This window comes from Maniola jurtina, chromosome Z, assembly GCF_905333055.1.
Source record: "Maniola jurtina chromosome Z, ilManJurt1.1, whole genome shotgun sequence".
NCBI classification, from domain to species: domain Eukaryota; kingdom Metazoa; phylum Arthropoda; class Insecta; order Lepidoptera; family Nymphalidae; genus Maniola; species Maniola jurtina.
This window is the reverse complement of record NC_060058.1, coordinates 13,236,595-13,358,490: the sequence shown is the minus strand read 5'-3', so window position 1 is coordinate 13,358,490 and position 121,896 is coordinate 13,236,595. Positions and strand designations below refer to the sequence as shown.

The 121,896-nt window shown below is 36.3% G+C and overlaps 1 protein-coding gene and 1 long non-coding RNA gene across 2 annotated transcripts; one reads left to right on the top strand and one right to left on the bottom strand.

Annotated features, from left to right (window-relative positions):
* Positions 1-2,722: 2,722 nt before the first annotated feature.
* On the bottom strand, positions 2,723-114,313 carry LOC123880546 (SCY1-like protein 2). Its single transcript, XM_045928720.1, has 17 exons — positions 114,176-114,313; positions 72,263-72,486; positions 28,701-28,925; positions 24,517-24,684; positions 20,953-21,073; positions 17,686-17,781; positions 16,632-16,777; positions 15,631-15,761; positions 14,272-14,395; positions 13,094-13,239; positions 11,720-11,888; positions 11,163-11,412; positions 9,246-9,382; positions 7,691-7,955; positions 6,340-6,599; positions 5,290-5,307; positions 2,723-4,148 (listed from the first exon to the last, which is right to left on the bottom strand). The coding sequence occupies exons 2-17, from the start codon at positions 72,425-72,427 to the stop codon at positions 3,849-3,851; spliced, it is 2,721 nt and encodes a 906-aa protein (XP_045784676.1). The 5' UTR covers positions 72,428-72,486; positions 114,176-114,313; the 3' UTR covers positions 2,723-3,848.
* Positions 95,837-101,301, top strand: LOC123880594. Its single transcript, XR_006799291.1, has 3 exons — positions 95,837-96,513; positions 97,668-97,672; positions 101,290-101,301. It is a non-coding gene; the product is annotated as an uncharacterized LOC123880594 (long non-coding RNA).
* Positions 114,314-121,896: the final 7,583 nt, after the last annotated feature.

The window sequence follows — 121,896 nt, the reverse complement described above, 5'->3', positions numbered from 1 at the left end:
TACGCAACGGTCTGGGTTCTGTGAGCACGCGGGGAACAAAATATATGACGCGCAGTTCCCGAAATATATACGAGTACACTATCAATTCTGCTCTATCAATACTAAATTTTCTTTTTATTAATAGAAATGATAAATAAAGTATTTTCTTTAAACAATAATAATAGTCTAGTTTTCAAAACTTTAAGAGTAGTCTCCTTTCGAGCGCACTCCGTACAAGCCAAGTTTGATTCTTACTTTAATAATAACTTTTGCTCGCGAGTTTGCGAGTATCCGCGGTACGTATGTAATTTGTAAGCTACGTTACTTCTTGGTAAAGTAGCTGTCTAATGGTGAAAGAATTATTAAAATTGGTTCTTTAGCTTCAGAGTTTATCGATTACAAGCAAAAAACAATTCTTTCCTCTTTATAATATTAGTAAACGTGAACCAATTAAAGTCAAAGAAATTTTGTAGACACACCCTAGAAACTAATAATATCTGCATCAGCTGTACTTTCATAAGAAAGTTAATGTGGCTCGAAAATTTACATTACATCTTTGTGTTCAATTGCTTAAAGTTTCAATAAGAATTGATCTTCGTTTGTATGGAGTGTGCTTCAAATACTCTCTTAAAGGAAGCAATTAGGTTAAGGATAATTTGAACTTTTGGCTGAATATTTTGATCGTAATAATTCGTTTTATACCTATACCTATCAGTATTTTTATTTTTAACATATTAATTTAAACTATAAACCAATAATGCCAAATTATACGAGTAAGTACATTATTGCTGACTAAAAACATGTTAAAATAATAAGATTTGATTTTTAGCTAGCCCCCTTCCATTTATTATCTATCAACTATCTATTTCATGCTTACGAGAAAATAGAGATTAATAATTAGGTTATTTGTAAATATTTATAAAATAATATTGATATACATATGTATCTAGTTAATAAAAACTAAAACCCATCGGTTTATAGATACTTCATATATTTACGATTCCCTCAAGATTTTTAGATAATAGAAAATGTAATTGAATAATAATAATTTCTATCTAAATGTAAGCTAATTGTAAATATTGTAGGTACGAGAACATGATGTGATCAGTGCAAAGCGTCACCATCCGTCAGAACTCAGAAGGTGCGAATGTGCAAATCAATAAACACAATTTAAGTTCTCACATATTTGTAGAGGATTCGGATGTGTTCATGCATCAACTTTTGCAAAACTTAGTCCGAGAGTCTTCTGAAGCGTGTAAAATGATTGAGCGAATGTTGACTGGTGAAACTTTACAAGAACTGAAGAATGAGTGTAGGGAGCGATGCGCGATGGGGAGCGAGGCGTGGACGGGCGAAGCGAGCCGCACGCGCCGCTAGCCGCTCCCAGTATAATAAAATCTAACGCGCTTTACGTACGCCCGGAAAACAGCTGGTGCTGGAAGCAACCACAATAAACACGAGTTAGAAACTGAGCTCACATGTGACCGGACGCCGAATTCATTACCGTTTCCCGACTCGCTTTCCACGACACTTAAGTACGATTCACAAGGTACGCGTCGCGTGGAATTGTATTCGCATGCTGCAGTAGCCGACCACATGCCTCCGATGGAGGAAATGCGCTGGAATGCGAGCGCACGCCGCATGCCATGGTGTGCTTTCGCATTTTTTGAGCGACCAGACGGTGCCGCATTACAGTCTCTATTCATTGCATATTCTAATAAAACCTTGTAAAAGGTAGTAGCTTGCATTTACTAGTATCTGGCATGCTTTTGTGCGAGCTTCGAGCATATCTATTGCCACCTCTAGAAAAGGAATTTGAGTCACGAAACGCTAATGAAACGGAGAAAATCGCGCGGCCCCCGTTCGCCCGCACCGAGGCTGCTACATCACTACTCTACACATTTCCTAGAGCACTATTCTATATATACCTAATACCGTAGTCATAAGAGTACCAGCACTACACAATGCACTTACAAGCGAAAAAGCAATTAAAACTAAACTACAGGAGAAGTTTAATTTGAACTTAATATTTTTACATGAGACAGTATAGATTTAGATTTATTATGAGAATATGTATGATGTAGGTACCTACAAAGATTTCGATTCAGAAAATCTTAAGAATTCAGTCGGTATACTAATATTGACTATAATGTGCTATAATCTTGAAGGAACCTGTTTAGTTATAAATATAAGATAGGTACTTACGATAAATATAGGTGAAGTTTTAAAGCATTAGGGTATGTAGGTACGTTAGTTGAAAATTTGAATAAAATTGCCGCTATTACAAGTTCAACACAGAATTCCCAAGGATTTGTGGGTCGGACGATTGTGCACACTAGGATTTTCGTGAGCTTTAAAAGTGTATAGAGATAAAACAGCTTACCTTTTATTGTATATCTAATCGCTAGCTTATTTCCGCGTAGATATATCTAATATTTGTAAAAACTCATTGAAATTTCTCAAAACTTTATTTATTGCAACTCTAAGGTCAACGAATTTTTTTCTTTTAAATTTCAAACCTCTAGGTCAACCGACTTAGGTTTAGTAGATTGTCTGTCAGTCAGTCAGTCATTGAATGATTGATACGCAAATTACTTTAGAAATTCATGTAATTCTGACATTATTTATATTTCGTCGTTACCAAGTATTTGTGATATTAATTTTAGGAATACGAGTACAATTTAACCATACCTTATTGTTATTTGTTATTTTATATAATAATTATGCATAAACTTTCGTAAATATGTTATTGTAATTATCTGAAAATATATAAAAATAAAATGTAAAAGTCAGTAAAAATAAAACTTAGTGTAAGTAAATACTTATATTTTAACTGTATTTAGTTACCTATTTAAATATTCATCTTTAAAAATATTATTATTAAAAGTTTCTTGTAGAAAGGTGTAAGTAGTCCTAAAATAAATAGTTATTCAGGTACTATTATTTGAAATTATTAGTTTCTTACAATAATTTAACAGATATGCCTAATGTGTGTGTACCTAAGTATTTAAAAAAGTTGGTGCACACCTCCATTCCGAGTAACTCGTGTTGTATGTATCCGAAAAATATATTTTAAATCTTAAGTCGAATTCCACACTTGTAATGCAGATGAATTTGGCACATTTTATAGTTTAAGTCTCTCTCTATCTCTAGACCTCTGTAACCTATAATACTTTGAGTAATATATGCATATATTAAATAATATATCTTCTTTAGTAGTTAGTATATCATCAAAAAAAATTAGATTTCTTCTTTATTTTAAATATACTTTCTAATAAATACAACAATACCATATCACAGCACCATATACAACACTTTGCTGTATACCGTTATTTTGGTAACATTTTTATAATTTAATTCTCAATCTTTAAATTTTCTAATATTTTTTTAATATAATTGGACATTAAATTCACATTTTTTCTCACGGAGAAGTGATATGTCCACATTATATCAATTAAAGCTTACTTTCCATTCCCTACCGCAACATACTTTCGAAAATGAGTGAAATTATTTCATAATAATTGAGCTAATGTAAATAAACTCCGAATCAGTCTTATAAAATATGGTAAGTTAAAAATAATTTTTAATTACAAGAAAACAAAGGAAAAAGTAAAAGCAAACAAATGTAAAGTTGTGATACTTTGTACAACACCGACAGTGGATCTACTGACATGGAGGGATCGGACGGGGATCGCCAGAACGGCAGAGCTGCGAGGAAAGCGCACGAGCGCAGCGAGCGCTCCACCGCCGGTCGAGTCCGTCGGTGCAACGCCCGGTAGTTTCCACCCGCAAATCGACAAACATAAATACGCAGTGAGATAAAGAGCGTGCTGATTTGCGATTACGAGTAGACGTCACCGTCGATTCGTTTAACGCGTCAGTGTAATGTTTAGTGAGGGGCACTTCCTGACTGCCATGGCCGTGTGCCGCAACGCGCTGTACCCAGCAGCCGTGGCGCCTTGCAGCGTGCCCCAGGGCTGCTGGACCTGCGGCACATTGCCGTGGGAGCCGACCGGCAAGTGCCTTACCATGCCGCTGCTCAGCTGTTGCAATATTCCGGAGCCCTGCGATCCGCTGAGGCACGCCGACGGACGCCGGGACCTGATCGACTGCATCGATGACGTCAGCAAGAATGGAACGCTCGATGACGTATTCGGCATTGATCCACCCTACACATCGTATAATTGTATTGTAATCAAATATATTGATTGTTCAATAAATATTCGTTGATTTTTATTGTTCCGACCGTTTTATATCAGGCAACCGTGACATAAAGTATAAACAAGAAACAAAAGTAACAGCTTGGTATGTTATCATGTTTCATGCAAGTGACGTAGTTGTCATAATTATATAAAGGCCCCAGGAGCTTAAAAAAATTGAGGGGATGCGATGGAGTCATATAACATAGAATATCATCTGTGCTTGATAAAAGCTGAAAGTTTCTAGGGTAATTTGTTTAAGTTACTGATAGCAGAAGATTCTGCCGAGACGTCAAAGGTAACAGAGATGTTTGAAGTAGTTTTTAAAAAATTCAGAAAAGATACCTAGACCTTGAATATTAAATTTCACAGCACCTGTTTATCCAGGCGTATGAGGTGTTGTAACAATTACGGATGATTCAGGCGATTTGATATGTACCTGACAATACCACTCAAAAAATTTAAAATTTTGCGACCATCACAAATACGCTGGCAGTTGGTTACACTCAACGCAGAGGAACCACTAGGTAGTCAAACTTTTGGCTTTTATCGTTCTTCGAGTCCTTCATTGTTGTCCCAACTTTACCTTCATGCAAAATTGTATTTCAAGTGGATTTAGAAAATGAATATTTTTAGCTTTGATTTTGGGATAGCTAAAAGGTGGTCAAAAAATATGATTGCTATTGCTGTATGAATTATTGCTTATTACTTATTATTAAGTGCTTATAATGAATAAATTGTAATAAGTAGGTACAAATATAATCTCACTTCAAACTATAAACGTTGTATGGTATCTGAAAGCAATTAGTAGAAGACACTATTGCATGCCTTAAATTTTTCTAATAGGTACATTATTCCAGCGCGGTTTGAAGCGTGTCGAGCTTATATTCTCGTGCTTCAGAAATTAATTAGTAGGTAATCTACACTACAGACCAAGTAGCTTCTATGCACGGAGATGTTGCCTGTTTAAAATTGAAAGCGACTTTTGGATGCTATAAGAAGGCTTATGTAACTATCGACAACATCTAAGTGAGACATTATTATATGATGATCGTTGATGTTATAGAAGTCGTAACTCAACGACAAACATGTAAGAGAGGATCATACTCACGATCATGCTCCGTGCAAGCTGCGTAGAAGAACAAATAGCAACAGTAAATGAGACAGCGTTAACCGATTGGCTTTTAGCCTCAACGTGGAAGAGAAGATGACACTTGCGTTGACTTCATTAACAATTACTAAGACGAAACTTTAAAGCGTATCGCAGAGCCCAAATCTCAAGTCGACCGCGTGTTATTCTTTGAAACTGTACATGTCACCGTTGCATTACAGTTTCAAGAAGTGATTTCGCTTTAAAATTTTTGTATTGAATTTCGAATTTTGATTACAAGTTATTCCATAAGTCATGTCATTAAGTTTTATTTCCAATTTTATTGCCAATTATTACCGTGAAAACACAGATTCGACGAGGGTCCTCGAAGGTGAAGAGTCGAGATAGCGTGGACAGCTACGGGAGGGACTACTCTCCCTGCGTAGGTTTGACTGCCACATTGACGTGACGAGGCAACATGCATCGCGGTTCGTTCACAAGACAATTTAACGAGCATGCATCACTTCATTTTTTCTTGAAGTTTTCGGTCTGAGTCTCCTCGCAGGAATGTTAGTGACGATGTTATGCGATGAATTTTATGATCAAACAGATAGAGTTCGCACAATGTGATAGACGCCAACCAGGTTCGTGCAGATGGACGTGTGTGATGTGATGATGATGAAATGCCACGATTTCACCCAGTCCGTGTGGGAAGAAGACGCGACCGAAGAAGAGACAGTCCACATTGATTCAAGCCGTTCCAAACCGACATTCAATAGAGGTTTAAGGAACACCTTTCGAGGCGGTTGAGGGTGATGTACATCACTTACGACGCAATGTGAGGTCGACGGCACGGACAGGCTCGAGCCTGAGCCGCCCCTTCCTCTGTACTGGTGAGCCTGCCAAAACAATACCGACACTTCACCATTAGCTATGTAGTCCTGGAGAGCACCGTTAACTGTCCTACATCTCTTCTCTTAGATTAACAGGTATGTCAATATTTAATTGATTGGATGGTGTAAATGAGTTAATTGTGTGGGGTTAATTCTCTGGCTGAGTTCTGTGACTTACAGTCGGTGGCGATAGATTGACGGCAGAGCCGCGGCGCTCTTGCGGCCCAATGCTGGAGTGACGCCGAGTGGGCAGTCCCGAAGTGCCACCGGGGGTTCCTCCAGGGGAAGAAGCGCAAGATGGAGCGATTCGGATTTTGGGTGTCATCAGTGTATTGTCCGATAAGCGGCGATTCGGAAAAACATTTGTTACTCGCAAGAAGTTATTGCCGTCAGCAGTTGAATTGTTTGATCCAAAGAACCATTGGCCGATACCAGTATCTAAAAAATATACAACAAAATTTAATTTTTTACACTTATTCAATACTTCCTCACTTATAAAAGACCTATAACAGTGGTTTTATTGTATTAAGTTGAATGATGTTTCAACCATTATTCAATGTTTATTAGATAGGCTGTGTAAATTATACTATGCAAAGGTTAATAAAAGACAAGAGGTCTTAAATATAAATATTTTACAATCGTTATTCAGATTTATGTTCAAGTGTTAACTGAAGTCGTTGATGTAATAAAACTTTTTTCCACATTTCATTATAAGAAACACAGATGTGTTTATGTGTACAAACCTGGCCACTTAACCGCTATCATATTATTCGTGAACTGCCGTCTATATGTCTATATATGTCGCAGGTATATTATTGTATACACTGTAATATTTTCGTAGCTCTATGTAAAAATATTCTCATGCCACAATGTGAGACTGGTTTTCACTTGCTATTAATTAATGAGTTTGAAGTTTCAATCACTTCCAAATGTTCACTGTCACACATTTTAAAGAAATTTAATGAATAAAATTAACAATTTTAAACAATAATTTTAGGCAGAAAGTTTCGCACACGCTCCAATGTTTACTACTATTGTTTTGCGAATGGCGGTTGGAAAAAATTGACCAATCAGAACGCTTAACGTCTCCCACTACCGACTTCACTCATAATATACCTAGATTTCTTATAATATCACTATAGTGACTCCGTGACATTATAATTACACTAAAATGAGGCAGTTACATTGTGAGAAATGAAGTCGATTGACAATCTAACCTAATCTAATCTAATTATAATTAATAATTTCAGTAGTGCAATATAATAACACGGCTTTGATAATATACCAGCGACATATACACCAATCTCTAGAGTGTTTTTGTAAAGTACGAAGCCAGAAACTCAATAAGGAAGTTTAAGTTAGCGAGCCTACCAGACCGAATGGAGCAAAGGGGGAGGTGGCGAGCGAAGCGAGTAGCTCGATGAAATACGACCCATTTTAATGTCTCCATCATTTAGGAACTACTGAATAACTCAGTACATAGGTAAGTATATTATAATATATGTTTAGTTCTATAAGTAAGTACTCACTCCTGAATCCGCCTGTTACACTTCCCGTGTTAGAAGTGGAAGTTTGCGCAACGCTGATGGAGTTCTTGCGAGCCATGTCTTCCGCGCTGGAAGTCTTACGTTGCTCAACGCGCAGATTGGGTATATTGAAAGGTGGCGCTGGCAGGTTGTCAGTGCTCATCTGATGGCGCAGGGCTCGGCGCTCTGGGCTTGGCACTGCAGGGTTGTCCGGCTTCAACTTACTGCGCTGGCTCTTATCGATGTTTTCCAACATTTCATAGAGGATCTGTGTGTGAGAAGATTAATTAATTTTTTCTTTGAATATTTCTGGCTTAGTAAAGCACTAAGCCAGAAATATTCGATTCGGTAAAAATTCGGTAGGTAGTCGAGCTCACTTGGTCACTTGACTCGAGATAGATTCATACGAGATATATTATATCAGAGATAAGTGTTTGCGTTATATATCTCTGTCTCTACTTAGTACAAAATAAAGTCACTTTCCGCTGTCTGTACGTACGCTTAGATCTTTTAAACTACGCAACGGATTTTGCGGGTTTCACCAATAGATAGGAGTTCAAGAGAAAGGTTCATTCGTACAGTTTTATGTTGTTTTTTTTCTTGTAAAATTACAACTCTAAACACCCGTGTGAAGCCGGGAAGTTAGTGAAATTATATAATAACATCTCATAGTTAAAAATGTTTCTGCAAATAAATTTGAATTTGATAAAAAGAAAAGAGCTTGTTAAACTTTAGAAGACAGGGCTATGCGAGCTGAATTGTACTTAATGCATTGTAACGAGAGTCACTATTTATTTAAATGTCTTTGCGAAGTGAGCCTTCTGTACCTGAAAGATTGGTACTATTAAGTATTCTGTAATCGATTACAGTTTTTTTAATACTTTAGTCTCAAGTCTGGGGGAAATTGAGCACTAAATACGCATTAGCGATGGCAATAGCATTAACATCTTTATGCCTTAACAACGACGGCATCCAACATGGAGTAATTATGTTTCGTACCTTACAGTGTTCGTTAATAGTTGCAGAGAAGAGAACAGTAGGATCACTTACTTGGGGAAATTGTCCAAGTAAAATTTTAAGCTACTATTGGTTTCGCTCAGAAAAACAGGTATCATTTAATTATTTGTATCGAATTATTTGAATGTCCTCCCAAAACCTACGCAAAAACACAGGTTCAATCCGTAGAGGTTATACGAGAGTTTTAATCTAAAAAACTAGTGGCAAAATAAATAATTTAATTAGAGCGTTATTGCTATCACAACATCTAATTATCTAGTTCATAATCCAAATACCGAAAATATGCGATATCGCTCCGAATCTCAGATGGAGACTAAACTAAAACCTTCAAAACACCCGTATTTATGCAAGTTCAATCTTGTTGGCCTCCTAGCAACAGATTGTATGACATCGAATGAGCCAAATATCGATTTTATCTAACTACCTTCATCAGATATTAATTAATTAATTTTATATAATTTTTGACTGCCGTGAAAAGCTAGCAGATAGACACAATTTAATATATTATTAGTGTTTTATAATTGGTTATTTAAAATCTTACCTCCATAAGACCTCCAAATTGATCTAAACTTAGAGAAGGATTGATAGTCTGTGGTGCCAAAGAAGGTATCATCTTTGTAGCCATCACATTGGTGGTCAATCCGAATTTGGCTTCCAAGAGGATGCATTTATAAAGTTCTGTAAATTGTTATAGTTGACTAAAAAACCTGAATAAAAATATCAGTAAAAATTTGTGTCCGACCATAGGTCGATTTCTGGCCGAAGTCGAAGTCGGAACTCATTAATCGCGTAGGTATAGCCACAATCTCCGGCCGAAACCGAAGCCGAAAGTTTAATAACCCTAAAAAAATCAGTTCAAGATTGGCTAAAAGTGAGTTAAAGAACAGTTTTTTTTAAATGTTTATGTTGACTGTTGTCTTATTGAATATATTGTCATGAATAATAAAACTGTCATAATGTAAATTATACTAAATATTTATTCAGTTTTTAAATATAATTAAACTCTCGCACATTCGCAACAGTTCATTCAATTGTGGCATTGACAACTTTCGGCTTCGGCAAAAACTTCGGCCCATTTTGCCGAAGGTGGTTTTTTAGCCAAAGGTGGCCGAAAGTTCGGTCGTACACTAGTAAAAATCCAACATTCGCTTAAAAGCTGCAAGCACACATAGGTATATTTATTACATAACATTTTCGCAATGCTAAACAACATACTTACGTACAATTAATAATTGGCGCTAGGCTATAATAAACAAATAAAAAGAATAAAATATAAAGCCTTCATTAATTGAAGTTTTCAATTTTTCATTTAAATTATTCTTAACAAATAACACCAGTCGGCAGCCATTGTGAATCCCCAGCGTCTTTCTACGTATGCTTCCTCCATCCCCTTCCAATATTTTCTACTTCTGTACGCAAAGCAATAATTCAACATTATTACAGATACATTACAGGTAACTGAATGTTTGAAATACAAAATTATCATAGTAACATTTCACATATTTTCGCTGCTGTTAATATAATTATGATTAAATATTAATGGAGATTTCGTATTGAGCCGACACAGGAGTCCGAAATAAACTTTTGACCAATGCGAATTGACACTGATTATATAAATAATCCTGAATATATGAAATTTGGTTGGCCATAAATTCTTACTATTTTTGTTATTCAGCCCAATTTAATTTCAATAAATATGTAACTGTGTTAATAGGTAAGACGGAAATCTAATTCCTCATCGAAGTGGAAACAAGATTCGCTTTGATTGAGTTCTGTACAACCCAGGTGTCAAGTCTACGGTTACTGCATACTTTTTCCCAGTAAAGTAAAATAGTGGAAATTTTTGCACCTACCGGGTATCTCATATTGATGGATTGTTGCATTCACCCCACAATCTTCACAATGTTAATCAATTATCATCATAAATATGAAATGTCTGATTGTTGGGACCTAAGCTTTTAAATGTTTTATAAAACTGTATGAGGTTTAACTTCCGACATTATAAGTACAGATATCACTAGTACATTTTTTATATTACTTTTTTACTGTTTTTATATTGTGGCTTTTGTTTTCAAACGATTCTTTTTAGCTTTAATTTATTGATGTGTTACATCTAACTAGTGAAATAAACATTTTGCTTTTTTATTGCACTAAAATCATTTGTAGCTTTATTGTAGTACCGTAATTGCTTCTAATCGAATCGGATTATTTATAAACCATAGTCATTTATTATTTTATATTATCGTTTATTTATTTATTATCTGTTTTGAGTATTTTTTATTTATTTAAATTATAAACTATTTTCTATCCAAGAGTTGGTGCTGCTGGTTAAAAAACTCAATTTATCCATAGATTTCGCGCGCTTGCTTACTGCACCCACGTTTTTGGAAGTATCTACCTCATTTAGAAAAGCTTGTTTCGGACTCCCGTGTGAATGTAATATTCAATGTTTACTTACTAACGACCCGAGTAATAATATCTGGGTCTGTGAGCCTCATCATGAGAAGCGTGGGAATTACTTCCTCCACAATGTGATTCCTTTCCAAGCGCATGAGTACCTTCTCATAGAAGCCTAGAATGAGGCTTATCACTTTAACATCGCTCGAGTTCTTCTCAAGCAGGATCCTCACTTTAGAAAGGATGACGTGATGCAGCGCCGCATCAGACAGACAGTCTGATACGTTCTGTACAGCTATAAGAGATGCCGTCTGAAAAATTAAACATTTATTCAATTTATTTGAAATAATATTACCGTCCATATTGAATACGAGTAAAATTTCTCATAGACTCTCAAAAACCCAGAGATAAATATTATTTAGTTTTCTAGACAAGAGTTGTGGAAATCACATTAACATGAACGGACCTGATGAGGTTTTCTGGTCAAGGAAGTAAAGATCTATCGCGAACTAAATAATATTTTTTTAATATTCCGTACTCGTTGCTTTTATGCCTAAAAGTGAGGTGTTAAAAGATTTTCTTTAAAAGGAAAGTAAACCGGAATGTGAGGTTTCCGACCTGAATTTGATGGCTGTGATTATCCATGGCACTGTAGAGAAGCGGCATGATCTCCTTGTTTACTTCGTTTTGCGGGCATTTACGCATCACAATATGCAGGTTTTCCAGCAGAGTGACAGTCGCCTGGACCGTCTTCGGCGAGTTCATTAGGTTCCTGAAATCCACCGACCTAAATCTGAACATAGTATGCGCCCTTTTGCCGATTTAATGTGAAAAGAAACGTAGTAAATTTAGTAGCCACATAGAATCGTAGAACAACGCCGAAACTCTCTAATATCGTTACCAAAATTGTGCATTTTAAAAATAATGTTCATAACATCGTATTCTGAAAAGAAAATATAAGGCAATGAAAAACATTATACAGATTAATTTTAATAGCATAGTTAAATGTTAAGAATTTTATTCTAGCAAAATCGTATTGATTTGCATAGGCATTTGAAATGTTAATTTAACATTTCAGATTATAAATACAATGTATTTTATAAAGTTACTTAATTCTTTTGCAAAAAATTCATACTTCTTGCTCGTAAATGCTGTTTCTTCTTAAAAAAAAATTCATACTCGTTGTATAGGATTTATAGTACTAAGGTTTTGTGAGCTGTTTCATTTATTATTTTCGGAGCTAAAAGCAGTAACTACAATATGAGTACACAGAGTAATTTATATGTTGCGGACACAATCCGCATGGACTGAGCGTGCATGCGTGGCAATGAATGTGACATAAGCCATGTCGACATTGCAAACATATCGTGCGTAGCATATCTATTGCTACAGGTGTCGCAGCATTTTCGGCGTAGCTTTTGAATGAACTACGCAGTTTTTAGTCAAATGACACAAAGGCCAAAACTAATATTTATGAACTTCACTCAAAAGCTCTGTGCAATGTCGACACTGAATATATTTATGGAGAAACAGGTCATTCTCAGAAACATCAGAAAATTATTGCATATAGTAAACAAGATTAGCAGTTTATTGGCATAGTAGTATAAAAATAATATGGGTGAAATTCTTTTATCTTTCAGAGTATTGAAAAAGTGATTTCGCTTAAATTTCTTGTCATGGATTTCCGCAAAGGGTTCTATGGCAATTCTAAAACAAAATTAATGCTGAATATATGAAGTTTAATTTGCTTTTAACAAATTATTCTCAGTACTAAAATTTTGTTGCTCAGCTTGTGTTTGCAACAGTCAGTAACAAAGTACCCAGTCAGTGACCGTTGACTGACTTCTGGGAATAATTCCTCCCTAATGGAGTTTATATGTAAATTATCGATCCCATCTTGGTTTTATTCAACATTAATTTTATGAGGCATAAAAATTAAGTCGACATAATTGTTCTACGATTCTTTCGTTACCACAACTATGAGGAGCTCACTTCAAAGCAGGCAGAACGAAGGTAACAAATTCATCCGGGGAAGCCTCGTTAGTCATCCAAATGACGGGCAAGAGTACTGCATCCAGCACTTCAGATGTCCTCACCTCTAGGTGCAAAGCTGGCCACACATGTTGCCAACGAAGTTTCTGAAAGTCATTCAATTATTCATCATATTGATCGCCCCTTCCCTGGCGCTTTACGACCTGTTGCTTTTAAGATCAGCGGGGTACATAAAACAGTAAAGCCATTCGCTGGGGCGAAGTTTTATATTATGATGAATAAAAAAGTGAAGACGAAATAGAGTGAAGTGAAAAAGCGAAGAAATTGGATTAGTTTATTATTAAATAAGAAGAATAATAATGAAGAAGAAAAACCTACTAGAAAAATGTTAAGTATAAAGAGAGTGCGATTGTTACAGAAACAAAGTTGCTGTGAAAAAGTGCTACTTGAAATTTCCTTTCGGATTTAATTGGAATAAAACAAGACACCAAGCTATTTGAAAAATTTAAAAGCTAAAATGAGAACAGACTGATAACACAAGTCGAAGAATCTACCATCTATGAATTAGGAAGGACATAATAAATTTATCAGAAATAGGTACTGAATGAATTTCTGAGAATATTAAATGAGTCAATGGTAAAGACGCTTATTCAAATTAGATATATACGAGTAAGTTCGCTAAGATTCGCATCAGCAAAAACGTTAAGCGATTTAATTACCTACTTCATTTAACATTTTCAGAGAATATTGTTAGCACTCTGTGTGTTTACAGAATAACAAAACGAATTTTGTAACGAACTACCAATTCTGCAATGGAATTTTGTTTCCATTTCGTAACATCCTAAAATATTACAACTCCCAAAACCGAGATATTTTTAAATATTTCATGGCGCATTATCAAAATTTACTATGTATGAAATTACTGGAAAATGTTCACGCTGTCCGCAGCACTGGAAAGTTTCACTAAAATTAACTATTTTTTGTAAACTCTTGCTCTTTTGATATCTCAATGTCACTATATGGCAAAAAGTTAACAAACAAACTGAAGACAAAAATTGGGCTCGGAGTGGTCCCACCTAACGAGTTTTTTATAACGATTACATTATTATTTTACAGTATACGCTTGTCTTTCATATTTAACTAATTCCTATAATATTACTATTATGGTAATATGGTACCTTTGGTATAAACGGGAGCGCTTCTAGCAGTGGGCCACGATAGAAATTCGCTTTCTGCACAGGATCCTTCATGGTTATGACGTCTAGGAATTGCATCGCTTGGATTGCTGGCTCACTCTGGCATCTACTACCATTGGGATACAACAAAAGTCAGCAAACTCGTCCTTAAACCGCACTTTGATTATAATAATCAAAATAGAATAGAAACAACGATATTGGAAAAGACCGTACTTTGCGGAAATCCATGATATTATTATTATACCGGAAAAACCTAAAAATGTGTTATGAGAACAAATCTACATAAGAAATAGTTTATTGTTTTTGAAACATTAATATAATGTTCATGTATGACATACTCTTATACGAATACAATATTAGCTACTTCCAGTAGCTCTCCCATCCTCTTTAAATTTTATTAATATTAAAGCTAGCTTCTGAAACTACTCAGTAGATTTGAACTCGCGATATTGCTGACGGCAGAATAAGCCTTGAGAAACCTGTAATGCTTCCGTTACGAGTTAGGCCACCTAGATCTGCAAGTATATCGTGCAACGAAGATTTTTCTGTGGAGTTAGCCCGACCACACTTTGGATGCGTTTTTGTACAAATTTGACTCGTTCTTCTCAATCGTTTACTCTTGACAGAGTGGTTGTGTCGTGGCTATGAACTCTTCAACGCTGCTTATACGACCTGCCCTCAGCGACTTCTGATGGTGCCATTTCGTGCACACACGGAAGTTGACACGCAATCCTGGCCTTCCAAGTACTATTATAGGAGCGCACAGACTGAGTACGTGTTTATACATGCGTGCATTTATACATGCGTGTAGTTCCGACGTGCGTATTTGAAAATCCCAACAAGTTAAGATTTCAAAATACAATTTCGTGCGTTGAACGTAAATAATGGATGTAGATAAATTGATTAGCTTGGTTTACGGACACAAATGTTATGGGACCAAGATAGGATCAAAGAAGAGTATTATCTTGAAAATACAGATTATTCATCACGCACCAAAGAGGACTTCACGAAAATGATATCACCTACTTAGTAACGTATTTAATTTGCACGACGTATTCATAGGTTTAGGTACGATACAAAGTCGCATCCAAAGTGCGGTTAACCTTAATCCAATTAGCTTCCATTGAATTGAGTTATTCAGAACTATTAACTAAAACTGTGACATTGTATTGGAGCGCATGTCGGTATATTCAATTTATTGAGAAAAAAAATCGGATAAAGTTTTTTGTGAGAAGCCGATGGCCTAAGCCGCATGTTGGAGGCACTGCGATGAAACTGAAGTTAAATGCGAATGCAAGGATGAATCGAATGGAAATTTGATAATAGAAGAAAATGTTTTACTTAAAGAAGTTGATTAGTGGCAGCAGTTGTGTGGTTGGTCGTGGGTGTGGGTCTCGGGACAGCAACCTCTGGACCGCTTCTTGAAGGCCAGCGGGGATGCGTGGCAATACCGCATTCACTTGTTGTTCCAACTGACAATATGCAGCTTATCAATACGAATCATGATCACGATAACATAAACACTTTTGAAATTTACCGTAATCGTAAAAAAGTAATATTGTGAAAGTCAAACTATTACATAAATTTACTGCTGTCATTGAAGAACTAACAAATAAACTAACACACTTTCGCATTTGATAGTGATTGTCAAACTAACAACCTACTTATAGTTGAAGAAGGTATCACCATCCAACTTTTCAGGTGTAAACTTGGAAAGACTAAAACTTCACACAAAAATTATTACTTTGTTTATAAAATTAATTCTTGATTTCTATTTACAATTACGTTCTTTTAATAAGCATGCCCACAGAACCCTATCAGCGTTTTATGAATTGAACGGACTTGATCAGCTAGTAGTGATGTATTATATGATTTTGATTATTGATATCTTCAGTAGACCACACTTTTCTGGCAGAGGCTTTACTATTTATTTATTCTAATTTCCCAAATAAGATTCTATAAAAACAGGCACTCTCAATTTATATGAATTATAATACCATTAATTAACAAAACGCTTAGTGGTTCGGATTTCTTCTGCTCGGAGACTGTAATTATTAATTCAAAGGTTATTTGTGTCTATTTTCATAAAATGTTTAACATCAAAATGTTGTTCACTATTTCTAAGATTTTCGTGTAGCTTATATAAAGTAGGATGGATTCAGAAATTAAGTTTCTGTCATAATTATTGTTATCATAGTTAGTTTTAAGGTGTAAACGTGATAAATAACAGTTATTGGCTATTTTTCAGTAATTTTTCTTTATGGACGTAAGATCTAAATTTGAATAGGTCTATATGAATATAAAAAATCAACAAAATCTTTAAATAATTTCTTACTACTCACAAACTCTATCTGCCTCAAGTACAGCATTGGGTTGTTATTGGTCTGCAGTAGAGACTTGCCGTGGTTGAAGATGGCGCACATGACCAGACCCAATGAAAACATATCCGATAGGATACTGCATTGGCCGCTCATCTGGACTTCCGGAGCTGTTCAAAACAGACAAAGAAGTGTGGACATGTGGAAAATAGTGGAGAATGATAAGATAAGGAAAACAGAAGACCGGGTATGGTGGCTCATTAAAAAAGATTTGTCCAGCAGTGAACATCCACAGGCTGACGATGATGACTTGAGGATAGCTCGAGCAGGAACTTAACTTAGCGTTAATTTTAACAAATTAAAAAATATAAAAACCTGCAATTATTAGATGAATTTGCAATTGAAAAATTGGTACTTAAACAAAATAAAGGAAAAGGAAAGAATCCATAGGAAAGTTTGTAAACTATTAAAGAATGACTGTGAATTTTAAACTACAAACTCAAGCTATTTCAGTAACGTGGAAAGCTTCCCTTTGAAGTTCTAAGAGTAACTTTTTTCCTGATTAGAAGTTTTCACTTCCAAACTTTTTCAACACGACGACGACTTATTTAAACTAAAATTTAAACAATTTATATTCTTTATTTTTACACAACCCTAAAGTTTGCTTGCTTAGCAATCATAATAACCAAATGTGTATCAACATAAATTACATCAATTATAAAAAGTTTATTATTAGTTCATTTATTAGCACACACAAATAAAACAAATCAAGCATAAGTCACATTGAGGTCTACGTAAGAAGACGTCTAGTCTGACATGTTACGTAGTTAGCTACTAGAAGATGTTTCATTGTTTTCGTTTTGTTTTTGATTGATGCCTAATTTGATTACGCCTACGAATAAAAATTACACCAATGAGGAATAGAGGTAGATAATTTATTATAAAGTTAATTTAATTGGCAACATTTAGATAAACCGTGTCGCATTAGTTCCTAGGTATTGCACAACAGTAAATAAATGGTATAAAAAATAAAAATTGGGTACTGAGAAGGTAATAAGAACAGTTATGCCAATCTTACCTAAGAAGTCCAAATTTGGTTGTGCTATCTTAGCCACTTTTATGGACCAAGGCGGTACGCTCACCACCTCCAATGGATCATTTCCAATAATGTTCTCTGTGGACAATATTATTACTTTGAAATATTTTTGCAGAACTAGAAGCCTAAGTGCGACAATGCTTTTTTACAGCATATTTTGTGAAGCTCTCTTAAGACAGCTCCAGAGAAAAGAGTATCAACTTGAATAATAAGCCGATTATTACTCGAATAATCAAAATTCAAAAATTTCATGTGGCCAACTACTAATGGACTAACTTATTATTTTTGAATTTTAATTTGGAAAAATTTGAAAATCAATGTACCCATCTATCTGGTGGGTATTCTATAATATTTATCACAAATAGCTACTTTAACAGTCTTCAAACTCATTGTTACAAATTAATTGAATTATCTCCTGCCTCCGACAATATCGAGTAACAATCGTGAATAGGTTAATTAATCTGAAACTGATTTACATTACAAGGAAGGCCTTGTTCATGATAAACTGTTAGATATATTAGTAACATATAGATACTTCATTACTTTCAAGATACACTTAGAATAAAGTAATTGTATGAATCGTTTAAAATCAATTAGAGCCTTTAATTGGATCCCTATCGTAATGCTTGTAACTAATTACATAATCGTATTCAATTACTATTATACTATAGCCTCGATAGCTCAACGGTTTAAGGAGCGGACTGAAATCCGAAAGGTCGCCGCCGGTTTAAACCACACCCGTTATACTATTTTAGTACCTAATCCTACCACAAGCTTAACGCTTAATTGGAGGGGAAAGGGGAATATTAGTCATAATGATAAACTTGGCAGGTAGATTTTCTCACAATGTAAACCTCTTAAGAAAAACTGGAATGAACCAGTGAGTTATTGTTAAAAGTAAACAATCAACAGAGCTTAGAGGTATATATATTACAACTGACAGCCTAATTTAGTGCCCCGCAAGTATGGCCTGGCCACTCTTTCAAAATAATGAAACATGTGGAAGTATATTTCAAATGTAGCCTATCAAATAAAAGGAAGCTTCTTTGTACCTGCAATTGTACAAATAAATGATTTTGATTTTATAATAATTAATCTTGCCTAAAGGCAATATAAAATTCTCATTGGACTCATACTAGAGTTCACTAGTGAAGGAACTCTCAGTTTGATCCTAAATCGACGATTCGCCAAATATTAGGCTATGGTGACATGAAATCAAAGAAAAATAGGGCTACTTTAGGTTTAAAATTAAAACATACGAGCATAGTTCTTCATTATTTATCAACAACATTTCTAAAAATTATGAAAATTGGACTACATGTACGGGGAGAAGAACCTTACCGCTTTTTGTATGAAACTTTACAACTAGACGATACTCTTAGTGCCGGACTATCATTCCATTACTAAACTGTAATTGAATTTACTGCTCAGGCAGCACTGGCCGATGTCAGATTATATTAGGTGAGCTTTATGAATCAATGCCGGCTCAACCAGCTTACATACTTCATTAAGCCCTATCAATGCTCGAATAATAATAAATAATCTTTGATATTATGCTTTGATGACATCAGTGGTCATCAAAGCATAAAACAGAGTCAGACTCGCACACCGAGGGTTTCGTACTATAAAAGAAGTACAAGTGTAAATTAAAAATTTTCAACACCCCCGACAAGTGAAGGTTACAGTAACTAGAAAAGAGCTGATAACTTTTAAACGGCTGAACCAATTTTTTTGGATTATAGCTAAGAACACTCTCGATCAAGCCACCTTTCAAACAAAAAAAGTAAATTAAAATCGGTTCATTCGTGTAGGCGCTACGATGCCACAGACAGATACACAGATACACAGATACACAGATACACAGATACACAGATACACAGATACACAGACACACAGATACACAGATACACACGTCAAACTTATAACACCCCTCTTTTTGGGTCGGGGGTTAAAAACGGTAAGAATCACTCTTGTTGACGAACCGCAAAACTAACTTTGTTTGTAGAGGTTTATTGTTGATATCAAAAAACGATGTTAGTTATAGCGTTAATTTTATTTTTTCGGCAAAATATACCTAAATATCTATAGACCATAATTATTTCAGATTTTTAGATTAATTCCGGAGTGTGTGCGCTTTAGTTCATTTTAGCTTATTTAAGAAAAATGTACGAAAACTTATCGTGGTGGTTATATAGCTCTAACACGGCAAGATAAATAAAAGCTTGTAAGCCATAATCTTAAATATTCATTAGTTTGACATTTGAAAATTTATTTGTACAAACGTACACCCGGCAAAGCTGAATCGACTCCTTAGGTAATTGACGGTAGGTATAGCCGATCCCTGCCTAAGGTCAACTCATCGGTCTACGTAGGAACCTACGCAATTTTCAAAGTAATTAAAATTTGATCCCGACTTAGGCGCGGCCTTGAATCCGTATTTTGTACGGTATCCGAGTCGTTATTGTATATTTGTATCGACTGTATTTCGTCTATCTCCAAAGTTAATTAATTACGTAAAATCAATCATGAGAAGCTATTTACAGTATGGGGGTACCTACCTGTTTGTAGATTTCTAAACCCTTTTAATAGAGTCTTACTCTAACAGTAATAGGTATTTAAAAGCAGAATAATTGGTTTTTTTGATAGGTTTTCTTTTTAGTACTTCGCACTTAAAATAGAAATGGAACACTTATGCAGTCATCTCTGTGTGTGTGTCTGCCACAGTCTAAACTCAGATGGATTCAGAAACTTAAGTTGTGTAGCGAAAAGCAGTGAAATGTCGACAGTTTTCTGAAAAATATTTCTTTTTCTCTCGAATCAAGCATGTTAAGCTTGAAAGCTTTTACCAATCAAAGTAAAAAAAACCAAGTCTAGACATTTGGATTTTAGAGCTATATTTAGAGCCACAACGTTATCCTCGTGACAGAAATGTATAAGGATTTGAAGTTAATAAATTACCAGTATAGTAGTATAAACTTCCTATAGTTTGCGACAGGCTGACACGGCAATTAAGCCCCACACACCGGCTCAGTCGCCGCATTAACGCGGTGCGGGAGTGCAAGGTCGTCCCTCCGCCTCACACCCTGATTGCCATCTATCGTGTACTATAGGTATTTGTTGAAATATTTTATGAATTATAGAAAGATCCCAAATCTGAGATGAGAATCTCTTCTTATTAAAAGAAACCGTTAAGGTGATGGTGTTCACACATGTAAACTCGGAAAGGGAACTTTAGGCTTAAATGCTTACCAACGAACTCCAGTCCAAAAAGCTTCCAAGTGCCTCGTCGGGTGACCATGATCACTTGTGGACACAAGTTGCGATGGATTTGATGCGAGTTGTAGTGCAAGTAGTGGAGTGCTTCGATGATCTGAAACGTTCATGATTATTACTCATCTACACCTATAGTACATATAGAGGGTGTAATTAGAACACTAGCGAAAATTTAGCGCTATATTATACTACCTAAGCACAATCCAATACCAAAAACCATTTGCCTTATACTTTTAATATTTTTCAAACCCGCATTGTACAGCGTGAAAAGCTCGGTCAATGCCCCACCTACAACGTGGCATTGACTTTGTAGCACTTATCTACACATCGTTCGTTGACCTCTAGTCTCAGTTATTAATTACTTACTAGTTTCAATACATATATGAAAGAGAAACGTTACTGACTAACTGATCTATTAACACGTAGCTCCAATTACTGGATGGATCGGGGTGAAATTTGGTATGCAGGTAGCAATTATAATGTGAACATCCGCTAAGAAAGGGTTTTCAAAAATTCTATCCCTAAGGAAGACAGTTCCATCCTTAATATATGAACTATGAAGTCAAATTCATTGTCTGAACTAGTAAGCATCGACTGCTAGAAGAGTCTAGCAAATATCGTCACAGAACACGATTTTATATTGTTATGTCCAGTGGCTTCCAGTTACGTGCTTGAGATCGTCGGTCCAACAAGGGGGTTCCTCCAATGCTGCGCGTTCCAATATGGGGTCACCAATCTAGCACCGAAACTAACTCCTATCGGATCTTCGAGCTGAGTGCTCAACCAAACCACACTACCTAATGTAGTAACAACAGGTAACAAGATATTCAAGGTTTCTTTTTCGATTTCCATCAAGGTCTTGTTATCATCTACAGTACTGTCTGCCATCCTCAAGTTCTCTAAGTAGAATAAGTTCTAAGGCGGTGATTTTAGAATGGAATAAATTATACGTATTTAAGTAAGTAAGTAAATAAGCCGGAAAGTCTGTCCTCCCGAAAATAATCTCCGAGAAACTCTAAAATATAAAACTTATTTGAAAATTTTAACAAAGAAGAAAAGCTAAGTTCCTATTGTGAATATTTAAGTAAATTTTAAGTTCCTACCTGGTGTCTGAAAATAATTAATTGAAAGCGGCTTATTTCAGACGAGAAAGTTTACGGTGACAGTTTGTTTACTAATTCAACTTGTTTCACTTAAGTTGCATCTGCATTTAGCGCTTTCCATCTATTAGGTCCGAGGTGTGAAAATGTGCTTTTAAGTGAAGAAGGAAGTTTGTTTAAAATTGTGGCAAAACGTTATTTAAACTGGACTATTGTTTAAAACCTATCGCTAAGTATTCGCCAACCAGGCGTAAATGTAGTAGGTAATTCTATCTCCCGGCAATACATAGTCGTCACTTTATAATGTCATTGTTATCTAAAATCAGAGCACAGCTATGTGGTTCTGTACACGAAGAGACATATTTCTTAAATCAACTAATATCTTATGGGTTTCTACGTATAACTTAAGAAATCCAAGCACTTCGTCTCTGTTTTCCATAGCGCGTAACAGCAAACGTTTTCTTGTATCAATATTTTGAAAGGCCATTTTACGTAATCTATAAAACACATCTCACATCTATAAACATAGGTATCTATGAATTTTTTGGCTTACCATGTCGACGTGCTCTTTTCATTTTAGATTATTACCTAGTACTCCTAAAAATTTAATATGCAGGGCTTCTTCTATTTGGGTGTTTGTATAATATTATTACACAAACTTATTATATAATATTTTGTTGTATTACAATCGACAGTCAGTTATATTAATTATACGTAAATGCTTGGTTGATTATTTGGCTTACCGGAATAATTATTATTAGGTATACGATGTTGTTATTATGTACAATTGTGTACAATAGGTAATTAATTTGCTCTAATAATAGTAGTGGCATATTATTTAATAGTAGTATCCGTAATATCTCACAGTGCGAAATAGAATTTTAACTTTTTTTTCAAACGCAGCGAGGTTTGCGAATTTAGTTTGAATTTAAGTTTTGTTCGTCCATGTGTGTATTGGTCGATGTCCCGTTGCGTGGACCTCAACCGCACGGTTACTCACTCACAAATCACGTTGAGACAGGCCGGTGTTCCGGTAGTAGCAATAGGTAATTTATTCAGTTCGCTCAAATGGTGTGACGAGGGAATCCATAGACTAAACGCTGACTCTTTAGACTAAACGCTGAGGTAGAATCCGCTTTCCTACATTTTGCTGCCCACTTAAGTATTACTTAGAGAGCCAATGATCCATGTGGCAAAGCGGAGCTTTTGTACTAGCGCCTTTGGCTGCCCCCGTATTTTACTTGGTAGCCCTTGCCTACTTATCGCAGGTTTAGGGTGGTGTGCCTGCGGGTAGTTATGAAGCGTTGCCCTATCCGATAAAGTATCATTCCTTTTGTTTTTCCACAGGGGTTTTGCCAAGTTGTGCAGGTTTTAGTGTGGAGTGTTACTGCCTTTTAACCTCCACGACTCCAAGGGGTACTGTATAGTAAGTACCTCAGAGCCTCGTTCGTTGCTTGGCAGGGTGCATCACGGCCAGGTGAGGTTTTCTTGCCATTTTGACAAGTGTCGCTGCTTCCCCTGACATGATGTCAGAGACATTTATAAATTATTTTTTATTTTGTTATTTAATTAAGTTTTATTGCCAAATTTTGCAAGTTGAAAGGAACCTTGTAATTTTTGCCCATGTTAATTTTTGTATTCAACAATACTAAATAACATTGCGCCTTCATTATCTGGTTATGTTCCTTTTATATTAATTACTATTCCTGCTAATTTTGAGCAAAATCTCAGGAATAAGTCTCGGCTTGCGATGCTGTGGTGAGGTTGATGGGCGAAAAGATGTTAGTGCGGCCCATTACACCCCATGTGACTCTATCGTCAATAACAATACAGGGGTGAAAATTATAGCTGTAAAATGTGAAGTTTATTTCTCGATAAACGGAGCTTAACAACGCGAAATAACAACATTACACGTTTAGTGAGATTGAATGGGTGCACAAAGGCTGGGTGTAGAATGGGTGATCTAAACGGCTCTACGAGGCTACGCATATACTGCCACATAAAAGGCACGTTGCACGATATTTCCCTTTTTATTTTTTAACCCCCGATGCAAAGGGACGTTTTAAGTAAGTTTAACAGACATGTTGTGTTTTGTGCATTTTAAGCAATTAAATATCACTTGCTTTAACGCTTTTTGCAGGTGTGGTCAGAGCTGGCTGACTTGCCGAATTTTGTAGGTTTTGATAGCATTAAAAAGATCCCGGTGCAATTTGGAAACAGCTTTTATTCACTTGTACTTGTCAAAAGCACGCAACGTGATCTATAGTACATCTAATATATCTATTTGTGTTTATATTAAACACCTCTAGGCTCTGGTGCTAAGCAATCAACTCATTTAGCGTAGAAAGTGCGCGGAAGGTTGGACTATTAGACCGTTGTGTACTGGAACCCGGTTTGTGTTCGATGACAGCGAATTACAGTAGAACCGATGTAGGCTTACCTGCAGCAGTCCAAAGCGCAGTTCCATGTCCAGGAAGTGATATTCTCTGGCATAAGGCGGTCGTTGCCCCGGCCCGTGCTGTTGCAGCGTCTGAGCGGTGGGAGGACCCAGTGATATAGGATGCGGCATTATCGGCAAGAGACCTCCGGGAGGTATTGGTGATGACTCCTGTTACCAACGAAAGAAATGTTTAAAACTTTATCACATACACACATGCCAGGGGTTTTCCCACGACCCATTCGTTTAACCGATTTTGATGAAATACGGTGCCCATATAGACAGCGTCTGTAAAAAGTAACCTGTATCCGCCCTTGAGATGCACCCAGATGCAGATATAAGATACTTTTGTCCAAAAAAATTCAAATAAATATCTAGTACCCACGGAAATTTTAAAATCCTATCCTTTATGAAGTGGTGATATATTTGTTACAGAAATAGCTTGCTTCCTGGAGACGGACATAGGCTTCTTTTTGTACCGGAAAATCAAAGGGATCCACTGGTTTTTTAAAAACCTAAATCCACGCGGACGAAGTCACAGGCATAATGTCTAAATTGTATGACTGTGAATGAATCCATCCATTTCGATGAAAAAACATTAACGTCTTTTTCCTGAAATGAAGTCAGTTCTCAATTCAATAAAATCTACACTTTTGTGAAATATACTATTTTCTATTTTCTATATCACATTATTTTGCCTTGAACTACCTACTTCTGAAAGAAAAGTTGAATGTACTGTATTATTTGTATCACGCACATGTTAACATTCCCATGTTATGCCGTTCTGAATTCAAAAAGCCTATATAATATGGAATGTAAACCTACAAGACATATATTTATAGGTACTGGGAGATGCATATCAGTTTTCAAGTCAAATGGTAATAATAGCAATTTATTTGAGCGAGGGCAGTGGAGTAAACGGCGCGGGTAACGCGGCTCTATGAAGAAATAATAACTTCATACCAACCAAGCCTTTTGAGCTTGCCAACCGAGCAAATTGAAAAAATAATGTGCCCGCTTTTCGTGCTGGGGGCATTTTTGATCATTTTTAGGATTCTGTAATCCATACCTCAAAATAGAAAAAAGGAACGCTCATAAAATTACTTTGTAGTCCGTCTATCTGTCTGTCTGTCCATGTCCAGGCCTTTTTGATCCGAAACGGCTTGAGGTATCAAGTTGTGTACTAAAATCAGATAGGTAAAAAGCTCTAGATTCCTCCTACATCATGGCTAAAATTAATTAATATCCTCTATCTAAATAAATCCTTTCTAGTTAAGCTTTTGTATTTTTTCCAAGGTTAAAAAAATAAAAATATTTTGCTTTGTTTTTTATTATTAACTAGCTGACGCCCGTGACTTCATACGCATGAATAGTATTTAAAATCCCGACGGAACTCTTTGATTTTTTGGATAAGAAGCGTATTCACTCTCCAGATCTCTAAATATAACCATGCAAAAAATCACCCCAATCAAATTGCCCCGTTGGGACGTGATTATAAAGAGCAAACCAACAAACCAATACACCAACAAACAAACACGCTTATACATTTATATTATAGATAGTGATGAGTAGTGATAACCTAAGTGTAAGTAATAGAGACACATCTTGTATGAATATTGTTAATTCATCCAAGTGACACGTATTTTTAAGGCTCTTTTAAACAGGTTCAAAGGGAAAGAGTCCGTGAGACTCCACGTGCACAGTTGTTTAAATTAAAAAAAAAATTCAGGTCAAGGACCCATATAAACATGACTTAATCTAGGTAGGTTAAGATAGGAAGGTACAAAAATACGTTTTGCTTTCAAGAAAACCTTGATGAGGTTTGAACCCTTAAATGTGCTTCAGCTGAGCCAGGAACCATTGTGGGCCAAAACCATTAGTTGTGCACTCAAAGGCTTTTAAGCATCTTACAATCAATCATTCAATCCAGCAGCACCCTAGAGACATATTACGAAATTCTTGTCTACAATATTGAAGCATATGGATTTAAGCATGTAAATTTATGAAAACTACGGATACCGGCGTAGTAGTAGCACACTACTACGCAAAAAAAAGACAAAGACATCTTCGAATGCCTTTCTAGTGAAAGCCTTTGGGGCATATCAATTGGATGGTTTCAAACATTCAAAGTCTATACAGGACAAAGGTAGAAACATTTTTTGTGTTTTATTAAAAAGAAGATGTACGAAACAAATATTTGTCTATTATTTTCTCGTTCAATAGTCATAATGGCAGCGTATTCTATAAATAGCCAAGTTTCTTGCTGGTTCTTCTCCGTAAAAAAGTCAATCCGAGCCTGCATGATGATAAATGCATTTAACTATTCAAAGTTTACTTCAATAAAATATTTCTATTTCTCCAATGATTCGCTTCACTTCTTTTTAAATTTCAAGCGCCAAGCTGCACAAGCACATTTCTCGAGGATTTTTCAAAAATTGGGGTCCAAAGGTGCTGTAAAGACAACACGGAACGTTACCGTCACGGAATACGAAGCGTCTGGAAACCTATCCTAAAAGAATGGACGAGCTAAGTTGCTGAGAGCCACTGGATACAAGAAGCACAAGACTATTCTAAAATTCTGAAAGAGCCTTGAAGATCCTAAAAAATGAAAATGTTTAGCAGTGGACCTCTATCGGTTGAAACAATGTGCATTGCAGGATTTTTTGGCCCGATTTCGCCTTTTCGGGTAAGAACAGAATCATCATTTATGAATTTAATAAAAATGGTTTATTACGGCGAACCGGATTAAAATGTTACCTTCGTTGGTAAGTATTTACGATGGATGGAGAAACTTTCCGACCTCTATTATTTGTCCCTGAAAAGGACCTTTTTATTAGGGCAGTTTGTTTTAGAACTATTCGAAACATTCAACTTTTATAGCCAACAAAATTGATTTATTTTTTATGAAGGCCTATTCACTGTTGTAAAACTACCAAGTACTCAGGATTATACTCACATTTATCGCTACTGTCTCCTAAAGTTAATAGCCATAGTATACCTGTCTTTAATACCTGGACAGTAGGTACGTGTTGATTTTAACAACTTATTTATCTATTACATCCACAGTAATGTAGCTATGCAATTTTTGAAAGTTCAGAATATCTCTCCTGAATTCCTTGATCACCTTTCCACGGAGAGAAGTTTGGTTGAGAACTAAAACGGTTCGCAGCCACTGAGTTTTTGTCTTTGTTATTTGTATGGGATTACGTAACAGGGAGCTCTATACTAACCATAAACCAACCTATAGATCCAAATCCTTACTTCCATATAAATATTATATGAATGCGAAAGTGTTTGTGTGTCTATTACTCTTTCATAGTTTCATTGATTTTAATTTGGCAAGGAGGTAGCTGTATCGATGTAAATTGGGGGTTCTCATGCCAATGGCATGGCACCTCCTGCGTCGCCAGCACGTCATTATACAGCAGCCTAGTCAAAGTGAAAGTCAAAGTCAAACTATTTATTCAAAAGAGGTACCATTTTACCTACAGTTTTTGATGGTCAACCTATGAGGCATGTCTTCTTATTCTACTCAATAAATCACTATCACTACAGTGGTAAATTATTTTGACGATTCAAAACACGTGTAAAAGTCTACTTGAATAAAAATCTATTCTATTCTATTCTATCATCATCTCCAGCCTTGGATCTCCAGCCCGTCTTGTACATTATATTATTAACCAAACTAAACATAGCTCATTGGATTGTAGGGGTTTGTTCTATTAATAGCCTTATGTGAATTCTCTGATGGAAATCAATAATACTAACAACCATCATTCCCTGTGTATAACTATTTGTCGTGATAGCCTAGAGATTAAGACGTCCACCTCCTAATCGGGAGGTCGGGAGTTCGCTTCCGGGCACGCAACGCAATGTTTATTCAGTAATTAAGTAATTTTCGAGTAAGTGGGAGAAATTTTTTATAGCCATATTTCCATAATAAACCTACAAGGGTAACTTTCATAGGGGTCAACAAATAAAATAAATATTACGAAGAGAAAACTATAGGTTAGAGACTTCACTCCCGTACGAGTTTCGAAAATCCAGCCTTGTTCCTTGTCTACATTATAAACGGAACCTCTGTGCAGAATTCCAGTTTTCTAAATCCAAGGTTTTGGGCTGGGCATTGATGAGAGTCAGTGATTGACTCAGGATTTTTTATATAAATACATTAAAGGTGTACTCACATGCCAAGCGAGTATGTTGTGTAGACTTGCAAACACCGACTCGGAAGCGAAGGCGTACGTGTTGTGTCCCTCTTCAAGAGTATGTATTATCTGCAACATCCTGGGATGGCGCATCTCGTCCAACTGCAGGACGCAGGCTTTTATTCGATCCAGCATAGTTTCCTTCCGTTTCGGCTTGTACACCTTGTCCGCAATGCGCTTATCGAAGACAAACACGGAGCATTCCTGTAAAGGAAATAGAAACTAAAATCACCTGGGAATGTACATTTTGTAGTCGAGGTAAGAGGGGCGTTGGAAAATGTAAAATGGAAAATTGAACACAAAACTTTTCCAGATACCATGATATGGAAAATTGCTTAAAATTTAGAGGTGTAACGTGCTTGGGATAACCCCCGACCTCCCGAAAAGAAGGCCAATGTAGTCACCACTCACTGAGCAATCACCGGGCACGCACCTCTAAATTTTTGGAGCTATATCCCGACCAGGTTTATGATGTACCGGAATGATGTCATTGTAATTTTTTAAATGTATGTAATTTGTTTTTAAAATAAACAAGAAATAAATAAATAATATGCGATTTCAGCAATTTAATATCACTTGCTTTAACGGCGAAGGGAAATACCGTCAGTAAATCGGAAAGTTCTTCATAATGTTCTCAAAGGTCGATCGGATGTTGATGTCCATGATGAAAAATACCTAACCGACCAACTTTTGCTTCGGGGTGCAAGGGAGTTATTATATACTAGCTGATGCCCGCAGCTTCGCCCGCGTGGATTGGTCAGATCCCCTGCAGCATCAGGATTGAGGAGTTGGAATCCAAATTTTTTATGAAACAATGTCGCAAAGTTTCTCTATCGATTAAAAAAGAAATGACGCAAATCGGTTCTGAAATCTCGCAGATTTCGGTGTACATAGGTAGAAAAACACAACTCCCTTTTTGAAAGTCGGTTAAAAAAGTAGCCTATGTTACTCCCTGGTCAATCCTCTACTTGTCTGTGAAAATCCCGTCAAAATCGGTTCAGCCGTTCCGAAGATTAGCCTTTTCAAACAGACAGACAGACAGACAGACAGACAAAAATTTTAAAAACGTGTGATTCTGTTATAGTATCGTTCAAATAACCATATGACTTTAATATGCAGTAGTTATTTCGAAATTACAGACAGACACTCCAATTTTATTTATTAGTATAGATTAACGTCAACTGTATCTACTAGCGAATACTCGACGTGCTCTACTACGCTAAAAAAAGTTTATATTATTGTTTACGAATTATTGCCTTTCTCATGAAACGGTTTTGGGGCACATAGGTTGGATGGTTTCACGGACATATTTTTTGTGTTGATAATTAAAACACATTTTTTTGATTACTGACCAAATGAAAGAGATTTTCAATTGAGCACGTAGGTATGTTTTTTTACAAATAAAAAAACGGCCAGGGGCTAAAATTCTACTCTCGGTTAAAAGAAACATTAAATGTTAGGTTGCTATAATTTTCACAAAACATAACAGCAATTTGGTTATTTTTTGCTTTTTTGGGTTCGTGCTAAAACAAACAACCCTAAGGGCGTTTGTGCACTCATTCGTATTCAATTCGTATTGTTTTCGTAAAAATATGATTCATACAAAACGTATGTACGCGTGTGCATTTATTCTTATTTTTATGATTCGTATTTGACGGATTTTTGTATTTTTCCCTATTTTTACGCAAACGATACGATTTAATACACAAACGCCCTTAGGCGGATATGTATTTTGATCGGCAATTGCCAGGCATTGGTAATGCATTTGCGCCCGAACGTGGCATAGAAACGGTAGGTACGTTTGTGCCCTGTTAACGTATGGCGTACCTAATAACAAGTAATAGCCTAGTGGTCAAGATTTAAGAGGGCTCTCTCCGTCACTCGTTTCATACAATCGTAGTTCCAATTTCATTTGAATATTAAGCAACCAAAGTCCATGAAATTTTGCAGACATATTCTAGAAACTAATATCTATGTCTGTGGTTTTCCAGATTTCTGTTAAAATATTCGGTTTCAAAGTTACGCGGTCTTAAAAATTTACATACAAATCTTTGAACCCCTGTAATTTTAAAACTACATATTTTTAGAAAAATCTAAAACACCACAGACACAGATATTAGTTTCTAGAATATGTCTGCAAAATTTCATGGACTTTGGTTGCTTAATATTCAAATGAAATTGGAACTACGATTGTATGAAACGAGTGGAAACGAGTGACGGAGAGAGCCCTGTTAAAAGGTTTCCTATTCGGGAGGTCCGGAGTTCATTCCCGGGCACGCACCTGTAACTTTTCGAAGTAACGTGCTTTTTAAGCTATATTTATCACCTTGTTTGAAATGTGAAGGAAAACATTGTTAGGAAGCCTGCATGTCTGGGAGTGAGCGTGGTGGACTATAGCCTAAAGTTTAATGAGAAGAACAAAAAAATGAGAAGGGTTTAGGCCCTAAACCCTACTGTCCATGGATAGAGTAGGTGTAAAGCATCTGATTTAAATATTATTTGAAACAAAGTGTTTCTGTAGTTAGATTGCTATTCGTAGAGATATAGATTGGTTTTAAAGTTTACCGTACAAACAAGATTATTCGATCGGGGGTTTCTTTTGAAATAAAATCTGTTGTTCACGCATGTTGTATGCATGAATACTTATCAAACGAGTGAACTGCAATCGTTGCGTCGGTTGTGTAAAATTCATGAGCTTAACTCGATTTTCTCGAATGTTGGATGTTGAAAAATTGCATTGGACTGCTTTTTTGCTTTCTATTAAGGCTGCTTTACGTCCGTCGGAACTCCATGCGACAATACGTTATGCTCCAGATGCAGTCTATTTTACGCCGAAACAATTTTGTGTTGTAGAATTGCTATGAATTGGAATATTATATTACGACAGACTATAACTTTTATATATTTGTTTATGTCAGATCAATAAAGTGCAACAATGCCGCATGCTACAAATGGAAATATTTATCTTGCGGTCTTAAGCAGCATATTATGATAATCTGTTTTATGCCGAGACGATATAATTGAAATATTACGATAATATGACATTTGCTGACGATGTTTCCTACATTCTGTTGGGGATCTTAGTGGATTATTCCGGCCATTTCCAAACTTGGTTAAGGATTCTATGCTGCCAAATCCACTCGGGCAAAGACACCAGACATTTTATTATATTTCAACAAAAGGAAGAGCTCTTTCAACACGTCCATGTAATTCAGGTTCAACCACAGAGAGAGGGAGACAAAATACATTTTTGACAGATCAAAATAAATATGCTTAAAATATAGATAACAAAAGTTTGGTGATGTGGAAATATATTACTAAACACATTTTGAATTATTGTACCATGTAGCCCTGTAGTGTGTCGCAATATCGCATAATTCAATAACTTAACTTAAATGACTTCAATTAGTTTTATACATGGCATAATATTGTATTTTATTATCTCGCCGGTTCTTCTAGGAAGAGAGATTAGGAAAGGCATTCAGAATCAGTGGTACATGATTCATAAGTTCTTAAAAAGTCTGATTGAATAAAACACATTTTTATTTTATTTTATTTTTAATTTGGCGTAAATAAAGCTTTATTGTATTGTGCAGCCCTGTCATGGCATGCCGCAATGACGCGCTATGTTGCTCTAGTGTAAATTAAGCTTTGCGAGCAAATGAACATTCATTTTGATTAAAATAAACGTGAGACAAGAACTTCACTTATTTTTGAAGCTAAGTTTCTTAGTGGACGTTTGAGATGGGAATCTAAATGGTAAAAAGTGAAGTGGCGAACGAATCAATGAACCGGGTAGCGCGTATTGTTGTAAGTGAGAGAGACAAAGTGGAGCTTTCCTTTTATCACTGCATAATAAGTTTGCTTTTGTTTTGTAGCTTGCTGTTGAAAGAAAACTGTTTTTTACATATTCGCTTTTGTCAGGAGTAGGTACTAGAACACCTTACGGTTTTTCACTTTCTATAAACCATAGAGATATTATAAACACACAAAAATTAAACAAAAAATTAAAGTAGGTAAATTTGCAGATAAAATATACCGCCGATTATAGAAGGTTTCATAGTTAGTGCATAGTTATATGGTATGGAAAAGAAGTTTTGTACATGGTTTTGTTGTTTGTTTTTATTTTCGCCGCGGGATTTCTCTCGTGGCGGTTGTTCTAGTAATAGCTACGTTGGGGAAATCCCCGTTTTTCATTTTGTAACTATAACATACGTCATATTTTGACTGTTTTAAAGTTGATTAACCTTCTTTCTCTATCGTATAGTTACGCCACTGACAATAGACTTAAGAAAACGGATGCTCAAAAAAGACATACCTACTTAGTGAATAAGAAACGCAGGAAATCGGACCCCTCAGTCGAAGAAAAAGTAAATCAAAGATTAAGAAAGTGCGAGAGCAACGTGGCGAGCCACTTAATAAAATTTAACTGAACGTTTGCAGAGTCATTGCTACAATTTTAGGATAAATAAAAGTTTATGTTAGGCGCCATTATCGTAAAAGTATCTCAACTTTGCCTCGTTAAACGGGTGTTAGGTTTCACAAGTACACTCTTTATACTTCAATCTACAGGGTGTTTGGTAATTAGTATATAATGACGACACGTACCAATGCTACTTTGATCTGATAAACACAATGCTGAAGTATAATGACGAAATAAAATTATAAAAATTTCCATACCAAATTTTAAAAAAAATTTGTTTAAGTTTTCATGACCCTAACGTGTCCTAACTCACTGAGATTGTTGGCCATCTTTAGATAGGCCGAGGCCAATGATCTCAGTGAGTAGGGTACATTAGGGCCATGAAAACTTGGTCATAAAATAAAATAAAATGCAATTTTTTTTTTATTAGACCTTAAATACAAATTTAAAAATTCTAAGTGCTCAAATTCATTGCAATATAGTGTATTAATAGAACCGTCCGTAGACAAAAGCATAATCTATACATAGCCGGTCAAATCTAAAATTGAATAGCTGGTTTCTACTCGTATTAGATTGAAATTCAATACCTAAAGTCTGAGTGAACAACTAGAGCTAATTGGACTAGAAATCTTATACATATACATCTCCCACGCTTGTGTATCCAATTCCTTATATATACGCCATTTAGGCGCAGAGACTCTTGTGTTTTGTCCAAGATCTTACTGCTACCAGACGTTCCTTATTTTCTGAGAAACAAAATGTGTGGGATAGAGTACTGCTAGCGTGTACTTTTAACGTATACATATATTTGCTAGCTGGTACCTCGGGCCAATATTTTAAAGATATCAGTTACTAAAGGTACGTAAAAACATTACTCATTTTTCTTAACATCTGAGTGCTGATTTTTATGTATATTTCCAGAGTATCATAATATAAAAATTACGACTTGAGACTATAAGTAAGAATAAACTATGCTATTTTTTACTTTTAAAGCGTGCGGTGGAAATTACCTCCGACGGGAAATTTCTGGCAGTATTAAATATTAATTTATCAACAACATTCTGTAAAACATTTGTATATGAAAATCAGCAGTCATACTGTAAAAAAAGTGAGTAAATTTTTTAATTAGGTACTTTTTTTAAATTAACTTTTACACTAACTTTACCAGCTTATACCCATAAATTGGGCCTCGGCACGATTATACTTCACTAACACTACTCTATACAATACATTTTGTTTGTCAGAAAATAAGGAAGGTCTGGCGGCAGTGGGATCTTGCTCTATTTAGGTGTATGCTTTGGAATGTAAATCACTCAGAATTCAGAATAGGTAAGCTTATTTAGAATTCTATGGCAAATTGCTACATCTATCAATACACCACTGTCACACACTAATACAAGTAGGTACGCTGGACTTGCGATTGCCGACTTGTTTTTGAAGCAACTTGATTTTCACCTTTTTGGCGCTGATGAAAGATGAGACTGAAATCGTCCGGCAAATTAAAAAAATTCGGAGGGCATCCTCAAACTTATAGTGAAAAAATTTGAATGACTTAATTTGATACTTGCAATTATTAATTTTTTTTAATGTTAATTTACATTTACAGCATAGAAAATGTTTTCACACATATGCAGTTTTCCAAGCCTCTAAGTTTTTAATAACTCATCAAGGGGATCGGGGTTCGATTCCCAGACACTTTGATGTCCCTGATACATCTTCCAGTTTTATTGTCAAAGAAAACATTTGTTGTGTTAAAATCACAAATCATAACCAATCATGTAATATCGTATCACTTACAATCGTAATATGATAAAAGCTATGTGCTAAAGAGACATGTTTTTAATAATTCTTTTACGTCAACGTATAGTCAGTTGAACGAGTGGGAACGAGCCATGAACGAGCGAATATAAAGACCATTAAATGATTTTTGAAAACATAGGTTCTCTAATAGAATAAACTTATAGAAAACATAGTTTCGTGTTGTGATTGGTTGCTGTTTCAAAATGGTTAACGCCCACTGACTTTCTTGTCCTTGTCATTTGTATGCGATTACATATCAGTGAGAACCCTATACTTACTTCTCTCTGGGGATAGAGTTTTTATAGTTCAATGATTGAGTTGTTTGTGGGCCACATAAAAATGAAAACGTTTCTTTTTGTGTAACAATCCGGAAAGAAAACGATTTGTTGACGGTTGTAAGCTACCCGTGTGAAGCCAATGCGTGTCGCTAGAAGGTAATAAAATAACTAAGTGCATAGTAGATAGGTACACTGCTACCTTATTAAATACCTAATCCAAATTAGAATGCTTTTACGTTCACTCATCAATAATATTATACACATTAGCGCTGTGGCTTATGGGAACACGAGCAACGTAACATAATAGCGAAAACTATTACTATAAAGACATAATATAAGTACGCTGGAAGAGCTGTTCCATACAATATGGCGGTTATTTTCTGGTGCCGAATCAAAGCGACCAACCGAGAGTGCCACGAATTAAAATAGAAACTTTGTGTCAAATAGTCATCGTGTTGACACTATGTTGATAGACATAGTATCTCTAACTATCACATTATCACACGACTCATTACTAACATTTATTAACGAGGAAACCTATCGGCCACGGGAGAGCACAGTGGTTATATGGGACTCCTACTGACTAAAAACCTCACGAAGTTCCATCTCACTGTTGACGACGGAGCACAAGCGACAACACCTCGTTACTCCACCAGCGGATGTCCGCCGCAGCAGACCCACCACTGGGACACTACGCGCCCCCAAACACCGTTAGAGGCACTGGAACCACAGCACGCCAAAAAACCTGAGGACCACACTGTGAACGACGGACCACCCCGTGTCCATCCCCCATATGTCCTTTGAGGGCTAGGGTTTGTGGGGAGGGCAATTCCCTCTCCACGTTCCCTATCCTCAATATGTGAAATGAAAATCTCTCAGTATGTGAGATCTGCCAGTCCTTACTTGGCCTGCGTGTTATTATACCCAAACCCCCTTCTCATTCTCAAAGGAGGATCCGTGCTCAGCGATGAGTTGATGATGGTGCAAGAGTATACAATATGCCTCTACTGCACGTACTGCCTATTCAATATCTTTTAAATACATGAATATAACTATTTCACTATAAATGATAAGTGAATATACTGTTCTGTACTGATATATTAATAATTATAATTTTACACACTTCCATAGGTACACAAATTCGTAGTTACAAGCGATTTTCATATTAATTGAGTATTTCATAGTTAAGCTCATTGTACACGTCATTAACAATTCTCTGGATATATTATGTTGGAAAGCAAGCAATTGTACCGAATATGATAATTTCTCAACAGAATATGTATGGAGTAATTTAAATGTAGGAATTTGTACCGAGAGTTGTGTATGTCAACCGCATCCATTTTTAATCCCCCGACCCAAAAAGAGGGGTGTTATAAGTTTGACGTGTGTATCTGTCTATCTGTCTGTGGCATCGTAGCCCCTAAACGAAGGAACCGATTTTAATTTAGTTTTTTAGGGTTCCGTACCTCAAAAGGAAAAACGGAACCCTTATAGAATCACTTTGTTGTCTGTCTGTCTGTCTGTCTGTGCGTCCGTCCGTTCGTCCGTCGTGTCTGTCAAGAAAACCTATAGGGTACTTCCCGTTGACCTAGAATCCTGAACTTTGGCAGGTAGGTAGGTCTTATAGCACAAGTAAAGGAATAAATCTGAAAACCAGGAATTTGGGGTTAGATCATTTAAAAATAAAATAAAATGTGTTTAAATTTTCAAAGTAAGATAACTATGCCAAGTGGGATATCATATGAAAGGGCTTTGCCTTTACATTCTAAAACATATTTTTATTTATTTTTATGTACTTATAATGAATAGTTTTTGATTTATCGTGCAAAATACCGAAAAAAATACCCGAGTACGGAACCCTCGGTGCGCGAGTCCGACTCGCACTTGGCCGGTTTTTTATTTGAAAGGTGGCTTGATCGAGAGTGTTCTTAGATATAAGTAATTGAAGAAAATCGGTTCAGCCGTTTGAAAGTTATCTCTTGAAGTAAGCTCTTCTCTAGTTACTGTATCTCGATCAAGCCACCTTTCAGTTCATTAGTTTAGAAGCTACGGTGCCACAGATAGATACACAGATACACACGTCAAAGTTTTAACACCCCTCTTTTTGGGTCGGGGGTTAAAAAGGCACTCAACACTATAAATCGTTCAAGCATAAAGAGACTCCTTTGCATTCGCCCATTAGGTAAATAAACTGTTCAAGTCAGTCAGTCAATTAATTAGCGCAGTAAGGGCTCTAGGCTTCATCGCCTGGGGCGGCTGAAGTAAGACTGATCTCTTTGGTGAAAGTTTCCAGTCTCGGTACAATGGCGTAGTTAATCGCGTTCCAAGTTTGGTATCCGGATTGAAATAGGAACTATTCAATAGGAACATGCCTTTAAGGGGCTGTGTGGTTGATCTTGTACCTCTAAAAAATTTAACTATGTACGCCTTCTATCTTAATTCTAATACTTAATATATTATTAAGAAGGTGTATGTATAGATGTTTGGATGTTTGTTATCTATTTCTTTACGCTGCTATAGTGACGGAACAGGTTTGGTTGTGGAATGAAGATAGCATATTATCTGAACTAACACATGTCTAAAAATATGCTGTCCCAGAAAATTTAAAAAAAAAAAACCCGAATGAACACCTCGGAGTCTTTCAACGCTGCGCATTCCGGCTTTGTGCGGAGAACCGTAGGAAAAACAGACTAACCAACATAGCTCAACAGGTTGTGAAGCCGAGGAGGCAATGGGCAGGACACATATCTATACTAATATTATAAAGAGGAAACCTTTGTATTTTTGTATGTTTGTATTGAATAGGCTCAAAAACTACTGGACCAATTTCAAAATTTCTTTTACCATTACTTAGAGGGATTCTTCCGAATCCGTATAGGCTATATTTTATCCCGGAAAATAGAAAAAATAAATATCCACCCGTGCGAAGCCGGGGCGGGTCGCTAGTAGTTTATAAAACCAATTGACGTTGGGGTCCCAAGGTGCTGAATGGCGACCTTGCACCAGTAGTCGAATAGGCAATATTCTTAAGTTATCTACTTTCAGACAAAAACAAGTTTGTTATTGTTTCCGCAACGCTTTGAAACGCAATATGTTCTGGCATCTCAAAGGTACCACATTGCCATTAACTGTCTCGTCTCACACGCAACATGAGATATAATTAACGAAACTTATACGCGGGTGGCGGAATGAACTATAAACATAATACCCAGACGAACTAATGTTCAGAATTGGAGTAGAGAACCTTCAAAAGATACATAAATCAAGCTAACGTTGGTGACCTCTTTTTGTATGAGACCGATTTATAAAACTACTAGAGGATGCCCGCGACTTCGTCCGCGTGGATTTAGGTTATTACAGATCCCGTGGAAACTGTTTGATTTTCGGGGATAAAAAGTTGCCTATGTCAATTACAGGGACGCAAGGTAACTCGCTACCAAAAATACTAATTGGTTAAACGGATGGGTTTTTAGGAAACCCGTGGGAACTCTTTGATTTTCCGTGATAAGAAATAGCCTATGTCCGTCCCCAGGATATAAGCTAACCCTGTACCAAATTTCGTCAGAATCGGTTACACTGTTGGGCCGTGAAAAGGTAGCAGATAGACAAATAGACAGACAGACAGACACACTTTCGCATTTATAATATTAATATGGATATTTATTATTGCTGTCATGTGGCCGACTGCTATCAGTGAGGGCGGATGTCCAATTTTTCAACGATTCAACGTGAATATATCAGAGTGAACATGAGGGAGTTAGCTCTTGGTTTTTGATCCTGAATCGATATTCTGTCATATATCTATTAGCTATTTGAGCACTAGAAGTGCTATCATAATATTTGAAATTCTTTATTACGTTGCCATGACGGCTCATTTTACATATCTAGTAGTTTCATAGCCTACATTTGACGCCTGCCAGGGTTGAGAAAGCCTCGAGATTTTGTTGCAAATTTCATAAATTACATGAACTGTGATTTTAGACTGCGTTAATGACTGAGTCACCCTACGTCGAGGTTTCGATGTCACTGTCAGGCGTCAAATGTTAGTGAATTTGACGCTGCTAGCCCTAAGGGCCTTTTCAGTGCGACGCGGATGGCCTACGCGGACGTCCGCGACGGACGGTAAAATGTATGAAACCCGGAGCTGTCCGCGTCGCGGAGTTGTTGAGGTTTCATACATTTTGCCGTCCGTCGCGGACGTCCGCGTGGGTCGTCCGCGTCGCACTGAAAAGGCCCTCTTGGTAAGTAGCCCTACTTTTCTAATTTATTTCACTATAGCCAAATATTTGACCCAGGATCAAACTGAGAGATCCCTCACTCTAGTTCACTCTGATTTCCTTCCGTAATAATGCCGAGTAGACACCGATTTGTGATGGATTTAATAAAATTGCAATATCGCTTCAAGGTTTTCTTTCTTCCATCTTCGACAGCAGCATAATTTATCGTCAGGAAGGATCGCAGCCGAGATCTTACTTAACCGAGTAAAACTGATTTGGGTCATCTTCCATTACATTGTCACTAATTACTTTAGTACGCACCAGGGCGAAATGGCAATCGGACTGGGGACACCCCGCACACCCGCACCGCGACCTCGCTAACCCGGTGCGTGATAGCACGGGTGATATGCGGTTGTGCGGGGCGTCCCCCCGCATCACACCCCGATTGGCATCACACCTCGACCTGTCGCGTACTATTATAGATCACATTCAATAGTAATCGAATAAAAAAAGTTGCGTCATGCATTTACAGCTAGAATATTCTAAAGAAAAATAAAACTGTTAGAGAAAATGCAGGCTGATCGTATTTCTAAACATTCTGTAATACAATACCTACTAGTCTTAATGGCACCATTCGACCTTCAACTTAAAGCTCTTATTCTTTCAACGTCTTAGATTTCCCACACACATCTATCTTTAGATAATTACTAACTCTTAACCACGTGGAAAATCATTAAAGCGGCTTATAAACTCCCGATGCTGTATAGCAGCTTATGAATAAAATACAATATGTGGTATAGGTTTTACTACGGAATTAAATTGACATACTATGAATACCTACTGCATGTAATATTATAATTTATAATATTGTGTTAATACTCCACGTTTGTAATTGTACCTACTTGTTTGCTCATACGCAGGTACAAGGTCAGAAGCCTTTTAACATAACACAAAATATGTAGACCGGTAGTAAAATATGTATCTCCCACTGCTCAAGTTAAAGGTCTGACCGCCAACTTTAGCTCACAGGTAGCAGATGCTCCGATTTCATTGTTGCACTCGAACTATATTATTGTAATTCAAGTTAAATGCAGAATTTATGATCTATTATGTTCCAGCGAAAAGTTTTGAGTGGAATTTCAGTCAAAACTTCTTTTGACCAATCTCTATAGTCAAAAGCGCTTTTGACTATTTTGTTTTCCAGCTAAGAGTAGTTTTGATCCGGATAAAAGTTCTGACTGTAATATATTATATACATAGCAATGCGTTCTCGTTACCGCATCGGGGTCGCTTAGTGGAAAATCTCTCGGAGAAGTCACTAACACACAGTAATAACAGGATTAATACATTAGATATTTTGTTTACTTTAACTGAGAAACTTACATTCTGTCTTATCTTTTTATAGCTGACTGAGTCCGCAACCGCAATTTCGTCCGCATGAAGTTAGGTTTTTAAAAATGTGTAGGTACAAAAATCTTTTAAATTGGTTGATTAGTCTTCAAGATAAACGTAAACATACTTACATGCATATAGGTACATTACATACACACGGGTCAAATACACAACCTACTTTTTGAAGTCTGTTAAAAATCTCCTGGGAACTCTTTGATTTCCCGGGTTAAAGTCACTGGAATTAATGACCCGACTATGAAAGTTCTTTTACTGGAAACTATTATTGCCGAGTGTTATATAAACGAATGCGATAGAGTTCTGTCTGATAGCTTTTCAAAGCCCAACTGTTTAATCGAATTTGACGAAATTTGATATGGAGATAGCATGCATTCTAGGAAAGGATATGTGTTTTTCATTTCGGAAACATAGATTTTAATCCAAGCACGGAAACTCAAAAAGTTCCCACGGGATTTTTAAAAACACAAATTCACATGACGATCATCATCTATAGGTTCTAATAAATTTTGTCATATGGATGAAGTGGCGGGCAAAAGCTAGTCTTTTCTAAATAATAAAGACAGAGAACTAGAGTTTTGTTTAGAAAATAAAGGTATCATAAAATTATGAAGCTTTGAAGCTTCGTCCGTTTACTGAAAACTAAATTTTGTACGAATCCGGAACGTTAGCCAGCAATCCCCTTGACCTACTTATGGAGCTTTGAATTCGACCCGGAACACAAAACGAGCTATCTACGGACGATCAACTAGTGGTTGGTGAAGTAATATGGGCTTTGGGTAAGAAAACATATAGGTAACATCGGTTAGACAGGTTATATGTCTGGTATGTAATATCTTAGGTATATAATAATAGTAATATCCAATGTTCTCCAGCATGATCAACTCCCGCACTATGTCAAACTGGGAGGTTGCGTCATTGTCTTCCTACCTAAGTATTGAAATGGGACATAATCTCCACATCTTGGGAAGAGCATGGTTCACTTAACTATAACAGAAAAAATAACACGTCTATTAGCATGTCGAATGAGTCGCAGCGGTGACGCGAACCCATAAATTTTGCCTCTATCGATGTTACAGTAATAACTAGAAAAGCGCTGATAACTTTCAAACGGCTGAACCGATTTTCTTGGATTATAGCTACGAACACTCTCGATCAAGCCACCTTTCAAGCAAAAAAATCTAAATTAAAATAGGTTCATTAGTTTAGGAGCTACGATGCCACAGACAAATACACAGATACACACGTCAAACTTATAACACCCCCCTTTTTGGGTCGGGGGTTAAAAGGTACTTTGCGTAAAATCTTCATTTTTTAATATATCCATGTAAGCCGTGACAGGAGATCAATTGATTAGATCTTCAGTTTGATTCGTTTTGCCATACCCAGTCGGGTAAGGTCAGGTATCAGAAACATACCGAACATTATTAGCCTTTTTTTTCTCTCTCGTCTGGCTTTACAAAGATTAGCCAATGCCAAGTTTGCAGTTATTTGTAACAAGTTAGTAACTGTTAAACTATACAAGCATGGACCCCGTCTGTGCCGGCGCTCGCCCACATGTACGCACGGCACCCCCTTAGAGCGGTTTCCAGTCAGTCTCTCATTTGATCACATACAGAAACTCCAAACACAGCTTTGTCCATTGCGCGCTGAGTAACTGAGCTTTCTTATGAAACCCATAGCAAGAACCATGTCTCGAATACATATGTCAATACTGGCAATACGCACTGTTCGAACTGAGGAATTTTGGACAAGAAGATATCTTGAAAATATAAATACTTATATGTATAAGCACTTGTAAAATAATAAGGAGCATTATTATGTACTAACATCGAAAAAGTGTTCTCAACTTTATAATATAATTTGAAAAACTCAACAAGTTGCCTACGATCTAGGTTCCACGATCTTCAAGATGCTTGCCTATTTATTATAAAAAGATGAAGGGATAATATTATAAACCTTTATTGCCGACTTAATAACGATTTTCTTTATAGACTAGTCAATAAGAAAATTTACGTGAGAGCGGATTATTTTAAGTGATTGTTTATGTTATGATCAGTGACGCCTTATTTATTTAAAAGTTTAGATCGACTAAATACGTGAGTATAGCCGTAACATTCTATACTTATAATCACATAACATCCTGTCAATAGAGATATATGAAGAACAATAGCGCATATCACTCGATTGCGCCCTGAATGCATGACCGATTTATTCACGCAAAGTTTATTTTTGGCTTTTTGTTAACTCCTGCCCCGGATAGCATCCTTAAGCTATCCGTACCGGTTACTATCACTTACATCTGCCAATAATAATAACCAGCTGACGCCCGCGACTTCGTCCGCGTGGATTTAGTTTTTTCGAAATCCCGTGGGAACTCTTTGGTTTTCCGCGATGAAAAGTAGCCTTTGTGCTAATCCAGGATATTATCTATCTCCATTCCGAATTTCAGCCAAATCCGTCCAGTAGATTTTGCGTGAAGGAGTAACAAACATACATACACACACACATACAAACTTTCGCCTTGATAATATTAGTGTGATAGTCAGTAGAATGATCTAGTATAGTGCATAAGGCCTCATTTACACGAGAGCTTTTAACATCCGTTAAAAAAGTGTCCAAGTAGAACCAATTAATGTATTCCCCAGTAGATGACGTTCACACGTAAAAAAGTGATGACTTGTGAACATGTACTTGAAAAGCTGAGTTGGCTCTTGCGGTAGTGGGGCGGCGCGGGAGGGTGACAGTTGTCCCGCGCCGCTCCACTACCGGAAGAACCTATACCCAGTTATGCGTTATGCCTGTAGCTGCCTCCTACATTACTATCTAATACTATACTATATAATGACAGGGGTATACTAACGATACCCCTGTCATTGCGGAATTCATGCCACACAATTGACAGGGGTTTACTTCACCAAGGAAGGAATAATATAACATAGTGAGATATAGAGAGGTATAATGATAATTTATTGATAAATAAAGAATATTTCATTTGAGAACAACCAAAAATAACTCGTTTATGAAAATATTTTCGTCCGCCCACTTATTTTATTAATTGAAAAGATACCTTACAAATTGAAATTTACTTTAACATGTTATTTCCGGAATGAATAACGAAACATAGCGTTTTATTTTATTTTTAATTAATACCGCTGTGTTATATAAAATACCGGTTTTATCGCAACTTCATCCAACGGGTGCTTACCTTGGATGAAGTGGTTAATTCATCCAAGGTGCCAACGGAACCCTATTAGGTACTAAGTCTCTGGTGTCCATCCATCCATCCGACCGCCCGAACGCCTTTCCGTGTGCCGTCCATCCGTCCGTCAGCGGGCTATATCTCCTCAACCGTTATAGGCAGAGAGTTGAAATTTCTACATAATGAGTATATAACAAAAAAAAAAAGAATTAAAAAGGCGAGCAAACGAGCAACTTGATGTTAAGTGATTACCGCCGCCCTTGAACATTTACAGCACAAGAGTGACCAATGCGCTACCGGCTTTTATAAGTTTGTTGATTCACCTCTTGAATATATAAACTGAAATGTAGCGGGAACACTGCCGTGAAGGCCCTGTTTGAAACTCTCAAAAGCCAAAACTTACATGCGAAACCCCAAGTTTCTACCCTCAGCGGTTTGAACTGTATGTTAATATGTCAGATGTAAGTCAGTTTATTCTTTCATATGTGAGTCATAGGTACAGTATTAAACCTAAAGTTGCCGAATCGGAAAAAGTATGTAAGATTATTCAGATAAGTACTTAATGTATTTTTTTTATTTTATATAAAGTTAGATTTTATTAGTTTATGATTACTAATTAATCTATTATTGAATAGATTAGCCAATCTATTCAATAAGGTACGATGGGACTGTCATTTTATACCTACGTTCTCTATAAAAGCCCTTTAAAAATAAGTAAAGATAGGTATTAAAAAAGTCCTTTCATATATTGTGTAGATAACTTTGTGTCACGGAAATCAAGCTTGTGTTCCTTTTCTCCTAAGCGCTTGCAGCATAGTTCAGAAACTAAAACAATCTCGTCTTGCATTTTAAATCACCCTAGAATCTGTGTCACATTCTTGCGAATAAAATATTACTATACCTTACTACGCTTATGCCTGCGGCTACGTTTCCGTGGATATAAGTTTTTAAAAATCCCGTGGGAACTCATTGATTTTCTGGGACAAAAAGGAGCCGATTTGTTAATCCAGGGTATAATCTATTTTCATACCAAATTTTAGTCCTGTAGTTTTTGCGTGAAAGAGTAACAAACAAACATCCACACATCCATCCATACATATAAACTTTCGCGTTTATTATACCTATTAGTAGAATACGTCAAAGTGCCACTCTGAGAATGCTACGAGTTACCTACATACTGTAGAGTGTAGACCGAAGTGCAAACGGCCCTATTTGCAATTTTGACTTTTCTACACAGAAATTCAAATATTTTATATCTATGCTGTTCTCATACATCGTGATCGCTCATCGCATCAGTATATATTCAGTATCAACCCGGTTGTCATACGGAGAGGACGTGCATTTTACTGTCTGCGCAGTAAACTTTAGAAATTAAATAAAATGCACGTGATAAAGTTGTAGTTTGTCATACACAACTCTTTAAGCGCCCTTTATATTATGTTAAAATAGGCGATACCCGTGACTTCTCCGTATGAATTCAGGTTTTTGAAAAATTCCGAGGGATTCTCTCTTTAATTTTGCCAGTCTAATCTCCGCGCGCTGTCTCTGTACCAAATTTCTTCAAAATCAGTTTAACGGATGGCCTGTCAAAGGGTACCTAACAGATAGACACACTCTCGCATTTATAATAATATAGATTCCCCCTGCGACTCGTTTGATGGTGGACTAGTGGACATAGTTTGGATATGGTTATATTATATTAGTTGCTGAATTCAAAATGCTTGATCAAACAAGTAATAATGATTAAAAAAATCAAAAACACGACTGCTTTTGCTGTGCCAAATTAATTTTTTTCAAGTTCATAGCCTGTGCCATACAAGAGGAAGGATTCTAACGAAACCCCACACATCAAAATCTGTTCAGGCATATAGAAGTTGTGGTGGAACAAAGAACTCACCCTGAGCCCTGAAACGGAATCGGGAAAGGAAGGTAAGGGCTCAATCTGACGGACTGTACGCTTGCAAGTCGTCTTATCGAGCCCTCACCTTTCCCGGAACTTACGCGATTCAAGTTCAAGACGCTATCCAAGCTATATCGCATATCTTTTAAAGCATCAGGGTCCTTTAGATGGCTTCAAAAGATTATACGAAACCTCTCGCATTCAATATTCCCAGCCAAGGCATAAGGTCACGAGTGTTGAATGCACACAAAGAGCACCGTTTCTTTATATTTACGTAGCGCTATATGATAATTTGTATTCACAAAGAGAATTTCAATGATACACGCTACAGTTTACAATTACAGCATTTAGATTTATAGCAAGTGCTGATAGCCTAGTGGCTTCGGTCTCCTACTCGGGGAGCTGGAGCATAAACTTCTTACTTTTCAGAGCTAAGTGAGTTCTAAGCAAATAAGTATATATATTTTTTTAACCGTCAAAAATATTTGCATGTCTGAGGGTTTCACATAATGTTTGTGTAAAGTCTGCCAATCCGCCTTTAGTCGGTGGTGTGGTTGATTATGACCCAAACCCATCTCATTCTAAGAAGCACCTCATGCTCAGTAGTGAGCCGGCAATGTGTTGAAATTGAAATGATGATTACAATTATTACTATAGTAACGAGTATTTTGATAATGGTGATATCAGACGGTTTATTATTTGTTGATTTCTTTCTTTCATTTGGCATCTTTCACTCGGAATAAAACGTCTGTACACAAAATGAATCAAAAACGAACGCGGAATGAAAACAAAGTGAACTTATCACTCGAGGAACATGCACTCAAATGAACCGTCTGATATCATAGGGTACGTAATATCGAAACAAAATAAATATCCCTTGACGTGGACGGCTCCAATCTATGGAACAAAAAACTGACCAGGTACGAGTACGTGTCGGATTCACACACAAACGGTTCCGTACCATCGTACAAGATTTTTTTTAAAACTTCGTAGCGGCTATTTTGAAATTTTTATTATTGGTTGTTATAGCGGCAATAGAAATACACTTTCTGTAAAAATTTCAACTGTGTACTGATACAGTTCACGAGATACAGCCCGCTGACAACAGACGGAATGACGGACGGTAAGCGGAGGCTTAATAATGGGACCCGTGCGTTGGCACAATTCGAGAAATTAAATTCAACAGAACTCGAAAAAATGGAAAGGCGAAAAAGTTTTTTATCGAAACGAAATATAAAATAACTTAAAATTAAAAAAACCCCCGACACAAAAACTTCTATAAAAAAACAAGAAAAGAGCTGATAACTTTCAAACGGCTGAACTGATTTTCATCAATTATAGCTAAGAACACTCTAGATCAAGCCACCTTTCAAACAAAAAAAAACTAAATTAAAATCGGTCCATTTGTTTAGGAGCTACGATGCCACAGACAGATACGCATATACACAGATAGATACACAGATACACACGTCAAACTTATAACACCCCTCTTTTTGGGTCGGGGGTTAAAAATATATGAAGCGTTAGTACTGTATGTAGACGTTGTTAGTTCTTTGTTTGCATAGCATTAATTCATTAGCCGATGAGCCGTATGCCGATGGGATTTCCTATCATCCCCTATTTAACCCCTTAGGTCCATTACATTAGCAGTGAACCAATGCGAAATTCTAAAATTTCGCATAGCATACCAACCTCTACTTCCACTACGTAAAGCACATATTTCTATCAAAAGTACAAGAAAAGATAGAGATCTATCTTCATATGCTATGTTAAAATTTAGAATTTCGCTGCTCTGTGCTTGAGTGCTCACCTATTACTCTATTTAAGGAATTCCTATGTAAAATTTTATGCTTCTACACCTATTAGTTAAAGCTACGCTCTATCGATGAACATATTTCGACAAAATCTCTTTATATAAAAATCTTAGGACAGAAAGAAAAAGCTTAGGCGTCTCTCTTTTATCCCCAACTCAAAGTTAATCCGTTTAACGACATAAATGAGCCAGCGAGGGTCAGACCATCGTTATTTTATAAAAGCTGAAAGTTTCTCTACGTAGGACATAGAGGAACGATCAGCGACTATGAAGTTTGGATCATGGTGACTTTGGCGGGTAACAGGTAACGAAGACGTATAATAATTTTTGTTTCTACACGTGTCATGTACCTACCTATGTATGAAGTCGAGCGAGCATAATAAAAGAAACTATCTGTGAAGCTCGCCCGACTTCATACCTAGGCAATGCATGACATGATTTCTAATACTTTTCCGAAGAAAATATAAAAAAATAAACTTTCCACATTGACGTAAGTTTTTACATAGTATCTGTATCCATCTGTACTGCTGGTTGTTATACACATAGTCGGGTCAGCATAATATATTCGATATGGCTATTTTTATTAAACAACGAAACCGATCCAATGTAACATTTGCATAATTTTGGTGTCTGTATGTACCTCTACACATTAACAGGGCTCTCTCCGTCACTCGTTTCATACAATCGTAGTTCCAATTTTATTTGAATACTAAGCAACCAAAGTCCATGAAATTTTGCAGACATATTCTAGAAACTAATATCTGGGTCTGTGGTGTTTTAGTTTTTTCTAAAAATATGTAGTTTTAAAATAACAGGGGCTCAAAGATTTGTATGAATATTTTTAAGACCGCGTAACTTTGAAACTGAATATTTTAACAGAAATCTGGAAAACCACAGACATAGATATTAAGTTCTAGAATATGTCTGCAAAATTTCATGGACTTTGGTTGCTTAATATTAAAATGAAATTGGAACTTCGATTGTATGAAACGAGTGACGGAGGAGCCCTCTTAAGTCCAAAAATCATATTTATCCATAACAGCATTTAATACTTGAAAAAATTGCTACAAACTGAATAAACATTTGTGGTGTTAAGCACTATAGATATATATTATCAACAATTTTTCTATGTTAATTTATAATTATTCTGGTTTATTTTTGAAATTTCAAATGCTTATAGGTGTATATTCTGATTTTAGGACGTATTATGACCACCAAATACCACATGTTATTTATTACTAGATGATACCCGCAACTTTGCGGGTAAAAATTTCAGCCAAATCCTTCGAGTAACTTTTGCGTGTAAGGCTAAGAAATATATACACACACTACGCACACATACAGACATACATACAAACTTTCGTCTTTATAACACTGTTGTAGTGTGATGTTCGACTTTTATTAGGTTCATTCGACCAGCAAAACTATCCGAGTTTATTCGCAGTTTCGTACGCACTCTTCTCGCCCGGCTGTGCCGAGCCTAGTATGTGCATAGCAACCCAAAATATAATTAGTATTAATCCTTCTTTACATCTTTTTATTTGAAAACTTTTAACTATGTTAAACGAATAGTAGCAGTAAAATAACTCGAAGTTACGTACTACACATACTTTAAATTTAGTTTTATTACCAAGCTCGAAGTATCTAGGTAATAAATTAGGTAGTGGTTGAGTTCACTTTTGACTTTATAACGTTACCTATTACTTTAGGTGCTTCTCAAACTGCGAGGAAAATGTTAAAACGTGAAAAGATTCCTTAATACCAATTACCGAGTTTATATTTCTGTAAGAAAGGCACTCTCATTAAATTGTTCCGTTCGAATCTTGTGAAGAAGAAACGTTAAATGAAATAATATATTATATGAGATACAGCGCTGTAAATAAAATAAAGATTTAAAGTTAAGTTGTAAGTAAAAAACCGGCTAAGTTGGAGTCAGACTCGCGCAACGAGGGTTCCATACTCGTGTATCGAAGGTTCCATATTATCTTTCTTTTTATCAGTATTTTTTCGTCATTTTGCGCGATAAATCAAAAATTATTATGCATAAAATAATATTATGCATAAAAATTATTATGCAAAAATCTATTGACAATTAGAATTAGAATGTACAAGTAAAGCCCTTTCATATGATACCCCACTTGGTATAGTTATCTTACTTTAAAAAATTTAAATTCTAATGTACTTGTTCATGAATATATTTTAAGTTTTTTTTTTTGTGATGTTAATTCACGGTTTCGGATTTTTCCCTTTATTTGTGCTATAAGACCTATCTACCTGCTATGTTTCATTATCCTAGATCAATGGGAAGTACCCTATAGGTTTTCTTGACAGACACGACAGACGGACTGACAGACATACAGACAACGAAGTGATCTTATAAGGGTTCCATTTTCCTTTTTGAGGTATGGAACCGTAAAAACTATCTTTTAAAACCTAAATCCACTTAGGCAAAGTCGTGGGCATCAGCACTAGCTGACGCCCACGACTTTGAATAAAAGTACAGCTAGAAGTAAAAGTACAGAATAAAAGTACAGCTAGAATTTATTCCGAGACATTATGAAAATCCCTGAAATGAACATTCGACATGCGTATATTCTAGAAGCGATTACTTTAATTTCAGCATACGCGATTCATTTTCCTTTTGTGTGACTGCACGTGTTCGCCGGTATTATGTCTGGTCTACACTCGCACAGCATCATTTTGATAGTATTCAAGAGTCGAAACAATACAACGTCAAAGGAAAATAGACCTAACCTCATTATTTTAAAGTTAAAAATTCAGTACCATTGATTTTTATTTCGCAACGTTTCCGCTTGGAGCGCTGGCTGTAAATATATGTGCAAACTTAAGCATAAAAACAAAGCAGATAAGTGCCATTTTACTTTAACGCTAAACTCTCAAATACTACCAACGTTGGCGAGAAGTATAATCTCATACTGAGGGTACTGGTCTACAGTCGCACATAATATCAGCCCGTGAATGCCAGTAAACAATCCATTTCGAGTTCATTCTTAATATCGTCTTATTCAAGGAAGTAAATCCACTGAAACAGACAAATCTACATGGTGTAACAGGCACTATGCGATATTCACCGCCCGTCCTCCCACTGCTAAACGCAAAGCAAGTACGCACACCTCCACGACGTATCAGAGTGATGTTACATCGTGGTGAAGTGTATTGCTTGCTTGGTGGCTGGCTTGTCCTGCATGTTTAGCAGTGCGAAGGTAGACTGTGCAAATCGCATGCTGCATGTTGCACCATACAAATTTTGTTTGTTTCAGTGGATTATAGCAAACTAAGCTTTTGGTGCTTTACAAAATATCGGTTTGTTGTTCACGAGTTAGATTACGGATCTCTTTGTAGATCCCTTTTTATATATTAGTATATTATTTAGGTTTAGGTTCATTATTTTAATAATTTAGATTTTAGATGTAATAATTGTAAAGGATTATTAAAATCTAAGTTAATAAAAAAAAAATTGGTATTGGTAAATTCATCACGCAGGAATCACTATTTATTATTTATTATTATTTGCGCGGGAGTTTAGAGTGGGCTTTAGAGAATATTGGTTTGCTCTACATGTGATGTAGATTCTCCAGATAATTTCAAACTTTCCAGACATCATTATTCGTTTATGAAAAGAATTAATTTAACATTGACGCCTCTTAAAACATCATTTGTATTTTAAAATATAGCTGTCTCCCGCGACTCCGTACGCGTGCCCCCAAAAAATGTTAATATAGAACTACTCTTGTAGGTATGTACCTATATAATATATTCGGCAATAATTTTAATCTTTTATTACTTTTTAATGTCTGTGGTTATTGAAGTTGTATTTTTTTTTTGTATTTTTAACTGACTTCAAAAAAGGAGGAGGTTCTACATTTGTCGAAATCTTTTTTTTATGTATGTTCACCGATTACTCAAAGACCCCTGGACCGATTTGGATTTTTTTTTTGTTTGAAAGGGTCTGTGCAGGTGGTCCCATATGAATTTGGTGAAGATCTGATGAATATCTTCGGAGATGGAGAACAGAACTCCTCAATGGATTAAGAGCAAATTGCAGTAGGGTTTTAACGGTGCATAACATATTATAGAACAGTGGGGCCACTAAAAATTGTGAAATAAAACATTTCCAAAAGAAAAATAAAACCGACTTCAAAAACCACAAACACTAAAAAGTAAAAATAATTTTTGTTTTAGCTACACGTGTAATGTACCTAGGTATGAAGTCGGACGAGCTTCACACTTGGATTTCTAATTTTGTTTTATTATGCTCGCTCGATTTCATACCTAAGTACATTACACGTGTAGCTAAACAAAAATAATATTTTACTTTTTAGTGTTTGTGGTTCTTGAAGTCGTTTTTATTTTTCTTTTTTATGGACACGAGAAATACGCGCCCACACAGACTTCAAACACGTCGCAACGGAGCGACGCGACGGATCGACGTGATTTTTTGCATGCTCATAGTTAAAAACCTAGAGAGTGACAAGGGCTACATTTTACCTTGGTATTTTTAAAAACAAGAACAATCTGAAACAAGTGTTTCTTCATTTTTAACTAAAACCCCAAATACAGATTTTTATAGATAAAACTTGAAAAATGATGACATTAGGCAAAATTGCATGCCCTAATTAACTTCCTGAGTTATTATAATTTAATTTCCAAAAATCCAAAATAGGTACGGTACACCTACCGATAAAAAAAAATCACACACATGTTTGAAAAACACTATAATTAGGTACCTATTAAGTACCAAGTTACCCAAAACTCTGTAATCTCTCACATCAAAATATATTAACAGATTGAACGATTCTCTAAATTAAGTAGCCTATTTACCTATTTGACTTATTAATACATAGGTACCTATTATTTACACGAAACCGTTTCACATTTTGAAACCGTTCTCACGTTTTGAATTAGCTATTTGCGTAGGTATAACAAATACAACTTAGAGAGTTAAAGTCGTTTTCAGGGGCCTAAATAAACATAAACTGCAAAGATAGATTCAGGGGAGCGCAAAGGTATGTTAATAAAGGTTAATAATATAATTGTTACCACTAAAAACGTACAAAACGTAGACTGACTTATGAGCAGATATGTTTGTTTGGGCTCATCACTAGATTACTCTTCGTTACCCCCTCAATCAAAAAATGTAACTAACGGGTATACGTACCACGATTAAAATGATGATATTGAATTAACGATATTTTTTGATCCAGTTGCATCGGAGAGTACCTAGTTAGTTGGTTTGCATAAAATCTAATTAAGCACGAAACGCTTTGCGTCATTATTCCTCATTCGCTTGCTATTATCTTCAAAACTTCCATCCAGATCTCTTTAAAAAACCGGCCAAGTGCGAGTAACACTCGCGCACCCAGGGTTCCGCACTCGGGTATTTTAAGGACATTTTGCACAATAAATCAAAACTATTTAGCATGAAAATAATAATTATCTGTTTTAGAATGCAAAGCCCTTTCATATGATACCCCACTTGGTATATAGTTCTCTTACTTTGAAAATTGAAAATAATAATTGTTTGTTATGAACACCCATAAACACCTTTTAATTTTTTTGTGATGTAACCACAAATTCACGGTTTACGGATTTTTCCTTTACTTGTACTATAAGGCCTACTTATCTGCCAAAATTAATGATTCTAGGTCAACGGGAAGTACCCTATAGGTTTTCTTGACAGACACTACGGATGGACAGACAGATAGACAACAAAGTGATTCTATAAGGGTTCTGTTTTTCCTTTTGAGGTACCTACGGAACCCTAAAAAGAGTTTTGGTCCACTCGGATCAGAGGGTGTTTGTCTATGAGATTGTCGCTTTCATAGACAAATTAATATATCGAGGCTTTATTTGGTCTGGAGGAGGAAATCCCCACGGATTTCTGCTTGTAGACAAGGCGTATCCGGCGTCTCCCACGGACCAAAATTTCTTCTTCGTTCATTTCATATCAGTATAGAATTAATTGGGTACTTGTTTACTCTATTCCCAGTTTGTGTGGATTTCCCTACAAGAGACTTATGACCAGCAAAGGACGTCTAAGGGTTGACGACAACAACGATATGTTTATTAAACATGAAAGTTTCAAATCAGTTATAGTTTGCACATAATTATACGCAATTATGTGCAAACTATAACTGATTTGAAACTTTAATAAACCAAAAAAATATTTGAAAGTTCAATGAACTAATACATCAACACTCAACAGATACATACAATATCGACACCTCCCACGTAAGTTGTTGTATCCCCAAAACTACAACTTTTCAGTAGAGCGTTTTGAAGATATAAATTGAAATTAAAGCTCCATTTTTCAATATATTTTTGTGAAATTCGGTATTTAGTTATAGTTTACAGTACTTTAACATATTCTGAAAGATAATTTATAGAAATACTTCACATTTCTGAGATTTTGTTCATACAACATTTTACGGCGTGTTTCATCTTTGTAAAATGTTGTATAAGATACTTACAACAAATTACGCTGGAAAAAACGGGTTGAGTGTCATCGTATGTGTTAAATACAACAGTGTACGTCGTTTAAAATTTAAAAAAAATGTCGTATGTATAGTCCGATTCATCATTTTCAACCAATGGATGTCCACTATTGGACATAGGTCTCTTGTAGGGACTTCTATATGCCACGGTCTTGCACCACCTGAATCCCGTGGCTCCTTGTGACTCGTTTGATGTCGTCTGTGCACCTAGTGGGATTCTGTCAACGCTGCGCCTTACAGTGCGAGGTTCCAGCACCTTGGGACCTCAACGTCTATGGGTCCTTCGAATTATGTGCCCCGGCCATTTACACTTCAGCTTCGCAACCCATTTATGCCGGTTACTCTGATTTTCCTACAGATTTCCACATTCCAGATTCGATTACGTAGAGAAACTTCAAATATAGCTCTCTAATTGCCCGCTTAGTGACTCTGAACTTTCTTATGAATTCCATTATAATATGGGACCATATTATCTCGGATCCATAATATGTCATCACTGGTAACACGCACTGTTCGAAGACTAATTTAGTTTCCGTACGCTGCCGCCGAGTCGGATTCGTTGGCTGACCTGTTTCTTGAAATTGCACTTACCTACCTGGTCCAGGTACCTGTTCCAGGCTCACACTTTTCTATAATTTCGAGTGCAGAACCCTCAACGATTACTGGGTGGGCCGAGACATAAGAATTAGACATAATTTTCGTCTTACTCATGTTCATTTTTAGGCCCATCTGTTGTGAAACTTTGCAAAGGTCATTGAGCTGTAAATGTAGAAACTCTGGGAAACCTAATGAGGTTTCCCAGAGTTTCTGCGATAGTGACTATGTCATCGACAAATCGAAGGTGAATTTCTTTTGATGTTAATGTCAAGTTCATTCCAATCCAAGCTTAAAGATAAGGACGTCTTCCAAAGCAGCGGTAAAGAGTTTCAGAGAATTACGTCTCAATGTGCACTCTGTCACTGCAATTGGACTGGCCTAGTCTGGTCCTATATGTCGACTGACATGGTGTTTTCGTACAGGATTCTAGTTCAGCATCTGTATGAACAGGCAGTTGTTTCAGCATCTCAATAGCGACCTTAATACAGCCCCAGTTTCCACCAAATCAAAAACTTTCTCATAGTTAATAAACACTTAGCAAAGAGGCAGATTATTATAATAGCCTTCAGTTATATTATGCATAACATGTCTCAGCTTATGAATGTGACCTATAGTGCTTAAGCTTTTTCAGAATCAAGCTCGTTAGGGATGCTGAAAGTCATCGAACTTATTATTGTGACGATTCATAATGACTTACGATAACAACAGCTTATAGACATGGCTTGGCAGCGAGATGAGTCTATGACTCTTCTTGAGTAATGTTTGTAACTTTGTAATTTCGTTATGCAATGAACTAGATTAATTTGAATATAAGATTCACTAACCTTTTGTGCCTACATTGCAACAAATAAACCATTACTTATTATTTATTATTGGAAAATCGCTGAAAGACCTTAAGTACTGGTTTGCCACCCGCTTTCAGGAATTCTACTGTGATTCTGATATCACCGAGCGAATTTTTATCCTTGAGTTGTTTGAGAGCCATACTTATCTTGCATAAACTGGCATCTGGGATATCTTGGGTATAGTGTCCCGTCAATTTAGTTCTGGGATCTTTAGCCAAATCTTCAACAAGTCTTTGTATTGTGGTGTATAACTGTCCATAGAACTTCTCAATTTATTTCAAGAGCTCAAGTTTAGCTGAAATGAGGTGTTGTCAGTTTTTTGTCGTATCAGCAGGCCCTGTTTAGTAGACAGATCTTTCGTGAATACTTTTGAGTTCCTGTTCCGCTCTATGGTATCTTTAAAACGAAATTAAAGATCCATAAGTCACGTGTTTGTACAATAGAGATCTGCCAGTAGGTAGGTGCATCTGCTGAAGACTACAGTATCATTTCTGGCCTTTTTCTGGCCATGAGCTTTAAAATCATAAAAAATATTTGTTATTTTTGGACGATAGTCCGTAAAGAAATTGGACTCCACCACCTGGCAGGTTCTACCAACCTATTTATTGGAAAGGTAGCCTCTGAAATAATATATTGTAGTAGTGATTTTTTTGTTAATTATATGGTAACCTAGTGGTATGATGAGCCGATTAGTTATTTCATTGACTATCATAGGTTTACGTCGCCATCAAACTAAATTTTAACATAGTTTTATTGTATACAATGTCGTATGTAAGAAAAAAAACAATGTCATAGCAACGTAAAATATAGCATGTAATCATACAACAAAATTTTGAGAAATAAATACCGAAGTAAAATGTTGTATGTATCACTTAACACAAAATTTATTGTAATTCTGCAACGTAAACAGTTGTATGTCATCATACAATACTGTTTTTGGGTGTCCTCAACGACGTAAATTGTTGTATGTAATCTATACAATAGTTTAGCTTGGCATCACTATTAAATTACTAAAATACGATAATGAAATAAAAAAATGCAAACACAACCGTGACATATCAGTGTTTTGAGTTACAAACATTTCATTTGAATTCCGGCGTGATCTGTTGTATCTGTTACATACGAGGCGCAAACGTGCGACTTCACCCCACATAAAACGTTGTAAAGGTCGATATGATATTTTACGTCGTCCTCGTTTGAAAAATACAACATTATACGCCTCATAAGTACTTTAAAAAACAACATTTTTAGGATTTTTTTTAATTGAACATATAAAATAGATAAAAATAGACATTGTTATGTAAAAAACGCAAAATGGCAATTTTGTGGCTTACAACAACTTACGTGGGAGGTGTCGATATATTATCAGAGAAATTCATTGTTTAAAACGAACTGACTGAGAATTGTTTCATTCATTGTTTGAAAGTTCAATAAACTAATACATCAGACCAATTCATTGTTTGGTGGTCAATAGTACTTAGTTATATCTATATAACCTGAGTTTGTCGGATACGAAGTAGTTGAATTTCTCATACAATATTGAATGTGTCCTGTGGTTTGAACTTTAATCTTCCAAGAAAGTTAAAGTGTAATACGATCGGTGTACGTAAGTTTATATCGCTGTGTTAAAACCTACGAGATAGACGATTGTTAGATTTTATTGCATTGTGTAGGAAATATGAAAACCTAGTGAAAAGTTGTAATTCTTTGTCCAATGGCGGGCTTGTGCACCTGGGAGCTTGAAACAATTTAACCTCTTTCACCCTCCTTTTCTTACAACCGCACCGCACGCCACCGTAAGTAATTTCACCCTCACCACCTGGTGCCTGGTGCATTTCAAACACCTGTTGTGCCAGATCCTTTTTTCTCTGCTGTGGAACCGTGGTGTTCCCAAAACAGATTATTCTAGGAGCGGACCAGCTAATTCCTGAAAGATCTGCAACACATTGGAAGTCCTTCTGGTGCTGCAAATGTTCATGGGCGGCGGTAATCACTTAACATTAGGTGACACGCTTGCTTATCTGCTCGCTATTTTTTTTAATCTTTGGAGCTTCAGATCACACCATCATATCAGCTTGCAGACGTCCATTGTTAACCTTGAGGCTTTCCCTAGTGAGGGCCACCCACCACCCTCTTTCCAGTCCAGTCTCCAGTTAAAGGCACATAACATATATCTTCATTTTTTTATAAAAGAATAACGACGAGAAAATGACGAAATGAAAATCCTAATGTGCAAAATTATCTTTTTAATTAAAAATGTTTAGTATTCGCTGCACAAACCTACTTAGTGAAAAGCTTTTCAGGACATTGCCGACACCGCTAACGTTCTGAAAAGCATAAAGGCTGTTTTACGCTCGAGTAACAGCATACTACAAATAGAAACATAAATATTTTTTGTTTTAATTTATCGACTAATGCATGGCTGCAATCAGACCTGCTGGCAAGTGATGATGCAGCCTAAGCGCTTACGAAGAAGATACCTATTCAGTCTTGACTTGAAAATGCCCATTGTAAAATTGGAGGGGAAAACTGATGCTGGGAAAGCGTTCCATATCCTAGTCATTCGAATTGAAAATGAGGAGGCAAATTGCTTCGTAGGTATCCGTGGAATTTCGACTACGTACGGGTGCAGATATTGACGATACTTTACGGTACGAAAGTAGAAAGGCGAAGGAGGAACCAGATCAAAAAGATCTTGGGCACACTCTCGGATGATCCAAGCTTAACAGGGCTCTCTCCGCTTAGAATTAACCAGCGCTTCGCTCTTTCTATTTTATGCGGCAGTTTATTTTATACCAAGGCACTATTGTCCTGTAGAACTGGGTTATTAAGGTACGGCAGTCTGCCAACGATTTTGCAACATTTTAAATTACTTGATCATGCTCTATGAGTCTATGGCATGGCACAATGATGCAGTATCTTGGTCTGGCGTAACTGAAGCTTTATATTTTATATTTTATTTAGGTATATCATTCGACTTCGCTGGTTAATAAAAACATCTTGATGGTTTCATCACTTTAATGGTGACGGAAAACATTGTAAGGAATCCTGCGTGCCTGAAAGTTCTCCATCACGTTCTCAAAGGTATGTGAAGTCCAGACTGGGCTAGCGTGGTAGACTATGGCTTAAACCTTCTGAGGCCCATGTGAAGTGGGCCAGCGATGGATTGATCATGACGTATTAATTGCGTCATGGAGGTTGCGGTAAGTATTCCATTTAATCCCATCCATGGAAGTTAAAAGCGTCGACAAAGACAAATGTTTGTAGATTAAAGTGTTTATCGCGACCGGCGACATGATGTCATTTATAACCACCGTAAAAGGGGATCTAATGGAAATGAATCGGAGTTCACTATCGGAATACGAATAGTAGTAGTACTCATGTTAGAAACTCTGAAGCCTTGTAGGTAAGTCGATAACTTGATACATGATTATTTATCACACTTATAATGTTACTAGAGGATGCCCGCGACTACGTCCGCATGGATTAAGGATTTTAAAGATCCCGTGGGAACTGTTTGATTTTTCGGGATATAAAGTTGCCCATGCCAATTACAGGGATGCAAGCTACCTCAGTACAAAATTTCATACAAATCGGTTGAGCAGATGGGTCTTTAGGAATCCCACGGAAACTGTTTGATTTTCCGGGATAAAAAGTAGCCTATGTCCGTCTCCGGGATATAAGCTAACTCTGTTCTGAATTTCGTCAGAATCGATTAAACTGTTGGGCTGTGAAAAGATAGCAGACAGACAGATAGACTTTCTCATTTATAATATTGGCAGGTTTGCAATCGGGGTGCGGATGCCTCGCACACCCGTACAGCCCCCGCGCTGATCCGTACGGGATAGCCCGGGTGACCTGCGGGTGTGCGGCGACCCTCATACCCTGATCGCCATCTGGACCTGTCGCTTACTTTTATTTTTACCCGACTTCGGCAAAGCCAACTGAAAAAGTTATGATTTATAGCAGTCTATGTATGTATGTATGTGTGTATGTTTGTATCCAGTTTAAGTGTGTTCCACCGCAGCACCTAAACTACTGGGCCGATATTGATGAAAAAAATTGACGGATATTACATGATAAAAGTGGGGGTCCCCAAAATATTTTTTTTGCTATTGTATCGAGTTTTTTATTGATATTGTCAAATGAAAGAGGAGAAAATTCTGAGTTCATAAATATAAAAATACTACAGCATTAAAATTATACCAAGCGACAGGAAAACAATTTTACTATAATATTTCAGCGTTTATTAAGACGAATACAGTCGGGTTTTAGTTTTCAACTTTATCATGTTATTGTTTGGCTTCAATTCTGTTTTAGTGTGCATATACATATTTCACTCATTCATTCAAAAATTTAAATTTAGCAAAGTTCAGGTAAGTAAAAGGAAGTTTGGAGAAGAGAAGGTACTAAACTAGATCTAGATCATAAAACTTTAGAGGCCAATAAACTTTAGAGCAAAATTAGAGTTAAATAATGTTATCTGCTATAATCCAGGATAAATTGCTTTGCGGTGATGTCGTGGGGACATGAATACTGAAGCATTAAATATGGACATCTCGTTTATGTTGGCACACTGCGAGTGTCGCTCTGCATGAGTAAGTGGAAACTCCTATTTTGTCAGCTCAGAGATTGCATTTTGTTTTAGTAAAACTGCACTGTTTTGTTCTGAACTGCTGCTAAATTGATCGAGTCTTTTTCTGTGAATTTGCACTTATCGCCCTTCAGAGCCATAGACAGGTATAGCTTTTGATACAAGAAACATTTTTTTTAACATTTGTTTCTTTTTGTAACCATAAGCTTCTTAAATGTGTGAACTATAAGTTTCTTGTTTTTCAGTTTGATGGTTCTTAAGCTTCGGCTTTACGCTCTGTCTTGCCTGAGAGCTTACCTGCACAAGCCAATTTTCGCAGTTAAGAAATTGCGCGTGGACGGCAAGACGGTATCCCACACAGTTCCAAAAGCTAAAGCAGTTCATTAAAACAAACAAACAAACTTCTAAATGACTAGCTGACGCCCGCGACTTCGTCCGCGTGGATTTAGCTTTATCGAAATCCCGTGGGAGCTCTTTGATTTTCCGGGATAAAAAGTAGCCTATGTGCTAATCCAGGATATTATCTATCTCCATTCCAAATTTCAGTCAAATCCGTCCAGTAGTTTTTGCGTGAAGGAGTAACAAACACACACAAAAACACACACACACACACACACACACACACACACACACACACACACACACACATCACACATACACGCAAACTATAGCCCTTATAATATTAGTGTGATTCGTAGTATTAAAAGCTTATTGAAGTGAAAACTTTTTTCACCCCCCATGGGTGGGTAAAAACTCCAAGGTTGCGTCATAAACATGCTGATTTTATTAGTTTTAAAATTTGTTTAATTAACGCAACCTGATAAAGTTAAATTGTTAATACAAGTGTCATTTATCTATACTTTCGGCAGGTAGTTGGAGTAAAAACACCTAACTAAGCACCAAACAGTTCGTAATGTTTTTCATAGTTACTATATTATTATGGTTTTACAAACTTAAAGCCCTCACTAATTAAACTTAAAGGTTTTATAAGTTTTCACAAATCCTGTCATTTGATTGAGAAATTGATTTTCCGAAATAAAAAGTAGCCTATGTGTTAATCCAGGGTATAATCTATCTCGATTCCAAATTTCATCCATATCTGTTCTGCTGTTTTTGCGTGATTGAGTAACAAACATCCAAACATCCACACTTTCACATTTATAATATTACTAGCTGATGCCCGCGACTTCGTCCGCGTGGATCTTTCGCATCAAGTGCAATATACCTACCACTCATACACGTGTAGTCCCTATATTAAATACAAATGTATGTATAGCATCTCAAACTTGACTTGCCAGAGCTAAATTCGGCAAGTTTTATTGCTAGTGTATACTTGGCATGAATAGGAGTAGCTGAACGACAATAGACGAATGGCTGGGTATTGTTCAAACCCTTCAAGGACGTCGGTGAGTCGTTAGATTTCAGTCTGATCCCTGACATTTTAGTTATTAAGGCTTCACCACGTGTAAATAGATGAATTCTCGATTTGGATCAATCTCAAAGCAATTTATACCCAAGCAATTTCAATGTGTTTGCACTGCAATAAAGGTAATATTAGAATTTACAATAATTTTCTGTAAAATAAATCTGATTTAAAAATCTACATAATAAATCTAAATAAATATCAATTATCGCATGTAGGTACGAAAGATGATCATTTGAGAACGGTTAGACTGAATTTTTTTTGTTGTGTTCGTAATTATTATTATCGTCAGGACGAGGCTTGCATAAAAGAAAAAATTTGGAAGGTATTTTTATACGATCTTATATTTTCTTTGTGTGTTGAGATATATATTTATTGAGTTGAGATTATACATATATTTATATGAAATATGAAGAATCACACACTTCAACACACTTGTCATTTTCTTCATTAGTAAATTCCATTATTCGTCTTGGTTGACTTTAACAATAAAAAAATATTTCTATTTTTAACATAAATACATATAATATATAAAAATGGGTGGGGTTGCTTGTTTTAGATATAACAAGGCAAAAATATAAATAGTAGTTAGAAATTAGAAGGAGAAGTAACTAAGTTTAAAGAGCAAAATGCAATCAATGTTAATAGCACCAATTTAAAACTGCAATTTTAGTTTCCCCAAAGAAAATAGATCAACGCAACCGGCAAATTAAATTGGTACCCGGTAAAAACAATCTGCTCAAAATTTTTAATAGAAGATTTTTAACCTACTTAGAAAGAAAGAGGTTATCAATTCGACACGAACGTATGAATGAAATAATATCGGAACAGCAACTCATTCATTTTAATAAATAGGAATTGATTGGTATAAATCGATCAATACTAGTAGACAGTAGTACCTAAATAGCTAAGTGAATATATGAAAATAAATCTCCAAGAAGCTTGCTACTTCTTTTCCAATTGAAAGAGCATTATGTACCAGCGCAACAGTAGATTGATTTGACTATACAAAAGCGCTTGTAAAAGTTTATTTTATTTTTTTAAAACTTGCTGTATTCTTTTCTATTCAAAATCTTTTGTGGGCAAAGGCTTTACCTTCAAGAAAATGAATGCTTTGATCATTGCTATGACAAACTGTTCGAGTACGCTCAAGCTTTTCTTTCATAGATTGCTGCAAAAAGCACTGTCTGTAAAGTTCAGGTCATCAAAAATTTAATTTTACATTTGGCACAATGATTATTTTTCTTCACAGTGAATTTCAACAGTAAATTTTTCACTGTATAATCGGTTGCACATTAATTTTACTAGGAATGATTGTGATCAAGATCAATAGCGCTGGTTATTTCACAGGCGGTTTTTTACAGAGTGAACTTTTGCACTAGCAAACTATTGTTTGATGCATACAATGACTTTCTAGATGCATATTACACAATTTAAGTGTTCTCGCTCGTGCGCTGTTTGACTCGAAGACCGTGCGCGCGAAAAATTTATACAATAGAGCGGGATTACATGTAATAATTTTCAAACATGTGAGATTTTGCTTCGTTCGTTCGGCCACAGGCTTTAAGTTAGATATCAAGATGTTAAATGGCTTTTCACACGATTTTCACATGATACCTATGAAATGGTCCATCCCTAGTCTCATCTTTTATTAATATCATGTCCAGAAATTGATCCACGCATGCTAGCTTATTTTTGTAATTATCCTATTTAGGTATTAGCTATTGTGTGTAAATAATATTATTTCTTAGAAAGTTTATCTTCACACTATTTAATATTCGTCAGGTCTCCCCCAAAATGATAATTTCTCTCTAGCAACTGAGAAGTGAACAGTAATGTAAATTATTGAAATTAATAAGCTACGTGTGTATAAATTATATGCAATTAGTTATCATTTGCATAACATGAATAGACGCGATTGCGGCTACAAATGATATGCAGCATCCTAAGCACTATACTATTTGATGGTGTGATACCGTTTTCTTGCATTACACCGATAGAATATATTTCAACTCTTGGCTACAATCAGATCTGCTGGCAAGTGGTAATGCTACCTTTTTAAGCTAGAGCGCGTTACCTATAAGACGCCTATTCATTCAACTTAAAGATAAATAGATACCTATATTAAAAGTGGAGGAGAGAAAAGCGGTTGGATTTTTCTGATATTTAGAGTGGAGATAGATTATACCTTGAATTAACACATAGGCTACTTTTTATCCCGGAAAATTTAAGAGTTCCTATGGGATTTTTAAAAAGCTATGTCAACGTGAACAAAGTCGTGGGCACCAGCTAGTTACGAATAATTGTTATTTCATGGGACGTAAAGTATCATGCTCTGCTAAACCATTTGATTGCCTAAATGTCGGGAAAATGCTCGTTCAAAGAGATGAATTCCATTAAGTTTTGAATAGGATTGCTAGTCTTGTACTTACCCGAATAGCTTAGATTCAATGCCCCAGCGATACAAGCCCCCTAGCGGGCTATGGTCGAGTAGTTTAGCAAATAAAGTTAATTCAGCCAACCGTCTCAAAGAACGAAACAACCCAATTCCCGTATACTATAGGTTTCCCGATACTTACCTATTTTTCAGTTACATGGGTATCAAAATGAAGGAATTGAAGAGTCGTTTTTGAAAATATACTACGTACGTGATGCCCGTCACTTCATCTGCATCTGCGTGGATTTAGTGTTCTTAAATCGCACGAGTATTTTTCGATTTTCCGGCATTAAAAGTAGCCTGTGGCAAGGGATCCCTGGGATTCATGCTATTTCTGTACCAAATTTTGTCAAAAACGGTTAAAAAGATGACTATATAGATACCGTGAAAAGCTAGCAGACAGATAGATAGATATACACTTTCGCATTTATAATATTATAGAAGTATGACTTATTTTATAAATTAGAATAATACCTATCGTTACTTGTTCCTTTTTACCGGCAAACTAGAAACCGTAATAGGCTCGCATATCCTACGCTCCGCCTCAGGAAAGTGGGAAAGTCGTTTGTGGGAATGAGTGTAATATTTTATAATAAAATTCCACAATCAATTTTAGACTTGCCTTTACACAAGTTTAAAAAATCTATTAAAAGTATGCTCCTGAAAAAAGCTTATTATTCAATCTTCGATTATGTAAATGACAAAAAAGCTTGGATTTGACTCGCTCCAGCAATACACGGCGCTGCAATTGCTTGTATACAGTATGGCATATTATTGTAAATTGTACATTTGAAAAGAGCAACCGCCGAGTTTCTTGCTGGTTCTTCTCGGTAGGAACAGCATTCCGAACCAGTGGTAGATTATTTTGACGATTCAAAAGCACTTGTAAAAGTTTAATTGAATAAAAATAATTTGAATTTGAATTTGAATTTGAACGTTTAGTTAATACCAGACCAGATGCAGTTCTAACCATTGATTTTTAAAGTTTGAGTGTTCTGTGGTACTAACCATTTAAATTTTAAATTTTTATTGGTGTAGTACAAAATAGTACGACAGCCAGACATTTTCCGACTTCCCTGGCACAGTGATGATCGCTGTGCGCTGTGGTTTTATAAATGGGAGGCCCTGGGTTCGTTTCCTGGCAGGGAAATTTGGAAATATATAATTTCTAAATTGTCTCTGGTCTAATCTGTTGGAAGGCTAAGTCATGGCTAGTTAGATTAAGCGTTCAGGCAGATGCCGTATAGAATTCGATATGGGTGTAATAAAAACTGCCACACACAAATTCCAAGTTAGTCCGTTTTTATCTTAGAGTACATCATCATAAAATAGCACTAGGTGAGATCGCAATCAAAGGGCTAACTTATAGGGCTGGAATAAAAAAAGCATGATCAATACTCAAAAAAGACTTGGAATGTTGAACAGTTATCTGAAGCGAAACAATTTACATTGAAAACTGAATCATGTTCTAATAAAACGATGGATAAAGCAGCGCAAATTTCACAAGTTAATTAACCTGCCGAATGTAATAAGCGAGAACATTCGAAGCCAATATCTAAATCCTCATTAGTTCATACTCCTAAATAGAATGCAAGATAAACATATTGCTTTATGCAAGCCAAATGGATTTGTTATTGGATTTTGTTGGTTTCAGTGCTTCGTTTAGTAGTTCTGTATATGTTTAACCCCCGACCCAAAAAGAGGGGTGTTATAAGTTTGACGTGTGTATCTTTGTATTTTTTTTGTTTGAAAGGTGGCTTGATCGAGAGTGTTCTTAGCTATAATCCAAGAAAATCGGTTCAGCCGTTTGAAAGTTATCAGCTCTTTTCTAGTTACGTACTGCCTACTGTAAACTTCACTGCACTTCTGCAGAATGCACTCTGACTTATGACAGACTCAAAACGAGGCAGATGTATATCTCTCACATAAATCTGTCTAGTTTTAACTTAATCTTAAGTCTGAGTAAAGTCAAAGTGCATTGTACAAATCTCAGCCTAAGTGTTACGCTCACATGACGCTCACTACTATCAGCGCGAAGTTACGAACATTGAGTTTCTCTAAAAACAGGTCAGCAACCACAAGTCCAGCGAATTTGTTTTAGTAGAGGTCACTGTTTGAACGGTATAAAATATGCCTAAGTATTTTCAACTACTGGGGTGCCATTGGCAATTATTTCTTAGTAACAATACCACTGTAGTGAGCTTCTACAAGAATACTTACAAAACTTAGATAGAACTCTACTAAAAGTTAGCTGGACTTGCAGTTTCCAACCACACAGACACACACACGCCCAGACACACGTCATGTGAATGTATGGGTGTGTACGTATGTTTGTGTCTCAAAAATTACTGGATGGGTTTGGCTGAAATTTGGAATGGAGATAGATTAGATCAAATACAAATCAAATTCAAATTTATTTATTTTCAAAAAGTCATACATCTTAAATTTAATAACTTAGGTACACCTATAATACTTATTTGTACACACAGTACACAGTATGATACTGTGCACACAACTATTTAAACAAATATTATTTAATTAAGATTAACACAGGCTACTTTTTATCCCGTAAAATTCATGGTTCCTGCTGGATTTTTAAACATATACCTCATACCGCGGACAAAGTCGCGGGCATCACTGAGTTGAATATTTTCTCGAAAAACAATACAGGAAAAATGAAATCAGTTTATTCTCAGCCATCCGAAAAATTACATTACATAGAGATATAAAGGTGAATCCAAATGAAAGAATTATTACGTCAAACAACAATGATTTTCTATTTTCCTCAAGGAAAATCATGAGCGGCTTACTACATAGTCAAGAGTGAAGGTTACGTAATAAATACACATTCTTAAGCGTATTCATGACAATAAGACGTGAACCCTGTCTAGTTCATCTTTTATCCCGATAGGGTTTGAGCAGAATTCGTCTCAATAAAGCGTCATCGTGACGTCAGCTATATTAGAACCATCTTATTTAATACTAGCTGTGCCCGCGACTTCGTTCGCGTGGAATAGTGACTTTTCGGGCAAAATGTTCGCCGTGATTCTTTAAATTGACATAACTTTTTTATTTATGAACCGATTGACATGAAATAAACACTAAATATTAAGTGAAGCTTACTACAATATATTAATGAAAACCGTATCTAAATCGAAAAAGCCGTTTTTGATATTAGCGTGCACAAACACACAGACAAACAGACAAAAAAAAAATTAATTACAATTTCGGGTTCGGCATCGATATAATAACAACCCCTGCTACTTTTTTTATATATATTTCCATTGTACAGACACCACTTTTCTACAATTTTATTATATGTATAGATTACACCCTAACCGCGAAATAAAGTATCGTGCTCTCTCTGCTATCCCATAAAAATGATGAGCCAAACAGAGAGAGCGCTACACTAACTTCATTCCGCGGATAAGGCATAGCTGACGCCCGCAACTTTATCCGCGTGGATTTAGGTTTTCAAAAATCCCTCGGTAACTCTTTGATTTTCCGGGATAAAAGGAGTCTATGTCAAACTCCAGGATGCAAGCTATCTCTACCAAATAAATGAAGTCCACAATTTTGTACATATGGATTATGTTTTTTTTTAAATCTCGTGGGAACTCTTTGATTTTCCGGGATCAAAATTGGATTATGTCCTTCTCCAGGATGCAATCTATAATAATAAGCAATGGAGCGGGAAGTGAAAAGTTAGCTGACAGACAAATAGACAGACAGACACACAAACAGGCACACTTTTGCATTTACAATATTAGTTTGGATTATGTAATATGTTTTGAAAAATACCTGTATGTTAAATTATTATCTGTACGGTTCTTTATATTCGAAGGAGAAACTGCTAAAAGGAAATGTTTGTTTAAGCGCTCCGCAGATATGTTAAAGCGTCTTTAAAAATAAAACCAGTCAAGTGAGAGCCGGGCTCGCACACAGAGGTTCCGTACCATTGCACAAAATAAAATGTACTTATACTTATATTTTTTAAGTTGCTCAGCAGCCATTTTAATTTTTTTAATATTTTATGTTATAGCGGCAATAAAAATACACACTTTGTAAAAACTTCAAATCTCTACCTGTTACGGTTCATTAGATACAGCCCGTTATATACAGACAGATAGATCAACAGACGGTCAGATAGACCGGGCTTAGTAATATGGTCCCGTTGACATCTTTCGAGTAGGGAACCCTAAAGCGATGCTACATTTTCAGTGGTGCAGAATTATTGTTCCAGATCGCTTGAGATTATCCGTCAACTTAAGGGCGGTTTCCTAACGCCGCGTGTTTCGGAACAGGTTTGCCATTTCTGCAATTTAGGATCGCAACTTTATGGGGTCTTCGAGCTATGTGACCCTCTCATTGCAAATTTAGATGTGGCATTCATTGAATTGATTCTTCTATAGATCTCTTTCTGATTGGATCACGTTTAGCTGATCATGACTCTTTGAATCACCCGTTGTGTAACCCTAAACTTTCTTATCAAGCTCAGAAAAAGAATAGAAAGAAAAATCGTTTCTTCACAGGCTCTTCCAACGCCTGAACAATAAGCCAAAATGCCCAAATGACGGAAATGCTGAGGCAACAGGTGTCACAGCTAATTAGAGATCTTTCGGAGCAATGCTTAAAATCTATAGTCACTTATATACATAGTATTGGTTTTGAAGTAGGAATTGTGGTAAGACATTTAGTATTCCCGCACAAAAGAAAACGAGGGCCTTTGTCAAATCGCCTGACGAGGCATTAGTAGGGAAAACGGGGAAGCTCAAACTTTTTAAAGGCTCTTTCAATACAAATAGGGTAAGCGTTTCGTGTTTGGAAACAGTTTTTTTGGACCCTTTTGTACAATGGCCTGATAATACTGTGTTTGTGTGGCATTGTTTATAATTTTTTCGCATCTATTACAAAGGTGTTTGATTTTGACAATCTTGGAACCATACTATACTAATATTATAAATTCTCAACAGGTGGACCTAAAAATGAACATAAAGACGAAAATCATGTCTAATGTCTACGTTCCGGCCCACTCAGTTATCGTTGGGAGCTCTGCACTCGAAATTGTAGATGAATATGTGTGATGACACATGGATCCAGGGCATGTTCAAATATCATGTCCAATGGCTGAGTAATAATTATTATTAACTATCAGCAAGTTGAAGTGGCATTGGACAGGTCAAGCTTGTCGTAGGAGTAATCTAAGTGGTCTCTAAAGTGGAGACCGCGTACAAGTAAGCGTAGTAAGGGGTACACTCCAGTAGGATGGACCGACGATAAATCTAGCTGGCGGTGGGAAATGGCTGGATGAGAAAGCCTGAGGGCCAGTAATTGTGATGGCACCCTTTGGGAAGTGATTCAGCAGTGGACGTCAAAAGGCTGAGATGATCTGTTTTATAATATTAGTTAATTAATATAATATTAAGTAGGTACTAATGTAGGTTCTCTTTGATGTGATCAAGCGATTACTCCCTATACAATATTCAACAATAGAATAACAATTAGTAATCAAACTAATTGTGTTCAAAGGTTGGCTATGTCATGTGAAACTATGGTCGAAATGTGTGGGAATGGAGTGTGATAAATCAAAGGCCTAAATTGCACCCTGTTCAAATACGCCCGGCAGCTCTACGGGATATTTATTAACTGTTAACATTCAAGCCCCTTTGACGTATGGGCGGTGAGTTTTGTATATTGATGATTTTGGTTTATATTAATCTTTCGCGCGATTTTTTTTTTGTATAAATAGTGAACAAACAAGCAGGCCGATCACCTGATGTTAAAAGTTAAACACCTGAACATTTACAGCACCAGGGGAACCACCAATGAGTTGCCAGCTTTCCAAGACTTTGTTGATCCGCCCCTTAAATAACCCCATGTTGAAAACTAGTCGGAACACCGCCGCCAAAGGGAGTTGGTTCCACAGTTTACATGTGCGTGGATAAAATATCTGACATGGGCGGTCGAACCAGGTGAGGGTGAAATTATTTAGTGGGCGGCTTGTGGTGCGGCTGTAAAAAAAAGCTGGAATAAGGACAAACAATTCCTCAGGACTTTCTAAGTTATAAAGGCGATAGAACACGTAAAGAGAACTTACGCCTCTGTGGTGCTCCAGGTTTTTCAACGAGCTGGTTAATTAGGGATTGTGCAAAAGTCGTATTGCCCGCTTTTCAATCTGATGAAATGAAAGAGGTTGGTGAATGAAACTGGAGTGCTGCGGTCCAAACGTGAGAACTGGTCTTCATTCTTTTGCACTTCATAGTGTAGGAGCCGGTGTTCAGGCTCAAAGTAGGTACTAGTCGTATCTTGCATTGCTTAGTCATTGAAAATACAATAATAACATTCAAGAATAGTCACAATATTTTATAAAATGCAAGATTATTGTACACTTGTTAGACACAAATGAATCTATCAACGTCAGAAAAATAATTTAACAGGGCATAATGTGGCATATGCCCTGTATCCAAATAAAAATATAGGTTACCCGGGAAAACGCCCACGGCCGCTGCTGGAACTTATATATTTGCTGGAATATAATATTTTATGTTTTTTCTATTTAATCTTATTTTTAGAACATATTTTTTACTTATAAGTTGTATATTTATAGCTCTCTAATAATGTCCTATCAACCGAATTTTGGCCACGGCGGTTAACCTCCACGGAGATTAAGTATATCAATAAATAGAAGTTTATTTCAAGTTACGAACACTTATAAAAGGCATTACACTAATTTAAGGATATAATTATCTGTATATATAAAAGGAAAAGCTGCCTGACTGGCTGATCTATCAACGCGCAGCTCAAACTACTGAATTGATCGGGCTGAAAGGCATGTAGCTATTATGACGTAGAGATTTGCTAAGAAAGCATTTTTGACAAGTGTAAATTAAAAATTTATAACACCCCCGACAAGTGAAGGTTACAGTTACTAGAAAAGAGCTGATAACTTTCAAACGGCTGAACCTATTTTCTTGGATTATAGTCTAAGTACACTCTCGATCAAGCCACCCAAAAACAAAAAAATTAAACAAAAAAAAACTAAATTAAAATCGGTTCATTAGTTTAGGAGCTACGATGCCACAGATAGATACACACGTCAAACTTATAACACTTCTCTTTTTTGGTCGGGGGTTAAAAATTCAATGCCCAGGAATAAAACACCAACCAACTTCGTAGCTCCGGGTTAGTATTAGTAATATAAAAGTTATTTGACAGACAACCCGTCCGAGAGACCCGTAACGAGTCCGATCAGGGAATCGAAACTCGTCATCTGTAGCAATCAAATATGCTAATCACTTGACCAACGGGGAAATTTCTATCTAAGAGTAAGATTGCATCACCATTACTTCGTTGTGGTTTCAGGTGCCTCAATCCATAAACTGGATTGAGATCAACCTACTTTCCGTTGCGTTCTAGTTTCATACAAGCCACTATACTAGGCGTAATACAAGGTACACAATAAGCGTGAGCAGTCAAATCGCCAATATGCTTTCTTCCTCTCATGTCCCGGCCACATTAATGCCAATAACCCGATGTTCAACGGCGTTTCGCGTTAAACGTAGATGTAGCCACGATCAACATACGGCAATGTCGTTTGGCGTTAGACGATTTGAACCCCAATTCAATTGGCATTAGACGTTAAAACAGTTCAAGTGTGGCCACTTAGTTTAACGCGTTGACTATCGCGATAATTATGGCGTTGTTGTGCATTGACGCTAACCTTAATGTGGCCCGAGCATCGCGATATATAATAATATACCTACCTATTGCATCATCAAGATTAAATGAGCCTGAGAAGTTTTAATTACGTATTAGTTCACAATTTTCTTAAGAGACTTTGTATAAGAAGAGAAAATTACATCTGGTGCAAGTGTTGCTAATATGTATTTGCAAGAAAATTTTATGATCGCAAAACGCGCATCTTTATTACGCGTAATGATTTTATACACCTTTGTTACTTGTTATCTGCCAAAATCACGATGATCCAAACTTCATAGTCGGTGATCATTCTTCCCTGTGTGCGTTTGTGTGGGATTAGGATCATTTTCATTTATGTTACGTGTTTGTGAACTTAATTATATAGGACTTACCTTGCCGTCGCTTTTACGATAGGCGTCATGTATGCGCCAGACTAAGCCAGGTCCAGCGCAACTAACTTCCCTGCCAACTTCGAAGTACTGCATAATGGGATTGCTTTCAAGTGGCGGCGGATTGTTGTTAGTTCCGCTCTTCAGCTTTGATATTATAGCAGCCATCCCGGGGATTACCCGACTGAGCGCCGAGGTTGGTTCGGAATGTTGGTCGCGGTTACTGTCTGAAAAGAAACAAATAGTAATACAAAAGCTATCCCAAGAAACTTTTAAAAGTGCTGAGAGGTGAACAAACAGGTTACCTAGTGTTCATCTATGCAGCTTAGTTCATAATAATTGCTCTAACCATCGATGTATAGCTCTAAATAATACACTATTGTCGGTTTTACAGGAGAGCTGTTCGATTGAAGTTCAGATTATGACCAGCACAAAAATCAATACCCATTAAATGCGAGAGTGAGTTTGTTTGTGATTTTGGTTTCTTAGCTTGTTCTTCAAAAACGTTGCAACAACGGATAGACCTGATTTTCTAAAAATATGTATTATAGGGGCTCAAAGATTCGTCACACCTAAAGAAATACTTAATATAATTAATAAACTGAACCTGAAAAAAGCTCCAGGATATGATCTAATTACTACAGAAATATTGTGAAACCTTCCAAAAAAAGGAATCGTTAAATTAACGACGGTGATTAATGCAGCATTTAGAATGAAGCACGTCCCTGACTTGTGGAAAGTTGCAGAAGTAATTATGATCGAAAAACCAGGAAAACCACCAAATGAGGTTACATCATACAGACCAACTTCTCTGCTAGCAATTATCTCAAAACTTTTTGAAAAGCTACTATTCAGCAGATTAAAACCTAATTAGATGAAAAAAATCTGATTCCCGACCATCAGTTTGGATTCAGGGAAAAGCACTCGATAATCGATCAAGTTCACAGAATAACGAATATAATTGAAAGAACACTAGAAGAAAAGAAAGTTTGTTCATCCGTATTTCTCGATGTAGCACAAGCCTTTGATAAAGTCTGGCATGAAGGTCTTGTTCACAAACTTAAAGTATTACTCCCTCAACCATTCGCAAACATACTTGAATCTTATATATCTGATAGAGTATTTAGAGTGAAGTAAGAGGAAGCCTACTCCAAACTCAAGGAGATCAAAGCTGGAGTACCTCAAGGAAGCGTTCTAGGACCTGTCCTGTATCTCCTGTATACCTGTGATCTTCCACAGCCTGATCATAATACCATCGCTACTTTTGCCGATGACACTGCTATCATAGCTGTGGGTAATACTGACCAGGAGGCGGCGGGAAAAGTACAATCAGCATTAAATGAACTCCACCAATGGACGAAAAAATTGCGAATAAAATTGAAAGATTCCAAGTCTACCCATATGATTTTACAAATAAAAAATCGAACTATCACCCTGTCTATATTGACCAACATAAGATACCTTATGCTAATACGGCAAAATATCTTGGAATGACTTTTGACAGCAAGCTACGCTGGAAAGCTCATGTCAAGAAGAAAAAAGAAGACCTAGAGATAAGGTACAAAAAATTGTACTGGCTCATAGGTAGAAACTTTTCACTATCTACACAAAATAAGAAACTCTTGTATAAACAGGTCCTAATGCCAGTGTGGACTTATGGTATCCAGTTGTGGGGTTGTACCAGAAAAAGCAACATTCAAATCATACAGCGATTCCAAAATAAAGTACTCAGGGGTATCATCAATGCACCCTGGTACGTCAGAAATGAAGACATTCATCGCGATCTTCAAATGGACTTCGTGGACTTTCGTTATTAGCAAACATGCTAAATCCCACGTATGCAGGCTCCATCAACATGTGAACGTCGAGACTATCCAGCTCCTCGACAACACAGACCTAAAACGTAGATTTAAAAGGACTTTTAGCCTTTTGAGCTAGTGTAGTTATAGTGTTAGTGCAGTGTAAAGAACACAAGAAAGAACAAAGTGAAAATTTAGTGCTAGTGCAATATAATGAACACTAGAACAAATTGTCATAAAATAATAACTAACGATAAACTAAGAAATATGTCAATGGACGGACTCTTAGCATTTAGATACAAGTACTTTTATAAGTTTAGGTTAACATAATATTATTTATTAGCTTTACTCGTAGGCTAGATTGTAATCCTAATAAAGTACTGCTGTCAGTACTTTATGCATATAGCCATAAAGTACTGACAGCAGTAAAAAAAAAAGATTTGTATGTGAATTTTTAAGAGTTTTTTTAATATTTAAAAGAATAAGTTGTTTTAGTATGTATGTAAGCTTGTTCATTCGTTTTCTCGTACTGGGTTTAGTTATAGTCCAGTCGTTTGGTAGTTTTAGTTATTTTAATTGTTCTGAAGATACTCCTTTCGATTTTTTATTTTGCCACTGTATTAATTTTGATAAATGAGATATATAGTACGCGACAGGTCGAGATGGCAATCGGGGTATGAGGCGCTTCCGTGCATGGGCAATTTAGATACTTTCTAAACAAGTTAAAAAGTTCTAAAGCCTTACAAACTTATTCGTACATGAGATTAAACATTCCAGTACGATGCCACTTACAAACCGACAGAGTAATTATTATTATGTTTGTATAAATTGCCATTACTCTTCTATGTTAAGCCACTTTCATGCTAGACTGCACGCTATCAATTTCTGATAAGACTACTCAGAATATAAATAGTAAGTATACTACTATACGTCTTTAAGTGTACACTTAAGTACTACACGCTTCTCCATACAAACGCAGTACGCCTATTATTCTGTTCTTTGTTGTTCTAGATATATAATTAAGCCATATATCGATTAATCTCTCCATTACCTATGCCCTAAAATAATTAATATAGTAAAATTTTATTCATTTTAAAAGCAAAATTATACCATTGCAAAATCTCTATTATAGGGCAAATTTTGAGACATCTTTATGCGTAAATACGTGTATGTACATGTTTAACAAGTGTAAATCAAAAATTTATAACACCCCCGATAAGTGAAGGTTACAGTAATAACTAGACTAGAAAAGAGCTAATAACTTTGAAACGGCTAAACCGATTTTTTTGGATTATACCTAGCTAAGAACACTCTCGATCAAGCAACCTTCCAACAAAAAAAAACTAAATTAAAATCGGTTCATTAGTTTAGGAGCTACGATGCCACAGACAGAAACACAGATATACAGATACACACGTCAAACTTATAATACCCCTCTTTTTGGGTCAATAATTAATACTGGTGTTACATTGCACCCGTGTGTACGCGGCTTGATACAAATGCGGGGGACGTTTGACTTTGAATCAACAGGCGTCATGACGCTCTCAAGGACATTGTGTTTCATACATTTTCCCTTCGGAATGTGGTTGCGGCGCGGCGACGTTATGTTTACTTACACCTATAATAATTTTACGGAGTACCTACGCTAGTGGAAAAAAAATGTTTAGATTGACGATCTTTAGAAAAACAAAACCGGCCAAATGCGAGTCAGACTCGCGCACCGAGGGTTCCGTACACGGGTATATTTTCCGACATTTTGTACGGCAAATCAAAAACTATTATGCATAAAAATAAATAAAAATCTGTTTTAGAATGTACATGTAATCCTTGACAGTCACGACAGATGGACAGACGGACAGACAGACAGACAACAAAGTGATCCTATACGGGTTCCGTTTTTTCCTTTTGAGATAAGGAACCCTAAAAGACAAAGAGGGTAATTTTACTTTCTTAGACCTGCCTTAACACATCTCTTTCCGCCTCCGATTCTGGCTCCGATATAACCACTTCCGTAACATCCCTACCCTGAAATCACCCTATTATCCACTAAAATTCATGTTAGAACTTTATAAGAAACAGGCACGGGATCGGGAAATTATCCTGTCTAAATTGCTTCAAGCTTCAAGCAAGAAATTTCCCCTGGTAGGTCTACTTCCGCGGCTACTTATTGGCAATGTCGCAAGGAAAAGCTACGTAAGCTTTCATTTCGAAGCTGTGCTGAAACCAATTACGGCTACCGGTACTTACCTCCTGGTGAGCTGTATTTTCATAACAGGTTCTCAAGTTTATAGCGCAAGTTTGACTCCTACTACTTATAGTATATTAGTATATTACACCTTACTTACGTCCGCAGTTACTGTAAGACACTAATAAACTCAAAATGATGTCGCTAGATAGTTCGGTAGTTATGTTATATTATATAACTAGTTATATTATATTATACGCACATAAATAATTATACGTACTCACATCTTAACGTTTTAATTATAAAAATTAAAACGAAAAAGTTAGAACTTCACAAAATTACTGACATATAAAACTGTCATTTTGGTGGATTATATTTCTTTATTTACAAATAAAATTAAGTATTCATAAAAATAGAACATATTTTCAATATATAGAAAGAAAAAAATCTAAAATTAATTCTTAATTGATTCAATAAAATAAGCTTGAAACACACTACAAAAACTGCGCGAACATGGAGTACCAAATTTAACTAGGAAACTATTACTAGCCGAGGCCTCGCCGAGAAAGGAAATATTTTTTTTTTTCAGTATAAATAAGTCTTTAACTAAATGCAAGGATTAACATACTATAAGAGGTCAAAATTGATAAAAATTCATTCAGGGCTAATGAATCCTCTTAAACGCGCTTCTTTTCGTACGTATTAGCCCATAGAGATAGTATATTAGCCTATTGTTCTTTGAGTTACTGTTGTAGATCTAAAACTTTGTCAGATATCGATTTATCTCTCTATTATCTATGCCACAAAACCACACAAGTAAATTTATATTTATTTTGAAGGTTATATAACCCTTGAAACATCTCTATTTTGAGCCAAATTTTCAGGCAACTTCGTGCGAAAATAAACCAAGTAAGAAACTACAAATTCAAAACTATAATTGGTTTTAAGGCAAACTTTAACTTACGCTTAGGAAAGTGGATTATTATTAGTCATAAAAGTTAGTCATCAACTTAAATTCTGATAATTTTCTTTAAAAAAAAATGTTTTGAATTGAGATTTTTATCTCTAACGGTTCATAGCTGCTTTCTTTGATGTGCAACAATTTAACAATCAAACTACGTATTCATAATTTCATAAGGAATTTTAGAGAAATGAATGAATCACAGCTCGCAGCCAACCTAGGTGACTAAGCAATAACAAAAGGCACGTTCCGAATAAAAAACGTTGAAAATAACTGTTAAATGGAGGGTAGTTAAGCGCCCCTTGTAGGGCGAGGCGCGATATAATCGAGATGATTATGATAAATGACTACTTGTGTTGCGGATCGATTCTCGGCCGGTTATGATTTACCAACGATTCATTGCACTTTCCATCAGCATAGATAGATTTACAGAAATCGTTCTTCTCTAAGAAATAGAAACCCAAACAAAAACATTTCATGTGAAAAATAAGAATCAGTTCCTATCAAAAAGTTTCGGCCATTAAAAGTAGTGATATCGAAAATTATGGGCAGTTCTTTGCTAGGCTCGGTAAATGGAACCATACAGTTTTATATGGTGTATCTTCTTCGACCACCTTCAAGCTGTCATCGCATTCATAGGGATCCTGTTAAAATGTGTTTTAATAATTTATGTCTTAATATTAACACCACAAATTGAAGCTCATTTGGATTGGTCTTCTTGTTTTCAGCTTGACAACATTTTTGTACTCCTTTCAAAATTTAAAATCGCTATGATAGTAAAAAACGAAACTATGTACATATTATATAAACTACATTTTTAATTGTAAAATATAGTAAGGGCCTCTTATTTTGGGTTTTGTATCTTCAAACATTTTTCATTTTTAACCCCGACCCAAAAAGAGGGGTGTTATAAGTTTGACGTGTGCATCTGTGTATCTGTCTGTGGCATCGTAGCTCCTAAACTAATGAACCAATTTTAATTTAGTTTTTTTTTGTTTGAAAAGTGGCTTGATCGAGTGTTCTTAGCTATAATTCAAGAAAATCGGTTCAGCCGTCTGAAAGTTATCAGCTCTTTTCTAGTTACTGTAACCTTCACTTATCGGGGGTGTTATAAATTTTTAATTTACACTTGTATGTATTTCATACATCAGTATTCAATTATAAAACCCCTGGTAGCCTTTTGGGTAAGACGTCCACCTCCAATTTGGGAGGTCAAGGGTTTGATCCCGGGCACGCACCTCTTACTTTTCGGAGCTATGTACATTTTAAGTAGTTAAATATCATACGCTTTAACGGTGAAGAAAAACATCGCGTGGAAAAATACACGCCTGAGTTCTCCATAATGTTCTTAAAGGTGTGTGAAGTCTGTCAATCCGCATTAGGCCATCATGGCCGACTATGGCCTTAGAAACTTTTCTCTTTCTGAGATGAGACCATTTGTCCGTGTGCTGGGTTGATCATGATTCAATTATATACATTATACATAATACTTCCATGGAATTTTCTTTCAATTTCAGTAACAATTTCTACGGCAATTACGGCAAAACAAAACGATGCTAAAAATCCTTCTTTTTCTTGTTTAGTTTCTCTATTAAGTGCCAGACCAGCACAATGTTAACTACTGTAGCAAAAGTTCACAGATAAGTTGACCGGTCTATACTAAGGATTTTTTGGTAACTGGCATTTGTTTCTATGTTAACTGAGCTATACAACAAGTAGGTAAGGATGTACAATAAACGAATAATTAACTGTCAGACCTAAATGTCTTGAAATTCTGATCCTGATACAGCAAAATGAATGGCAGAAATATTTTTCATAGAGCAAATAAATCAGTCAATACAAGTCTTTAAAAGGTCAACAAAATCAATTTTCGTTATTGGAAAATGGTAATGATAATATGTAGGTATATTATTATTCGACTGAAGCAATGATAATTCACAATACACGTGGAGCTTCTGGGGTCGTTTGAATGTACAATTAATTTATGCTGATATAGTTTTCCAGAAAGGATATTTATTACTAGAGGATGCCCGCGACTTCGTCCGCGTGGATTAAGGTTTTTAAAGATCCCGTGGGAACTGTTTGATTTTCTGGGATAAAAAGTTGCTTATGCCAATTACAGGGACGTAAGCAACCTCGTTACCAAATTCCATACAAATCGTTTAAGCGGATGGGTCTTTAGGAATCCCGTGGGAACTCTTTGATTTTCCGGGATATAAGGTAACCTATGTCCGTCCCCGGGATATAAGCTGACCTTGTACCAAATTTCGTCAGAATCGGTTAAACTGTTGGGTCGTGAAAAGGTAACAGACAGACAGACAGACACACTTTCGCATTTATAATATTAGTATGGATTTAATTATACATATTTAAAACATTAAATAAGTAGTATATACTTATTATTATTATTATTGTCTTCAAGTCAAAAGTGAATCTAATGCTTCTTGTAAGAAAGCACGCTTCAACCTCATCATTGACTTTTATTGGGCACTAAAAAAACTCAATAGCAATCCACAGTTCGTGGATTTTTTATCAGAAATGACATTTAAAAACCGGAATAGCTTCTGCGACCATCACGAAGTACAATACAAATTAGTAATTGTCGAACAAACTATTCCATAAGGCCTTAAAATATGTTATGTCATGTAATAGTTTTACGAACATTAAACGGCCAAGCAGTACTTTTTTAACCAAGATTTAGGGTTTGTAGAATCAGAGCTTGTAAGTAGAGTTATTTGTTATTTATTGTTATAAATGTGATATAGTCAAGAGCATTTAAAGCTATATACTTTGGACTTGGGATAGCTCCCATGGTCAGAACAAATCTAAGCTCAGCGAGGGGCTTGGCTCTACTAGAGATCTCATAACTTTTTACCAGGATTATGAACTTGAGTCTTCGCAACCTTTTTACATGAAATGTTTTTGGTGGGATTTCATTTCTTTTTGACAGGTGCCTTAGATTATTTTTTTGATTTATTTCTTGTAGGTTCATCATTTTCATGGCCCACTCTCTATCGTTACCTCTTTTTTTAAAAGCTTTTATTCAACTTGCAATTTACTCGTATGTAACTGTGCGGGACAGCCCGGAACAATAACAGTGCATAATAAGGTGCCGGACAGTTCTAGAAAATTGGGGAATAGACTGCGTAAACACCAATTTAAAAATAATAGAGTATTGTCTTACCGGGAACGAAACAATAGGTCAAGGATCGAGCAAGCGTAAACACCTATTGTCTTCGACCCTTTTTTTGTCCTCGACCCTTTTTTATGATGCTGCCACAAAGCGCGACTTTTCCAGAATGTACGAAAAAGAAGATGGGCGCATAGAAAAGTAAGGGACGGACATAGCCCAAAACAGTATATAAGCGGACGATTTCGACGCCGCGACAGTCTTAGTCTTGTCTTGTTTTACAGTCTTGTCTTGTTTTACGGTCTAGTCTTGTCTTGTTTTACAGTATAGTCTTGTCTTGTCATGTTCAATAGTCTTGTCTAACAGTTAACAGTGAAACAGTGATCAGTATAGTACAGTAAACAATATAGTACAGTGAACAGTGTAGTACAGTGAACAGTGTAGTACAGCGAACAGTGTAGTACAGTGAACAGTGAACCTACAGTGAACAGTGAACCTTATAGTGTAATTAGTGAAGTACAGTTTCACAAGGTTTATTACTGTAAGTAAACAGCTTAGAATTAACACTGTAAATAAATTTAGTAACTGGCAGAAAATAGTTGAATTTCATTTCGCCTTCCAACCAATCCAGTGATAGCAAATGTACACAAGCGTACATTTAATGGTCCTTCGAACCGGATATTGTTGGAAGAATTAAAAATCTGAAATTCGTCGTGATATTTGAAGACAGCAAAATGCCAGTTACACGTCAACAAGTTAAAAGCCACAAGGCCCCTACAGAACAAATTCCTTCGACGTCAGAGGTAACCGCCGCTTTGGCTACCGAAACTAGGACGGAAACCGACACGGCCTATACAGCTACGGGAACTGTCACAACGGAAGCAACAGAACAGACAGCGATTTACAGTACTTCCGCGACGTCAGCACCCTTTGCTGTGTCACCCTCCGCGACAGTCAAATCGAATTTCGGCCGCCACTCACTCGATTACGCCCTCCTTCGCGCCGATTCTGCCCGTCGACGCGATACAGATGGACCCTCCGGCTACAGGGGGGGTTCATACAGTACAGCGTTCTCGAGATACAGAGACCTCTACGGTAAAGAAGGGAACAGTTGACAAACCACAGGTACCTCGGGCCCCCAGTAAGAAGGGGAGAGAGGGACGATCGAACTACAGCAAGACGAAGGCTCACAAAATAGCAAAAGCAAAGGAAGAACTGCTGCGCCTTTAGGTGGAACTAGCTGCTGCGCGCCTCGCCGCCTTGGAGACAGAAGAAACAGATACAGAAATAGAGGATTTAGAATGGTGATGGTGTCTCCGTCCACTCCAATACAGAAGTCAACAAACGAGTGGACAACTGGCTAGACAGTCAACCAGCACGTCCCGTGCTAGCGATCACTGATGCACCTCACTACCATACAGAAGAGTCAGTGGTCAAAGACGCGGAACAACAGAAGCTTCCAGAGGAACACCAAAAGTCTGCACATCAATCACCGGCGGGAGTGCAATCCGGTATAGCAGAGCTAGCTACAGCTATCACAAATGCCGTGAAAGCGGCGCAGCGCCCCAAGTACATCGAACTGCCTTTCTTTGGTGGATCACATCAAGAGTGGCTACCATTCCGCGCCGCTTACTATGAAACTGAAAACATGTTCAGTACGGTGGAAAACATAAATCGTCTGCGACGAAACTTAAAGGGAAAGGCTAAAGAAGCAGTTGAAGGGCTTCTTATCACCAGCACGCACCCTACGGAAATAATGAAGACCCTAGAATCAAGATTTGGAAGACCGGAGTCAATTGCTATGACAGAGATGGAGACGCTCCGTGGACTGCCGCGTCTCACCGAGTCACCACGGGACATTTGTATATTCGCGACGAAGGTCTCTAACGTAGTGGCAACATTGAAGACACTAAGCTGCGTGAACTATATGTACAACCCTGAAGTTTCCAAGACACTCGTGGACAAACTTACACCTACGCTGCGCTACAGATTCTATGATTTCGCAGCAACACAACCCAAGGAAGACCCAGATTTGTTGAAGCTGGAAAAATTCCTCAAGAGAGAAGCGGAGCTGTGCGGACCATATGCGCTACCTGAACAGTTGGCCTCACAGACATCAGCCACTCAACAGAAGAAACCACAGAGGGTACACAACGTCGCAGAGAGGATGTACACAGCCAAGTGTCCCGTATGCAGAAAAGAGGGACACAATTCAACAGAATGTGAACAGTTCAAGAATTTGGATGAAAATGGAAGATGGGATACAGCCAAGTCCAAACGCCTATGCTTTCGATGTCTTCGATACAGAAATAAAACACACAGATGTCAAGCTAAAGTGTGCGGCATCAACAGCTGCAGGAATTACCACCACAAGATGCTGCATTACAACAAAACAGAAAAGAAAGAAGACAAGGAAGCTACAGAAGTAATCAATTCTGCGTGGAATTGGAATTGATTCTCAGTGCAAGTTGAAGGACCCAAAGGTACCATCAACACCTTCGCCTTGTTGGACGACGGGTCGACAGTGACCTTAATCGACAACAGGAAATTCAACCCCCAAAGAAATAAATTTGAAATTTATGTACCTACGACGTGGACGGGCATAAGCTAGTAATGTTATTAACCCCCGATCTAAAAAGAGGGGTGTTATAAATTTGACGTGTGTATCTGTGTATCTGTCTGTGGCATCGTAGCTCCTAAACTAATGAACCGATTTTAATTTAGTTTTTTTGTTTGAAAGGTGGCTTGATCGAGAGTGTTTTTAGCTATAATCCAAGAAAATCGGTTCAGCCGTTTGAAAGTTATCAGCTCTTTTCTATAGTTACTGTAACCTTCACTTGTCGTGGATGTTATAAATTTTTAATTTAGGTACACTTGTTAAACATGTATTTACGCACAAAGTTGTCTCAAAAGCCCTGTAATAGAAGATTTGAAAGAAGATAGCTTATATCCTGGATTAATACATACTCTACTTTTTACCCGACTGCGGAAAAGCCAAAAGGGAGGGTTATGATTTTAGCATTCTACGTATGTATGTATGTATGTATATATGCTTGTATCCAGATTCCGTGTGTTCCACCGTAGCGCCTAAACTACTGGGCCAATTTTGTTAAATGAGGTTTCAATTGATTCGTTGTAAAGATCCGGTCGACATGGGTTATAATTTTAACGAAAATAATTGACCTGACGGATGTTACATCAAAAAAGTGGGGGTCTCCAAATTTTTGTTTTTGCTATTGTATCGAGTGTGATGTCAAATGAAAGAGGAGAAAATTTTGAGTTCATGAATATAAATGAACAACAGTATTAAAATATACCAAGCGACAGAAAATCAATTTTATCCAAATATTTCAGCGTTTATTAAGACAATCGCAGTCGGGTTTTAGTTTTCAACTTTATCTTGTTATTCCGAACCAGAGTTAAATTATTTTGACGATTCAAAAGCACTCGTAAAAGTCTACCTAAATAAAAATCTATTCTATTCTGTTCTTTATCCCGGAAAACTAAAACGTTCTTGCGGGATTTTTTTTAAACCTATACACGTTGACAAAGCGGCGGGCATCCTTTTTTTTTTTTTTTTTCTTTAAATCTGGCTTTACTCTGATTAGCCAATGTCAAGTTTGAAATATTTTCAAGTTATTGAATTTATACAAGTATGGACTCCGTCTGCGCCGGCGCCCGCCGACATACGCGCGGCGCCCCTTTAGAGCGCTTCCCAGTCAGTTCCACCACCAACAAACACCAAACAAAAACCAGCCACTCTTGACAAAAAAAACACTCCAAACAAGCACAGCACGCGCGCCAGCAAACGCCATCACAGACGAAGTCCCTCAACATTCCCCTTTAGTTTCTTTATAACCCGTCGTCGTTTTGCGTTGTAAAGAATATAAGATTAATAAAAATAAGCTAGTGATAATTTAGACTTTCGCTATTGTAATTATTGTATGTGGTAAAGTTGATAATGCTATTAGCGTGTGTTCGCAACCAGAATTCAATTATATTCAATTAAAGTTTTATGAAATTGGTATTTTCAATTCTATTTTTTAACACCCGACCCAAAAAGAGGGGTGTTACAAGTTTGACGTGTGTTTCTGTGTATCTGTGTATCATGTCTGTGGCATCGTAGCTCCTCAACTAATGAACCGAATTTTGTTTAGTTTTTTTTTTGTTTGAACTAAGTAAGAACACTATATAGTCCAAGAAAATCGGTTCAGTTGTTTAAAAGTTATCAGCACTTTTCTAGTTATTACTGTAGCCTTCACTTGTCCGGGGTGTTATAAATTTTTAATTTACACTTGTATCAAATCTGAACATTCCCATCAATGCGAATTATTATAATTCGTAGAATGCCAATGTATAAATTTGTTAGATACTCTCAAATTGTTATATTTAGATTTAATCATAGTTTGATGTTCATTTTTTGTGTAACGATGGGGATAGTATAATATAGGTCACTTATAAAGTGACTACAAAATTAATCTAATTGATCTATTATAAATGACCACTTTTGAAAATAAATGAGGTTTAGGTTAGCCCACTTCCATCTTAGACTTCCACCAGGTGAGATTGCGGACAAGGGCTTACTTGTATCTGAATTTAAAAAAAAGTGTATTTTTTGATTGAGAAGTGTGTATTGATAGATTGACGATGAAGATGATTTTGATATTGGCCAGCCGAGACTGGTCATTTGTCTGGCCCATATCTATACCTACATAATTATAGTAGAATGTTTAACATCAATTGATTTGATTAATTTTTTTTTTTTTATTTATGTTTCAGAGAAATTGCATTTTAATAACAAGTGTAATAACACCCCCGACAAGCGAGGGTTACAGTAACTAGAAAAGAGCTGATAACTTTCAAACGGCTGAACCGATTTTCTTGAATTATAGCTCAGAACACTCTCGATCAAGCCACCTTTCAAACAAAACAAACTAAATTGAAATCAGTTCATTAGTTTAGGAGCTACGATGCCACAGACAGATACACAGATACGCAGATACACAGACACACACGTCAAACTTATAACACTCCTCTTTTAACCCCCGTTAAAAAAGACGACCGTTTTGCAAAACTAAATTTATATGCTCTTATAAAATCCTCTTAAAATATCAGAATAAACAGTTTCAGAGGTTGGTCTTGGAAGGCATGTTAAATTCAAATTCAAAATATTTTTATTCAATTAGACTTTTACAAGTTCTTTTGAATCGTCAAAAGCATCTACCACTGGTTCGGAATGCCTTTCCTACCGAGAAGAACCAGCAAGAAACTCGGCGGTTGCTCTTTTCAAAGATTTGATATACAATATTATGCCATGTATAAAAGCAATTGAAGTCCTGCGCATTGCTGGAGCGAATTGCAGGTCAAATCCACGCTTTTTTATCATTTACATAATCTTCGATAGTATAATATGCTTTTCTCAGGAGCATATTTTTAATAGATTTTTTGAACCTGTGTAAAGGCAAGTCTAAAATTGGCTGAGGAATTTTGTTATAAAAGCTTTTGTTAGCGAACGTGCCCGTTACTCCATGTTTGCAACAGTTTAGCGTGAGCCTGTTTTCTCACATTAAGTACATGGAGATTGGCTCGCAAATAGAGGGTGATATGGGAGGTGCACGTTTTAGAGCCACGTGTTACGTTTCTCCGGCCAAGTAGGTAACACCTCCTCACGTTCCAAGATATCTCAGATTTTATACAAAAGAGCTTACTTAAGAGAGCCTGTCTTGACGCGTTTAGCAGACTTATCAAATCTTGAAAGATACCTCCTATCTAGTGACCCCGAAAAGAAAAGTGCCAAATCCCACTGTGCAAGTTTAAACAAGAGCAAATATAATATATGCAAAGTGTTGCACGTGCACCGAATACATTGGCCATAGCTTTTAAAGATTTCACGCACCTTGGAAAGCAATTTCATAATACGAGCTGTCAATGCCAGTGCATAATGCGGTGCATTCCTCCAGTGTCCTGCCACCCAGGTCATAAAATCCTGAGCATGACTGGTAGTATTAATTGTAAACTAGTGACCCGCCCCGGCTTCGCGCGGGAGAGAAGCATTCCACTATGTACATTGTTTTCTTATAACCGCACGTAACAATACTAAACCATACGTAGGCAAACCTTTCTTTTGAATCACTCTATCTAATACACAAATAGGCATTAAAAAGTTTAAAGATCTAAGCGTATGAGGGACAGACGCAACGGTGGGAACGATTTTTTTTTGGTACTAAGTATATCATATAGAGGTGATCTTCTATGATATTCTTTCTTTTATTCGTAGTCGTCGGATAATTCTTACAGTAGTTAAACGAACATGAGTTCAGTGCGGTGGGAGACTTTGTAATATGATACTAAAGTGATAACGTATCTGGCAAAACATCTTTGAATTATTGTTTTCTTTATACTAATATAATATCGGAGGCTATACAGAAGGTTTCAATTGTTATGGCTACCTTCAAGTTAAGAGTGAATAGGCATCTTCCAGGCAAGCGCGCTCCCTCTTAGGCTGCATCATCAGTTGCCACCAGGTCTGATTGCAGCCAAGTGCTAGCTTATAAATAGACCGAGTGGAAAGTACTGCACCACTGTAATGTAATGCTCAAGCTTGAATTTCAATTTGTTATATTACATGTATCTAAATGCAACATTAATCTCGTGACATTGCAAAGTTATATCGATTGGCAATCTCGGTAATGACAAGTGCCAGTAAAGATATTCATTTCCGTTATAGGATTTGGCTTTCAGGCTCACTCGAGTTACAAAATTATGGGTATCCAGTTCCAAAAAAGAAAAGGGATGTTTTTTTATTTAAACTGCGATCGCAGCTGATGGATCTGTATCTCATATGATATTGATAGTCTAAGGTGGTAGAGGACTAACTTGGAAGGGGTTTGGCTTTATTACACCCATACTTACCTACCCCTTATCGGTTTTTACACATGGCGTCATACCGGAACACTAAATCGCTTGACGACACGGCTTTGCCGGGTGGTAACTAGCTACGCTCGTAGCCTTCTACCAGACCAGACCAGAGACAAGGAAATTATAAATTCTCAAATGGCCCCTGCCAGGAATCAAAGCTGTGCCTCTCATTTATAAGACCAATGCTCTTACCACAGCGCCACGAAGGGAAGGTATTCTGAAAGCTTTTCAAAATTTAAATATTTTTCCATGTAGCGATAATAACTTTTTATAACTGCCACATTTCAAATTACCGACTTAGTTTCTCAAAAAAATGGATGTACCTACTTATCACTCAGACGGATAGACAGCCAGATTAATACAACAAGGATTTCTTGTCATACTTAGTAATCCTAAAAAATAACTCATAGTGATCACATAGATGTTTACTTATCTACCTACTAAAAACCATTTTCATAAACATTGTGGCTAATCCTACCCTAACATATGCAAAGAAACAACTTAAGACATTTTCTCATAAGCATATTCTTTATAAAACAAAAGCGGTAAAGCTTTTTCTTTTATCTGCTTTATCCATGCATGCTTAAAAGTTTAAAAATATCCTGGCAGTTATTTATGCTGTCAAGTTTATCGGCTATTCTCATCAAAATTTTAAACAAGTGTAATATATTAAAAAATTATAACACCCTCGACAAGTGAAGGTTACAGTAATAACTAGAAAAGTGCTGATAAATTTTAAACGGCTGAACCGATTTTCTTGGATTATAGCTAAAAACACTCCCGATCAAGCCACCTTTCAAACAAAAAAAAACTTAATTAAAATCGGTTCAATAGTCTAGGAGCTACGATGCCTCAGACAGATACATAGATACACAGATACACACGTCAAACTTATAACGCCCCTCTTTTTGGGTCGGGGGTTAAAAACCGGCCAATGCGACTCAGACTCGCACATGTACTTACTTACCTACGGTTCCGTACAATTCTACAAGAAATAACACTTTTTAGGGTTCCGTACCTCAAAAGGAAAAGCGAAACCTTATAGGATCACTTTGTTGTCTGTTTGTCGTCTGTCTGTCCGTCTGTCCGTCTGGCGTGTCTGACAAGAAAACTTATAGGTTACTTCCCATTGACCTAGAAACATGAAGTTTGGCATATAGGTAGGAAGACGTGAATTTGTGGTTATATCTCATGAAAAAAACTGGCGAAGTGCGAATCGAATGACTACACATCAATAATCAGCTCATTAAATAAATATACTTATACCTATATCAAAACCGGACACTGTTCCCAGTATTTAAATATTACTGTGAATCCTTCTTAGCATTCCGTTCCTGAGCAGTGCCAACGGGACCCCGTTACTAAGCGTTCACTGCCCGTCCGTCCGTCTGTCTGTCAGCAGGCCGTATCTCACGAACCATAAAAGATAAACACTTGAAATTTTCTGTATGCATTTCTATTGCCACTATGACTGCAAATAATAAATATTTCAAAATGGCCGCGATAAAAATTAAAAAAAAATCATGTAATATTTCTTATACAATGGTACGGAATTCATTAGTCAGTAAGAATATACAAGTAACTTTCTTTCCCTGATCTGTGGAAGTAATAGTATTCTGTTGTAATATTATCTGTGCGAAGCCGGAGCGAGTTGCTATAGTTATTTACCAACAAAGTTTGTGCCGTTGGCTAATATAGCAATAAGTAACGCTGCAATATTGCGAGAATGGTAAACTTGTAATTAAGACTTGCGGCGCCAATTAGCATCGCAGCTATTCCTAAGTTTAGCTCGTAGCTAACTTCCAGATGAATTTATATACTTATAATAAAACTGTAACTGGACCATTTCTGTACATAAGTTCCCTCACTAGTTCACTATATCAAAGTTCACGTAACCTCACCACACTGGCAAGCGTCAAATGTTGGCTATGAATCTAGGTATGTGACATGAACCGTCGTAGCAGCGTGGCAGAGAATTTTGAATTTTTAGGCCAGTCATTAAAGCCAAAACCCGAAAGTAATTAGTAACTTGGTAAAATTTTAGGGGGTTTTTAAAGAAGGTAAAATAACTTACCGTGTCATTCTGCAGCGTTGTGGGGTTTACGGAAAGGGTTAAAAAGGGGTGAAAAGGGTTTTTTGTTAAACGGTAAGAACAACGTCATTATAAATTTACACCGAGTTACTAATTTTTTTTACCCCTGTTATTAACAAATTTCATTGTTTTTTTTAATAAAAAACAATGTTTCGTATGTTGCAAAACGCTGCAAATTTAATAAACGTTACAAAACGGTAAGAATAACCTTATTATAAATTTGCAGCGTGTTACTAATTTTTTTGGCAATGTTATTAACAAAAAACCCTTTTCACCCTTTTTCAACCCTTTCCGTACACCCCACAACGCTACAAAATCACACGGTAAGTTATCTTACCTTCTTTAAAAACCCACTAAAATTTTATCAAGTTACTAATTTCTTTCGGGTTTTGGCTTTAATGACTGGCCTAATTGTAATATTTTAAAATCTTTATTTCACATCACCCCTGGTGCTCAAATACCTAATATTTCACAGAATACTGATGTTGGTTCAAGATCAAAACGCGAGCTCACTCACTCTAGTTCACTCTGCTCATCTTCATAGAATTTGAACATCGAGGAGTCAGAAACAAGTGTAAAATAAAATTTATAGCACCCCCGACAAGTGAAGGTTACAGTAACTAGAAAAGAGCTAAAGAGAGAGAGTAACTTTCAAACGGCTGAACCAATTTTCTTAGATTATAGCTAAGAACACTCTCGATCAAGCCACCTTTCAAAAAAAAAACTAAATTAAAATCGGTTCATTAGTTTAGGAGCTACGATAGACCGTTCCACGTCGTACAACGTAGCGTACAAGTTTTTGACATTTTTGGAACGTAATTAAAGAATATACCTATAGAGCTGATAATATGGACAAGGACTCTAATGACACTGACGTATTTCAGGGCTTTGACATAACTTTCAAGATTCTGTTCACTTTTCAGGATCTTAAAACTTTTGTAATATCTTACGCTGCTACCCTTGATGTACGAAATATTTTCATTTAAACTTTACTCATAAACTTTTCAGCGTAAATGTTGGCATTGCCGTCGCATCGTTATGTAGCAGATGAGTTTTGATATAATGAATTAGCTTCATTTCAGGTAAATTCCGTAAGCTTAGGGCTAATTTCGTCAAAATATTCTAAACAAATAATAAAAATACTGATGTCTCATCAAAAATAACACTAATGTTATGTTAATATACGTTCCATGAAATATTTTTGACCAAACATCAATAAATCAAAAATTATATGAATGACTCACAAAGCATTCACTCATAGTTTAACACGACCAAAACGAAATGTCTGTTTCTATCATGTCGTTGGATTGAAAGACTTGCCCACCTGGCTTGACTCGAGTGAAATTTTTGAGAATCGGTGTTGAACACCGCGGGGAAACCTGGATGCTTGTTATGAAAGGTGTATGAAGACATCATCAACACTTGGCCCGTGTGGTGGACTATAGCCTAATTCCTTGAGAGATAACCCATGCTCAGTCTGTAGTGGGATGACGATTGGTTGAAATAATGGATATCTAATAAATAGTGTTCAAAGAACGTGCTTAAGAGGGCTCTCTCCGCCACTCGTTTCATACAATCGTAGTTCCAATTTCATTTGAATATTAAGCAACCAAAGTCCATGAAATTTTGCAGACATATTTTAGAAACCAATATCTATGTCTGTGGTTTTCCAGATTTCTGTTAAAATATTCGGTTTCAAAGTTACGCGGTCATAAAAATTTTCATACAAATCTTTGAGCCCCTGTAATTTTAAAACTACATATTTTTAGAAAAATCTAAAACACCACAGACACAGATATTAGTTTCTAGAATATGTCTGCATAATTTCATGGACTTTGGTTGCTTAATATTCAAATGAAATTGGAACTACGATTGTATGAAACGAGTGACGGAGTGAGCCCTGTTAAGACGTTTTAAAATGGTAATAATATTGTATCCGATTTTTATCGACAATCAGGTTTAATTAACTGTATCAGTGTATTGGAAATACTTTCCAATAGACTGATACAGTTCCTTTCCTTTCCCTTTGATCGTTATACAAGCGCGGTCTTTAGCGAGTCACCGTTCTTTTGATTGTTTTGTAATTTATTGCATCGACTGTGATTTTTTCAACCGGGAAATTATGTGAGTATTCTACCATCTTCATAGCTGTTGGACTGTTTTATGAAAAGTATTTCAGCCTATTGTTTACACAGCTAAAATGCGCTAAAAATATTTTCCCATCGAATTAATTTTTTTTTTAGGTACTATAAGTTTTTTCCTTTGTACCGCAATAGAGACAAACGCGTTCGCTTTATTTATTGATTCTTACATCGCCTGAGACTTTAAAAACGAGACTGTTCTCTTTTGATATTGCATCGATTTCAAATATTTAGATCGCATGCTGCAAAGACACGGTGCATTAACAAAATGAACTTGATACTAAATAGGTGAAAACTATATTTAATATCTCCTAAGAGTTAGAAGATATACGAGTAGATTACTAACTTACACTAACGTACCTACCTACGTATGGTTCGCGACAGATCGAGATGGCAATCGGGGTAGGTATGAGGCGGAGGGACGCCCTGCACATCCGCACGTCACCCGCGCTATTCCGCATCGTGTTAGCGCGGGGGCTGTGCGGGTGTGTGTCACCACCCTGATAGCCATCTCGACTTGTCGCGAAATACACTTGGTACAAGATAGCGCGCACAATGTTCTACTAATAAGAAAATCCACACTAATTGCTTCTTCACAATTTATGACGTGAACTTTTACATACAATTCCGGGGTGGGGCGGGTCGCATATTGTGAACTAACGACTGCCTGCAGCTTTGCTCGGCAAAAATATAAATCCTTTGGATTTCCTATACAGTGAAAATTTCGGGAAATTCGGCCTTATTTGACTAGATTATAAATGGAACCTCAGTGCAAAATTTAAGATTTCTACGTTCAACGTGTACCTATGGGTTGCGTTGATATAAATGTAGTATATATTATATATAATGTATTAGTGAATTAAAACCTTTTGTATATTTTCCGTTCGACCATCTGTTAGTAGTGTGCGATACGAAGCAACATTTATTTTCACATTATTATCTTCCCCCCCGCTCCCCCCGGTAAGTGTTCATCCCATCAGTAAGTAGTAAGTATTTCCAGTAACAATTTTTTTCAAGACCTTTCATGGTCCTCATAGGTTTTCATGACAGACACGAAAGACAGACAGACGGACTGACAGACAGTTAACAAAGTGATCCTATAAGTCTTCATTTTTCGCTTCTGAGGTACGAAACCCTAAAAAGGCATAAAGAAGCGCGGTTTGGTTTTCAAAATTCAAATTTCCACCGTATGTCAAACTGCATAAAGCTGAAATTAAGTTGTGATCAAAAATACTCGGCTACACTCTTTGTCTCAGGTATGGTCTGTATCTGCTGGCCCACAGATTACTCCTACGTCCGATTGAATTATGTAGAGTGCTAGAGATCGAGAAATAAGTGGTTTCAAAACGCCCACCTTAGAATTCTTTATTTTATATCAGAAAGAATTTGAAAATGATTTAAGGGAAACTTCAACTTTTCAAGTCCTAATCCGTCCTGTTACCGCTTTTAGAGGTTCTACTTGTCTATTTATTTATATTTTTGAGACCTACCCACGTACAGTGAACTAGAGTGAGGAAACTGTCAGTTTGATCTGGAATCGATATCTGTCAAATTTTAGGCATTTGAGCACTAGGGATGACGTCAAATCAAAGATTTCATAATATTTTTGGACTAGCTATTACCCGCGGCTTCGCTGGCGTGGCTCAAGGTTTCAATAATAATTGAGGTTTGTCACAATATTTTTGGGTGCAAAGCTTAAGTTATTTTATCATATTGTGTTAAAGCATGCTATCCTGCAGGAACTATTTGTTTTTTTTTTTTTGGAAAGAAATGTAACCTATATCACTTCTTAAGTCCTCGACTATGTCTATGCAAAATACAACGTCAATTCATAGCTCTGTTACGGCGTTATTGAACGACCAATGCGTGAAAAATAGTATGCTATCCCGCGGGAACTGTTAATTTTTTTCGGGAGATAAAGAAGCCTTCATTACTTATTATGTCCTCAGCTATGTCTTTACAAAAAATACCGTCAATCCGTAGCTCAATTTTGGCGTTAGTGAATGACAAATCCGTGAAAGATAGCATGCTATCCTGCGGGAACTATTTATATTTTTTGGGAAAAAAGTAGCTTATATTACTGTATAGGTCCTCAACTACGTCTGTGCAAAAAATAACGTCAATTAATTGCTCGAATGCGGTGTTATTGAACGTCAAATGCGTGAAAGATAGAGTGCTATTCCGCGGGAACTGTTTGTTTTTAGCCTATGTCCTTCCCCGGAATATATCCTAAGTTTGTAATAAATTTCATTAAAATCGGTTCAACGGTTGAGCCGTGAAAACGTAGTAGACGCAGACAGACAGACAGACAGAAAGAGAGACATACTTTCGCATTTATAATATTAGTATGGAAAAGTATGGATTTAAAACTCTTTGCCACACAGCACGACCGCGACGGCCTGTTACCACAATGTCCGATTTTCACGCTTGCCAGTGCAAGTAAAGCCTCGAGGTTTTGTTTCAAGTTTCATAACCGTCATGAACTGTGCGAGATCATTTTTTTTTAAATGATCAAATATGAAAAGTTTGGGAAGTCTGCTTTTAACCATCAACCACTAAGGTTGACTTGATACGTGTCATTCCGTCTATTTATATGTATATAGTGCTTCCATAAACGAGGTAATGTGTGGTAATGTGACGAAATTGTTAAAAATTAAATTTTAAAAAAATGGGTTTGTCACAACTTGTTAAGAAAGTAGGATTTCAACTTGCATTTAAAATTAAGTAGGTACGGTAGGTAAGTCCTGTTCTAAATTCATTTCAGATCGCGCCTACTCAAATGTAACATAAAAGCACTCCGTGTTACAATAAATTATCTTTACGATCTCGGTAATTTATAAAATATAAGACGTACGTAATATACGATATACATAAATTTCGGGTATGGGGACCGCGGCGTCTCACAGTGGAAACGTTTCTGAAAATCAATAGATTTGAAGTATGCGAGACCCACGGTTTACGGCTAAAAGGTTTGTTTGGAATATAATATATAGGTATGAACTCTCTTCTAAAATCAATGGGTATAAATGATATCCGATTCCAGCTACACGCATGGTAAACTTTTCAAAACAGGGTGCTAAGAATAGAAAATATTTATATCATCATATCTTTTTAGCTTTTCACATAGAATATAATATATATTACTATGGCTTTTCACCTTTGTCACCTTATTTGAAATTATTATTAGATTAAAATATGTCATTTTTAGTATTTTTTTTTTAGTTTACGTGATATTTTCAGTTTTGCGATGTTGTATTTTTTATATAAGTTTAGTTTATTTACGAACGAGGAATTAGAAACTTTCCAAACGATATTTGAGTTATTTTAAGATCTTTCACAAAAAAAAAGAACTAGAATGATTTGTTTGTGTGGAGAAGCGCGCGAGTAGTGTACAGTAAGTAAGTAGATTATTTCATTTATACAATGCCCTACGAGAAATAAGAGGGTTCATAACGCCTGGCGCTTCCAAAATCAATGACGCCCACCTTAGAAGTCTTTATTTGATATAATACTAGGTTATGCCCGCGACTACGTACGTATGGATTTAGGTTTTTAAAAATCCTGTGGGAACTCTTTGCTTTTCCGGGATAAAAAGTTGCCGATGTCAATTTCCGGGACGTGAGCTACCTCTGTGCCAAATTTCATATAATTTGTTTTAACGGATAGACCGTTAAGAATCCCGTAGGAAATCTTAGATTTTCCAGGATAAAGAGTAGCCTATATCCGACCCCGGGATATAAGATAACTTTGTGCCCAAACTTCATTAAAATCATTTCAGCAGTTGAGCCGTGAAAACGTAGCAGACGGACAGATGGACACACTTTCGCGTTATAATATTAAGTATGCATTTTATATAAAAAGTCAACTTTTTAAGCCCTAATCCGTTTTTTTGCCGCTTTTGGAATTCAACTTGTCTATTTATTTATATATTTTTAAAACAGCCCGTTTAGAGTGAAGTAGATAGATAGATAGAAACTCTTTATTGCACACAAAAACACATGTAAAGGATAACAACACAGTAAGAAGAAAACAGAAAAAAAAACAATTGTGTGCAAAGGCGGCCTTATTGCTTGGAGCAATCTCTACCAGGCAACCTTTGCTGAAAGGAGAAGTTCTAGGAAGGAGGTTGGATAGTACCAAGTCGCAAGGAATTTTTCAAAAAGATTTATATATATACTAATAAACATAAAAAGTACTTATATATATATATATATATATATATATATATATAATATATAAATATATATGTATATGCTATATATGACAATATAGTTACTTCCATATAATATAAAAGGGATACATATAATATAAAAAATAAAAACAATATTTAAACTATTATGGCATAGATAAGTAAAATTCTTTCAAACGATTTTTAAAAATGGGCAGGGATTTCGAACTCCGAATATTCTTGGGGAGGTCATTCCACAGTTGTACTGCATATACCGTAAAGGACCTCCCGGAGAATTTTGTGTAATTTCTTGGGGTTTGGAGCTTGTTATCCGAGCAAGAGCGCAACTTCATGTGGCGATCAGCAGCACCGAGGAAAGTGAAGCGATCTTTAAGGTAGGGAGGAGTGTGAGGCTCATAGAGAATAGAAAAGAGTAGAATGAGGACGTGGAAATTTCGTCGCCGTCTAATTGGCAACCACTTGAGACGAGAACGGTATTCGCTGACATGGTCAAATTTTCTCAAGCCAAAGACAAATCGAATGCAAAGATTTTGCAACCGTTCCAGCTTGTTTAGTAACTCCTCATTCAAATCCGTATAGCTGCTATCGGCATAATCAAGAATGGGTAAGAGCAGAGATTCAGCCAAGGATATTTTTGTTTTGATTGGGAGGAGATTCTTCCATCTTTTAAGGGAGCCGACAGCAGCGAAAAGGCGTCTGCTTACATAATTGATATGCGGAATCCAGGAGAATGACGAGTCAATAAACAAGCCGAGATTCTTGACAGTATGACTGAATGGCAATGTCGAGTTATTCAGCACAATCGAACCTACTGAATTGGGATCGATTTTACAGGTTAGGTAGAGAGGCGAAACTTGTATGGAGGCAGAACAATGTCCTCAAGGTGATGCCTAGGTGAAGCCTCGTTGTTTTGTTATAAGTTTCACAACTGTCGTGAATTATTGCCCACGTCTATTGCACATAGCCATGAATGTCACTAAAAGCGAAAGAACCGCTTCGTAGTTTTACCCGACTACGGCGAAGCCAAAAAGAACGATTATGATTTTAACACTCTATGTATGTATGTAGGTTTGTATTTATGTGTGTTCCACCGTAGCACCTAAACTACTGAGCTGATATTGATGAATGAGGTGTCAATCGATTCGTCATTATAATCCGGGTGACATAGGCTACATTTTATAAGTTAAGAAAACCGTGAATCTGGGTTACAACACAAAAAAATAAAATAAAATGTAAATACTTATGAATATACTTATGAATATACTTACCCGAACATTCGAAAACAGATTTTTATTTATTTTCATGCATAATAGTTTTGGATTTGTCGTGAAAAGCTCGTAAAAGAGTACGGAACCCTCGGTATGCGAGTCTGAATTGCACTTGGCCGGTTTTTAAAAGCACACAACCGGAAAAATAAACATGTTTGCTCTTTCGTTAACTTTACATAATATTTACTCGGCGCGCTAAATGGATGTAAAAGCTCCAGTTTTTCACAAATTGCATAAATTAACGCAATAGTGCACAATCCATTAGTGTTAAATTGCACTTAATGGATATTTGATGGATCCAAAAATTCCAATAGTCTAAAAAGCTTATGAAACAATAATGATAAAATAATGGAGAGTGAACCAACGCGTGCCAGACCTTCGTTATTTTATGAAACTTGAAAGTTTCTTTGCGTATTGTCCCCAGCACAGGGAGGAACGATCAGCGACTATGAAGTTTGGATTATGATGGCATTGGGAGATAACAGGTAATAAACGCGTAACTGTTACGGCTTGATTACACATACATCGTCTCGTTATTAAGTGTCACATCATTGTTATTTATTTAAATATTAGCTGAGGCCTGCAACTGGGCGTGGATCTAGTTATTTCAAATCCCGTGGAAACTCTTTTACTTTCCGGGATGAAAAGTAGCCTATGTGACTTTTTAGGACATTAGATATAAAAAAATCCTTCTTACTATTTTTCGTCATCTGCTGCGAAAGAAGATTAGGTACTTGTAAATCAATTGATCGCCAATTGGTTAAAGGGCAAACCAATACACCAAAGAACAAATACACTTTCGCATTTATAGTAGGTATGGGTAGTAATTTTAACCAATCAAAGTGAAGAAAAATGAAACTTCGCTGTTACGGAGCGCCGAGAGATACCTCTCAATAACGATTCTTTGACAACGAATAAACGTAAGACAAGTGTAAATTAAAAATTTATAACACCCCTGACAAGTGAAGGTAACTAGAAAAGAGCTGATAACTTTCAAACGGCTGAACCGATTTTCTTGGATTATAGCTAAGAACACTCTCGATCAAGCCACCTTACAAACAAAAAAAACTAAATTAAAATCGGTTTATTAGTTTAGGACCTACGATGACACAGACAGATACACACGTCAAACTTATAACACCCCTCTTTTTGGGTCGGGGGTTAATAAATACGTGACTTCTGACCTATTAGTACGTGTAAAATGTAGTGCAATATAAAACATCTCCATATAGCACGCAAGCCAATCATATTTTTTATTTATTAAGGTCTAAAGTTACCTACGTAATGTGAGCTTATCCATACTAAAATACATGCTGATCGATGTGCTAAAAATATATGAAATGAGCGATAAATTATAGCGAATTTTGAATGGCGCTTGTTAATCCCACTCCCAGGAGCTTAAATATTTAGAATATTAAACACACTTTAATATTTTTTTTAAGTCTCAAAATCACTTATTCAAAACAGGTAGGTACATTATATGTATTATAGCGCGTAAATTTTGAGAAAGGACTCGCTATATTTGCTTTGTGTTAATTATCATGACAAAAGTAGGTGTGTTTTACAATGGTTCATCCAAGTACCGTACTATATTATATTTTAAACATGATAATTTTTGATTGTAAATTTTTGAATTTTTATGACATACAACGAAATGATAGTATAAGGGTTCCTTTGTCCTTTTAAGGTACGGAACCGTAGAAAAAGACTAAAAAGCTGGCATATCTCTGCTTTAGATCAAGAGCTGGTAAGCTAAGCCATACTGACTGCACTTACCTGGTAGAGATCATGATTAAATGTCAAGAAGTCATGATTAAATGTCAAAGGAAGACCAAGTGACTTTCGGAAACTCGACAATTTGCTCTGTTGATATCTTTACTAGGAATAATGAACACATCACTTCCAACATTGTACTAAATTTCCCTAGAGACAAAACGAATAGACAACAATGTAGGCATTTAGGTATAAACGTGTAAAAAATTGCCACGTGTACAGTTATTTCGCAGATTTTCGTGACTGTAGGTACGCATTTTACATTTTCGTCAGGAAAGCCAGGGGCACATAGGTGCAAAGGGGCGCGGCTCCGTAAACAAGAGAAAACCATGTGCACTTTCATAGCCTCGTAGCGTCGGCAATCTCCAATCTTAAGATGGAGGTTTAATTATTATTGCTACTTTTAAATAATTTATATTTGGTGAACCTGTCTGTCTGTCTGTGTCTATCTGTCTGTTGTCTGTCGGTCTGTCTGTCCGTTTGTCGTGTCTGTCAAGAAAAACTATAGGGTAAGTATTTCCTGTTGACCTATAGAATCATAGAACATAGAGCTGGTAGGTAGGCTTTATAGCACGCGTAAAGGGAAAAATCAGAAAACCAAGAATTTGGAGTTACAATCACAAAAAAAAAATATGTTCATGAACAAATAATAATAATTAGTATTTTCAATTTTCAAAGTATAAAATATAATTATACTAAGTCAGGCATCATAATATGAAAGGGCTTCTAAAACAATTACAATAGTTTAATACATAACTAGCTGACGCCCGCGACTTCGTTCGTGTGGAAAACCTAATTTCTCAAAATTCTGTGGGAATTATTTGATTTTCATGATAAAAAGTAGCCTATGTGTTAATCCAGGGTATAATCTATCTCCATTCCGAATTTCAATCCGTTCCTTAGTTTTTTTGTAAAAGAGTAACAAACATACACAAATACATACATACACACACATATTATACATACACACAAATTATCGCCTTAATAACACACAAACAATATAATAGTTTTTGATTTATCGTGCAAAATATTGGAAAAAATACTAGAATACGGAACCCACTGTGTGCAGTCAGACATTCACACTTGGTCGGTTTTTTTGATCAGAATTTTCTTTGCTTTGATAAGTTTTGGCTTGCGAGTGTGGAATCCAAGATCTTTCGCGGGGATACCTATGTAACCACGACGTTGTGGCGTCGTTTTATAAAAATGAATTGCTAGCAAAACCGTTATTATAATCATAATCCTTTTACAACTGAAGCACGCTAAAGTATATGCAAAGCTATCGTATCCCTCTTGTGTCCTTAATTCGATAATATATCCCTATTAGGAACGGAGGCAATATATTGCAACAAAGTAAGTATAGTGAAGTTGAGTAGTATGAGAACTAAAGCGACTTATTGCTTTGTGTCTTGTTTAGAAAAATGCGCGATTATATTGTTACGTGCTAGGAGTTCGGATTAAAATGCCAGTTCCCGAAACAAGAACGTTTATTCACACACTGTACTAACAGTCCACAAAAGTTAGCACTTGTACTAATTAGCGCTAACTGAACATAAACAAGTGCGAGTCAGACTCGCGGACTGAGGGTTCCGAACTTGGGTATTTTTCCGACATTTTGGACGATAAATCAAAAACTATTATGGATAAAAATAAATAAAATACTGTTTTAGAATATACAGGTAAAATTCTTTCATATGATACCTTTGGCATAGTTATCTTACTTTGAAAAGTGAAATATATTTTAATTTTTTTCTGTGATGTAACCACAAATTCACGTTTTTTGGATTTACTCCTTTACTTGTGCTATAAGATCTACCTACTTGCCAAATTTCATGATTCTAGGTCAACGGTTTTCTTGATAGACACGACGGACGGACGGACGCACGGATGGACGGACAGATAGACAAACAGACAGACAGACAACAAAGTGGTCCTATAAGGGTCCCTTTTGAGGTACTTCCGTACCGTCCCTTTTATTTTAATAATACAAATATTGTGTCACTTAAAGTGACTTACAGTGAGGCCAATAGCGCACCGTGAGTTTTGTAATTCACGGTATCCGCAAATTCACAATCAGATAGCTAAGCAATCGTTAGATGATTTTAAATTTTAATTGACTAGGTGAAGTTTGCGATTTTATCCGCGTGGATCTAGGTGTTTTTAATATCCCGTGGGAACTCTTTGATTTCCCGGGGTAAAATAGCCTTAAAATATCCTTTTACTGGATTGATTTGGGTGTTTGGAATGGAGATAGGTTATACCTTACCTACCCTGGATTAACACATAGGTTACTTTTTATCCCGGAAAATTAATGAGTTCTCACAGGATTTCTAAAAACCTATATCCACGGGAACAAGGTCGCGGGAATCAGATAGTATTACATACTAAAGACCCGCCCGCCACGGGTGCAATGTACCTACATACTAATGTACGTACTATCAGTGCGGTTATTTAGTTATATTTCAAAAGAATAATTTTCGATGAAAATTCACAGTCAGTTGATTTTTTCTGACATCTTGAAGAAATTATAGACATATTTCAAGAAATTAACATAAAGATGATTTCAAACTACAGAATATAATATATAAATATCGCTCACCCTACTTTTAAACCCTACTGTTCACACTTAACATAACAGTTACTTAGTGACATTTAAAAGTAGGGTGAGCGATATTTATATATTATATTTAAATATTTCCGTAGTTTGAAGGCAACTTTAAACTATATACGATGCATAAACCTTTCTTTTGAACCACTTCCTATCCATTGATAAAAACCTAATTGAAATCCGTTGCGTAGTTTAAAAGATGTAGTTTAAGCCACTTTGTTTCATACCATGTAGTGCTATATAAGAAGAAGACAGTAGATACTAACGCTATGCATTAAGAGTGAAGACTAAAAACTGAAAACTACGATTCTTGCATTGAAGAAAGAAAATTTTAGTGCAAAATAACTTGTGATTTTTATTTGGTGAAATACTGATTGTGAAAAAACAACTTGCACTCAAAATTGTTGATAATATATAGAAACTAAGAATATACATATCAATATAATTTTGGTGTCATAAGATAATTTACTGTATCACAGTTTATAGAAAAATGTATTACGAACGGTTTCAGCCTAAGATAACATTTTTATTTGTAGTTACAGCTTGTGTAGGCTCAAGGCCTACCTTATAAATATTTTTCTAAAGCAGCTGCCTATAAATAGAAATCTGTAAATAGAAAAATATTTCCACTACGCGCTAAGTATGCACAAGTAATCTCGGAAAAACTATATATATTTGTGAAAATATTATTTGAATCCATCAGTCATTTTATTTTTGCTTTTAAAAACGTTGCTGTTGAATATATCCGTTTACTAACACGAATATTGTAGGTTCGGTATCAGTGAATAGTATAAATTCGAGAGTGTTATTTGTGAGTTTGCTTGTTATATTGGTTTTATGCTGTAACAGTTTTTTTTTTAGGAATGAGTGACAGACACAACACTTTACGAAGTCGAAAGCTCTTTCTAAAGATTGATAGACAGTATTTCTTGCCGGCTACAGCTGCTGTACATATATTATTTAAGTATACAAAGGAAAGGGCATATCGGAGATTATAGTCAAGAGCCGAAGAGGGGAATATATTATTGGAGTCAAGACTGAATAGATAGTAATTGTCTTCTAGGCAAGTGCACTCAATCTTCGACTGATCATAACTTGCCAGCAGATCTAATTGCAATCTAAATAATTAATGAGAATACAAAATAATTGTTTCGTAATTTTATTTTTTGGTTAAATTGATACTTATTCTTGGGTATTGATATTAATATCGTTACTATTATCGTTGCATTGTTCATAATTTGCAATGCTCTGACAAGGCCTCATGTTATACCTATATGTTTAGCTCTAAGCATCCACCGTCCAATGTATAAATGAATATAATAAAAAAAAATTACGTCGTACGAAGCAACTATTTGCTCAATACTTAGAAGTCACGCCTGCAAAGGAATCTAATAGTGCTGAGAGAAAAATATAATAAAAGCTGAAAAATTTAATATACGATGTTGTCTCTATTGCAGCGTAATGTGTCGCTCGGGACTAATGGGAGGCTTGTGTCGGTAAAATACAAATACTGCTATAATAGCTTACCTATGTCTTTATTAATAAATAACAAAATTAGCCGTCAACTGATTTTTATATTTTCAAACTAAATTGTAGTATCAAAAATTACGCTAACGCTACTTTACATACAATTTTTTACATTTTTTACTAGTTTCACAACTATGAACTGCTTAATGTAACCTACAATCATTTTGTGATTAATCTTAGATTTAATGAAAAACCGAAGTTCTAGAGGTGCTAAGACCTATGTTTAGTTAACAGTGATAAAACAGCAACAAAATGGTGCAAATGGCATGCGTGTAAACGGACTTTTGATAAATGGCTCACAATTCTATACACATTCAGACATTTTCATTTGTAAATTAAATTGTATTTTTGTTAATACCTTATTTATTATGAGTTTTGGGTTCTGATAAGGTTCTGTTCCAAATAGCAAACCAATGCTTCATCAGACATTTTATATAAGCATTTTATATAGTCTTAAAAGCACGTGAGTCCAGTAATACAAGTATCGTGCCCTGTCCTACGTCTCGTGTATTTAAAATATTATCCTCTACCTCGACTAAAGAGCGGGCTTTGCTACGATGTTTTCTAAAGCCTGATTGTTTGAAAGATAGCACGTTGTTGGATTTGAGGAAATGTGAGAGCGTGTTGCATTTATTTTTAACCCCCGACCCAAAAAGAGGGGTGTTATAAGTTTGACGTGTGTATCTGTGTATCTGTGTGTCTGTGTATCTGCGTATCTGTGTATCTGTGTATCTGTCTGTGGCATCGTAGCGCCTAAACGAATGAACCGATTTTAATTTAGTTTTTTTTTGTTTGAAAGGTGGCTTGATCGAGAGTGTTCTTAGCTATAATCTAAAAAAATTGGTTCAGCCGTTTTAGAGTTATCAGCTCTTTTCTAGTTTTCTTGTAGAAAAGAAGGTTAGATAATTGTTAGGTTCATAATATTATGTCAATAGACAAATGTCAAGCTGTCAAGATGGACGTTGCCTAAATACATAATTATTTATTTGAAAATGATGTTTTGGAAAACTCAGATACTTTGGATCGTCGGGGGTGTTATAAATTTTTAATTTACACTTGTATTTAATTTCAATTGATGTAACGTTTTCAAATGTATTTCATCTTCATAAAATTACCTTTCAAGTTTCATGAAATCTCAGCAGAGATATGATCCGCCAACCCCGAAAGGGTAGGAGGATTACAGGCCAAATTAAATCATACACGGAGGTCGTCTCTGACCGGTCTTTTCATTGTAATAGATATTATAATCGGGTTCGGTTTATCATCTTGTTTCATCTTTCTATATGTACATTATAATAAGCTCGGGAGCCCTTCTAGGTATCTAGTTCATAATATTAATTAGATAATTGAATTTACATTAGCTTCTTATTAAATATAACTTGACATTTATAACTTGGAATAAGCTTGGAATAGGTTCAATTTAAAGTTGTCTATTAAATTAAAGAGTAAACGATAACTCTCGTAAAAGTAGGTAATCAGCCAGTGTGTGTGTTTTTGTTTAGTTTTCACCCAAAAGCTACGGAACTAGAACTGGAGATAAATTAAACCTACTCTGGATAAACACACAAGCTACTCTTATCCCGGAAAATCAAAGAATGCCTACGGGATTTTGAAAAACCTAAATCCACGCGGGCATCAGCCAGTTATTTAATACTAGAGGATGCCCGCGACTTCGTCCGCGTGGATTTAGGTTTTTAAAGATCCCGTGGGAACTGTTTGATATTCCGGGATAAAAAGTTGGCTATGTCAATAACAGGGACTCAAGCTTCCTCGGTACCTTTCATACAAATCGATCAAGCGGATGAGTATTTAGGAATTCCGCGGGAACTTTTTGTTTTTTCGGGATAAAAAGTAGCCTTTGTCCTTCCCCGGAATGTATCCTAAGTCTGTACAAAATTTCATTAAAATCGGTTCAGCGGTTGAGCCGTGAAAGCGTAGCAGACAGACAGACAGACACACTTTCGCATTTATAATATTAGTATGGATTAGTCATCTTTGTCCAAAACATGCCCCGTTAATACTGGATTACTATAATACTGCTCAAGTAATTTCAGACAATGCGCCTTTGACTCAAACGAAAGTTAAATATTAAAATGAAAAAAGAATATGAAGGAAATTAACTCCTCAATTTTTTTTGTCAAAACAAATAAATATTGAATAAATGTTCAAAGGCTTTGAATCGCTTTAATGTATTTAGAAGAGTTTTAAATCTGACATTGTTTCAAAGTAAATGAACAAATCAATACACGAGAAACAAGCCAAAAAAATCAGTAGATGAGAAACAAAATCTGCAGTCGCTTATATCACTTTTTGTCTGCCTTTCTATCTGTCCGTCTGTCCGTTAGTCCATCTGTCGTTTTAGTCAAGAAAACCTATAAGGTAGGTACTTCCCGTTGACCTTGAACCGTGAAAGGCAGGTAGGTAAGTTTTATAGTAGGTGCAAGTGAAGAAAACATCTAAAAATCGTCAATTTGTGGTTATATTACAAAAAATATATATAATGTGTTCAAAAAAAAAAAAAAATTAGCTAAATCACATCAACTTGCAGTGTTCTACATAAAAATGAGGTACGTATGGTCTATATCTTATATTATGGTACGGAACCCTTCGTGCACGATTCCATCTCGCACTTCGCGGGTTTTTTTTAATATTCTCAAATTAATTGTAGTATCAATAATAAAGCTGTGATAGTCTAGTGGTTAGAACGTCCGCCTCCTAATCGGAGGTCGGGGGTTTGATCCCGGGCACGCACCACTAACTTTTCAGTTATGTGCGTTTTAAGCAATTAAATATCACTTGCTTTAACTGTGAAGGAAACATCGTGAGGAAACCTGCACGCTTGAAAGTTCTCCATGTTCTCCAAAAACGTAAATCTTTCAGGATCACTTTGTTGTCTATCCGTCTTTTTGTCTGCCCGTTTGTCCGTCCATCGTGTCTGTCATGAAACCTATAGGGTACATATTTCCCGTTGACCTAGAATCATGAAATTTGACAGGTAGGTAGGTCTTATAAAACTAGTAAAGTTGCCTTCAAACTACGGACGTATAATATAATATATAAATGTCGCACCCTACTTTGAAATGTCACTGTTCACACTTAGATGTAATATAATATTAATATAATATTACATCTAAGTGTGAACAGTGACATTTCAAAGTAGGGTGAGTGATATTTATATAAATTATTATTATATTTCTGTAGTTTGAAGGCAACTTAAAGGAAAAATCTGAAAACCGTAAAGTGTTTATTTCAAAAAAAAATATTAAAATGTCTTCATGAACACATAAAATTAGTTTTCAAGTGTTTTCAATTTTCAAAGTAAGATAACTGTGCCAAATGGGGTATCATATGAAAGGGTTTTATGTGTACCTACATTTTAAAATAATAGTTTTTGATTTGTTGTGCAAGATGTTTGAAAAAATATCCGAGTACGGAAGCCTCGGTGCGTGAGTCTGACTCGCACTTCGCCGGATTTTTACTCGACAATTACTTTAATTGACGGTCTAAAACTCCGTTACATTTTTTCAATCTATTAATTTAAAATCAATCCAGCTTTTTACATGACTTTACTTATCGCTAATGCATAGCAATACTGGGTGTATTTCATAAGTTAAGAAATAGAGGCTCTTATGTGGAATTCTGCTCACATAGAGAACACACGTCCGTAACGTTCCAGACTTATTTATTGCTAAGCTGGAAACCTATTTCTTAGAGTTGTATAGAAATAAAATAATATAGTGGCCGTGTTTTATTTCAACTTAAATGCAACCCGGAATTGATGAATATTTGGTCTCTTCTGACAAATACATTCAACCCGCTAAAATGGACATATTATACTCGCTGGAAATGGAGTGTCTTACAAAATGACAGTTAAATTTTGTGCCAGTTAAAATCACGGAGCACCCGCCGAGCATACCGGAAATTAGACATGTTTTCGTGTTGACACTATGTTGACAGATGTCTTATCACTAACATTTAGTTCCGACACCTTTTAAAACAGGTCAACATTCGTAAGTCCAGCGTACTCGTTTTAGTAGAGATCAATGATACAATCAGACCAGCGCGTACCTACTATGTGATGAATTGATTGAGATGGTATTATGGTGGTAGTCTCAATATATTAAAGGGCCATGGGCAAAAAATGTTTGGCTTCTGGTCCAAACTCCAGTATGGGCCCCGGTCCGATCGCTCAACAGTGGTAAAACCTATGTCATATCAAAGCATTGTGGCTACATCAATATCGAGCGCAAAGATGGTGGTTTGGTACATTTTTAAAACTGAGTAAGCATTATTTGCTTATTGTTGTGTATATAGAAAGTACCAAACATCATGTTAGCGCTCGATTTTGACATGAATGTCATAGTATGAAATAAATTGTCCCCCAAAAGTTTACACAAACGGCATCAGGGCATCAGTTTCAACATTGTGGGGGGATTGGACAAAAAATCAATGACTATGATGATGATAGCTGCAATTATAAAAGTTCAATTAAGAGCATTTGAGATTTTGAGCCGTGGAAAGACGAATTACAGCGACCAAACACAAAAAATACGTTCAAAAAATTTTGTCGGGAAAAATTGTTCATCGACGATCTTCATTAACGAGATTGAAGAGAAACAATATTTACGAAAATTTCAAACTTTTCACGTAGCGTAATGGTCTTCTTTTTTAATTAAAATGTTCCTGTCGATAAAGCCCAGACTACATGGGCGGCTCCAGCACGGGTCGGGTTAGCCACGAATTAAAAATAAGTGGTCCGAGAGTTGATGAGCGTTTCCGAAGAAGTGTTTGATACAGGCTGCTAATCCTAATATAAAAACACAAAAAAAATTTACTTATATCCGTTATAGACTTTGAAACCACCCAATCAATGTGCCCCCAAACCAGTTTAACTCAAAAGGCATTAACGCGAAGATGGTTCTAGACCACTAAACAATGCATTAGGCACAGTCTTTTTTAGCGTACCTAGTAGCACACGCCGGGTTTCCGCTAGTATGTCATTTTTGATTCAGTAGGCTATCTTCCTAGAATATGGCAAATAGATAATAATTATGTTAGGGATTTAATTGCATTACGACCCTTAGGGTCATTTGCACGACGTAATACAATCAACATCATGATTAACCCATTTCCGGCTTACTACTGACCACGGGTCTTTTCAGAATGAGAAGGGTTAAAGGCCATAGACTACGCTGACCAAGTGCGGGTTGGCAGACTTCACGTAACTTTGAGAATATTGTGGAGAACTCTCGAGCACGCAGATTTCCTTAAGATGTTTTCTTTCATCGTTTGCATGTGATATTTAATTGCTTAGCACTAACTTTTTGGAGTTATGTGCGTTTTAATCAAAGTGGATAGTCTAAGTAGACGTCGACTTCATAGACGGGAAGTGCGGGAGCCATAAAACTACAACGCATATTAATTTCGCTTACAAGAGTTGCATTTATAACATCTGGGTCGTAGTGAGATTTTGATTTACTAGTAGTCGTAAACAATAATGGTAAAGCGATTTTGTGGCAGAGGAAAGTATAATGTCTATTAGAAGACCGATAATCGTTTGAATTAAAATATTTTCTAGGATTGAGACGATGAATGGTAGAGCTATGATATATGCGAAAAATGCTGGCACTGATTAGAAGATTGAAAGTTGAAGTTACAAAGGAACCTACCATTCTACGTACGAAATTAACTATTTTATGGCATGTAAAGTTGCTGTGATAATGGTAAGCGAGAAAAAATTACAGACACATAAGATTCAATAATCGAACTCAATACGAACTGGCTGAGCCGCGCCCAGGACTAGTTTGCTATATTCAGCAAATCTTAGAAAAATAGATTAATCAAGCTGGTCGTATAAGTTTTCCAGTGACTCTTCGCTTATAAGCGTTGATGAAAAGTCTAACACAACTACCATGTTAGGATATACCAGAAACGCGGTAAAATAAAAGGTTATATAGGAATTTTGGGAAACATTGAACAAAAGAACATATTGCATCGCGTATCGAAGGCCTGACCAAGACATATTTTTGAGCACAGAGATGCCAATAGTTCAAATTTTTGCAAAAAAAATGTAAGTAGTAGAAATCAATATTTTAATACCATGATACAACAAACGGGAGTTTTAGTACCTACCTATTTTAGTGATTCTGTTGCAAGAATTAATTAGGAAATCTTTTCAAATATGCAGCTACCTATATTAAAGTTGTATCGTCTATACCATTTAGCGAACCGAATTGGAGTCAGAGAGTCACTATTATCTAGTACAGGCCTAATGGCATCAAATAATAATTTTCAAAGTATATGGGCTACGTCTAAACTTGCCGATTAATAATAAAAGCAGCTCTTAGTTTTCAAATTTAGCACAAGATAGGATAGTAGAAATATAATCTTAAATTCATACATATTATATTATATCAGAAATGAAATTGAAACCGGCATCGGCAGTTTTTTACAATATTGCTATTGCTGCTATAACGACAAATATTAAAAATTTCAAAATGGCGACCATTAAAATTTGAAAAAAAGTGCTATTTTTTGTATTAATAGTACGGAGCCCTTCGTGTGCGAGTTTGACTCGCACTTGACCGGATTTTTATCATTACCGTGATGAAATCTGGAATCATATATTTTGTCACATTTTTGGTCTAAGGTTTGACTACAACCGTTTCATTTCTAGAATTGATTTACTGCCTCGATATTAAAATAAAACAAGCAATTACACTTGGTTTATCGGTAATTGAATACTAGTGGTTAATGGGAAAAATCTTCGGAATTTCATTCCTTCGCTCTTTTGCAGTATCTTTAAAAAAGATGCGCGAGTTAGGCTCGTTCGCCAATGATTCCGTAGCTTAGAGAGAAACCTATAAATAGTTACTTAATTTAGTCTGTCGTCTAACAAAACTTTTATTTGGGCGCCATCTCCACGGGCGAGAGTATCGCGACGAGTCCATCCTACTATCGTCGGATAACCTATACGGTACAACGATGATTCCGTCAGCGTGTTGCCGCGACTCGCAACGATACGCAACGAGACCGCAACGGATCGTAGCGTGACGTGACGGCAACACCTTGCTGCGCCTCTGTGGCGTTATCGCCGCGATAAAATCGCCCTGTGGAGATTGTATCATATTTGTTAGCACGGCGAGACTATAAGGGTTTTTAAATTTTGGTATAGAATTCTAAAGATGCGTCTTTTATAATATCATAAAAGCTTATAATTTGTCGAGTCGCTTTAATACGTTGCTGTTGCACGTTCAACACGGCTGATAAATTAATTGAGTAAAGCTTTACTATCCCGTTTGTAATATAAGTGCCTATTATGTATGAAGCCTTTCATACAGAGAAGCGCGCATATTATGGAACCGGCTTTTGTAGTTATATCCAGAACTCTCTGCACACTGTAATGTGACGTACTTCGAAGGTTCATGGACAATTACAATTACATAACTTATTTACTTATTCTGGTTCAAAATATAGTCCTTACATAGATAGTTAATAATTACATAACTAGACAAATTAATTTCATTTCATTTCAAATCATACAGTATCATAGAGTCTTCGTTCATTAAACGTTAAAAAGAAAGAGCCGGCGAGGGCCAGACTTCCGCTATTTTATAAAATCCGAAAGTTTCTCGACGCATTGCCCCCATAACAGCGAGGAACGGTCAGTGACTATGAAGTTTGGATCAGGGTGGCTTTGGCAGATAACTGGCAACAACGACTTATCTTTCGCCAAAATATAAAGTCTATTTTTTTTTGAGTTGTATTAGAAATCACGTCATGCATTGTCATTGCAAGTGTTAACCCTCTGCCAGACACCCTTAAGTTTAATAAATTGTTAAAGTTTAAGGGCGTCTGGCTAGTGGGTTTATACTTTTAGGAAAGATTTTTTAAGTCTTTTTTGTCTGCTATCTGCCAAAGTCATCTGGATCCAAACTTCATAGTCGCTGATCGTTCCTCCCTGTGTTGGGTACAATGCGCGTTGAAATTTTCAGCTTTTATAGAATCACAAACGTCTGATACTCTCGGGCTCTTTGTTCATGACATCCACCCGAACAGTTGCCATAGAGTCACCCAATCATAGTTCGTTAGAAAAATCCTTACTCATCCACGCACAGCCTAAGTTGTTGGACCTAGATAGCTAAAATTTTCTACAGAGATTCCCTTTCTTTTTATAATGTAGAGAATTATGACAAGATTTTTTAAAATTCCCACGCGATCGAAGGTGTACCCACACTGTGTCTATTCAAGTCTAGTGACCACCCGGTCACTAGACTTGAATAGACACAGAGTAAACAATTGTTTAGAAATTTCCTTGAAGTGTAAATTATAACACTATTATAAAAATTATAAATAGAATCGGAGTGTCAGATAAGAAAAGTTTTAAACAAGCAATTTTCCAAGCTTTTCAAGTTTTTCAGATAGGCATCATACCTGATGCTCCCACTGCAAATCAGCGCTGCAGCGTAATACTGAGTGGAAGACCTATGTTTGGTCACACGTGACACTTTATAAAATATTACTTATTTACTTGTATGGTATGTATGTAAAATGTAATGGTATGTAGATTGTAGTATGGTGGTTAAATGTATCTAGATTAATTCAATTAGTGTTAAGGTTTATAGTAGTGTTATTGTGATCAAATAAAAAAGTTTTCTTTCTTTATTTACTAAATAAATCGTTTTCACACAAAATATGGAATCATTTCACGTACTTTTTCTACTGAGCTGGTTTTGCAAAACAAAATTTTACAAATTGGTCGAGAAGTAGTGGGAATAATTGGTGTACCTCTAATGTATTGGTTTTAAAAAAAAAGACTAAATTGAGAACCTCCTCGTTTTTGAAAGTTAGTTAAAAAAGGCTTGAAAGACGCTGAGCGAAGCGCAGTCACCCTGATCCTGGCTGGTAATTGGAAAAAGGGTTGAAAGATGCTGTGCGAAGCGCAGTCACACTGATCCTAGGTGGTAATTGAAAAAAGCTTGAAAGACGATGAGCGAAGCGCAGTCACCCTGATCCTGGCTGGTAGTTGAAAAAAAAGCTTGAAAGATGCTGAGCAAAGCGCAGTCCCCGTGATCCTGGCTGGTAATTGAAAAAAGCTTGCAAGATGCTAAGCGAAGCACAGTCACCTTGATCCTGGCTGATAAATGGAAAAAAGCTTAAAAGATGCTGAGCAAAGCGCAGTCACCCTGATCCTGGCTGGTAATTGAAAAAAAGCTTGCAAGATGCTAAGCGAAGCACAGTCACCCTGATCCTGGCTGATAAATGGAAACAAGCTTAAAAGATGCTGAGCAAAGCGCAGTCACCCTGATCCTGATTGGTAATTGAAAAAAGCTTGCAAGATGCTAAGCGAAGCACAGTCACCTTGATCCTGACTGATAAATGGAAAAAAGCTTAAAAGATGCTGAGCAAAGCGCAGTCACCCTGATCCTGATTGGTAGTTGAAAAAAAAAGCTTGAAAGACGCTGAGCGAAGCGCAGTCACCCTGATCCTGGCTGGTAGTTGAAAAAAAAGCTTGAAAGATGCTGAGCAAAGCGCTGGCACCCTGATCCTGGCTGGTAGTTGAAAAAAAAGCTTGAAAGATGCTGAAGCAAAGCGCAGTCACCCTGATCCTGGCTGGTAATTGAAAAAAAGCTTGCAAGATGCTAAGCGACGCACAGTCATCCTAATCCTGGCTGATAAATGGAAAAAAGTTTAAAAGATGCTGAGCAAAGCGCAGTCATCCTGATCCTGGGTGGTAATTGAAAAAAAGCTCCCCCCCCACTGAATTACATGTATGTACCTCAGTTATGACAACAAGTTTCATTCTACGAGTACCTATATTAATTGTTTTTCGTAAGAGCTTTATTTGAACCCAAAGTTACTGTGATGGATTAAGCTACACCGGCGGACTTTTGACCAATCAACAAAATTGCAAATTCGAAAAGCTCTACCGACTTAATTCTCGAGTTTGAGGTCTCATTTTTCCTTTCTACAACTACCTTTATCTGAGTATTTGTGCGAAAATTTCGAGGACTCGCCATAATATTTACTCTATTATATTATACTGGAGGTATGAAATTGTACTTTTTTGTTTATTTTATCTGATCCATTCATTTGTAATATAATTGTTTTAACATGACAGTTGACATTTAGAGCAAATATGGCGAGTACTTTCTCAACGTTAATTTATTATTATGGTATCTGTCCATCAGGTCACATATGCCTACTTAAGAGGGGTCTCTCCGTCACTCGCTTCATACAAACGTAGTTCCAATTTCATTTGAATATTAAGCAACCAAAGTCCATGAAATTTTGCAGACATATTCTAGAAACTAATATCTATGTCTGTGGTTTTCCAGATTTCTGTTAAAATATTCGGTTTCAAAGATACGCGGTCTTAAAAATGTACATACAAATCTTTGAGCCCCTGTAATTTTAAAACTAGATATTTTTAGGAAAATCTAAAACATCACAGACAGATATTAGTTTCTAGAATATGTCTATAAAATTTCATGGACTTTGGTTGCTTAATATTCAAATGAAATTGGAACTACGATTGTATGAAGCAAGTGATGGAGAGAGCCCTGTTAATTAAGTAACTGAAAAATTGATTGATACAAAGGCTAGCCTAAGCGCTGATGTTTCAATCACCGAATAAACCTTAATTAACAAACAGACATTTTACGTATTTTGATTTCATACAAAATATGTCAAAACGTCAAAATTCTTCAATTAAATATTTGTCTGATTATATACTTAAAATAAATCAAACTTTCTGTTATTAGTCAATAATTAAAATACATAAAACATTATAATAATAATTAATCAATTCGCTTTCTTTTATAGCTCCAGATTTGATAAAATATTATGGTTGAAGTAAAGTAATTCGCAAGTTTAAAAAATATTTGCTTAATTAACAAGTATTTCGGGTATTTCGCCAACAAATATGCGTGGAATGTATTGTATAGAAAATCCACGCAACGTTTATAAATAATAATTTTATTAATAAACCCATAGTTAATAAACCCTCAATGATTCTGAAAATTTTAAATTTCCCGTATATAAATAAATGAACGAGCGTGAGCTTACCTTTTTTTTAGCAAATATTGAGTCGAAAGTTCCGATGAGCGCAACAGTTAGTCGTTGCGGGAATGTTTATCGGAACAGCGGTGGCCCGGCTATAAAATGGCGGATATAGGACGGGTCAGGACTACGGCCGCTTTAACGAAAAGTAAAAGTGAACGTATCTCCGCTCGATATCGCCCTACCTGTTGCGGCGTTGCGCCCGTCTCGTCGGCGTAGACACAAACTTTTACGCGCTCAGAGTTAAACATTTGGAAGACTCACCCGAAGCGCTGGACTGCTCTTCGGACCCACCGCCTTTCCTTCGAAAAACTTTTAAGAGAGTTGACAACAGTTTGACGTCTGTTCTGTACTGTTAGGGTTATAGTTACATACTAGTCTTCGCGCGCGAGACCTTCGGGGTCGCAAGACGTGCAGCCACGGAGGCGATTGACGAAACAGTGCGGGCTTGGGGTCCGCGTCCGCTGCTCAGCTGCCGCGCCCCGCCCGTACCCGACACCTTGCGACCCTAAACCCCTGCGCCGAATTACATTTTCATATAACTACATCAATTATTATTATATCTATATTTTCAGCCAATGAGCCGATTGAATCTTCCATTATGTCTCATTTTCAAAATTTTCACGAAAACTCTTTAATTTTCAGTTAATTATCCTGAAAAAGCAGTTTTGTGGCTATGTTTACTAATTTGTGGATTATGACTCAGTATTCTTTTTTCTCGTTTGTAATTATTCCTCTAAGCGGTGATAGCCTATCGGTTAATAACGTCCTTCTTCTATTCGAGAGGTCAGGCGTTCAATACCAAACAAGTCACGGCTATAGTATTTCCAGCTGAAAAACTTACGCGACCATTGTTCTAATCATTGATTTAAGAAGCGCCCCCCATATATTAATTTCAATTTTATGAATAGTTTAGTGAATGAAAATCATTAAAAATAGTCTATGTTCTACATCTAAATTCTCAGAAGTTCAAGTGCATCTGCCAGGAGGATGCCACGATACTATCTGGCAATGCGTGACGTGATTTCTAATACTATTTATTCCAAAGAATATATAAAAAAATAGACTTTATACTTTTTTTTAAAAACTAAAATTAGATTTTTTATATATATTTATTAGGTACCTACCATTTCTCTACCTTTATTATCTCCCAAAGCCACCATGATCCAAACTTTATAGTCGCTGATCGTTCCTTCCTGTGCTAGGGGCAATACGGAGAGAAACTTTCAGCTTTTATAAAATAACGAAAGTCCGGCTCGCGCTGGCTCTTAGTCCATTCACTCTGGTTCTGTGTTATGTATCTTCATATTGTGTTTTCGGACGCTGATTGTCGTGTTTGGTGAAATTAGGAACTTTACGACCAACCTCTTGTTGTTGTTTATTCCCTTCGATAAATAAGAGTGCTACTACATTATTGAAGCTTTACTTATCGAAGATTAGAAAAGTTGATATTTAGTATTATAAATGAGAAAGTCTGTCTGTTTATCTGCTAATTTTTCATGGCCCATCCATTAAAACGATTTTGTGAAATTTGATACAAGAGTTAGTTTACATCCCGGGGACGGACATATAGACTAATCTTTATCCCGGAAATCAAAGAATCTTCCCACTGGATTCAACCTATCTGTTCCAATACCATGAATCTTTATGGCAATATTATATATTTTTTTTAGTTATTTTTTTGCATTTTCATGCTCATTTTTGTCCGTTAATATTAATTGTGACGGGTATTGGACTCTACGATTAATTGCTATCTACATTTCCATGTATTACGTGTTCGTGCGAGAGTTAAGGTGAACGCACGCCGAACGAGTCGAACGAGTCGAACAAAACGAATTTTAAGAATTCTTAATATGAAATCTCATGAAATTTTGAACACCTCCGATTCGGATGATTCGACACAAGGAAGTGTGCGAGGTTTCATGAAATTTCATATACAGAATTCTAAAATTCGTTTCGTTCGACTCTGATAAATGTGCGTTCACCTTTACGCGGGTGAAAACCGTGAGTTCGTAGCGTCTGCTTTTTTAAATTTGATAATTCGTTTTTGTTTTTATTTTGATTATAATATTATGTATGTAAATTAAAAAAAAGTTAGTAAGTAGTTTTTAGTTTACATAGTAATATTATCATCATCATTATACAAAATACAAAGGTGGACCACAGAAGTGGAAAAAGAGAGATGGATAGAAGACAAAGGTTGTCTGGAATAGATCGTTATTTAGCGATAATACCGCTTTTTCGTACCTACATTTTAAGTTTTCTTTGTTCATTTGTTTTATTTACATGGCAGAAAAACGCTAGAGATGGAACACTAGAAGGGAATGTAGGAAAGGCCTTCTCGATAGACACTGGGCCGTTACAATGTCTACTGATTGATATGTTATAGCTATTAATTTTAAAATAACAAACTGTAAACCCTGAGTAAATAAAGGCTTTATTTATATACTTATTTATTTAATATGTAAACTATGTAGCGAAATTAATGATGTGAATATTTTATTATTTACTCTTGTTTTTCCCTTTACCTACTATATTAACTTGTCTGAGTGGATAGAGTATAGGATTTCATCTTGTTTGACAGATTAATTATTATCAAGTAAACCGCAAGTTCTAATTCTCGTGGCTAAAGTATAATTATGTATAATTAGCTACTATTATACTAGAATTTTTTTATAAACTTTTAATTCAGATAAAAGTTAGCGCTTGACTGAAATCTCATATGGTGGTAAGTGATGATGCAGTCTAAATTGGAAGCGGGCTAACCTGGAAGGGGTATGGCAGTTTTCATTAAACTCATACTCCTTGCGCTTGACGAAATCTTGCCTTATGTAAAGATGAAATCAATGCCTATTCACATTTCTTGCATTGGAGCCTCCAATTGGTATTTCAATCAATATACATATCGCTTACTCGAGCTGATAAAAAGAGCTTGCTGTCTAAACAATTACGTCAGTTTTCATCTAGGTCAATGTTTCTACTTAACTACCAACGCAACTTCTATAGAAAGTCACATGCAGCTATTGGCATCAGGAAAAGGAAGGTTTTAATTATTATTATTTATCTAAGTATGGCAGGAATGTTAATGCTGCTGCATGATTGGTTCTTTAGCTAAGCTTTCGCTTCCCGTACAGTAGGAGAATACATAAGGTAGGTATATCTTTGTAAAGACATGTCAACATCTACATCTGGGACAAATCTTATACGAAACTAGCTGATGCGCGCAGCTTCGCCCGCGTGGATTGGTCAGATCCCCTGCAGCATCAGGATTGAGGAGTTGGACTCCAAATTTTTTATGAAACAATGTCGCAAAGTTCCTCTATCGATTAAAAAAGAAATGACGCAAATCGGTTCAGAAATTTCGGTGTACATAGGTAGAAAAACACAACTCCCTTTTTGAAAGTCGGTTAAAAAAGTAGCCTATGTTACTCCCTGGTCAATTCTCTACTTGTCTGTGAAAATCCCGTCAAAATCAGTTCAGCCGTTCCCAAGATTAGCCTTTTCAAACAGACAGACAGACAGACAGACAGACAGACAGACAGACAGACAGACAGACAAAAATTTTAAAAACGTGTGATTCAGTTATAGTATCGTTCAAATAACCATATGACCTTAATATGCGGTAGTTATTTCGAAATTACAGACAGACACTCCAATTTTATTTATTAGTATAGATGGAATTCATTTCACTAGGGTTCCGTACCTCAAAAGGAAAAACGGAACCCTTATAGTATCACTTTGTTGTCTGTCTGTCTGTCTGTCAAGAAACCTATAGGGTACTTCCCGTTGACCTAGAATCGTGAAATTTGGTAGGTAGGTAGGTCTTATAGCACAAGAACAGGAATAAATCTGAAAACCGTGAATTTGTGGTTACGTCATTTAAAAAAAATTAAAATGTGTTTCAATTTTCAAAATAAGATAACTAAGTATACTAAATGGGGTATCATATGAAAGGACTTTACCTGTACATCCTAAAACAGATTTTTATTTATTTTTTTGTATAATAGTTTTTGATTTATCGTGCAAAATGTTGGAAAAAATACTTGAACACGGAACCCTCAGTGCGTGAGCCTGACTCGCACTTGGCTGGTTTTTTTATATAGACAACTCACGCTTGACAAAAAAAAATACTTAAATTACCCACCTGAGAACATTATGGAGAACATTCTTTCACCTCTAAAGCAAGTGATATTAATTGCTTATAACACACATATCTAACTCCGAAAAGTCAGAGGTAGCTACGTACCTGGGATCAAGCCTCCGATCTTCCAATAAAAAGGAAGACTATGAACACACTCAGTGCGACTTTTAAATAAACCCATATCGAGACCTAAACTTAACCTAAGGATGAAGTCGCAATCAATGCTAGTACAATATTATACCTACTATACAAAGTTTTCTTGGTATAATTCTTAATCTCCACCCTTAAGTACGCTTCGAGCTCTTCCAATAAAAGTAGGAAATAATGGACACTTAAGCCCTCTCTGTTAGGCGTTAATAGCTAGTTAATTTACAAAGGAGCTGAAGTAAGTATACAAAATCTTAACAAAATAGATGAAAATATGGACATTTGGCGCCCAAATTATAAATGTAATTAAAAGCAATGTAATTAAAACAACAATAATTTATTATCAACTAGCTGTACCCGGCATGCGTTGCAATGCCGTAAACAAACATGTTTTTATTTATTAATATATGTATATGTAGTTTTTTTGATGCAGGAACCATCTCGGGCGCCCTCAGAACACCCTACCAAAGTTTCATAACAATCTGATCAGCGGTTTAGCCGCCTATAGAACACAAACATATAAACATTGATTTTTATATATAAGATTTAGTAAAATATGATGATTATCTAGTGCCCCGACTGTAAGTTATCAAGTTGATTTTTTTTTAATATACATATCTCATTGCTGAGGGGTCACGACCCTTACCCATTTGTGACATAATGGCAGGGGTTATAATGATTGGTAAGTATAATATTTTTTTATTCCCTAGAGGCTCGCGCATGAGCACAATTACACCTGGTAATAGGTGATAACGTAGCCCCAGATGGGACGCATTTGCCTAGAAATGCCTATTCACTCTTGCTTTAAAGATAACCGGATTGTAATTGATCAGAAATGAATTACAAAGAGTAATTACCTATAAAGACTATTCCAAACCTTAGCCATGCGTTTGAGGCATGATGACTCAAAACATTTCGTGTGTAGATGGAATGTCGACGACAGAAGGATGGTAGCTCGCCCAATGGTACGGTGATAAAAATATGAAAGGGAAACAAGATCGAAAAGTTCCTGAGCACACTCTCCGAAGTCTAATGCCCATAAGACACTATTAACTGGCAACCTTGCTGCCGTGATTGAGACTTTGAAGTTTTGCCAGTAAAAGAGAGTGAGAGATCTATGAGTCTCCCAGCTCGACGATCAATGGCATCTAGAGTTGATACTTAGCGAAGACATTAGTCCATGCATGACCCGAGTTGTGCTTAGTACAAAGCGATCAGTACAAATTAATGCACTGGATCCAGTTCCAGATCCTCCTAAATGAAAAACCATAGTTGCATGTTCAATACTTGGCTCAATCGCTTGGTCCTTACTAAATTGCGTAATGTTTATTGCAGATTAGTTAACAAGTGTAAATTAAAAATATATGACTCCCCCGACAAGTAACTAGAAAAGAGCTGATAACTTTCAAACGGCCGAACCAATTTTCTTGGATTATAGCTAAGAACACTCTCGATCAAGCCACCTGTCAAACAAAAACAAACTGAATTAAAATCGGTTCATTAGTTTAGGAGCTACGATGCCACAGACAGATACACAGATACACACGTCAAACTTATAGCACCCCTCTTTTTGGGTTGGGGGTTAAAAAGCAAACCTTAGACTAGATTGAAAACTCATCAACATTATCATCATCATTATCAAACAATACACATCCACAGATGGACATGTAGGGACTTCCACACGCCAAGGTCTTGTGACGCCTGAATCCAGCGGCTCCCTTCGACTCGCCTGATGTCGTCCGCCCATCTAGTGGGCCCATCTAGTATCCCGTGTCGGGGCGAAACGTGCGTCGAGAGTAGTGGAAAAGTCTTGTGTGGTGGTGCATGTGAGTGGTGGTGGCAGTGCTTGCTTGGGAACTTGGCTTTATTGCTTGGTTGGGGAGGTAAGCGGTGCTTAGCTTGTAACTGCATGTTTGACCATACAGATTTTTTCTGTTGGCGGATCATAGAGAGAGAGAGAGAGAGAATAGATTTTTATTCAAATAAACTTTTACAAGTGCTTTTGAATCGTCAAATAATTTACCACTGGTTCGGAATGCCGTTCCTACCGAGAAGAACCAGCAAGAAACTCGGCGGTTGCTCTTTTCAATTGTTAAATTTACTTTCAATTGTTCAATATTCAAAGCAAATATTATAGCAAAATAATTTTTAACTGTTTCTTGCTACTTTGATTGGAGACTGAATTGAAGACTGTGTACTAACAAATGCAACGTGGCATGACCTCTAGCCATGCCTCTAGCCTATTGGACCGGTGACGAAGGTGGTGAAAAATAAGTGGAAGAGAAACGCAGAGAACAGTGTGCAGATTTGCACCTCTACAATTCTTACGCACATCACTACACACCTACTACACGGTCTCTCCATAAGACCTGTAACTGCGAGCGAAACAGACAGATAAATATTATATGATTTATGTCCCGAAGCCTCAATTTAAAATGCGTCGACGTGCTTGAAAACGTCAATGTCCAGCTATGGAAAGTGCATGCAAACAGGCTCATAAGTTACAATTATATTATTCATGATGTTACAATGAGTGTACTAAATATTTTAATCGCTACGTATCTCGTAGCAGTGACTCGTGCTACGCCTAAAACGATCTACGCACGTAGCCGCTAACTTACTACTATTGGGGATTAATCACCAATCGTTGGAATTTTCTGCATATTTAAACCAATTGAACTACGAGATAATTATGAATCAAGCTGATTTTAATAGATTTACTACATATTGTACAGAAAATAAGCTAAGTTTAAGCTTAAATAAATGTAAGCATATTACTTTTCTAAAAAGAAATCTGCTAGCAACTATACTTGCAGCCCAAATAGATCGTAGTCTGTGCTAGGGCTGACAAAAAAAGAATAATTTATTTTAAGATTATAAAATAAATAAAATAAAACCCCCCCTAGCTGAAGATTTTAAGATTAAAAAGATAAAAATCTAGAGTGATAAAAAAGGTTAAGCCTATAATTACATTTTTTCAAAAACATTTTTTTTAATTTTAGTTTTTAGTTAAAGATATGATATATAATAATATTTCAAAACGTATATAAAGGTAGGATAAAGTGTTTTAGATTATAGCATTAAGTAATTTCAACAATATATTAAGAGATAAGAAATTGTGCAGAAAAAGTTTTTACGGAGGATGATGTACTAGAGGATGCACTACAAATATATGTGAGGCTTTCTTCCTTATGACCAACTTCTTCAAAAATATAATATACTTGACTTGCATTCGAGGAGCTATGCTCTTATTTGATCTGTGTCATAATAAATACGATTGTATTCCCTTAACTCGTAAACTCTGTTATAAAATTCCAGTAAGAATTCATGTGCGCAGTAACCAAACCCATAAACTTTTTGCTACTATAAAATGTCGTACAAATTCTGGTGAGCGCTCATTACTATGGAGAATGACGCAGTCATATAATGATTGCTTTGGCAATATTGATATCTTTCGACTCGTGTGGGTCATGGATTATCTTAAAAATAACTAAACCTGTGAATTTTTTAGTTAACACTTTATGAATGTAACTTTGTAATTTAATTTAATTACTTATTGGTTATAACGTACTACGTACGTACGTTATTAGTTAACGTAGTGGGTAGCACATAAGTTTTATTTTATTATTTTACTATATTATTTGTAATCACTGCATGCTACTGTTTGTTAATCCAAATCAATAAAATAAATAAAATA

Coding starts and splice junctions, on each gene's coding strand:
- LOC123880546 (XM_045928720.1), bottom strand. CDS start 72,427: ATGGCTGCTATAATATCAAAGCTGAAGAGCGGAACTAACAACAATCCG. Junction 28,926..72,262: donor ATCGTAAAAGCGACGGCAAG/GTAAGTCCTATA, acceptor TTTCCTTTACAG/GAATGCTCCGTGTTTGTCTT. Junction 21,074..24,516: donor TGCGCTTTGGACTGCTGCAG/GTAAGCCTACAT, acceptor TGAACGTTTCAG/ATCATCGAAGCACTCCACTA.